The sequence below is a fragment of the Polypterus senegalus genome, chromosome 10, assembly GCF_016835505.1.
Source record: "Polypterus senegalus isolate Bchr_013 chromosome 10, ASM1683550v1, whole genome shotgun sequence".
Lineage (NCBI taxonomy): Eukaryota > Metazoa > Chordata > Cladistia > Polypteriformes > Polypteridae > Polypterus > Polypterus senegalus.
This window is the reverse complement of record NC_053163.1, coordinates 152,577,563-152,692,869: the sequence shown is the minus strand read 5'-3', so window position 1 is coordinate 152,692,869 and position 115,307 is coordinate 152,577,563. Positions and strand designations below refer to the sequence as shown.

Sequence of the window (115,307 nt, the reverse complement as noted above, 5' to 3'; positions counted from 1 at the left end):
ACCAGAGGGCTGTCTGTTCCGTAACATACCATGACATTGCATTTTTAAACCGCTTTACCCACTTTACAGCCTCGAAAGGGCCGGCCTGCCTGGCGAATGCCTCGTGTCCATAGAGAACGAGAGAGCAGTAAACGAATCATCTTACCGCACATGCGCACTACCTCCATCCATCCATCCTCGTTTTGAAAGCACTCGGCGACTGACATTCTCACTCCGCCCTTCAGAAGAAACAGGAGGTCGAGCATGAGTTGCTGCCATGCCGCTGCGGTCTTTTTCATGTGTATCAGCTTGCAGTTGTATGACCAGGTGTCGGGTGAGTTACGCTGGATATTATTTTCGCCGTTCACTTTCTTACCTTTTCTGTCCTGGCGCCACTACTTTTATCTTCCTACTTTGTACAGTCATTCATTCGACAAGGACGCATATGCTTTTTGAGGTCCACGCCTCCCCACAATGGGAGCCGAGGTATGATTGGTCAGTGAATTTTGTCTCTCGATTATAATTGGCCCACATGCCTGTTCGTTAAGATCCGCGCCCCCTTTTTTGGCTTCTGGTTACCAGACACGCGAGGACTCGTCCAAGTTTTTAAAATTCAAAGAATTACCCATGAAAAGCAAGTTGTGGAGCAGTGCTTGTAATATTCATGCTTTGAAAAAGCTTGCCTACAAATGAATTTGTACAAACATTTAATAAGATGTGATACTTTTCTTTCCGTAGTGTGGGCCTGCTGAGCTACACAGCATCCATTCCTAAATGTGGCGCCCTCAACTTGTTCTTCGGATTATTGAGCACCTGCAATTATCAGGCTTGCATACAGGAAGAAAAAGAGTGACGCAATGTATTTGTTTGACTAACCAGTGTGATGTTTGCTGGGTCGGCGCGTGAAATAATGCCCATCTGACAACCCCATGCAGCCCCCATAGGTCTATATGGACGATACACATGTAATACGTATGCTGTACTGGCATCGTGATGTTGCGGTTTATTAGAACCACAAAGAATAAACATTTTTGAAAGTAAACGTGAAACAGCTGAAAAGACGATACTTAAAACTTTTACAAACGATAATCGGCAATTGGTTCAATACAAATCTGTATAAATATGAAACTAAATAAAAAATAGAACTCGGTGCAATGCCACACTGTTTTCTAAATATATAAGCTGCTGCAAATTCTGTAAGTTAAGACGCCAAAAGGTGCGTGGTGTCAAATCTTTTAACAAAAATTGTGTGTGACAATTTAAGCAGATTCCACAAATTGCCACAATTTGTTATACAGTACAATGTGTATGGGCGTGCGACCCATCATACCTATAAGGGGAAGGGGGCCAAGAAAATAATAGGCAACAACATACTGTGGACCAGAGTTCTCAAAACTCCAGTCCTGGAGGGCCGCAGTGGCTGCAGGTTTTCATTTTAACCATCTTCTTAATTAGTGACCAGTTTTTGCAGCTAATTAGCTTGCCTTCGATTTATTTAACTTGACTCGGGCCCCTTTGTTCTTTTTTTCCTTAATTAGCAGCCAAATAATAGTGAGACATAAAATGACTTACCACATGACCAGCTCACCTGTCTGTGCCCATCACAGAATATCTGAAAATAAGAAAAGGTGAAGGTCTCATTAAGGCTGATCTCTCGGGTTACCAAAACATTTTGACGGTGGTGTTAGAAAAAACAGAAAAATCAACAGTTTTGGAAATGTCTGCTGTGGCAGAATGAGAGCAAGAAGAAGCCATTGAATTAAATAACAGGTTTAATTAACAGCAAGAATCAGGTTCTCATTAAGAAAGTGATTGGAGTGAAATTGGTTGGGGTTTGAAGTCTCAATTTAGCTGGTCATCTTTTGGCTTGTTTCATGTCTCATGTCTGTTTAGCTGTCATTTAGTGAAAAAAGAATCAATTCAGAGCACTGAATCCTTAAAAACGGGGCTAGTAAAATGAAGGGGAAAAGAATTTAATTAGCAGTGAAAATTGGTTGCTGATTAGGAAAAGGGTTAGAATGAAAGCCTGCAGCCCTCCTGCATTAATTGTTTCTATTTCTTTAATTAAATTGGCCCTAGTGTGTGCTTGGTGTGTGGGTGTGTTTGTGTGTGTCCTGCGGTGGGTTGGCACCCTGCCCAGGATTGGTTCCTGCCTTGTGCCCTGTGTTGGCTGGGATTGGCTCCAGCAGACCCCCGTGACCCTGTATTCGGATTCAGCAGGTTAGAAGATGGATGGATGGATAGCTGCCAAACAATAGTGAGATACAAAATGAGCCAAAACATGACCAGCAAACTGTGGCCATCATAAGAATATCTGAAAATAAAGAAAGGTGAAGGTCTCAGGAATGCTGATCTGCTCAAGTCCACAAAACATTTTATCGGTTCTCTTAGAAAAGAGAAAATCTACCATTTCAGAAATGTCTGCAATTGTACAGTGAAAGCAGCAGCAAGCAATGGAATTAAAGAACGTGTTTAATTAACAACAAGACTCGGCACCTAATTAGGCAACTGGCTGGAGTGAAGTTGGTTAGAGTTTGAGGCCCTGACTTAGTTGGTCTTCTGTTGGCTCATTCGCTTCACATTTCATTTCTGTTTAAAGAAAGAAATGAAGAAATTCAGGGAAACATCTTAAAAAAGAAGTCAATTAAAATTAATTTAGAAGAAGTTAAAATAGAAATTAAATGTGAAGTGAGTGAGCCAACAGAAGATCAACTAAGTGAGGGCATCAAACTCTTTTTTTTGTTGATTTTCTCTTTCTAAGAGCACCACTAAAATGTTTTGTGGACTTGAGCAAATCAACATTCCCGAGACCTTCATCTTTCTTTATTTTCAGATATTCGATGATGGACACCAGTTGTTTTGGCTCATTTTGTATCTCATTGTTTGGCTGCTAATTGAGGAAAAAGAAACAATTCAGGGATCTGAGTCTTTAAGAACAAGTCAATTAAAATCAGTTCAAACAAACTAAGTTAATTAGGAGTAAAAACGGGTGCCTCATTAAGAAAAGGGTTAGAATGAAAACCTACAGCCACGGTGGTCCTCCAGGACCGGAGTTGGCGACCCCTGTTTTAAACCACACAACCAGTAAAGTGTCATTAAAGGTACCCGTTTTTGTTTGAGTGTATGATGTGAACTGCCGTATTAAAGAGCTATAGTGCAGTTTGCACACGTCCGATTTCAAGCTCAGGCGAAGCAAATCCCGGCAAGCTCCTAAAGGTGCTATTCAAATTACATAAAAATCAATTAACTCATTTAACACATTATTTATTATAAGAGTTAACATAATCCGCGTGATTTTTGTAGGATGCCCGTTCAAGTTTGCTGCCTGCTGTTTTCACCCAGTGCTGAACCAAAGGCTCGTTTCCCTTAACTACATTTCAATAACAACATGTCTGCACACACTTTGAGTTTTCGTGCTGGATTAAACAACTAAATTCGTCTGTAACGCGTTTGAAAAGAAATGTCTGCAATTGTACAATGAAAGCAGCAGCAAGCAATGGAATTAAAGAACGTGTTTAATTAACAACAAGACTCGGCACCTAATGAGGCAACTGGTTGGAGTGAAGTTGGTTAGAGTTTGAGGCCCTGACTTAGTTGGTCTTCTGTTGGCTCATTCGCTTCACATTTCATTTCTGTTTAAAGAAAGAAATGAAGAAATTCAGGGAAACATCTTAAAAAAAGAAGTCAATTAAAATTAATTTAGAAGAAGTTAATTAGCAAAAACAGGTCACTAATTAAGAAAAGGTTTACGATGAAAACTTGCAGCCACTGTGGCCCTCCAGGAAAGGAGTTTGAAATACCCTGCTGTAGACAATAATTCAGCAACTGCAACATTAACAATAATAATCCTCAAATTTGATATAGAATAGGATTCACGTACATATGAAAATTATATTAAATGATCGACATTACTTTAGACTTTGAATGCACCACTAAATTCTGATTTAATTCAAAGTGTCAGAAGGTCTTACGTGAGCTGACATTAAAACGTTCTACAACTCCTCGAATTCCATCCTCCATTGTTCACTATCAGCGACTTGTTAATTATACTCCACACCAGTGTTTCCCAACCTTTTTGTTGTCAAGACCAAATTTTTTTACATGCTGGTATGTTTGCCACCCTCGGTCGGGGGGTTGGGATGACCCCTTCTGTGAATTTAGTGCAGTTGTCTGAGGGGGGACTTGGGGTGAGCTCCCTTTGTGAATCAAGCTCAGTCGTCAAAAGTTAGGGTTGGGGGTCCCACGCAACCACCAGTGCATTTAAATAAATCAAACTCTGTTGTCAGAGCTTTTTCTCCTCTGTGAATCGAGCACGATTGTCAGAGCGGAGACTGAGGAAGATCGGCCACAATCCACCTGCTATGGATTGAATGTGATCATCAGTCCGGTGGATGGGGTCCACCTGCAATGCTGCCACGACCCACAGGTTGGGAAACACTGCTCTACACCTTCGCTTCCGACATAGTTGCTATCTTGCAGTGAAAATTGACGCCTTACATTCATTGGATGGTGATATTACATTATTTGCATAAATAAAGAGACACAGTGAACAACATTTGTTTCTGTAGCACGCTTTCATACAAATGATGGAGCTCAAAGTGCTTTATAGGATGAAGAAAGAAAAAATATAAAAATAAAATTAGGCAATACTGATTAACAAAGAATAAAGTAAGGTACAATGGCCAGGGAGGATGAAAAAAACTAAAGAAAAACTCCAGACGGTTAAAGTAAAAAAATAAAACAATCTGCAAGGGTTCCAAGGCCACGAGACCACCCATCCACCACTAGGCCTTCTACCTAACATCAATGATCTCGATCAGTCCTCGTGGTTTTCAGACTTCACGTGGAAGAATTAGACGATGCTGGTCATGTGGACCTCTGGCCTTCGATCCATCAATGTAGAGGCTTCTTGGTGCTTTGATCGGGTGGTGGGTGGCTCAGTGGTAGCACTGTTGCCTCGCAGTAAGGAGACCACAGTTTAAATCTCGTGTTCTCCCTGTGTCTGTGTGGTTTTCCTCCGGGTGCTTTGGCTTCCACCCACTGTCCAAAGACTTGTGCATTTGGTGTGTGGACATGTGTTTGCTCTGCCATGGACTGGCACCCTGTGCTTACTGGAATAATCCCTCACCCTGCAACCCTGGTCTGTATTAAATGGGGTTAGAAAATGACACTATATTATACTTCTATTTCATGAAATTCTGTGATTATATTATTGCAATTTATTTCGAGGTCATAAATATAATCTATGTTCTAATTTACAGGGCTGCATATTAAAATTATAATGGTGCTGTCACCAACACTGTAAGCTACGTGGCAGGCTGGCGAGTTAAATGAAGAGGTTTTAGGACAATATTTGGTTATGTTGACATTCAAAGGTAATTTATTTTTTTACTCGTGTGACATTAATTCCATCATCTTACACAAATGTGAAGCCCACCAAAACAACCCAATTGCGAAGTGTTTTCTGAATTGCCTCGCCTCAAATTGATATCTTTCCAAAAGTTTTGCAGACGGGATCATTAAATTTGTAGCGCCTTTGAGCACTGGCCATTGCCCTGCACTGGAAAGAATTTGAAGCCAGCAGGTAGCAGGTATTCGTGTTTGTTTGTTAGGTTGCACCTGCAGGGCTCTAGACTAACTTTTTGCAATGGTTGCACTGGTGCGCCTAACTTTTTTTCTTAGGTGCACCAGCACAAAAGTTAGGTGCACCCAAATTTTCAACCGCATCACATTTAACACCACAGTTTTACAAGTTCACTTTATTTATTTGTTTGTTTGTTTTTTTTTAATCACTGTCCATATAGGCAATATTGACTTGTAAATGATTAACTAACAATCTGGTCAATATAAAGTTCTTTATTTGAAGGCAAGCACAATTCTACAAGAAAGGTAACTTACTGAAAAAAAGTGTTGGTGCTTAAAGTGCTTTACTGAGCTGAAATTTAAACTTAAAAAATCTCAAGATAAATTAACTAAAAAGAAAATCTAAATTAAGTGTTTTAAGGGCTTCAAACTGAACATCTCATGGCTCAATGTCTTATGGACTATCCTCCATTGCAGTCACATGCCCTCGGATGGCCAACTCCTGTAGTTTGGCCTTCTTGATCTTTGGCCTTGACTAAACCAGCTGGCCACACTCTCTCTAGCATCAAAATCTTCCAGACTTGGGCATGAGCATGCTCGACCTCAATGTGTCCAATAAGTGTATTCACCGGTCTTCCTCTCCGCAAGATATGACCGTACACAATGACGCATTCCTTTGTGGCGATATCTGTGTCTCCGTCGATCAGGAATGCCATGTACGCACTGTTCGCAATTTGCACAGACGTCTTTTTTTTCAATGTATATGTGATGACTCCTATAAATTGGGCGCACGCGACATCATTGCTGTACGTCGGGTTTACGTTCAAGCCATTTTTCTTCATAAGAATTATTTCGGACTTGAATTTAGTGAAGGGAAGTTCTTCTTTTGCAATATTGTAGGCAATGTTAAACTTAATTATCATCTCGGCCTCGTCTGATAATCTGTTTGCTGCTGCCTGCCGCTGAAAGGGAGCGGGGAGAGGGGACACTTGAGCAGTGCATTTATTGCGGCATGTAATGTGTTTTATAGATGCATTGTGATTTTTCAGCGTTTCAATTCTAAATGTTTTAGAACCAGTCACAAATGCACTACTGCCGGCCATGGTCTTCCCACACTCTTTACAGTAAATACAGTGCATTATATTATCGGCTTTACTGTATCTTAGCCAGGGAAACTGGTCAAGCCACTCTTTTCGAAATGTATACACTTTACCCCTTTTAATTTCAGTGAGCTCGGACTCGATCGTATGTGGCTCATTATCTAATGCCGTTTCCGGACCAGGACTTGCTATAACTTGGGAGGTTGATGGCTCCGTGTCAGAGCATTGGTTATGATTTTCGGACGGATCAGGCCCTAACTTAACATTCTTAATGAAAAAGCTGTCAATCGTTCTTTTCATCTTCTCTCATAATCCGCGGCTACATCCACTGTTTACCTGATGGGCTACTCACCTCTCTCTGTCTGACTGCATCACATGCATTTTCAAACGTACACACACGTACAGGAATATCTGGACCACGGCCAATCAGAGGGGGGTTCCGCCCTTCACTATCTCTGATTGGTTTAGACCACGATATGGGCCTAATGTGTGTCTGTTGTTGAACAACAGGGAGACTTTAAAGGTCACGGAGTTTCGTTTTTTTTCCCCTCGAACGGCTGGTCGCACCGGTGCAACCTTTGATTTTTTTAGTCGCACCATTGAGAAATTAGGTCGTACTCTAGAGCCCTGACCTGTCTTTTTTTTTTTTATTAATTCTGCAGTTTCAGTATAGATCGAATGACTTGAGTATAAAAAAATGAGCCAAAAGTGAAATTGAGAAACATTTCCCTACAGTTTGAATATAGCCTCAGCAGGCTGAAACATCAGGTATGGATATTTCAAGTCATTTTTATTATCATGGCATTGCTCCAGGACTAAAAATGCCCCCCTGTTCCCCCAGTCCCTATCTATAGATGGCACCTGTGGTGATATGTAGAAATCGAGGAATGAACGCCAGTAGCAAGTACTGACATCTGGATGTTTGCTGGGTGGTGAGGCGTTTCAAACTGGGTAATATGAAATTTTAAATTTAAAATATTTCTGAAGATTTTTAAAGGTAGTGTGACACTAGAGCAGGGGTGCCCAATGCATCGATCGCGATCAACTGCTAGATCGCAAAGATAGTGCAGGTAGATTGCGTTGCATTCAAAAAAAATTTTTTTAAAACGTTAGTCTATCATATATCCTCCCTATGCCATTTGCCACTTGATTGACAAACAGGGCGGCCATTCTGAGATCTCTCGTCTTCTCCTCACACACTGGTCATCCCGTACTCACGATCAAACGCGCGAGCTACTGCAAAACTTCGGATGTGATCTAGTTAGCCTTCCAATTTATATCGACTAAAGAAAGGATTTAAAAAAAAAAAAATTGTTTAGGGAGGGTATGGGCTGGAGTTGGAATTGGAAGAGGATTTTTTTTTTCTCAAAATGTCACAATCGAAGTGCGTTTGTCTGACATCCGAAGTTCGATCCTCGATGAGGGGTGCAGTGGAGTGTGTACGCCTGATGAGCCCAACATAGGGCGAAACACGTGTTGCGTACTTTTTGCATTATTTGACAGTTAACGATGTAATATTCCATGACTTGCGTCTCGCAACTGAGAGGGCACCCATGGCACATGTCTGCCGACTTGCAGACCAACCACACGCGTTACCTGGTATGTAACCACCCATACAATCAGATTGTGATTCAGACTTCGAATGATGTATAATTTTTAATGTAGGTAGATCATTTCGACCTGGTCATTTTAAAAGTAGCTCGCAAGCCGAAAAAGTGTGGGCACCCCTACTCTAGAGGCCACTGTGGCTCCTCAAACCCGATAGACAAATGCCCAGGAGACCAGGTAAAAGCACCAAAAGGATCTTTTATTCCTTCTTTTCTAATAGTGGTGCCTTGAAGCACCTCTGCCACCATACAAAGACAATAATAGCAATACAAATAAACACAATACTCTCCTCCCAACAAGCTCTGTCAAACCACTTCCTAACTCTGGCTCGCCTGCTGGGTTCCCATCTGTCTTTGACCCGGAAGTGTCTAATAAAGAACAGTGATTTTCTTCAGCCCGGAAGTACTTTGGGGCTTCCGTCCTCGTGATTATGTCATACTTTCGGGCTATACTGAAAGAATATGTCTCCAGGTCCTTTGCCAGCTCCTCCTTGTGGCACCCATGGCATCCAGCAGGGCTGTGTGTCCAAACTCCTTGTTCCATAGTGCCCTGCGGGAATCCAGGGTACCACTGCACTCCAGGGAAGCTGTCCTCTGTTGTCTTGGGGGAAGCAGTGTCTGCAAGTAGCTGCCTTCCCCCATCCTTCTATTCCTGGGGCGTCCCAGCCGGGTTAAGCTGCCGACCGTCCATCACAGTAGTATATAAATAAAGTACTGGATGTTGCTTGTAATGTTTTAGGTTCACACGCTTCATAATGTAAATGGTTTTTTCCCCCCCAACATGAAAAAGTTCCACCTGAGCTAATTACCTCATTGCCCCACCTCACGCGCCGGCCCTGGGTGTTCATTGTTTGTGTCTGTCTGTACTTAATTGATATATTTTTTATTTTTTGTCATATTGTGATCACCACGTGTGTTTCAGGTAAATTCACCACTACATTTCTGGTATTAAATTCATTGGTATTGTCATGCCTTGCAGTTCAATGATAAGCATTTCTTGCTAGTCTGATTGGAGAAAATGATTGATCAGGGAGTGATGAGGACCTGTCATGGATAATTAGTAATCTTGCATGTGATCTGGAAACATTTCCTTGTGATCAGATTTAAATTTTTTTTTGCATGGTTGGATTGCCGACATTTTATGTGGATATATTGAAACATCTCCTCAGAGAATTGCCCTTAACCTACCCACCTTACTTGTTTGTGCATTGCAGCCAAGGACAGTGACCCCTGCTTGCAATCCCAGTTCATGTGCAGAAGTGGGAATTGCGTTCCAGCAATCTGGCGATGCGATGGGGACGAGGATTGTGACGATGGCAGCGATGAACTGCAGTGCCGTGAGTTTCTTTAGGTTAGGGTTAAGCACACATGGCAGCAGAAGTTTATACACACAGGGTGGAGATACGTGTCTGTATTTATCAAGTGTCTCAGACTAGCAAAACAGCCTAAGCTAGCTCAAAAATCTCAGAATGACATAAATGTGGTCTTACTGTTGGGAATAGAATTAAATGCATTTTATCAGTTTTTCAAATTTAGGAAAATAGTTCTAACTTGACCAGTATTTAGGTGAGCTTGTGAGCTGCCTTAACTTACTAAGAGCTGCTTGAAGATGACATTCTGGCAAAGATCGCACACATATCTTGGGAAAGGCAGAATGTTTTGGAAAACCCTGGACAACGAAAGAGCTCATAATAAAATATCGATTTGACAGTGATGGATTCGTATTCGTAACAAATCTTGTATGTTACATGATCGTTCCTCTCTATGTGGAGAAGCCATGCGCAGTCAAGCGAAATGAAAGTGTTGGTGACGATACGAGTTGTCACAAAAGCAGACCACAGACATCGAAAAGGTTTGGGGCAGCCACCCGTATATTGTGCCTTGGCTGCAAATGGGTTGATTTGGTTTGTGGTTGTGTTCACAGGTCTGAGTCCAAAAGAGAACTGATTATAAAATGAAAAGATGGTGACTTGAAAGCCCGACACAGGAAGTGACGTGTTCTGGACCGAAAGTGATGGCATCTATGGTACCGGAACCAGAAGTGACATCATCTATGCTGCCGTTACCGGAAGTGAGGTCATCGCTGGTGCCCGGACCTAGCGAGATTTCCCGTGGATGGTCTGCAGAAGATTGAGAGAGAGATAGTTAGTGAAGCTCGCCACCCCCAGGTCTGGCGTGGTACTACTATTCTTAAGGCCTTTCAGCTGTCTCCCAATTGCAAGTGGGTGACAGTGTAAAATGTAGCTTTGCAATATAACGATGATTTGGGTATGTCAAAACCTGCCACCAACCATTTCTTGAATTTTGCACCAAATATTGAATGCCCTTACATGCAAATTTATTTGTTTAAGCACGACTCTACATGAGGTGATGCTAAAGCAGGCCGCATTCATGCGATTAGGCAGACACACAAAGATCATTGCTCCAAGTGTGGATGTGTGCACAGAGTTGGTCAAGGATGTAAGTTGTGTTGTACCCTGAAGGTAAGAGAGGCTGGATAGGTGGTTGACAGCAAAAACGTCACACAGGTAGGCTAAGCTCTACATTACACAAAGTCCTAGAACATCCGTATTACATTTTTCAACAACAACAACAACATTTATTTATATAGCACATTTTCATACAAACAGTAGCTCAAAGTGCTTTACATATTAAAGAATAGAAAAATGAAAGACATAATTATAAAAAATAAATCAACATTAACATCGAATAAGAGTAAGGTTCAATGGCCAGGGGGGACAGAAAAAAAAAAAACAAGACAGGGAAGGTTTAAGAAGGCAGGTGGGGATTCCCACGATTCCCAGGATATTGTATAAATAGAGCCTCACAGAAGATATGAGGGGAATCGCAGAGTTAACAGACATGGCAGTCAACTCTGGAAGGCAATCAGAAAAACTAATGGCTAATTTTAGTGTTACTTTACAAGGCATTTCTCGTCCTGAGTTTGAAGGTGACACTTGTGGATCATTTTTTGCTAATCTAGGGGGCTTTGCGTCCTGCTTCCTTCGCTTGCCCACCCCCCGGGGTGTGCTATGTGCCAGCCACTTCACGTCTCTGCCGCTCACGTTGTGAAGAGGGGAGGCTGAACGCACCCCAAGGAGATGCGGTCGATCCTTCAAAACCCCCTCTTAAACGGTGATACAATGGGAAACAAATACAATTTTTTTTTTTTCACCTCCTATTTGCTGGATCAGCTGCTGGCTTGCCGTGCTGCGTGATCTGCATGTTGTGCTGTGCTTCGAACATTTAAAAACCTGTACAGCAGCTGTCCTTTTGTCTCTCTGCCTTGTCTTGCGGGACGTTAAATTGTCTCCAAGAAAATCAAGTCTTGTCTCCTTCCAAGCCTTCCAAGATTTTTATTATTTTTTTTTTTTTTTATATATATAATAGAGAGATGAACATATCCATTATTGGGCTTTACTGTCATTCAGTGTATGTGCCTCAGTTTTCCCATCTTGGTGCTTGTTACAGCATTATTGTTGATGTTGTTACAAAGTGACAAAGTTTATGTGTAGCTTAGCGCAATTTCCGGCCTTGTTATGTTTTCCTTTTTCATCTTCCCTTCTTCCTACTTTAAATATTATTTTTATTATTATCTCTGTGGGAAAGCTGTAGAGCTAATATCAGAAAATCGCAAAACATCTTCATGATTTCCGTGGAATCTAAACAACGCCTTTATGAGTGCCATTTTGTGGCTTGTGATGCCATAAAATTGTGACATCATTCAGTTTCGATTATGAACTCCTACTCCTTGCTGGGACTGGGTGTAGGGAATTTCATAACTACTTACACAATACAATACATAAATACAAAAATACAATTTATTTTTGTATAGCCCAAAATCACACAAGAAGTGCTGCAATGCGCTTTAACAGGTCCTGCCTCTTGACAGTTCCCCAGCCTTGACTCTCTAAGAAGACAAGGAACAACTCCCAAAAAAATCCCTTGTAGGGAAAAAATGGAAGAAGCCTCAGGAAAAGCAGTTCAAGAGAGAGACCCCTTTCCAGGTGGGTTGGGTGTGCAGTGGGTGTCATAAAGAAGGGGGGTCAATACAATGCAATACACAGATCAGAACAAATCCATTCATCCATTATCTGACCCGCTATATCCTAACTACATGGTCATGGGGACAAATCCTCAATATAGTATAAAAGATTAAAAATTTTTCAAGTATGGAGCAGAATTTAACAGTAGATGGTATCACAGGATGGGATTTGGATTTGTTTAGAGTCCTGAAGACCTCCGCCATCAAGCTGCCTCCCCCTATTGGCTATTCCACAGCTGAGTCAGCGCTGGACCAGCCAATCCAATGAAAGGACCCCTCTACCCCATGATTCCTGCGATCCTCCATCAGGGATGAACATCTTCTCATGTCCTACTCAAGACTAAGACAAATTCTTATCCTAGTCAGATTTTTCAGTGCAATTCCTCGGAGTAACTGAGATGCTTGATAAATGCGGACAAAGGTCTCGATGTACTGAAGCCTCTTTACCTTTCATGAATTCCTGCAGGCTTTTTTTATGGTTTCTGTTCTGCCGTTTGTTTCTCATAAAAGAAATTTGACATTGGAGTTAAATGTTGTTGTTTTTTTGTCATTGTCATGTTATTTTGTGTGAATTACTTGTTTGCTGGGGTTTATAATTTTGGCTGACTTGCACTAGGGCCTGGGTGTTCATGTTTTGGATAATTAATTTGCACAACTTTTGGATCCTTGACTTCCTTAGGTTCACTTTACCAAATGCCCTAAGATCCACTCCATATTTAAGATTCGCATGTACCGTGGATTGCTGTACAGAAACGTATTCCCACCACACAAAAAAAAACAAAAGGTTATTGTGTTATTTCACAAGGGTATTCTGTCATTCTGCCATAAATATTGCATTTCTTCTCAAAGACATTGCCTGCTGCGGATGGTATAATTTTCTCTTGTATTATCTCTTATGCCCTATAACTATTTACAAACTGGAGAGTAAAGCAAGAAATAGTGATATATCTATCCAAGACAAATGTATCCTGTCACAGCATTACTTATTTTAAACGTTAACTTAAGCAGTACGATTTTCTAAGATTCCACATGTACTGCAGGTATGGCTTTGTGTGTGCCCTATGATGGACTGGCGTCCCGTCTCAATTTGGTTTCTGATTTTCATCCTGTGCTGATGTAAAAAGGCTCTTCTTACCATAACTACATTTCAACAACAACCCACAAGCACAAATTTCAGAGTTTTGATCAGTCAGTCAGTCATTTTCCAACCCACTATATCCTAACACAGGGTCACGGTGTAATATGGAAAATAGTTGTTTCTTCACGGGTTCCCACCCCTAAAAATTTAAAAAAAATCTAATTTTCATAATTTTGATCAGGTCTTATATTTGTTTTGGGGGAAAGATGCCAAAGTATCATTTTTTTTTGTGTAACATCATCAATGTAAGAATAGTCCACCCACAAAAATGGTTATTGTGTTCAGCATAGTTTTAAAGATTCATGACCTGATAAGTCAAAGAAAATATTTGTTATTAGTAGACACATAATACTGTTTTAAATAACAATAATGTCGAGCTGCTGAGGTCCACAAAACATTTTGGTGATGCGTTAAAAGAAATAAAAAGAAAATCAACGGTGTTGGAAATGACCATTTCTCTGCCTCAGTCAGGTGTTACTTGGCAGTTTGAATTAAATAATGGGTTTAATTAACAACAGGAATCTGCTTCTAAATGAGAAACTGGTAGGAGTTTGAGGCCCCGACTTAACTAGTCGCCTGTTGGCTCGATTTCACATCTCATTTTTGTTTGGGTGCCATTTAAGGAAAAAAAAAGTAGCAATTTAGAGGACTAGTCCTCTAAGAGTCTTAATAAAAACAAGGCAACTAAAATGAAGGGGAAAAAGTTAATTAACAGCAGAGATTGGTCACTGATTAAGAAAACTGCAGGAAGGAAAACCTGCAAGTTACTGCTGCCCTCCAGGAGTGGAGTTGGACACCCTTACACTAGTTAGAGCCATAGCTGCACACTGCCTAGGTGACCCTCCATGGAATGACCAATATGATTAATTGCCTAGCTGTCCATGGGGTACATTGGTCTGCACTAAATGCAATGGCATTCTTTATTGGGGTACATCAAGACAAAGCACCCTGCTATCCAGGCTTGACTTAATTCCTGTGATAAAATACAATAGGGCTCATTGTGACCAACATTCACTATGATTGGCCTAGTGCAGTCTGCATGAGCCCGTCATCCGTCATACTCCAATGTCCATAGATCCTTGAATGGAACATACCATCAAATAAATTTCTAGTGTTGATGCTAAAATTTATTGATGTGCCATGTCATTGGTGAATTGGCTTCATTCTGTGTGCTCCTCCACACAATTTTTTTTAAGGTTTGTGCTGTGAATGTATCTGCTCATATACTGTAACTGTTCAGTTTAATACTAAGGTGTCACCAACTTGTACTCTTTGTGGGACTACACTGGTAATTGCTACTCACCCATGAATCTCTTCTCTGGGCCACTCCAAAACTTGAATTTTGTTTTTCTGAGCCATTCAGTTGTGGTTTGTTTTTTGAGTCCTTTATCTGCTACATGACTCGGCTTCAGTACACGGACAGATGACTAGACATTTCTCCTTAAGAATATTCTGTCAAAGTGTCACTTTCATTTTTATTCAATTATGGCAAGTCTTCTGGGTCCTGAGGCAGCAAAACATCTCCATACCATCACATTACTGCCGCGGTAAAAGAGAACAGACAAAGGACAACGTTAAGGGTTGGGGGACATTACGTAACCTGCCGTTTAATGGCATCTATGCTAATAATTGATAAGAAATGAAAACACAAACCAAAAGTAAATAGTGCTAAAAGTCTTCACAACAAATGGCTTCTGTGGTCAAGTTTGACTCCCACTGGTGCTGGATCAGAATGAATGCCGACATCCAGTTGGGTCCATTCCTTTATTTAATGTTGACTAGAAGACTTGGGACTTTTGGAAAATGCCAGAAGTGAGATCACTCATCTGGAGTGGGATCATCCTCCTCTCTGACGTAGTAGAATGAATAGAGGTTAGTGACCATGACTTGTCTACCTCTGGTACAGAGCCTCCAGCACAATCCCGTAGCCCACATGCTTGACAGGCCATGTTTTATTGCTGTTAACTTTCAGATTTCAGACATCCTGGGCCTGTGTCATCCCAAGAGTTCTACTTTTGACCTACCCATACAGAGAATATTACTCCACATAGCTTGGGGACCATCCACGTGTTTTTTTTTTTTTTTGCAATTGTTAGTGTAGCCCAGATATTACTCTTGCATAGCAGAAGTCTCTACCTTGGTACTCACTGATGAATACTCCTTTCAAGATCCATCCATCCACCCATTTTCCAACCCGTTGAATCTACAAGAGAATTATTTGTTACATGTGTAATTGTACCGGTGCAATGACAGTGAAATGTTACTGTAGAAAATGACTCCATCTCCACATAAACAGGCCAGAAAATGGGCAAATGCATTATAATACATAATCTCTATGTATATAAATAAATGGAATATGTATAAAGAAACTAGTATGACACAATATAACAGACCAGTGTAATATGAGTGCAAGTCAAAAATCCTTTGACTAAATGCAAAAACCTTGAGTATAGTGTTGTTAAATGTAATGGGACAATGCATTGTAAGGTCACAGAATTTGCAGGTTTTTCTTTCTTCTTGTGGATTTATGAACGCAGCTTACCTGAGGCTAGAGAGGCCTTCAGGTCTTTGGCCGTTCTTTTGGAATCCTCTATGACTTCTTGAAAGTGTCATCACTGTGTTCCCTTGAAGTAATTTTGGCAGGCCAGCTTTTCCTGGGAAGATTCCTCACTGTTTCGAATGCTCTCCATTTGGAGATAATAGCTCTCACTGTGGTACGGTGGAGTCCCGGAGCCTTGAAATTCCTTTTTAACCTTTTCCTGCTTGGTAAGTTTCAACAACTCTTTTGCTCGTCTCTTCTGAAATTGTGTTGCTTCAGGCCTAGTGTTTTAGATAGCTGGTGGTGATCACTTCACTGTCATGGTGAGGGTCAGCATATGATGAGGTTTAGACTTGGTTTACACTACAGTGTTTTCATTTAATAATTTTAAACAAAAACGATCTCAGTCCCCACTAGCATTTTCACATCATTTGTGAAAATATCTCCATCCACACTAAAATCACCAAAAACGTATATAGTGTAGTGCCTACAATGAGCCTGCAGACATCTGCAGAAACACGAATAGGAATTGTCTTCCATGAAGGGTTAGTTATGGCTCCATCCACAGGATTTATCGCAAAACTGTAGTGACTGTTAAATTATTTACCTTTACAACATAAAAAATTTGACAAATGAGAGGAGACCATTTAGTTCATCAAGCTCCTTTGTTTGCCTTGTAGCTAATCCCGATACTTCTTAAAGGTTGTCAAGGTTTCTGCTTCAACTCCATGTCTCAGGAGTTTGTTCCAGAGTCCCACAACTCTTTGCATAAAGAAGTGATTTCTGGCTTAAGTCTTAAATGCGCTTTCCCTTAATTTCCCTTGTTGTGTTTGAGTGTGAGATTAACCTTTAAGCTGAGAAAATCGTGTTGGATCTCCTTTATCAATGGCCGTGAGGCTTTTAAAGTCCTTGAGTATCTCCTCACACAGTCTCTCTGTTTATTTATCTGAGTCTGTCAGAGTACGACATGTTCTTAAGTCCTGGGATGCATCTAATTGCTCTTCTCTGCACAGCTTCAGGTGCTACTATGTCTCTTTCTTATAGCATGGTAACCAGAACTGCACACAGTTCTTCATATGTGGTCTCACTTGTGCATTATTTAGTCTTAGCACAATGTCCCTCGATTTATATTCAAATGTGCGTGTATGCAACATTCAGACTGTACAAACTCAATGGATGCGTACAGGTAAGCAACACAACAAGCACCACATATTAACTCCTCTGTGTCCACTATTTTGAAATATAGTTTTCTTCTGTGGAGGGTAGCAAATCAATGAATTAGACAGTGTAATAGACAGGATCTAACCATACAGTATGCACCAACCTCTCTGAGCCCGATTAGAATCTACATTTTTAAAAATCTCTGTTTTTCACCAACCCACGCTGCAGCACTTTTCCAATGTTTTCAGAAATATGCAGCTCTGAAGAGTGGTTTTTAAAAGTCTCAGATTTCAGGGGTTTCAGATGCCAAGATAGTGAAAGGTAGGTGAAAACAGGGACTAATGTCTGTGTTTTTAAACAAAAGTGTGGTAGTGTGGACATAGCCTTAGATTTATCAGGAGTGGCTATGTTTAGTCTGGAGCGTCTGCACTTTTTAATGGAATCTTGGAAAGTGAGAGGATGCCTGAAGAGTGGAGAAGAAGTGTACTGGTGCCGATATTTAAGAATAAGGGTGAGGTATAGGACTGTAGTAACTACAGGGGGGATAAAATTGATGAGCCACAGCATGAAGTTATGAGAAAGAGTAGTGGAAGCTCAGTTAAGAAGGTGAGGCGATGATTAATGAGCAGCAGGATGGTTTCATGCCAAAAAAAGAGCACCACAGATGTGATGTTTGCTCTGAGGGTGATGATGGAGAAGTTTAGGGAAGGCCAGAAAGAGTTGCATTGCGTCTTTCTGGACCTGGAGAAAGCAAATGACAGGGTGCATCGAGAAGTGCTGTGGTATTGTATGAGGAAGTTGGGAGTGGCAGAGAAGTACATAAAAGTGGTACAGGATATGTATGAGGGAAGTGTGACCGTGGTGAGGTCTGTGGTAGGAGTGACGGATGCATTCAAGGTGGAGGTGGTATTACATCAGGGATTGGCTCTGAGCCCTTTCTAACTTGCAGTGGTGAAGGATAGGTTGACTATGATGTTTGCTGATTACATTGTGATATGTAGCGAGAGTAGGGAGCAGGTTGAGGAGACCCTGGAGAGGTGGAGATATGCTCTAGAGAGGAGAGGAATGAAGGTCAGTAGGACTAAGAAGGAATACGTGTGTGAATGAGAGGGAGGTCAGTGGAATGGTGAGGATGAGGGGAGTAGAGTTGGTGAAGGTGGATGAGTTTAAATACTTGGGATCAACAGTACAGAGTAATGGGGATTGTATAAGAGAAGTGAAGAAGAAAGTGCAGGCAGGGTGGCGTGGGTGGAGAAGAGTGTCAGGAGTGATTTGTGACAAACGGGTATCAGCAAGAGTGAAAGGGAAGGTCTACAGGACGGTAATGAGACCAGCTATGTTATTTGGGCTGGAGACGGTGGCACTGACCAGAAAGCAGGAGACAGAGCTGGAGGTGGAAGAGTTAAAGATGCTAATATTTGCACTGGGTGCGACGAGGATGGATGGGATTAAAAATGAGGACATTAGAGGGTCAGCTAAAGTTGGACGGGTGGGAGACAAAGACAGAGAGGTGTGATTGTGTTGGTTTGGACATGAGCAGAGGAGAGATGCCGAGTATAATGAGAGAAGGATGCTATGGATAGAGCTGCCAAGCAAAAGGAGAAGAGGAAGGCCTAAGAGAAGGTTTATGGATGTGGTTAGAGAGGACAGAAACGGGAGCAGCTGAAAGAAGAAGATTTCGTCAGGAGAGGCTAATCTTCAAATATCTTTGATCCGCTATTACAAGAACAGCAGGGGATGGGGGCAATTACCTTTTCATACAGACAGCACAGGTTGTTGGATAACTTTATTACCTAAATATATTAAGCAGCAGATTATTAACTTTTTTATTTGTTTACTCTCATCATCTTTATCTAGTATTATGTTTTTTAAAAGATTGGGAGCCATTTATTATGACAAATATACACAAATAGAGGATATCTGGAAGGGGAAGGTACATTAACACTTTGTACTTTGAATTGTATTTTCATTATTTTTGGTTTTTAAATTCTACTATGCTAAATCTATTCTGTTCCTTTGACAGGTCAGCGGTCATGTAGCAAGATCACAGGCATGGCTTTGTCCCATACAAAGCAAGCTTCACCAATTTCCAGGTCTAAGGTCTTATTTGGCTTCTTTCTAGGCTGGCCAGCATGCAAGCAAGACGAATTCCAGTGCGGCAATGGGCTCTGTGTCTCAGCTGATTTCCGCTGCAATCGCGAGAAGGACTGTGAAGATGGAAGTGACGAGGCTGACTGCTTTTTCTGTGATCTCGGCTTGTTCCCTTGCGAGAATTCTAATTCCTGCATTTCAGTAACCCAGATCTGTGATGGCACAGAGGATTGCTTGAATGGGACAGATGAAATGGGTTGTGACCACCCTTTTGGTGATTGTAAAAATTCAGGTTTCACCTGCAAGAACAATAAGTGCATTCCCCAGGACTGGAGGTGTGACAACTATCCTGACTGTGAAGACGGGTCGGACGAGCATGACTGTGGTAATTCCTGTGTTTCTGATATTTTTATTTTTATTTACTGAGCAATTGCTATTTATCTGCTTCCTGTAATACACCAATGGACACTCAAAATGCAACACTGGGGAAAAACGTGTCATATTGTTCAGAAACTTGAATGGTGGCTAGGTCGTGGTAGTGTATGGAAATGATTACAAGTACAACACGTATGTAAATGATGCTTGCAGGATATGCACCTTGGATATTCCCACAGTGGGGATTAAAGGTGCAAGCAAAGTAATCTTACTGAATTATTGCCAGTACTTTGTGTACTGCCATACATGCCCTGGTAAAAAGGTCAACACACTTCTGTCCAGGTTTAGGATGGGTGTCCACACACACTTGTTACGTGATGTTTGTAGCAGCAGGGCTTTCATGCCTGCCACCCATTGCTTTGGATACCCTTGAGCCTCAACCACAGCTATCTTTGACTGCAAAAGAGCCACCAATACCAGGATTACTGGAATTATGTTGTGCTTTTAGATGAATTCTGGTTCAGTTTACTGCACTGTGATGGATGAAACCTTGACTAGCCTGTGATACTTGACAGAGGTGTTGGAAGACTGAGGCAATACCCAATCTGCAGAGGTTCCCTGGTGCCATATTCTATCTGAATAATGCTTGATTGAGTATGTGTGGCATAAAACCTCCTACTGTTCTTGGGTGACCACGATGTGCCACTTCGTTCCTGGCCTGCACTTTCATTGAGCACATGGTGACACGAAGACCACTAGTGGTTACCACGGACAAACTTTGGACATGTGTAGAAGTTGCATGGCATGTCATTCCTCAAACGGACATTCAGTGTGTCTTCCTGTCCATGTCAGACTGTATAAAAACAATTATTTCATCTGTGGTGGATACACCAAATATGGATTATTGTGCATTCCTCATGCATGACTGAGCTGCACCTCTATCATGTATGCCTTGAATCAGAAGGACTCTTCCATAAAATATCACTTTGATATTTCACATCTTTCTTGGTGTTGCAATTGTAATGGCCAGCAGTGTAAATATATCATTAAGAACTAATGCACAATGACTTTCTGATTGTATCCGAAGGTAAATTCCAGCTTCACAAACTAATCTTCCCTCTTCTTCTTTATGTTTAGATAAGAATGAGTGTTTAGACAACAATGGTGGCTGCTCTCATCTCTGTGTGAACCTGCCCATGGGCTTCATTTGCGACTGTCCTGATGGCATGAACTTGGTTGGAAACACTGACTGTGAGGGTGAGCTAAAGTTGGCCTTGTATATTAATTACCCAAGATGCCTTGATGTTAGCTTTTAAAGACATCTGGTAGGTGATGAGTGGCAATTTTAAATACTTTCATTAAGTTAGTGTTCAAAACTGATTTACCTACCACCTCACTACTCCAGAATCAAATATATCTGTAAACGTTTTTTTCTCATTTACTTTTCACATCACAAAGGCATGTGTAAGTTGAATTTACAGTGGATTCAGAAAGTATTCAGACCTCTACACTTTCTGCACACTTTATGGCAATACAATACAACCTTTTTTTGTATATAGTGGGTATAGAAAAGAATTTCCCCCGCTTTGAAATATTCCCTTTTTTTTTTTTTTTGCTTTACAGCCTTAAATGAAAACACACACAAAAATATATTTCTTCCCAGGTTTACTTGCTCAATGCAGCCTCTAACATCCAAGTGAAAGATATCACAGCTACAGTTCAGAAAAATTATAAAAAATCAAAAACAACCTGTGAAGATTAATAAAGGATCACCCCCCAATGTCATTTTGTTGAACCACCTTTTGGTTTAATGACAGCCTTGAGTCTGTTGGGATACTTCTCTATCTGCTTTGCACATCTAGATATGTGCCCCTATTAAACTGTTCAAGTTCGGTCAAATTGGATGGTGATCGTTGGTGGTCTGCTATCTTCAAATCTTTTCACAGATTTTCAATGACATTCAGGTCTGTGCTCTGACATCCACACCAGGACATTCACTTTTTTTTGCTTCAGACACTGTATGGTCAATTTTGCTGTGTGCTTTGGGTCTTTGTCACGTTGAAAGGTGTACATTCTGCCCATCTTCAACTTTCTGGTAGAGGGTTGCAGGGTTTCCTTAAGAATTTGACAGTATTTTGTGCCATCCATTTTTCCTTTTACCATAACAAGAGCCCCAGGCCCTGCGGCAGAGAAACACCCCCACAACAGGATGCTGCCACCTCCGTGCTTTACTGTAGGTATGGTGTGTTGTGGATGGTGAGCTGCATTGGTGTATCGTTTGGTATTGAGGCCAAATATTTCGATTTTGGTCTCATCTGACCATAAGACCTTTTTCCACTTGGCATCAAAATTTTCAAGGTGCATTCTGGCAAAGCTCAAACGAGCTTTAATGTGGCCTTTTCTTGAGAAGTGGCTTTTTCCTTGCGACCCTCTCAAACAAGCCACAATTGTGGAGCGCTTGTGAAATTGTTGTCGCATGCACACAATGACCACTTTTTGCCATAAAATCCTGTAACTCCTTCGAAGTGGACATTGGCCTCTCGGTAGCCTCTCTTACCAGTTTCCTCCTTGATCTTCCATCCAGTGTGGAGGGACGGCCAGATCCAGGGAGGGTCCTAGTAGTACCAAACACTTGCCACCTCTTTTATGATGGACTTTACTGAGCTCCTTGGGATTGATAAAGCCTTTGAGATGTTTTTGTCTCCATCTCCTGCCTTATGTCTGTCCACAGCTCTATCCCTGAGATCTTTTGAAAATGGCCTGCCTCCCCTAGTCAGCGGTTTGCTGTCAGTTGTACTACCAAGCAAGGGAATGAATGGGCCAGGAACAGCTTCACTAATCACACTCATTACAATTGATCACAGGTGGAAGGAAGCCAGTAACCTCAATCGAAATGGTGGGCAGTGACACCTGATTGAGTTTAGGAGAGGAGTGATCCTTTATTAACCTCACCATTTCTTGTTTATCATTTTTTTAATTCTTCTGAACTGTAGCTGTGATATCTTTCACTTGGATTTTATAGATTGCATTGAGTAAGTAAAGCTGGAAAAAAATATTGGTTTATGTGTTTTCATTTAAGGCTGTAAAGCAAAAAAAATGGGAATATTTCCAGGGTTGTTCCTTTCTATACCCACTGTAGTACTGTGAAGAAATTCTCAAGCGAAATACAATTACAGTTTATAGTAATTACTAAATCCAGAATTAGTACATATAAAAATACAGATTTATTAAAACACAGAAAAGAAAGAAGAAACTGATTAACATAAATGGAAAACAACAAAATCTGTTCATTAATTCATTGTTAAACTATGGCCAGATGACAACAAAGGGTATTTAAATTGTTAGAAATTCAAAGATAAAGTCCGACATACTGAGAGTCCTGGAGACCTCGGCCAGCTAGCTGCCTGCTTCCCAAGTTTGTAGTGCGCCATCCTATCGGATGAGAGAATCTTTCCATCCGATGGTTCCAGTACTCCTTTATCTGAGATGACTTTTCCATATTCAGGAGTGCAGCCTGGCAGTGGTGCCAAATGCCTCATCAAGAAGAGAAACAGAAGAGAGGAGGTTTAGAAATGGTTTAGAAATATTGTATATTACTTAGCAATGATTTTTAAGTATTGTATATTACTTATATTTATGCACAGATAACTAACAAAACACTTTATTATGTTGTTTATTTAATTTTAAATGGATAAAATGTGCCATTTTGCTTTTTCAGTCTATACTTGGTAACCCGTCTTGAAAAATTGTTTTCACATTGTAAATTTATTAAAAATAAAAGTTGAAATCTGTTATCCATAAGAGTATTCAGTACTTTGTAGGAGTCCAATAGGCAGTATCTCCAGCTAGGATTTTCATGGGGTAAGCCTCTGCAAGCTTTGTAAACCTGGATTTGGGCAGTTTATCCCATTCTTCCTGGCAGATCCTCTCAAGCTCTGTTAGATTGGTTAAAAAGCAGCTGGTAGAGAGTTGCAGGTTTTCCTCAAGAATTTGACAGTATTTTGTGCCATCCATTTTTCCTTCTACCATAACAAGAGCCCCGGGCCCTGCGGCAGAGAAACACCCCCACAGCAGGATGCTGCCACCTCCATGCTTTACTGTAGGCATGGTGTGTTGTGGATTTTGAGCTGCATTGGTGTTAGATTGGTTAAAAAGCAGTTGTAAATTGCCATCTTCAGGTCTCTCCAAAGATTTTTCTGTTTGGTTTGAGTCTGGGCTTTGGCTGGGCCACTCAAGGATACCCCGAGACTTCTCCTGAAACCACTCCAGTGTTGTCTTAGCTCTATGCTTCGGTTTGTTGTCATACTGAAAAATGAACTGTTGCCCCAGTCTGAGGTGGCATGCACCATGGAGCAGGTTTTCTTCAAGGACCTCGCTGCAATTGGCTGCATTCATCCTTCCCATATTTCTGACCAATCTCTCTGCCCCTGTACCCCCATAATGTGATGCTGCCACCATGCTTCCTTGTAGAGATGGTATTAGGAAGGTGATGATTACAATTTTTGTCCCATCATACCAGAGAATAATTTCTTCTCATTCTCCCATAGTCGATTAAATTGACATATGCCTTTTACTCAAGAATGGCTTCCTCCTAGCCACTCCACCATAAACGCCTGACTATCGGAGTGCTGCTGAGTTGGTTGTCCTTCTGACAGACTATCCAATCTGAGCGGAAGACATCTGATGCTCGGTTAGAATGGCCAATGGGCTGTTGATCCCTCCCTGACCAAGGCTCTTCTTGCGGGGTTACTCAGTTTGGCTCGATGGCTAACTCTAGAAAAGAGTCCTGTTAGTTTTAGACTTCTTACATTTCACAATTATTGAGACCACTTGTGCTCCTGAGAACATTCAAAGCTTTAGAAATGGTTTTATCCCCTTGACCTAATCTGTGCCTTTAACATAATTTGATCATGGAGGTTTTCAGAGAGTTCCTTGAACATCCTGGCTTTGTGTTTGTCCTACATGAGATATGAATTTTGGGACCTTCTATAAACAGCTACACGTGTCCCTTTTTAAACAAGTTCTGTTCACCTCAGTTTGCCACAGGTGGACTCCAGTCAAGTTCAAGACATATCTCATTGAAAGTTAAAGCAAACTGGATGCACCACAGCAAAGGGTCTCAACACTTGTATAAATAATTTCACTTTTGGATTTATAATAAATATGCAGACCTTTCCGAAAACATGTTTTCACTTTTTCATTATGGTTTATTAAGAGTAGATTGATGGGCAATAATGGCAAATTTATTCATTTTAAAATTAAAACTGCAGGACAGTGAAGTGTGTAGAAAGTGAAGGGGTCTAAAAACTTTTTGAATATACTGTTTATGTGTGTCCTGCGATGAACTTGCATCCTATGCAAGAATGATTGCTATCTTGTGTGTTTTGCAGCCATAATGACACCATAAGGCCCAGAACTGGATTAGCGAGTTATTAAAAGGATGGATAGATTTAATAAACCTCTGATTCGGTTTGTGGTTTCGTCACTGTGCATCTAAAGTCAATCTATCCATTTTAGGTTCTAAGGCCTTTGTTGTTGCATCCAATAATTTTCTTCCCTGCTAATGCAGGTTGGAGTTTGCAGGGGAAAATATCCCTATCCCTGAAACAAAAATTAGAAAAAGACCCGGGTGTATGGTGCTAGTACATCACAGGACATAATCCCGCACACTCCTCCTCATTTGCTCTCCACATAACAGTATTCCTCAACATGCTTGATTCAGTTCAGAGACAGGAGTTGGAGTCAATGGCAGCAAAATGGGCTGCAAGACAAAAGGCAGCGCTGAGTAGGGTGCCAGCCCTTTGTAGGGCCCACTCGTGTACCCACTCAGACTTCCAGTTACATGGGATTGGTTTAGAATTGGTGATTAACCTAACCAACACCTTTTTGGGAATCCGGGACTAAAAGTGGTGTACTGTCATATGTGTTGTCTCTACTGAGTGCATTTACAATGTTTTTTTTCTCTTTTTAAGAAAGTTTGTTTATAACATTTAGATTAATAATGCACAGCATACTAAATTCAATCTTTTTTTGTATTTACAGACATAAATGAATGCCTAAACCCTGACGCTTGCAGCCAGCTTTGTATTAACCTGAATGGCACTTACAAGTGTGAGTGCCACCCAGGATATAAAATGACTGAGGAGACAGGAGACTGTAGAGCTGTCGGTAAGATGACTAAGCCATAGGACTTCTTTGGTGTTTGGTGTGTTGACAAAGATGAAAAAGATCAAATTTAAATTTTGAAAGCTATAACATTTTTCAACTAAAGCATGTTTATGCTGAAATCCACACAGGGCTTGTGCAGAAGCACTAGAATTATTTAAATTTTTCTTGTATTCTTATTAGTTCCCTGTGACAATATCAAAAGCAGTAAACCTTGCTTATGCCGTGTTAATGTTTAGAATTAAGCAACAATGTGGATTACTGGTTTCTGTTTATTTACAAGTTTATTATTGTAGCTTTGATAGGAAAAGCAGTCTCTTTTAGAACATTAGAACACTTTAGATGAGAACAGGCCATTCAGCCCATCAAAGCTTACCAGTCCTCTCCACTTATTTTTTCCAAAAAAACATTAAGTCGAGTTTAGAAAGTCCCTAAAGTCTTGCTGTCTATCATACTATGTGGTCTCTTATTCCAAGTGTCTATCATTCTTTGTGTAAGGAAAAATTTCCTAATGTTTGTGCGAAATGTACCCTTAACAATTTTTCAACTGTGTCCTTCATGAACTCATTTTAAAATAACAGTTTCGATCCACTGGACTATTTCTCTTCATACTTTTAAGCACTTCAATCATGTCTCCTCTTAATCTTCTTTTGCTTAAACTGTAAAGGCTCAGCTCTTTTAATCTTTCCTCATAAATCATCCCCTGTAGCCCTGAAATAAGCCTAGTCGCTCTTCTCTGTAACTTTTCAAATGCTGCTATGTCCTTTTTGTAGCCTGGAGACCAAAAAACTGCACACAGGACTCCAGATCAGGCCTCACCAGTGCATTATAAAGGATGAGCAGAACCTCCTGTGACTTGTACTCCACACATCAAGGCACTATATAACCTGACATTCTGTTAGCATTCTTAATGGCTTCTGAACACTGTCTGGAAGTCGATAGCTTAGAGTCCACTACGACTCCTAAATCCTTCTCCTAAGGTGGACTCTCGATTTTCTGACCGCCCATTGTGTATTCAGACCTAACATTTTTACTTCCTATGTGTAATTCTTTACATTTACTGACATTAAATTTCATCTGCCACAAATTTACCCAAGCCTGTCTGCTATCCAAGTCCTTCTGTAATAATATAACAGATTTTGAAGTATCCACTAAACCACCTGTCTTGGTATCATCTGCAAACTTAACCAGCTTGTTCCTTATATTCCTATCTAAATCATTTATATATAATATATATATATATAAAAAATAGCAGTGGCCCTAGCACTGACCCCTGCCAATTCTGATGAGGTTCCTCACACCATCACCCTCTGCTTCCTGTGTCTGAGCCAATTCTGCACCCATCTAAAAACATCACCCTGAACTCCCACTTCTTTCAGTTTGATGCCCACCTTCTCATGTGGCACCTTAACAAATACTTTCTGAAAGTCAAGATAAATAATATCATCTGCTCCACTTTGATCGTATGCCAGGTGTCAATCTTATCCTTAATATCTTTCTTTTTACGTCAACAAAACCAGGGAGCAAATGATGAACCTAATGAAACAAGGTGCAGACCATTTTTACCTGCATTTAGGGTGAGTCCTATGATGAGGGTCAACAGCTTTAAATTTTAAGTTACTTAATGTAGGCATAACTGTGTCGATTATTGTCAAGACCTCGTACTAATACTGATACTTTCACAGGTGTCATTGGAACGCCCACATATCGCTGTCTTTGCTCAATTAATTCAGTAGGTGTGCAACAGAATCCATCTTTACTGGCAGCATAAAATCCTTGTGTAGCACCTGCTCAGCAGAGTACTGGAATGCACTACACAGAAATGTCTAGTCGGTTAACAAAACTGCTGTAGCACAGAGGAGTTCTGTTCAGGACATGTGAGGGGGATCAGGACACGTGAGGGGGACCCAAAAATTACTGGAGTTGGCCAATAACACAGTAATAGGGTGTAGTTCTTGAATATGCCTCCACATATCACATGACTGCATTCTTGTTAATCAGTCCTTTGAGAGATGCAATGCTGAGATGATCAAATTTGTATGTTTGGCATTTATCCTACAGTCATGCACATGACTTGGGCAATTTATTTTCTCCTCGTTACTATGGTAGATTTTTTAAGAGCAAAATGCTTGTGTCATTTTTTTTTTATTTTGCTAGGCAAACAAGCTATACCAGCTTTTAAAGACGAAACAATGAAAAAAAAAACACAAGTCTTCAAGTGATACATGCATTTTAAAACAGGCAATACGTCAGTTGAAGATTCAGCTCTCCAACAGGATCCTCAACAAGCAATCCTGGGCAATACTCTTCATACTATTGATGAACTAGCAGAAATCACGAGTGTTTCTTCGAGTTCAATTTAGTTAATTCTGACTCAAGATCTTGGCATACACCGAGCCTCTATAAGATTTGTTCCTCGAATCATGCAGCTATGTGTGAGGACTTGAAAGAAAAACAGAGAAATTACCCTGGATTTCTGTCAAAGGTCATTGCTGGTGACAAAACTTGGATCTTCGGAAACAACTCTGAATCAAAGCAACAATTCGGTCAGTAGAAGACACAAACCGAAAAAAGCACATCAGGTCAAATTGAACAAGACAGTGATGATTGACGTTTTTCAGCATTGAAGGACTTGTTCATAAAGGGTTTGTTCCCCATGGACAGAGTGTTTATCAGTGACATTACACTGACCTGCTGACGCATCTACAGAAAAGCATCAGGGTGAAAAACATCCACAAAAGTGGAACACCAAAAACCTTGATTTTGCCCCATGACAATGCACTGCACCTGCACAAAATTCCTTGTCAGTCCAAGAGGTTTTGACCAAAAGCAATGTACCAGTTTCTCTGCTAGATCTGGAAAAAATCTAGAAAAAGATTTGTTACCATGGAAGAAATGCAGAGAAAGAGGCCATAGAGACGGTAACAAAAGATGAGTATAGGGAATGTTTCCAGGAATGGGAGAAGTGCTAATACCAGTGCATTGCATCTCAAGTTGAGTTTTTTTGAAGGTGACTAAAAGGAAATTGGTTTTTAATAATACATTTTTTTTTTTAATGATTTTTGGAATTTTTGGGGTCCCCCTCATATGTCAGATGCTACTTAAGAAGTGAAGGCAGTACAGTCGACCCTTGACATACGACCGGCCTGACATGCGAACAACTTGATTTACGACCAAAATTTTTGTTTTGATTTACGACCAACATCTTGCGTTACAACCCGAATGCAGTCACGTGTATCCGCTTGTGCGATTGTAAACAAACAGCCGAGAGCGTTCGTAAGCGTCAGTCAGAGCCCAGATACATGTGTTTGTGGACGTAATTTTGGTCAGTGCAGTGATTTATCTATATATATAATTCACTAAGACCATGGCAAGCAAGATGCATAATTGCTAAGGAAGGAAGAGAAGGTAACTAAGGTAAAGAAAGCGATTGTTAAGGGATATTAGCTAATGGGCTGGCGCAGCACATGATGATGTCATCAGGCTGAGTCAGCACCGGCTTGCTTTGGAGTGTATTATTACAGCAGTTCACAACACGGCCAGCTTTGAACTGAGTCCTCGACTACTGTCATCATTAACTTGAGAAACAGCAATCAAAATCGAAATGAAGGAGTAAATTGTGCGGAAATATGAGAGTGGCGTTCATGACTGATCTCGCTAATATGTACAGCATGTCGAAATCCACCATCTCGACAATTTTACAAAGAAAAGATTTGCATAAGGAGGCTCCTTCTAAACAATAACCACCTTCCGTTTCATTCTCCTCCTCCTCCTCCTTTCCTGCAGCCCAAAGATGTCAAATTAAATGGTGAGTACAGTATGCAATTGTTGTTTCTGGTAGGCTAGGCACTTTTTTTTTACTTTTTGGTTAGTACATTAGAAAAATTATTGGTGTTTTGGTAAATTATGCGCATTATACAACCCATTTTTATTATGAATGGTTAAGTAAGTGTTGCTGTGGGAGATTCGGAGCGCATTATGGATATTTCCATTATTTCTTATGGGAAAAATAGTCTTGACTTACAACCAACTTGAGTTACAACCAGCCCTCGCAAATGAATTGAGTTCGTAAGTCAAGGGTCCATTGTATTATTAACACGAGAATCCCTGAAGCCAATGAAAAAACTCGTAATCCTGGCCCACCTTAAATCCCTTCGTACCTCTACTATCAGCGTCTTTTGTTTTGTAAATGTGTCGATCAGCACAAGTAGCAAGCAGCCTGCTGTCCTGCTTGATCAGTTTTCTCTCTGAACAGTGGAACATTACTACTACTACTACTACTACTACTACATTTTATCACAATATGTATGCTGCAGGCAAAAGGCAACATAACAGCCACTCATACCTATAACTACATTAAAATTACTTTTCTGATGGTTTCCTCTACTGTACCCTGTGTTTTTATTTATATATATATATATATATATATATATATAGGTCCTGGTTTTTTTTTTTTTCTTGCATGTTTAGGTCTGAGTAATTTCTTATTTGCCATTCAGTTGTCACTAATCTGTAGGAAGAGTAATAATCTTATTGTACTGTGGACAAATTGCAGTAAGCCTGACCTGGAGTATCACAAAATGCTTTACAAGTAAAAGACCCTCCTAGTTCATCTAAAAATGCGCATTTTAAATTTAACTTCCCTAAGATCCTAGGTTATTTATCCACCTAATACTATTTTATTTTGCTTATTTATAACTTATAACCTGAGTATTCTCTCTCAGCAGAGTGTTTTTTCTTATTTTCAAACTTCTTGTGATGCATTTGTGGCATATTCATAGGTCATTGATGCAAAAGAATTTGCTTGATATGTGAACAGCTGTAGAAATATAGTTTTTCTGTATTCTTCTGCAGGAACAAAGGCACTAGTTTTGTTCGGCAGTGGAGAAGGAATTCGTTGGATTGATGTAAATAAACAGGAGTACCGGGAGATACCTGGGATCCCTGGAGTCATTGGTGCAGTGAGTGCTGATATCTCTAACCACATGCTGTATTACAGCATGCCTTCGCAAGAAGTCATCTACCGGTAAGCTGATGAGCAGTAGCACATTTGTTGTGGGAAAGGGGGGTAATTTTAAAAACTTTTATACCAAGCTTCTTTTCTCTTGCAGAACCTCTCTGAATGGGCCATCTCATGCTCCGTTAAGTTTGCTGATTAATGTGGGGCACGTACAAGGGATTGCTGTGGACTGGGTACATGGCCTACTATACTGGACTGATTCCCTCTCTCATTCAGTGAGTGTGGCCTCATTGGATGGAAGCAAACGGAAAGTTTTAATTGAAAATCTTTTGGAACCAGCCGGTGTTGCAGTGCATCCCTATTCTGGGTGAGACTATGCTTTCATTGATTTTTTTTTTAATCATTATTAATGCCGGATAGTAAAACATGTATTTAGAGTGAAAGTGGTTATGTGCAGCACCCATCACTGACGATATGTTCTTTGACTAATGAATACAAGTGTTAGAGAGAATGAGACACTTAGAAATTGAGAATCAAGAGATAACCAGCATCATGTGACCCACTTTGTTGGTGATATGTACTGTAGATAGACATTCTTTTCCTTTCTACCCATAAAGGCTTTTATTCTGGTCAGATGCTGGCACGCCATCGAAGATTGAAAAGGCTGGAATGGATGGCAGCAGTCGTGAGCCTCTTGTGTCAAGTGGAATGCAAAGACCTGTTGGAATTTCACTAGGTAAGCAACTTTTTTATTTATAACTTTAAAATATGCATGTATTCATTTATTGTCTTACCATTTTTGTCCAGTCTTTTTTGTGTTTTTTTTATTTTTTTATTTCTCTTTCTTTCATTATAAATTTTCTCTTCTGAGTGGTATCTACAGTGGGTATAGAAAAGAATCGCCCCTTGAAATATTCCAATTTTTTTTTTTTTTTTTTACTTTACAGCCTTATATGAAAACACAGAAACCAATATTTCTTCCCAGCTTTACTTACACAATGCAACCTCTAACACCCAAGTGAAAGATATCACAGCTACAGTTCAGAAAAATTATAAAAAATCAAAAACAAGACATACTGAGATTAATAAAGGATCACCACCAATGTCATTTTGTTGAACCACCTTTTGGTTTAATGACAGCCTTGAGTCTGTTGGGATACTTCTCTATCAGCTTTGCACATCTAGATTGAGTAACATTTACTCTTCTTTACAGAACTGTTCAAGTTCGGTCAAGTTGGATGGTGAGCGTTGGTGGACTACTCTCTCTTCAAATCTTTCCACAGATTTTCAATTGGATTTAGGTCTAGGCCCTGACTGGGCCAAATGAGGACATTCACGTTTGTCTTCTTCAGCCACTGTGTGGTCAATTTTGCTGTGTGCTTCGGGTCGTTGTCATGTTGAAGGGTGAACATTCTGCCCATCTTTAACTTTCTGGTAGAGGGTAGCAGGTTTTCCTCAAGAATTTGATGACATTTTGCCCCATCCAGTTTTCCTTTTACCCTAACGAGAGCCACAGGCCCAGCAGTAGAGAAACATCCCCACAACAGGATGCTGCCACCTCGATGCTATACTGTAGGTATGGCGTGTTGTGGATGGGGAGCTGCATTGGTGTATCGTTTGGTATTGAGGCCAAATAGTTTGATTTTGGTCTAATCTGACTATAAGACCTATTTCCACTTGGCATCAGAATCAAACGAGCCTTAATGTGGCCTTTCTTGAGAAGTGGCTTTTTTCTTGCGACCCTCCCGAACAAGCCACAATTGTGGAGTGCTTGTGAAATTGTTGTCACCTGCACACAAAGTGTCCATTGGCCTCTTGGTAGCCTCTCTTACCAGTTTCCTCCTCACTCTTCCATCCAGTTTGGAGGGATGGCCAGATCCAGGAAGGGTCCTAGTAGTGCCAGACACTTGCCACTTCTTTATGATGGAACTTTACTGAGCTCCTTGGGATTGATAAAGCCTTTTGAGATTTTTTTGTATCCATCTCCTGCCTTATGTCTGCCCACAACTCTATCCCTGAGATCTTTTGAAAGTGGCTTGCCACCTCTAGTCAGTTGTTTGCTGTCAGTTGCACTACTAAGCAGGGGAATGAATGCTCCAGGAACAGCTTCACTAATCACACTGGTTACAATTGATCACAGGCGGAAGAAAGTCAGCATCCGCAATGGAAATGGTGGGCACTTGCATCTGATTGAGTTTGGGGATAATGGGGTAATCCTTTATTAATCTCAGTGTTTTTTTTTTTTTTTTAATTCTTCTGAACTGTAGCTGTGATGTCTTTCACCTGGATGTCATAGATTACATTGAGTAAGTAAAGCTGGAAAAAATATTGGTTTTGTTTGTTTTCATTTAAGACTGTAAAGCAAAACAAATGGGAATATTTTGAAGGGGGGATTCTTTTTTATACCCACTGTATCCAAGGGATCCAATTCCAAGTGAACCTTCTGTGTTTGGGAAGTGCTGGCACATGGTCTGTTTTAACACGTTATCAGATTACCTATGACATTTACCTAACACAGATGGTGCCAACTAACCTCTTAGGTTCTTTGAGTTTTGGAAGACATGTTAAAACCAGCTATGTAATTGATCTCTCTAACTTCTTACCTGTCTCACTGTGTTTATTGTATCTCACATATTCAACCCTAGGGACCTCTGTCATCAAGCTACTAGCTGGCTGAGACTGCCTTTTACTTTCGCTTTACTTGAATTCACTTTACCACTTTAGGAATTTACAAAGTGATCAATTCAGCACTCGGCAGAGACATCAGGTTTAAGCTTTCATATAAAAAATATATGTATTTGCATAATAGCTTGTAGCAGCAAATTAAGGCAGATACAAAGAATTATAAAACCTGGGTAGGTTCTTGCAGTTTTCATTTACTACCAGATGACAGTTCCTTAGTTACAGATTCTACAGCACAATATATATCCTTTACCGAAAGTGAAAAGAACGAATTTCTTGCTGGAGACGGAGCTTTTTGGAAAGTGTTCAACATCTAAAGCAGATAGCAACCGCCATTTAAATGTGCAAGGTTTCTCTAAAACTAAACTAAAAACTGAGCTGAGATTCTTTTTAGAAGAAAGCTTTGAGCACCTGGTTTTCTTCCGCTATAAGAGCAGGCAGATTCTCAAAGCACTGGAATGTTACTAAGACATTCACACAGTCAAGGTTACTTTCCCATGGAAATTAAAAGTTGTACTAAACAGACTGGCTGTACAAAACATTCTAAGGTCCTTTTTTACCTTTCAGCCTTCCTAGAATACACTTTACTCCTGATTAGTCTAACAACCCTTTCAGACCTTGGCCATTGATCTGAAATCTGTCAATTGAAAAGGTTAAGGTATGTCCCATAGAATGCCATTTCTCCATGTTGGTCACTGGTGGTTGTTGCACGTTGGCCTCAGATTGTCATATTAAATATTGCTATGTTGTATTTTTTTCCCACTAATGTGTGACACATATCTGAACATTTTAGAGAAATTTGAACAGCAAAAACAACAAACGGAGTCCCATCCATCCATTATCCAACCCGCTACTGTATATCCTAACTACAGGGTCACAGGGGTCTGCTGGAGTCATTCCCAGCCAACACAGGGTGCAAGGCAGGGAACAAACTCCAGGCAAGGCGCCAGCCCATCGCAGACAAACGGAGTCCCAACTTTTCTTAAAAGATTTAGACTAATGCAGCTTGAATGTGACCCGTGTTTGAACTCTTTAATAGGAATTGTCTGGAGGTTTACACTATTTCACCTTGCTGTTTATGTGACTCTTTTTCATATCTCTGTTTTGGAAATTAACATGAATTACACTACAGTACTGATGCAGCATGGGAAAAAAAATGAGGTGGCAGACTTCAAAAGAATTCAGGGTGACTGTCACCAGCCAATACTGTCCAAGTGCTACGTGTATTATACATCCAAATTATCCACATTTCACTCCCATCCATCCTGTCTTCTCTCTTGTGTCCATACGTTAGTGCTTTATAGGTAAGGGAGTCAAAATTCACTGAAAATATTAGCTTTGATATCTCGGTTTTCTGTTTCTCTTCCTAACCATCAAGGTCTAACAAATTCACAGCTACCCTTCACTGAAGAAATGCGAAGTAGCCCAGCAGCCAGCATGCTGCTCATATTCATAGGTGTCTAATAGGTTGCATTTGTTTTGTGTTAATTTTGCACATGTGGGGTACATTCAGGATGGATATCTGTTTACAATTATATTGGATTTAAAAGGTTGCAAACTTTAATGTGAACAGTCTTTAATATGAACAACATTTAATATGAATAGTCAAACAATGTAAAACGAAATTGAATTAATTATAAAATCATGCAAGAACCAAGAATCATACGAGGTGTGGCAGAAAAGTAATGAGACTGATTTTTTATTTACCAAAGTTTTTATTTTTTTCAAACATCAATGTTATCCCCTTCAAAGTAGTTCCCTTGGGCAGCTACACACCGATGGAGACATCGTTCCCACTGTTGGTAGCAGTGCTGGAAGTCTTCAACCAGTATGGTCTTCAGCATGCATGTTACACTCTTTTGGATGTTTTCTAAAGTCCCGAAATGACGTCATTTGAGGACATTTTTCAGTTTAGGAAAAAGTCACACGGACTGAGGTCACGTGAATAAGGGGGCTGGGGAACCACAGGAATGTGTTTTTTCGATTGTCCTTCTGCTCAATTGTGAGGTTTTTCGGCACCATTTTGGCACAGACCTTTCGCATGTGCAAATGTGCAGTCAAAATTTGATGAACGGTAAATCTGTTCAAATTTAATTGTTCACTCAACATTCTTAATGTTAAACGACGGTCTGATCTCACAAGAGTGTTCACACGTTTGATGTTTTCATTGGTTTTCGAAGTTGAAGGCCTCCCTGAAAAACTTGAGCTCGGGATAAAGAATGTTCCCCATAGGCCTGTTTTAACTTTTCAAACGTCACACTTGCCGATTCTCCAAGCATAACACAAAATTTAATGGCACAACGTTGCTCCAAATTCCGCTGTTCCATTTTGCGTGACGCACAACCAAAAACACAACTTCGCTAATAGCAGTCACAAAAATCACGTAGTTAACGGAAGGACTTGAAACTCGCACTGAGCTATGGGAGGGTACTGATACACTTGCTCTATCAAGGACAACAGCGCAGCGTTGCCAGAGCGCTTGCAGTGTTGCCAGATCGCTTGCAGTGTTGCCAGTCTCATTACTTTTCTGCCACACCTCGTACACTCACCTAAAGGATTATTAGGAACACCTGTTCAATTTCTCATTAATGCAATTATCTAATCAACCAATCACATGGCAGTTGCTTCAATGCATTTAGGGGTGTGGTCCTGGTCAAGACAATCTCCTGAACTCCAAACTGAATGTCAGAATGGAAAAGAAAGGTGATTTAAGCAATTTGGAGCGTGGCATGGTTGTTGGTGCCAGACGGGCCGGTCTGAGTATTTCACAATCTGCTCAGTTACTGGGATTTTCACGCACAACCATTTCTAGGGTTTACAAAGAATGGTGTGAAAAGGGAAAAACATCCAGTATGCGGCAGTCCTGTGGGCGAAAATGCCTTGTTGATGCTAGAGGTCAGAGGAGAATGGGCCGACTGATTCAAGCTGATAGAAGAGCAACTTTGACTGAAATAACCACTCGTTACAACCGAGGTATGCAGCAAAGCATTTGTGAAGCCACAACACGCACAACCTTGAGACGGATGGGCTACAACAGCAGAAGACCCCACCGGGTGCCACTCATCTCCACTACAAATAGGAAAAAGAGGCTACAATTTGCATGAGCTCACCAAAATTGGACAGTTGAAGACTGGAAAAATGTTGCCTGGTCTGACGAGTCTCGATTTCTGTTGAGACATTCAAATGGTAGAGTCAGAATGTGGCGTAAACAGAATGAGAACATGGATCCATCATGCCTTGTTACCACTGTGCAGGCTGGTGGTGATGGTGTAATGGTGTGGGGGATGTTTTCTTGGCACACTTTAGGCCCCTTAGTGCCAATTGGGCATCGTTTAAATGCCACGGCCTACCTGAGCATTGTTTCTGACCATGTCCATCCCTTCATGACCACCATGAACCCATCCTCTGATGGCTACTTCCAGCAGGATAATGCACCATGTCACAAAGCTCGAATCATTTCAAATTGGTTTCTTGAACATGCCAATGAGTTCACTGTACTAAAATGGCCCCCACAGTCACCAGATCTCAACCCAATAGAGCATCTTTGGGATGTGGTGGAACGGGAGCTTAGTGCCCTGGATGTGCATCCCACAAATCTCCATCAACTGCAAGATGCTATCCTATCAATATGGGCCAACATTTCTAAATAATGCTTTCAGCACCTTGTTGAATCAATGCCACGTAGAATTAAGGCTAATGTATATTCCATGTTGATTAAAGGAAGGCAACATACCTGTCATTTAACCACAGAACTACTGGCTAGGAAGCTGACTCTCTACTGTATTGGCCATTTTAAACAAAAGACAAGAACCCCTGAACACAGCATCAGGCCATAGCACACACCTCCACCTACACCATTACACTTGTTTACACTCAAATGAACGTGTTAAACACATTATATCTGAAATAAAATTAACACTTTTTGTAATGTACCATAATCCAGATTACAATATGTGAATGTCAGGTTGTATAATAGCTCATCTGCACTTCACACTAGTAGTAACACAACTATGCACTGGGCTTTATTTCTACATCAGATAAGTACTTAGTTATGACTGTTGTTTGTGAAATGGCACATCTGAACTTGCTGTATTTTCTTTTTTCATTACAATTTAAATTTATTAGGAGTCGGAGTCGGTACATTTTTGCCGACTCCGACCCTGACTCCAAGTACCCAATATTGTCTCCAACTCTGACTCCTCGACCTCGACACCGACCCTGACTCCACAGCCCTACATATAAGAACCATATTTCTCCATGGTTTCTTTGATGTTATGCAACTTACCCAATAGATTTTTTTAATGTGTATTTCTGCAAAGGATAGAGTTGACTTTAATAATAAGAGTTCACAAAAAAGACTATAAATCCCAAGTAATATATTTGGGAGTTGAATTGTGGTAATAATTATATCAGCCTGGTGACAGTTTAGAAGTTTCAGCTATGAGCTATGTTGGACAGCATGTCAGATTCTTTTGCAGACATTCCTTATGTTTATATATAGTCATGATTTCTTATTTAAATAAAACTAATTGATGACTATGTTGTGTAATCCTCATGTTTTTCTCTGCAGTGTAGAAGCTGAGCATTGAGGGCAGAGTGCAGAACAGCACACTGTAATGCTTGCCAGCCGTGAGAGCCAGCGAGTTTAATGTGGAGAGATTTTTGTAGGAGCCATAGCAATGCCAGACAAGGAATTAATCAAAATATATTTTAATTAATGGCCACGATCCAAAGAGTAATCCAGAACATGCAAGCTAAGTTAAAGGCAAAAGAAATTGTTCACATAAAAAGACTAAATCCAACAGAAATGTGGTTAAAAAGCGTTTAAAAAAGCAATAAAATTCTACACATGGCAATAATAAATAGCCATTGGAATGCTGTGTTAAGCATAATGCTAGAGTAAATCTGATTGCCAATACACCCTTTATTTCCATTGCCCCTCTCATTACGTGACTGCGTCAGGATTAGGGTCATCTAGCTAAACAGCACAAAGCAAATAATTAAACGATTAAAACAATATAGAAACCTAAAGCCCTCTCTAATTAAACTTTCTTGGTCTTACGTCCCACCTATTTTGTATACTGTACTGCTGCCAGTTCTTGACATTGTCTGAGAAATTGGATTTCATGTAGGGCTCAACACTAACTTTTACCAATGCATCAACTTTTTAGTTGCTAAAACTGAAAATGTGGTTGCCATTGTTATAGGACTGCACAATTAATCGTATATTAATCACTAATGCTAATCGTATGAAGTAATGATTACTGTATTCTATTTAATACTCCCAATCTCCCCGAGGATGTCTAAACTGCTCTAAACAGCAAATGAATGTTGTAATCAAGCCTGCTTATTCCTGAACAGGGTTGCGAGGGTTACTGGAGCCTAGGGCACAAGGCAGAAACAAACCCTGGACAGGGCGCCAGTCTATCTCAGGGTGAACACAAAAGACACTCGCATGATAGGGCTAACTGTAGGAGTCTGATCCCAAACACCATTTTCTAAAAAGTTTGAATATATTTTTATGTTTGCAGCAGCTTCCAGAAAAATTGAAAAGTATAATTAATGTGGATGAACCATCTGAACTAGTGTGGTGCTGAGGTATCACCCGTTGCATGGCTGCACTCCTAATCTGGATCCTGAGTTGGTTTGTGGTGTGGTGGGTGCGGCAATGCACTGTATCAGTGCCTGCTCTTCACCACCTCCTCCTCCTCCTCCTCCTAGGTCACCCGACACCACTCTTTTGGTTTCTTACTACATTTGCCAGAAGTCTTTGGGTTCTGTTTGTCAGGTGCATTCTCCTTGCCCTTCATCATCACTGCCCTTTGGTTCAGACTTGGTCTTGTTCTGGGACTTTTTTTGGTGCTTGTACGGTTGTGGCATCAGCTGAATTCTGCTTCTTGACTTTTGGCTTTGCTTCCTGGTCCAGTTCCTTCTCAGATGCTGCTTTTGCTGGGTCTTGAGTCTTCTTTTTTTTTTTTTTTTTGGTGTAACCTTAATGTCCTCCTCAGAGTTCTCAGCCTCATTTTTCCTTTGGTACCACAGATTTCACTTTGGCCTTTTTAGTATTTTCAGACTTCTGCTATTTTCAGATTTGGGTTCTTGGCAGCTGCCTTTTGAGTAGCATTTTCCTTCTTATTTGGGTCAACATTTTCTTTTGATTTGGCCCTACCAAAACAACATGTTTCTTTTCTTTACCAGCAACCTTGAACCTGCCATTGGCACCAGTAGCCATAGAATTTTTAAGTCTGATCAACAGGGGTTTCAGTCTTTCTGACAGCACAGGAGGGCATGTGGCAAGGATGCATCCATTGTGGAGGATGGTCCGGGTCCCTTACCTTGCTGGGAGTCCTTGATTATGGAAGGACCGGGGGGAGAGTACTTCCAGAACAGTTACTCCCCCAAACCGACAGATGGCAGCCCCCTTGGTTTCCAGCAGGGCCACGGGTCATGAGCATAGAAGCTCAACTCTATTGGGGTCCGTGGCCACTTTCAGGAGGCACATGGACATTTGCAGTGCCCTATTTGGCAGCACTTCCGCTACACCTGGAAGTGCTGACAGAAAAAGCTTGTTAGGCACATGGAGACCTTCCGGGTGCCCTATAAAAAGGGGCAAGAGTCGGAAGGAAGAAGACGCAGCTTACCAGTGGGGGAGTGGAGGTGGTAAAACGAGGAAAGAAAAGGAAAGTCAAGAAGAAGAATAAGATGACCTTGTAGTGTTTGGTACTGTATACTAGAACTGTACTGTTATACTGGGAACGGAGTGGAAAGGTTCCCAAGGGGAAGATTAATAAAACGAGTGTTGTGTGATAAGAGCGTGTGTCTCTGCCTGCCTGTGTCAGGTTGGGGCGGCTCTTTGTGCCATTGGTCTTCACACCATGAATAATTGTCACAGAGACCCCTTGTTGTCCAGCTCTTTGGAGTTCTCAACTGCCATGTCAAATGTGGCCGTTACATTGAGGTTTGCTACCGTTCACTGTAGTGGCTGTTTTGGTCGTTGAGGTGTCATCTTCAGAAGCAGGTGCACTCTTCTTGGTGGTCATTTCACAATAAATGTTTGAGGAAGAAAAAACTACAGAATAGCTTTGGTTTTGTATTCCACCTGACACTTTTTAAACATTCAAGTACCAAAATGAAGAGTCTCTTCTGTAATTCAGAAATACTTTCTTTTCAAAAGTATGCTGAGCAAAATGTTAAACCACCTCACGCAAACATTTATACAGGTCATTTAAAATTCAACCACATAGTCCAGTATGAAGAGTGCAAAAAGATAAGTAAGCAGCACCAAAAAATAGAAATGTCAGGTCTGTGACACAAATAACGCAGATTATATTTACACCAGTAACGGCGCACTGCTCGATAATGTGCAGTGAATACACTTGACTTGAGCATTCCTAGTGTTCATCCTCTTTCTCTGTACGTTTAGCATTCGTTTGCTCAAAGGTTGATGCACTTGCTGCTTCCTGAGCAGCTCTTCTTTTCTCCACCCTAAAGGCCCGCTTCTTCTGTTCTTTTCACATTAAAACTGATTAAGTCAGTGTTTGTGTTGGAATAACTTAGTATGATTTCCTAAATTTTTCACTTAAGCTGGCACTTAAGTCTTCAATCTGCCTCAAGAATAATTTATAAAGAGTTAGGGAAAGTGACGGCAAAGGTGGGAGGGAATGAGAACGGCGCCCGTACGCATGTGCCGCCCTGCAGATCGCTGCCGGGAGTTGATTCTACAATAAAACAAAAAGAGGAATAACCTTGGAGGTCAATCATCACCCTGAAAGCGGATAGTAGACGTCACGTAGTACATACTAGGCTGACCTGCCTTTTAAGGCGACCGACTTTTAAGTTGACCACTTCTTAAGGCAATTCGATATGTAGATCAATTTGATATTTTATACAAACTCATTAATTTGGTTATATTGCATTTGAGCGGTATTACTTTAATACTTATAGTTTCTGTTATTTTTGTGAAGAAATGTAAACTTTTTTTCTATATTGAGGTCGCCCTTTTGAACCCCCCTGATATTTACTACGCGGTGAGGCATTTGTACTCCATCAACATTCATTATTTCCAGAGACATAATTTTGTCTATTTTTCCAGCGCATCGCGCACAAAAGCAAGGGAACGATGGGAGCACCAGAACTCTGCTCACATCATGTCGCTTCATACAGCAAGCTGCAAGTAGTAAGTCTGTGATAAGCGGAATACCGCTACGCTTTCCACTCACGGGACGGAAGGACAATCCCGACCGCTTTTATATAGAAAGGAAGAAGATATCGCACAGTCTGGAGTAGAAAAATCATCTTTTACCTGGAAAAACGAAACTACAAATCCCATCTTGCATTGCAAAATGGACGGGGCGTGTGTGAAACTCCGCGCCTGCGTAGCACTCACGGGACGGAAGGACACCCGGCCGCTTTTATATAGAAGGATGTACCAAATTTCAGGTCAATAGTTCAAACGGTTTGTGAGCTACAGGTGATTTAAAATCCTGGACAGACAAACGAACAGCCACGGTAGCATATTATAGAAGAAGACATGTCTGTATACAGCTGGCTATTGAAAGCAAAATCAGATATCAGTAGTCATTGTTTTATTTATTAAAAGACAAGGCTTCAATTAACATTGTGTACAATAATGCTTTTAAGAAATAATTAACACTTAGGTTTAGAGCTCCTGCAGTCCCATCTGGCAATTAATCTTCAAAAGTTACTTTGCCTTTACTTTATTCTAAATGTTAGATAAAAATTAAAGTGGATCTGAACAAGTGGCACTTTATATTACCATGATAGATCTGTGGTTGAGTAGAACTATACAAGCATCCATCTATCCATCCGTATTCCAAACCTGCTTTATCCTGAGTAAGGTCACAGGGAAACTGGAGCTTATTCTAGAAAACATAACACACAAGGCAGAAGCAACCACTGGACAGAGCACCAGTCCATCACAGATTAAACAAAGCCCCACAGACTCGCTCACACACATAGACACACTAGGGCCATTTTAATATCGCCAATCCGCTTAACCTGCACGTCTTTGTAATGTGGGAGGAAATCGGAGCACCTGGTCTCCTTACCGCAAGGCAGCAGTGCTACAACTGAAGCCACCGTGCTGCCCGTGCCTGAAAATAACGGCTCATATTTATGAGGAATATACACTGAAAAACAGATGTTTGCAATTCTCTGCTTTTCGTTACAATACTATCCTCAACAATGGGGACGCCACTGCTCAAGGACCGAGTCTGGTACCAATATGTAATAAATGTGTTTTACTATCTCTAGTAAATACTTCTTGAGTTTACTATATATTTATGTTTTTCCATTTAATGTATTTACAGTACATGTTCAACATGTGAATTTCCCCTTGGGATTAATAAAGTATCTATCTATCTATCTATCTATCTATCTATCTATCTATCTATCTATCTATCTATCTATCTATCTATCTATCTATCTATCTATCATTACTATCAGGCTGTGCTTACATTAACTTTTTACCCTTACATTTCTCTTATTCAAGATTTTATTGTCTGCTTTGATTTTTTGCATGCACATGCAACATTTTGTTTTCTTAATAAAACAGAAACGTCATTTAATGTTTCCTTGTTTAACATTTTCCCATGTTTGAATGATGAGTGTCAGTGATGGCTGGTTTTTCAGAAATATGATTTTATTTTGAAAAAGAAGGAATGCTTGTATTATACTAAAATTTTATTTTTTAAATAATTTATATCCGTAATTTACTGTATTTAAAACAGTAAATTAAATCTGTATATAAAACAAAAAAAAAGTCTGTTTTTCTGGCGTCTGTGACTTTGCCTGGGAGTAATGTTATCCAGCATTCACAATAGGCCATGAAGACTGATGAACAAAGGCAAGTGGTCGGTGTAAGATAATAAATCGTGCGTCGTGTCTAGGCATCGCATCGTGTGGCATCCGCAACAGGGCTGAAAAGTCAGATGAAGAAAGGTAACAACAGACAGCAAGAAAAAGGGATATATGGCATATCCAATGAGCAGAGGTTTGCAAATACACGACGCAATTGAAACATTCGGACGTGATAGGCTTTGCGTTCTAGGAACCAAGTTACCTGAGCTATTCTATAACATTTCAGCAATTATTTACGGCTCTGATGCTGATCTTTCTGATCATAAAAATAGGTCATTACAATAGCAATTGACAAGAACAATTCATAATTTATTTGCAGAATTACAATATTTGACATAATTCTCTAGATATCAAAAATTCATTTGTGGGTTTAACTAGAGTGCCTCTTTCTCTTTCACAATTTGGCTCAAAAACTAATCAGGTCATCGTCCTCTCATAACCGGCTTAAGTTCTGAGCTTGGTATTTTTCCATCCAGCCGATTAAGCTTTAGACCCCACCCCCCAAAAAAAACCACACACAAACAGACAGACACATGCCCATCATCGAGATATTGCTGTTTTATGGTATCAGGGGAACCTGAAATATCAAAAATCAGAGAGAGAAATTTTTGTCGAATCTAAAGCTTTCGCTCCTCCCAAATAGATGGTAGGTTATGGTGGACGAGGGAGCACAGCAAAAATAAATAAACGTTGTTAAACTCGAAATTTGTAATTTTTCAAGCAATCCAGCATTAAAAAATTTCATATAAACAATTTTTAAGTGGTTGCCTACAAAATGGAGGTTCTACTATACTTTGTATAAACAGAAGCAGAGTCCTTCTGCCCAAAGAAATTTCGCTACAGCACTTTGTTTAACAATGGTGCAGCCCTGCAATGTTCATTTGACCTTGACTTCAACTAGACTAACTGCAGAGTATTACACTGTGCACGTTCAGACTACCCATAAGCCATTGCGAACTGTTGCAGTTTCAATATCATTTTAGCACTGCCTTTACTTCTTGATAATTTACCCTTTTGTATAAAAAAAAAATACACCATTCTACAGTAACTAATCACAAGAGGACAAAATACCACCTACAGTATCTTTCTCTAACTTGCTTAACTGCACAAGTAATTGACAAAGTTAGATATTCTTTGATTCATTTCCCTACTTACCCAGTTTAAGGCTACTAGGGGATGGTACCTATCCTTTGACTGCCACGTGCAAGGCCAGAACCAGCTTTGTACAGAGTATCAGTTCATCACGGGGGATACACATGCCCACCCTCAAAATTACCAATTCCTTAATCTAGCATGTTTTGATCGTGACATCCTATTAATGGTTCCTAATAAAAAGTAATCCGTCCTTGTGTTTTCTTACATTTCAACGAGGTAACAAGTTACATCCTGTCTTTGGCTGAGTGGGATCTCGACAAATGCCCACCACAAACATGATTATAGTACACAAACACACAGACACACTGAAAATTAAAAGACACATTAACATTTTTAATCTACAGAGGAAATTGGATCCCACAAAGACCACCCTCAGTCAATGTATTAAGTCTATTCAGATTTAAACTTGGGGCACTGGTACTGTAAGGGAGACATGGTACATGCTGCAGCACCAAGTAATAAGTTAATAAAATAAAAGAGTAACATATTTCTGTTATTTCTTCAAGATCCTGCTCAAAGTTTCCTGTACTGGGTCGACTCTCAACTCCATCATATCTGCCGGGTTGGACTGAATGGGCAGCATCGCCAAACTATTTTACAGTTGGAGGAGTACTTGGGAAATCCATTCGCTGTAGCTGTCTTTGAGGTAAAACAGTTTTCAAAAAGAATAAAAGAGTGTTTAAAGAGCAAAGAAGGCTGACGCAAACTGAAACCGCGTCAGAGAAATAATTTAAGTGAAAAGATAAGCTGCAGTCTATGATTGAGAATAGAATATGATAAAGGATAACATGGCAGAAGATTTAAGGGAATGTGGAGAAGAAAGACTGGATAACAAACTGATTTTTCTGCAGTTCACATTTTTCTATATGAACTTGAAAGAACTAATAATGAGGAAATTTTATAGCTCATCATGGTGAATAGTCCACCCAGTGGACTATGATGTTTGCTGATGACATTGTGATCTGTAGCGATAGTAGGGAGCAGGTTGAGGAGACCCTGGAGAGGTGGAGATATGCTCTAGAGAGGAGAGGAATGAAGGTCAGTAGGACCTCCAAGACAGAATACGTGTGTGTGAATGAGAGGGGAGGTCAGTGGAATGGTGAGGATGCAGAAAGTAGAGTTGGCGAAGGTGGACGAGTTTAAATACTTCAGCAGTACAGAGTAATGGGGATTGTGGAAGAGAGGTGAAGAAGAGAGTGCAGGCAGGGTGGAGTGGGTGGAGAAGAGTGTCAAGAGTGATTTGTGACAGATGAGTATCCGCAAGAGTGAAAGGGAAGGTCTACAAGGATTGTAGTGAGACCAGCTATTTTATATGGGTTGGAAGACAGTGGCACAGGAGACAGAGCTGGAGGTGGCAGAGTTTAAGATGCTAGGATCTACATTGGGTGTGATGAGGGCGGACAGGATTAGAAATGAGGACATTAGAGGGTCAGCTCAAGTTGGACGGTTGGGAGACAAAGTCAGAGAGGCGAGATTGAGTTGGTTTGGACATGTGCAGAGGAGAGATGCTGGATATGTTGGGAGAAGGATGCCAAGGATAGAGCTGCCAGGTAAGAGTAGAAGAAAAAGGACTAAGAGAAGGTTTACGGATATGGTGAGAGAGGACATGCAGGTGATGGGTGTAACAGAACAAGATGACGAGGACAGAAAGATATGGAAGAAGATGATCCGGTGTGGCAACCCCTAACGGGAGCAGCCGAAAGAAGAAGAAAAAGATGGTGAATACCATCTCAAAGTTCTTTACCAGCTCAGGATTCTAGAAATGAGAGATTTCAGTTGTTGATTTATAATAAATTTGCAGACCTTTCTGAAAAGACGCTTTCACTTTCGGTTGAGTGTAAATTGATGGGGAAAAAAATGGCTCATTCATCCATTTAAAACAACAAACGACTCTGAGAACCTTGCATTTTATTTAAAAATCCCTTTCATGTCATGTCATTTTCTGACCTAAGGCAGGGTGGTGGGAATGCTGGAGCTCATCCCAGCTATCATAGGGCACAAGGCAGGAACAAACCTTGGACAGAGTTTGAGTCCATTGCAGGGCATGTGTTTGGACAGTGGGTTGAAACCGGAAAATCCCAGAGTTATCCCACACAGACATGGGGAGAGCATGTAAACTCAATGCAGGGAGGACCCGGGACACAAACCCTGGTCGCCTTGCTACAAAGCACAAGCGCTACCTCAGTGTAATTCCTTTCAGATTTCACATTTTCAATCTAGCTTTCCCTTTTTACTTTAACCTGAAGGAGCTAATGCCCGTGCACAGGAGTTACGGGTACGGCACCTTCAGCAGCAATGTCTGCCCTCCCACCCCAAACCTCCATTCTGTTATGATATGTAAACCACAAGACATCAGGAACATGAGCCTCTTTTCTGTTTGTGAGATCCAGAACACCTGTATTCCTTATTAACTGCTTTTTATGCATTTTTCTTTGTGGTGAGTGTTCATTAATTGTCATCTCTCGCATACACATTAACTGGCTCCTACGACTTGCAAAAAAAAATCAAGCCTGTTTTGTAAATTGTGTAATGTGAAAATTCCTTAAAGTGTAAAACATCTGATGAGAAAGGTTATGAGTTTGATCTAAAGTATAGTGATGTATGAAGAAACTTTAGTAATTTTGAAAGATTCAGGCCAGTGTAGTGCAGTTGTTTGACAATCGTCATGCACCCACATCACATAGATTTGTGCCCTCCATCAACAAAATGAAAGAGGCAGAAATTGGCCCAGTACTTTCATACACACATCCACATTTGCTTCCACTAATTTTTCAGGTAAGGAAGAGAGAAGTTTTGCAATAAAGTTGTTATACTCGGGGGCAGCACAGTGGCATGGTGGATGGCAATGCTGCCATGCAACAAGGAAAAAGAGGTTTGTGCCCTATGTGCTGCCTGTATGGAGTTTGCATGTACTCCGTGTGTCTATATGGGATTCCTCTGAGTGCTACGGGCTTCTACCAGCAGTCCAAAGACATCCAGGTTAGGTTAAATTCCAATGCTAATTTGGCCCTAGTGGTTGGCATAGGTGTGTTTGCCATGCGTTAGACTGGTGCCCTGCCTAGGTGTTGTTCCTGTGTTCTGCTCAATGATTTTGAGATAGGCTTCAGCTATCCCCAGAACCTGTCCTGGATAAGTGGTTTAAGGAAATGAATGCAATGGTTCTTTATTCACTGTTCTTTGCTCCAGAGTGTGGCAAAGTGTTGTTTATTAATTAGCACATTAGGAAATCTAATACTTACTAGCAATATTGGTAACTAGCCATCTGTGTTGCCCACATATCAATATTGTTATTGGTCTAAAAATTTCATATCCATTGGGCAGAACTAAGAATGGACATGAAGCATCTTTTTCTCTATAAAATATTGAGAAGTTGCATTTTACTTAATGAATTTGCACCTTTTTTTACATAATCAATTGATATATATATTTTATGTATTGTGTTTTAATATGATTTGTATTGCAGGGTAGTAGTATATACTGCAATCATTGTTATTTAATTATAAAGCCAGAAATCTAACAAAACTCTGGTTTAACTGATTTAACCTTGTGGATACACTCACATTCTCTTTCAGTAAATTCACAATAATAATAATATTAATATACTGGTTAATGTATTTTGTCAGTGTAACTGTGTGTTAGTGATTGGAAATTCTCTTGAGTCCTGTTTGGCTCTTGTGCCGACATTCCATTACCAGCAATCTTAATTGATACCCAAGTAGACAAATTAAATGGATTTTCCTGTTCTAAACTAGGGGGCTTCGCCCCCTGCTCGCTTTGCTCAACAGCCACTTTGCGTCTCTGCCACTCGCGCATGTGGATTTCACTTTCACCAAACAACAAATCTTTTAATTCTCGTGGATAAGCCTCTTCATTGGGAAGAAACACTACTTTTCCCTGAAGGCAACACGAATTAGATGATCTACAAGTCATCGACTTAAAGTTTGATCTCTTTTCGCTGAGTAATAATTTCCGTTTGTCTTTAGCGCTAGTGTGATCTTTACTATCATTTTTTTGAGACTTTCGAATTTTATTGCTTTCATTATCTCTGACCTGCTCTGCATGTGTATCGCTCCAATGTTTTTGAATTCTTTACGACGTTCTACTTTATCATCTACTCTTTGTCCTTTATTTCTGGACCCGGCGTGGTTAAATCTCTTGGCACAAAGTCTCACCTCGCAGGACATGAAAGTACCTCTCTGAAAAATTCATGTCTCGTCCCAGGCTAAAAAGTCTTGACTGGTCCCAGGATTTTTTTATTATAATAGAGATGTAGCTTTGATAAAATTTGTTTTGCCAAAAAAAGAAAAGCAAGAGGCTTTAAAAAATGTTTGAGTGAGTAATGAAAGATGTGCAATGGCAATTATGTGAATTAAACTTGATAGACAAAGTTAACGGCATATGATTCAATAATCCAGAAGTAGAAAAAAATCAAGTTTGAAGCATTAATGGTGACCCTTGAACGCTGAAAGTTTGTATTACAAGTGGATTCAAAAAGTATTCAGACTCCTTCACTTTATTATGTTGTGGATTTAAATTTAAACAGAAAAATTTGCCTTTATTGCACATCACACTACACTCAGTACCTCATAAACCAAAGTGAAAATGTGTTTTAGAGAGTTTTCAAATTTGTTAAAAATAAAAAATCAATTTTTTTTTTTTAAAAAGACCCTTTGCTATGCCACTCCAAATTATGATCAGTTGCATCTTGCTTACTTTAATTCTTCTTGAAATATTTCTAGAACTTGATTGGAGTCGACCTGTGGCAATCTGAATTGATTAAGCGTTGTTTAGAAAGGCACATGTGTACCTGTGTATATAAAGAGTCATAATTCACAATGCATATCTGGGACAAAAACCAAGCCATGAAATCCAAGGATCTCCCTGTAGATCTCCATGATCAAATTCTGCTGAGGTAGTAGATCGGAACAAGGGGATCAAACCATTTGTAAAGCTTTTAGTGTTCCCAGGCACACAAGTGACCTCAATAATTGTGAAATAGAAGCGGTTTGGTCAGGGAGGTGATTAAGAACACAATGATCACTACAACAGAGCTTCAGAAATCTTATGCTGAGATGGGAGAACCTGTTCAGTGGACGATCATTTGAGCACCACTCCATCAATCAAACATTTATGGTTAAGTGGCTAAAAGAAAAAAAACCCTTGAGTAAAAGGAATATGATGGCCTTTGAGGGACTCTTGAGAGCATAAGGAGGAAAGATTCTCTGGTGTAATGGGTCAAAAATTGAACTCTTCAGGCAGAATTCCAAGCACATTGTCTGGCAAAAATCAGGTACTGCTAATCACCTGCCTAATACTATCACTACAGTGATGCATGGTGGTGACAACATCATGCTATACTGTAATACTTAGCACTAGGGACAGGGAGACAGGTCAGAATTGAGGAAGGATGAATGGAACCAAATACTGAAAGGTCCTTGAAGAAATACCTGCTCCAGGGTGCATGCCACTTCAGACTTGGTCACATTTGGATGTGCCCCATATTTTCATTAATGAGAGAATACTGTAGAATTGGGTTATCTATATTCCTAAACGAAGGTTATATATATGCATGGATGCCAGAGGCCAGAAGCAAGCCGTGCCGAAAGCGTACGCGCATAGCGCCTTAGCGCCCCAGAGTCAAACCCAGTAGCTTCCCAGAGTCAGTAGGTGGCGCCCAAACACAACACAACACACCGAAGGTTGTATATATGCATGGATATCACATTAGGGTAATTCAGCATTAAAAGTAAATTCAATTATGATTCCTAACATGAATTTTTTTATTTCCAGTTTACTTCATTTAAACCTTTGCACTAAAATATTTTTTTTTACTTATGAGTACAGCAACTCAACACATTTTGGACTTAAATGATATAACAATTAAATGTCAATTTTAGTTTTAATAACTTGGTTCATTTTAGTACAAATATATTTATTTAATTAAATGAAAACTTTCCCAGAACACTCCCACCCTCCATGATTTTTCATCCCTCCAAAGATCGGAGGGAGCAGAAAGTGATTGCTATTCTTGGATTTGCGATTCTTCAGAGAATCAGGGGTTTACTGGTAGATTATAGTGTACTATAATTCTGTTAGCAAGGGTTTCATTGTGCAGTTTTGGTTCAAAGGCACTTAAGTTTGCCATTATTGTGGCTCACTTCAGTCATTTTATTCATGAACTTTATTTATTAAATTAATATGACGCATATTTCAAATATAAAAGATTATGATTTATGTCACCTTTAAAAATAGCCAAAACAGAATTTATATTGGAAGATTGGCTTCTTCAAAAATATCTGTGACTACACATGCTGAATTTTGTAATAGATTTTTATACCTTTGTGTGGATGGAAAAATACTGTAATGCGTTTATTGGAAAACCAAAAGCTTTGCCATGTGCCAGTGCTGGAAAGAGCAATGCTGGTGTATCTCAAGTGGGATTAGTGGCATAGTGCTTCAGTGCTAGAGAGCTATTTTAAAGGAAGATGGAGAAAATAATAAAAATAAAGTAGCTGGCTTATATTTGTGTTCAGTGGTGCTTTTCATAAATGAAAAATTTGTAATATTTAATAAAATAAATTCCATAAGTAATGGTTTTTGGGAACATTGTTAAAACTTTAGTTAAAGCTTTTATCGTGACTGATATATTTTATTTCCTTTCCAGTATTTTTATATCCAAGGAGCAGTCAAAATGCCCATCCTTAAAATGATATTAATGTAGCTATGCCCTGTATGAGTTTATTTGTCTTCAATTGTTACAAATATCTGTACATATCCTGCATGTTTTACCTATAATTGGCAATGCTGTCTGTTGTTCGGCATTGAAAAATTTAAATGTTAAAGCTTTAATGTGGATCACATTTGACTTGAAATACAGTATAACTGACTAGTGTGTTTAAAAAGCACAAATATTGAAATGTAAATAATATGTGAATGTTTCATTCATTTTAATACTTCAAATTTCCAGTTAATTTAATTATCAGAAAAAAATGTTTTGCAGAGTATAAAGAGCACACCTTTAACCCAACTGTATGCAAACAACTATCCAAGCACTAGACATTTAAACTAAATAGTTACCGGACAACTTTGTGTGTAAAGCAAAACTGGTGCTCGGCATACTGAAAACTTAATATTCAGACTTCCAAACTATACAGACAGTGTAAAAAGAAAAACTGAAAGGGGGGTTAATGCTTTTTTTGTGTAAAATTCTTACTAGTTTTACCAGTGGAGCAGCTCTGTTTCTACAAAAGGTTGTAGGTCTTTGTCTTTAACTTTATTCAGTATGGTGAGTTTGCGCTTTTCTTTTCACTCAACAAAATGAAAGATAGAGAGTGTATTTTTTGGTTACTAATATTATGCATTTTGTTTTCCTTTCAGAATCGAGTGTTCTGGAGTGATAAAGAAAGTCGCACCATCTACAGTGCCATAAAGCTGAATGGCACTGATGCTAGAAAGTTAATATCTGTTTCAAGCAGCCCAAATGGCCTGGTTCTGCTTCATCCAGTCCTGCAGCCAGAAGGTACTAAATTTTAGCTACCCATGTTGACAAGAAGAGCTACCATTGTGTCTTCAAGTTATAACTCTGTAACCCTCAGAAACCTTTTACCATATGCAATTTTTAAGAATTAAATAAGCTATGACGTTAATGTATAGCATTCATGACTCGGAGAATCCCTTACTCCAGGTCTGCAATAATAACAATCTTAAAGTTGTTAGTTTTTGTCAACATGCCTTACTTGACAATAGTACAATGTGTACAGGGTCTTTTTTTGATGTTGTGTAACAAAGGTGGGACAATAGAAAGAGAGAGCGGAGCTGATGTCACCTGAACATCAGCTTAGCATTGTCTCTCAACCTCTACTTTTTCTTTGCAACATTGCCACTAAACTCCACCCACCCACAGTGCAAATCTCGCCCATGTCAACGAGCGTATTGCTTTGGACTCGCAACACAAAGCATCTCAGTTTGCAGATTTGCACAGTGTTAAGAGGCATTGTCTATGCATCTGACATAAGAAGTTCTCCTATTAGCTCACATTGTAAGGAGACTGATTCTGAGCCAGACAGTGGATTCATGACTGACAAATGGCAGTTCACAGTGCAAATCTGAAAAACTGAGATGCTTTATTGTGTATATCAGCAGCAACACACTAGGCCAGGGGTGGCGAACTCCAGGCCTGGAGTGCCGCAGTGGCTACAGGTTTTCATTCTAACCCATTTCCTAAACGGTGACCCATTTTCACTGCTAATTAACTTTTTGTCCATCACTTTAATAGCCCTGTTAGAAGAGTTCAGGCCTCCTCAATTGATTCCTTTCTTCATTAAATGACAGCCAAGCAGAAATGAGATTTGAAACGCGCTGACAAATGACCAGCTAAACTAGGGCTTCAAACTCCTTCCAATTTCACTCCAATCACTTTCTTAATGAGAAGCCAATTCTTGCTGTTAATTAAACCCGTTATTTAATTCAATGGCTTGTTGCTGCTCTCATTCTGCCATAGCACACATATCGAATACTGTTGTTTTTCTGTTCTTTCTAAGACAGGGGTGGCGAACTCCAGGCCTCGAGTGCTGCAATGGCTGCAGGTTTTCATTCTTGCCACCTTCATAATTAGTGAACAGTTTTTGCTGCTGATTACTACTTTTAATTAACTTGACTCAGGCCCCATAGTTGTTTCTTTTTCTTTAATTAGCAGCCAAACAATAATGAGACACAAAACAAGCCTCCACATGACCAGCTCCCTTGTGCCCATTACACAATATCTGAAATTAAAAATAGGTTATGGTCTTGTTAAGGTTGATCTCTCAGGTCACCAAAACATTTTGACGGTGCTCTTAGAAAGAACAGAAAAACAATAGTTTTCGAAATGTGTGCTGTGGCAGAATGAGAGCAGCAACAAGCCATGGAATTAAATAATGGGTTTAATTAACAGCAAGAATTGGCTTCTCATTTAGAAAGTGATTGGAGTGAAATTGGTTGGAGTTTTGAAGCCCCAGTTTAGCTGGTCATCTGTTAGCTCGTTTCACATCTCATTTCTGCTTGGCTGTCATTTAATGAAGAAAGAAATCAATTCAGAGGGCTGAACTCTTCTAACAGGGCTATTAAAGTTAATTAGCAGTGAAAATTGGTCACTGATAGGGAAAAAGGTTAGAATGAAAACCTGTAGCCGCTGCGGCACTCCAGGGGCCTCATGTATAAACGGTGCGTACGCACAGAAATGTTGCGTAAGAACTTTTCCACGTTCAAATCGTGATGTATAAAACCTACACTTGGCGTAAATCCACGCACTTTTCCACGGTACCTCATACCTTGTCGTACGCAAGTTCTCCGCTCGGTTTTGCAGACTGGCGGCACCCAGCGTCAAAGCAGTGCTACTGTTCCTGTGTGGTTACACCTTATTTTCCTGACGCGGCTTTACAAATACACCGAAACTAACCGGATATTGTTTATTAGTGTAATGCATCTGATTGTAATTAACTTGTAACAATATAATGGTAGAGGGAACAGCCATAGTATTCCAAATACCATAACTGCTTTAGCGTTGTTACTCTCACTTCTTCTTCTTCTTCTTTCAGCTCCTCTTGTTAGGAGTTGCCACAGCGGATCATCTTTTTCAATATTTCTCTCACTGCACCACTCAGAGTATTTATATCACTGTATCTGAGTGGGAATCACAGCAGCAGCTGATCGGAAAGGGAATTATCGGTATACAGCTTCAAGGACACGCTGTCTCAGCCACTGCAAAATGTTTTAAAGCCTTTCCTGTACGGACCTCGCGGTTCAGAAACAGAAACGATATCATTTATAAGGTGAAATTCAGCAAAATATGTTTATTAAATTATACAGATAAAACTTTAACTTCATTTAAATAATCTATATTCTTCACTGGGAGTGTCGTTAAGGATAGAATAATTAAACATGTACTACGAAGACATTTCAATGTTCTTTAAATGTTTTGAAGAATCGGCGCTAAGCTTACAGATGGCTTAACGTCTATTACAGAGCTGATTGTATGGCGATCGGTTACTTGGGGAAAGAAAAGCACTGACTGCAGTGATGGCTACGCCAATATATATTGAATATAAAACAGAAAGAGAAAATAACACAGCTAAAAACACAGCGACAAATTTCGGCAAAAGTTAAATGCTTGTGTCATGAGCACGAGGCGTCTATGCATCCATCCACTGTGCATAAGCTACCTTACTGACGGGCGGGCGAAGGAGCCACCGATTCTTCCTCTGCCCAGTGCCACCACAAGCCTAGAGCCGCCCCTGATTGTACTGCTGCAATAAATTATTTCATCGAAGTGAAACACGTTTAATAACGTGCTTTATCTCCTATCATCATGAAAATGACATCACGTATACATCTCAGTATTTTAGTTATTCAGAGAGCTGTAATATCACAAATGTAATGGATTCTGTGTCCAGTTGGAGGAAGAGAGCCGGTTTAAAAAGCAAGTAGTGATTCACACACATAGAGCACATAGAAGATCAAATACAAAACAAAGCATTTAACGTGCTACTTTAATTACGATGTGATTTGAGAAACTGGTTAATTAAACGATTTTAAGATGAAGTTTATGATGTTCTACTTTAATGACAAAATAAACTACGTGATTAAAGTGGAAATGTCGAGATTGAAGTTGACATTTCGTGCTTTTTCCTCACTGTGGGCCTTTTTTCTCTGTACCCTAATAAGCTTTCATATGACACTCAGACAGTGGGCTTACAACTCGGCTTTTCACGGTGACTTTGATATGTGACTTCTTTTTTATTTCCGGCACTGTGCGATTTTGTGAATGTGAGCTTTCAAGTTTCTCCAACACGCTATGTCACTCGATCAACTTCCTTTTGTTGATTATACCACGGTTTATTTGAACAAATAGTATGTTTTTCCTTTGCCTCCACTTGGTATTCGCTGAAATTCTTATATTTTCCCCGTGCTTTTCCCATTGTCTTTTCACAGAAGGCTGCGCTTAAGGGCGATTTATATTGATTTGCATATTCAAATAGGCGTAATTCTGGGAGGATTTGGGGCGTTACATAATGCGCGTGCACGAGCGTTAGTTTTCACGCTGATCGGGATTTATGTAGCGGAAGAACGTGGAAGTTGGAGTACGCACAGATTCCTGCATCTGGATTTTTCTGTGCGTAAGCACATTTCGGCTTTTGTGCTTACGCCATGTTATAGTGCGAGTTCTACGCACGGCGTTATACATGAGGCCCCAGGCCTGCACTAGGCAATATCTTCCCCTTGCATCTAATAGGCCAATGCAGAGATATTATGGTTCTGAAAATGAAACAGTATGATTGGTTCATTAGTAGTTATTGTATATTTGACGGCCAAAAAAAAAAATAAAGTAAAAAAGCAAAAAGGTTGCAAGGTCTTTTCAGGCGGGAGTCAGATTGTTGACTGAGGAGAAATGGTGGCACTGCCCCTTAGTGCAAGCCAGACCAGAAGAGTTAGGGCCAGAAGATGGCAACCCAGAAGTGTCTTCATGGGGACTGGCGGTTATCCGATCTATTGGAAGGAAAGAAGGAGAAACATTAGGTGACAGTGCCAACCCTCGGCTCAGGGTAGAATTACAACTAGATGAACTTTTAAGTTGTCTCCAAAGCGTATGTGTGTGACAAAATATATATTGTTTTCCTATGGACTGATACCTCGAGAAAATTTGCACAGTGGTACCTGGCAGTGGTCAGCCAAAAACCCGCAACGTGTGGTTTAGAAACGTCTCCTTACAGCATGAGCTAATAGAAATGCACTTATCATAGTCATGGCCAGATTTGCACTGTGAAGGGGTGAAGTGTGCGGTGGTGCTTTGCAGAAGAGATCGCCAGGAAGTGCTCCAATTGCAGTGCTTGGCAGTGGTCCCTGCTCACATGAGCATAGGTGTTCTCCCATTACCTCATTCTGCAAGAAAGTTCTTCTGAACCTGATGATGTGGGTTTATGGATAACCACTGTCAATTACCGTAGTGCATATTTTTGAACTGTGATAGCTTGTGGTTTGAGTTTACAGCAAAAAAAGTATTTATATGCTTAATTGTGTGTGTTGTGTATATAATATAAAAAAATTATAGTATGTATACAAGAGATTCATGAAGTATTAATCCCTTCATATCAAGACAGTTATGACGCATAAAAAATGTGATTTTTTTTGTATGTACGGTTAAACATTTTAATGGGCCAGTATCACTTTTATTATACAGTGGAACCTCGAGATACAAGTTTAATTCGTTCCAGCACTGAGCTCGTATAGCGAATTTCTCATATCTAGAACAAACTTCCCTTTGAAAATAATGGAAATCCAGTTAATCCGTTCCGCACCCCCAAAAATATCAACATAAACATCAATTTTCCTAACAAATAACACAGATTAATAATATATACAAGTGGAACCTCGGTTTGCAAGTAACTTGGTTTACGAGTGTTTTGCAAGACAAGCTAAATTTTTTAATTAATTTTGACTTGACAAAATGAGCGATGTCTTGCAATACAAGTAGTATGGATACACTTTGTCTGCTGAGCGTCATGTGAGCATAACTGAGCTGATGGTTCTTCTCTCTCGTGCGCATCTCTGTCTCTCTCCTTATCTCTCTCGCTCGAGCACGCGTCTCTCTCTTCTCTTGAGGGCAGTCGTCTCCTATTCTCCATCTGCATGTCCATAATATTTTTGGATATGCTTATACAGCGAACTGCTACAGCGAAACAATGAAATCACAAGCGCACAAATGTGTAGATCCTCGCGCTACGGGAGAACAAGGAACACTGAGTGAGCGGACGGGCTGGCAGCGTCAGCTTGGGTGAATCCCCGAGTTGAGGCGGATCGGGAAACGCGTCACGCATATCCACAGCCTGGCTCGTGGCTCGTTATGCGAGCCAATGCTCATATTTAGATCCGAATTTTTCGCTCATACTCTCCTTTTATCTTGAATTTCTCGTATACAGAGGTGATCGTATCTAGAGGTTCCACTGTATAAGAAAAGTACATTTTAAAAGATGGAAAAAAGCTGAGTATAAGGCAGGTCTTTTTATTTTTTTTCCCCCACAAATATCCTTTAATGTTTTACAATAATGTCAGTTTATGGATTCCATCCCTCCAGGTAAACTTTATCTTAAATATCCACTTCAAGGGAGTACCCGGTGTGAAAAGATCAGACTCAACATACCTAGAAAGGATTGGGGCAGCCACCCATATAATTTCCCTGGCGGCAATAGGTTTTGAAGTCAAGACTTGATCTTTGATGGAGTCCAAAACAAGACTGAAGACTGGTGGAAAAACTGGCGGCTTTAAACGGCATAACCGGAAGTGACATAGGGGAACAGGAAGTGATGGGTTTCTGACGTCATATCCAAAAGTGACGTTCTTCTGGGCGCCGGATCTGGAAGTGACGTCTTCAGGGTTGATTCAGACATGTTTTCCCGTTTTTGATCTGCAGAGACAACAGAAGAAGGTTTAGCGCACCTCGCCACCCTCTGGTCTGGTGTGGAATTACCTTCACTTGGTCCATAGAGCGGCCTCCTATTCACACGTGTGTGACACCAGGTATACAGGAGTCCTCAAACTTGCATCCTAAACATTACATCCTAATTACATCCTAAACCTGGGGTAGCTCCTGAAGTCAAAATGGCCAGTTCTTGATTTCATTGTATCCTTTTTGTAAATTACGCTGTTACTCTCTCCGTAGGTCACAACATTTGTAAGGACCATGTAGCCTCACCTGAGCTCCTCTGTGTGCCAGTGCCTACCTCGGACAAAAACCGTCATGGATTTGCATGTCTTGAACCTGGTGAGCTAATTTTAATTTTCTAGTTTTAAAATATTACACTTTTTGGTATTTTAAAATATCTGTGTAGTACCGTATGTTGTACGTATCACAAATTCCACTCGTTTTTTTAGATACTTTTTTGGAACTTTATATTTGATTTAATGTAATAAAGGACCTAACATTTCTAGGGTCCAGATCGCAGATATGCTAGATGTTTGAAGACTGCCTTTCTAACTCGGCACCACCCTAAAATAGTCTGTTATCCATTTCAGTTTTCTCAAATTTTGTTTCACTCAGCCTCAAACTTACAACCATGTTTTTATTTCACAGAAATGTTCTCGCCTTCTGTAATTTGATTTTTTATACATTCTTTTTAATATCACTATACATTTTACCTGTAGTGTAAATTACATAATTGTTTTGCTCGCAATTAGTCACAGGTTGCACAACACAACTGCTAATCAATTGCTGGGATAAGAATTAAAATAAGGATAGCACCACAAAAGCACACAGAATGATAGCAATAGCAACATGAAGTGAAAATATGTTTTAAGAAAAAAAACTGCAGGATTGTTTTATATAATGAAAATATATATATATTTTTTAATAAAACATCAGAAATGAAAATGTGGCATGCAGAATACATGACACAAGGAGGAATGCTATGAACAAATCAGAAATGAATAGGTACCACAAAACCATGATGTGCAGTCTTTACTAACGAACCTAAAAGTGGCTCCTGTCCATATGCTGGTTTTAACTGTTGCATGTGGAAATTTAAAACTGGATCTATCCTGATTTGGATTCAGCAGTGGGCAGCATGGCCAAAAATCCATGTCCGGTTTTAATTAGAAGTTCTGATGGCTTTGGTAGATTCTTGCATAATGTATTTTGTATAAGCTGTTCTGTTGTCCAAACAGGTGCAGCTCTTTCATCTGTCAAAACGCTTTTTAAATGTAAAAAAGTATTTTTTATGTGCTGCTTACCTTTATGTACTTTGTAGTGATAGTCAGGAAAAAAAAATTAAATCCTGTTTTCATGCAGAATGGAGAGAAAAAAGTTTCACATAGAAGTCAATAGGGACTAGTTCTGTAAAACTGCAAACCATGTGAAAAATGTCCATAAAAAAAAGTAAAAAATTTCACTTGTGTCCCATAATCCGCATATCAATTATTCTGTTAAATGCTAAAAAATTGCAAAATGCATGCTGCTTTTAGTTTTTCATTTTTTCAAAAGAAAAAAAGTCAGTCCCATGGGGCTTTAGTTTATCATTTAAGATATGTGCTTGGCATTCCTGAAGTAACTAACTAATCGTGTTTTTGCCAAGAACATGTGACTAGACCCCTGATATGTTATGTGACACAAATAAGGTACGTGTTTTTATTTTTCTTCCTTTTTTTTTTTTTCATGAATGTTTTTCTTACTGTTTGTATCATATTGGTCACCATTGGGTTTTATTATATCATAAACATCCATCCATCTATCCATTGTCCAACCTGCTATATCCTAACTACAGGGTCACGGGGGTCTGCTGGAGCCAATCCCAGCCAACGCATGGCACAAGGCAGGAAACAAACCCCGGGCAGGGCGCCAGCCCACCGCAGGGCACACACAAACTCCAAGCACACACTAGGGACAATTTAGGATCGCCAATGCACCTAACCTTCATGTCTTTGGACTGGGAGAGGAAACCCACTCAGACACGGGGAGAACATGCAAACTCCACGCAGGGAGGACACGGGAAGCAAGCCCAGGTCTCCTTACTGCGAGGCAGCGGTGCTTACCCACTGCGCTACCGTGCCGCCCTATCATAAACAATTTACTCTCCATTCTACATTAAAACATGAAAGTATTTTATTTTTCTTGATCACCACAACAAAGTAGATGGGGTAAGTAACATATATAAAAATATAACGTTTGGGTGGTGTATTTCGTTATCTACTCAAACAGATTTTTTTTTTTTTTTTGGTCTGTCCCTTCCTGCTTCAGATCTCTGGCTTTAAACATACATACAGTACATTGTCAGATACACTTAGTCCAATGCCGAGTAGTGGGATCTGAAGGCAACATCTACTCATCTTACAGTTCTAACCACACAGCTCTCTGGACAATATCCTTAAAGGTACAGACTCACTTATTAGACACCTTTCACATGTGAGTCCTAACATAAAAAACATTACTTTTTAAGACAGTAATATGCTGACTTAAAACATCAGTTCCCCTTTCCTTTTCCATACACATATTTGTATGTTTTTTGGATATATAACATTTTACATTTAAAAGTATTCACAAGTTATTCAAAAGCAGTGAGCATGTCATCACAAGCCACAAAATTTAAAGCTAATAATATTTTAACTTTCAAGGGATTTATTATTTTTGGAAAGATCCGCTAAATTAAATTCCTGCAGTTTTCTATTTAACTTCTGTCAATATGGAAAGGTCAGCCCACCTACTATGTGCTCATTTGTCACATTTGTGCTTTTGTTGGTACACCAAAATGGGTGTGGCTTAAGTTCAAAGATGGAAGGTCAAATACCTTTAAAATCTTACAAAAAGCATCTATAAGTAAGTTCACTTAGATTAGGTAGATTTTATTGTCTCAGAAAGAAATTAATTTTCAGCAGGAAAGTACAAAACACAATTCACTGCTACACATATACAAGAAAATAAGCAAGGACACAATAATTGAAAACTATTGTTATCGTCAGTTTACACACTTATGATTAATACAAAGAAGAATAAATACCTTTAACAGCCCACAAAATAATTTAGAATTTAGAGTTATACTACTGTGTCAAGACTACACCATAGCTATGCCCATGGCATATCCCACCAAAAGCAGTTTATACTGCTGCATCACACAGTCTTTGTAGTGTGCAAGAAAAGCAAATAATGCATTCAAATTCAGGCATTTTTTGCCGTCCATGATCACCGCTCCTTTTACTACACATTTTCTCCCCAGATTTGTCCCTGTCTTTTTTTTTTTTTTTTTTTCCCACTTTTTCATACATTAGCTGCCTTCCAGACTGATGTTAACCAAGATTTGGTACCATGGGTTGGCTGCCATCTGATTGTCTTTGTAGTGTTGTGATGAGGTATCATTTAAATGTGTTGAGGACACCAGCTCCCCTAACACCTGAGCACAACAGGCACCAGTTCAGAACACCAGACCACAGCGCAGTACACCAAGTACATTAATTGCAGCACACAGCTCTTTCTCTCTTCTGTCTCTTGTCTGCCTCCATTCCTCCTCTAGCAAGTTTTGTCCATCTCCCAACTCAAGCTCCTCAAATGGAGTGATGCGGCTCCTTTTATAGGGCCCCCGTAAATGTTCCAGGTGTCCAGTATTCTCCTTCCGGCCTCGCTTCGGGGTGTGAAGGCAGTCCTTCAGAGAAAGGCTTTGCAGTTCTCCAGGCACACCTGGTGGTAAATCACAGGCCCTAACAGGGCTGAGTTTCCATGCTTCACACCCATGCCACTCTTCTAAGCCAGGGAGACTTTCAACTCTGCCGTTCCGGGGGATGTAATGCCCTGTGTAAGCTCTTTCTCCCGATCCTTTATTTAAGCAGGTGTCCCAGCCCGGCTGTCTGTTACAGTGTACATTTTGTAACTTTTTAGACAAGTCTTTACTCAATTGGGTGGCACAGTTGCCTCGCAGTAAAGAGACCTGGGTTCGCTTCCCGGGTCTTCCCTGCGTGGAGTTTGCATGTTCTTCCAGTGTCTGCATAGGTTTCCTCCTGGTGCTCTGGTTTTCTCTGGTTTTTATTTCTGGTGCATTATAAACATATTTTTTTCTTCTATTTCTGGCTCCATTAAATTCTGTTAGACTGTCAAATGTAGGTTTGTAGGCTGCTAATTGTTTTGTAGTTACACTTTTTATAACATAAAAATTGATCAAAGTGCTAATTAGTATTTGCCAAATCCTAAAATGAACTAAAATCACCATTCAGTAGAGCCATATCTATGTGTGGTATTCACTCTAATGATATTTCTGCACTTGCTTGCTTTTCTTGACAGATTCCAGTGTTCCTGACACATGGAGCATTCCGGTTTCAAATTCCACTGTTCCTGGCACACAGGAAATTCCTGTGTCACCTCCGTGTACGGACCCTAAAAGGAGTCTGGGCTTTGTACTGATTCTATCGCTTACTGGTATGTGCTATAGTCAATTGTACAAATAATCGCAGCACGACGAGTATCTAGCTGGAGCTTCTCAGGTTGTCTCTGACTTCTACTTGTGCTTTTAAAGATTTGTTTGCCAAGATTTTTTTTTTTTTTACTTAACATGTATTGCATCTAGATGATGGTTCTTACATAAAATTTCTTCATTGTATTTATGTAATGCTCTGCATAATTACTGGACTCGGACAATCCAGAGTTCAGGCGCTAGAAGAAAATGTGGACAAAGTTAATGCCCTGAACCAATTTTGTAATAGATTTTTCCCTCCTTGCACCACCACCATCTTCCAACAACAACAACAACAACATTTATTTATATAGCACATTTTCATACAAACAGTAGCTCAAAGTGCTTTACATATTAAAGAATAGAAAAATGAAAGACACAATTATAAAACAAAATAAATCAACATTAATTAACATCGAATAAGAGTAAGGTTCAATGGCCAGGGGGGACAGAAAAAACAAAAAAACTCCAGACGGCTGGAGAAAAAATAAAATCTGTAGGGATTCCAGACCATGAGACCGCCCAGTCCCCTCTGGGCTTCTACCTAACATAAATGAAACAGTCCTCTTCCACTGACCATTAAACACACCCACATGATCTCTACTTCATTAACAACTCCTACCTGCTCCATAAGGCTTAGTCCCATTTGGACAAAATTGGCACCACTGTAAGGAGTATGTTTTTTGATTTCTCTAGTGCCGTGCCTTCTACACCATATACTGTAGTAATCCCTGTTAAGGGGTAAACTCCGACATATGCAGGTGGATGAGCCTCTGGTGTCCTGGATGGTGGAGTATCTGAGTACACTGTAGTTAATGAAGCTCAAGGACAGTGTGAGGAACACTGAAGCATCACAAGGAACAATCCTATCTCTTTTTCTCTTCATCCTGTTCGCCTTGGTTTAGAAGTATAAATCCAGGTCATGTCACTTGCAGAAATTCTCTTGATTCTGCATTTATGGGATGTATTGATAAGGGGATGAAATAGAGGAGAGGGGTCAAATGGAGAACTTTATTTCTTGGTGCAAAGAGAATTGTCTGCAACTCAGCGTCAGCAAAACCAAGGGACTGCTTTCTGACTGTCGCCACACCAAAGAGCCTCTGTACCTGGTCACTGTTCAAGGAGCAGATGTAGAGGTGGTGCACTGCTTCAAGAACATGGGGGTCCACAACATTGATAGGCTGAACTGGTCTAACAATACTCAGGAACTATAGAAGAAACGGCGGAGCAAACTCTTTTTTTTTTTCTTAGGCAACTGCATTCCTTTAATGTGGATAGTGACATTTTTCACACCCTCTATAGCTCTGTGAAGTCCAGCACGATTTTCCACACCATGGTGCTCAGGGCCAATAACATCTTTTCAAGAAAGGCCCACCAAATCAACAAACTAATTAATAAGGCAGATTCTTTTATGGGATGCACTGTGGACCTGCTGGAGGTAATAGAGGAGCAGAGAATAAAGACAAAACTGATGGACATTATGAATAAGGTGGTACATCCTCTCTGTAACCCACTGTTATGAAGTACTTTCAGCCAATGATTTATTTATGCCCTGAACCAATTTTTTCCTCCTTGAACCACCACCTTCTTCCATTGACCACTAAACACACACACACACACAATCTCTACTTCATTAACAACTCCTTAATTGCTCCATAAGGCTTATTCCCATTTGGACAAAATTGGCAGCACTGTGAGCAGTATGTTTGTTTTTTGATTCCTCTAGGGCCGTGCATTCTACACCATATAATAATCCCTGTTAAGGGGTAAACTCATAGATATGCAGGTGGATGACCCTATGGTGTCCTGGATAATGGAGTATCTGTTGGGTACACTGTAATTAATGAAGCTCGAGGACAGTGTGAGCAACATTGGAGCACCACAAGGAACAATCCTATCTCTTTTTCTCTTCATCCTGTTCGCCTTGGTTTAGAAGTATAAATCCAGGTCATGTCACTTGCAGAAATTCTCTTGATGATTCTGCATTTATGGGATGTATTGATAAGGGGGATGAAATACAGGAGAGGGGTCAAATGGAGAACTTTGTTTCTTGGTGCAAAGAGAATTGTCTGCAACTCAGCATCAGCAAAACCAAGGAACTGCTTTTTAACTGTCGTCACACCAAAGAGCCTCTGCACCTGGTCACATTTCACGGAGCAGATGTAGAGGTGATGCACTGCTTCAAGAACATGGTGGTCCACAACAGTGATAGGCTGAACTGGTCTAACAATACTCAGGAATTATAGAAGAAAGACCAAAGCAAACTCTTTTTTTTTCTTAGGGAACTGCATTCCTTTAATGTGGGTAGTGAATTTTTGTTACATCTTCTGTAACTCTGTGATGTCCAGTGCGATTTTCTGGGGCCGGTAACATCATCTCAACAAAGGCCCACCAAATCAACAAACTAATTAATAAGGCAGACTCTTTTATGGTATGCACTGTGGACCCACTGGAGGAAGTAGTGGAGCAGAGAATGAAGACAAAACTGATGGCCATTGTGAATAAGGCTGCGCATCCTCTCTGTAACTCACTGTTACGAAGTACTTTCAGCCAATGAATTATTCAGCTAAATAATGTCAAGAATCCATCATACCAAAGGCAATAAGGCTTTAATGGGTTAAGTAAAGTTCTGTCTATTCGTCTACTATTTTCCGGTTTCTTTGTGGTGGCGGCCTGCGCCACCACCACCTACTCAAAGCATCATGATGCACCAACATTGATGGACTGAAAGCCAGAAGTCTACGTGACCATCATCATCAGGTCCTTCCATGAAAACCCTAAATACAAAGAGGACTGTTTGACTAATGTTAGGTAGATTGCCCAGAGGGGACTGGGCGGTCTCTTGGTCTGGAACCCCTACAGATTTTTTTTCTCCAGCCTCTGGAGTTTTTTTTTTTTTGTTTTTTCTGTCCACCCTGGCCATCGGACCTTACTCTTAATCTATGTTAATTAATGTTGACTTATGTTTATTTTTTATTGTGTCTTCTATTTTTCTATTCATTTTGTAAAGCACTTTTGAGCTACATTTTTTTGTATGAATATGTGCTATATAAATAAATGTTGATTGATTGATTGATACTATAGAATGCTATATTGCCAAAAGTATTGGGACACCCCTCCAAATCAATGAATTCAGGTGTTTCAATAACTTCCATCGGCACAGGTGTATAAAATCAAGCACATAGGCATGCAAATTGCTGGTTTCTACAAAAATTTGTGGAAGCATGGGTCGCTCTCAGGAGCTCAGTGAATTCAAACGTGGTACCGTGATAGGATGCCACCTGTGCAATATGTCAATTCATGAAAGTTTCTTGCTACTAAATATTCCACGGTCAATTGTTAGTGGTAGTATAACAAAGTGGAACAAATTGTGGCCGAGTTGCTGTTGTTCCCAAAGTGGTAGGCCACATAAAATCACAGAGCAGGGACAGTGCATGCTGAGGCTTACAGTGTGCAGAAGTCACCAACTTACTGCAGAGTCGGTAGCTACAGACCTCCAAACTTCGTGTGGCCTCCAGATTAGCTCAAGAGCAGTGCATAGAAAGCTTCATGGAATGGGTTTCCATGGCTGAGCAGCTACATCCAAGCCTTACATCACCAAGTGCAATGCAAAGCATCAGATGCAGTGTTGTAAAGCCCACCACCACTGGACTCTAGAGAGTGGAGACATGTCCTCTGGAGTGATGAATCACGCAAACCAATGGACGAGTCCGGGTTTGGCGGTTGCCAGGAGAGCGGGACTTGCTTGACTGCATTGTGCCAAGTGTAAAGTTTGGTGGAGGGAGATTATGGTGTGGGGTTGTTTTTCAGTGGTTGGGCCTTAGTTCCAGTGAAAGGAATTCTTAATGCTTCAGCATACGAAGCCATTTTAGACAATTTCATGCTCCCAACTTTGTGGGAACAGTTTGGGGATGGCCCCTTCCTGTTCCAACATAACTGTGCACCAGTGCACAAAACAAGGTCTATAAAGAAATGGAGGAATGGCTTTGGTGTGGAGGAACTTGTCTGGCCTGCACAGAGAGAGCCCTGATCTCAACCTGATAGAACACCTTTGGGATGAATTTGAGCGGAGACTGCGAGTGAGCCAGGCTTTCCCGTCCAAAAATCAGTACCTGACCTCACAAATGCTCTCCTGGAAGAATGGTCAAAAAGTTCCAAAAACACACTCCATCTCTTCTAGGAAGGCTTTCCACAAGGTGTAGAAGTTGTTAAATTTGCTTTGGGTGAGCCAACTCCATATTAAAGCCTGTGTCTTAAGAATAGGATGTTATTAAAGTTCATATGTGTGTGTAAAGGCAGGCATCCCAATACTTTTGGCAATATCTGTCTATTCATCCATACTGTGGTGGACCTAAATTTTTTTTGATGTGCAAGTAATGGAAACTGAATTTAGTTTCTACGTTTAAAGAAATTATTTTGCTTATGTCATATTTTGTCATTTCATGTAATACTGGTAATCATATAAGGTGACACTTTTGTGTTTCTCTCTCTTGCAGTTTTTCTCTGTTTGGTCTTTGCTAGCTGTTTAGTTTTTTGGTGGAGAAACAGCTTTACTCCCACCCCAGTCATTTCACTCCAAGTAGTAACCAGTCGGAATGAGTCCCAGGAGTTTCTTTATCCTGCCAATCCATCGGAATCACTAGAACAGCAGGTGAGTTTGAAACTGGAACATTCAGTTCCTTCTGACACTAGAAATGTACGTATACTGTATACATAACGTCCTTCAGTATTTTTTTTTTTCCTTTTGGAGTGTTGATGCAGTTTTTTGGCAGCACCATAAAGAAATATTACCACTATGTGAAGCTTTTACTGACCTCCGGTGGATGAAAATGTATGAACAATAGTTAATTTTATTTTAATTTTTTTCAAACTGTAATGTGAAAGTATAATTTTCCAAATAGCTGCAGCTTTCTTCTACTCAACAAAGTGCAAAAATACTTGATTTTAATTCAGGTTTTCAATTTTAAAATGATAATGACAGTGTTCAGTGTAATGTTCAGACAAAAATGACAATGTTGTTAATGACAATTCTTGCATTTCTCTGGTAGCATATCTAAACGGCTCCAAAATTAAATTAGCTGGCAGCAGTATTTCAGGCCAGTGTATTTGTATAGTTGTACTTGAAAGTTTGTGAACCCTTTAGAATTTTCTATATTTCTGCATAAATATGACCTAAAACATCATCAGATTTTCACTCAAGTCCTAAAAGTAGACAAAAAGAAACCATTTAAACAAATGAGACAAAAATATTATACTTGGCCATTTATTTATTAAGGAAAATGATCGAATATTACATATTTTTGAATGGCAAAAGTATGTGAACCTTTGCTTTCAGTATCTGGTGTGACCTCCCTTTGCAGCAATAACTGCAACTAAATGTTTCCGGTAACTTTTGATCATTCCTGCACACCGGCTTGGAGGAATTTTAGCCCATTCCATTTTTGGAGAGCAGTGGCTTTCTCCTTGCAACCCTGCCATGCACACCATTGTTGTTCAGTGGACACATGAACATTAGCCAATGTGAGAGAGGCCTTCAGTTGCTTAGAAGTTCCCCTGGGGTCCTTTGTGACCTCGCTGACTGTCTTGGAGTGATCTTTGTTGGTCGACCACTCCTGGGGAGGGTAACGATGGTCTTGAATTTCCTCCATTTGTATACAATCTATCTGACTGTGGATTGGTGGAGTCCAAACTCTTTAGAGATGGTTTGGTAACCTTTACCAGCCTGATGAGCATCAACAACTCTTTTTGTGAGGTCCTCAGAAATCTCCTTTGTTCATACCGTGATACACTTCCACAAACGTGTTGTGAAGAGCAGACTTTGATAGATCCTGTTCTTTAAATAACACAGGGTGCCCACCCACACCTGATTGTCATCCCATTGATTGAAAACACCGGACTCGAATTTCACTTTCAAACTAACTGATCATCCGTGAGGTTCACATACTTTTGCCACTCACAAATATGTAATATTCGATCATTTTCCTTAATAAATAAATGACCAGGTATAATATTTTTGTCTCATTTGTTTAACTGGTTTCTCTATCTACCTTTATGACTTGAGTGAAAATCTGATGATGTTTTAGGTCCTATTTATACAGAAATATAGAAAATTGTAAAGTGTTCACAAACTTTAAGCACAACTGTAGATACTTACTGTATATACTCATGGATACGTTCTCCTGCAGATAAGTCGGGACTTGATTTTACCATTTAATTTCTGGTATTTTATAATGTCGCTTGTATAAGTCAAATGCGCAAAACTCACGCTATTGGTCCAGGGCATTATGATATGCTGATGCCCACCTGAGAGAGTAACCACAGAGCACACGGCCTTTATTTTCTACGTGGGTGCAGCAATGCGCTGTATCAGCGTGTGCTCCTAACCCCTCTCTCTCATGCCTACATGACCACACAGTAATACCCGAACTATTCCAAAACAACGTTTGCTTTGATTTGTGATTTTTGTATCTTGCACACTCCTTCACCTTTATCGTAAGAGCATCCCTTATCTACAATGGAGCGTTCGATCAGAAGAAAATATGAAGTTGGTTTTAAATGAAACGTCATTGAAGTAGCGAAAGAAATTGGTAACTGCAATGCCGCCACAAAATTCGATGTGTCTGAGAAATTGTTGTGAGATTGTTGGAGGCAAGAAGATGTTAAAAAAAAAAAAAAATGAAGTGTTGCATTTTTGAATGGCCGTACAAGTCGGTGTCTGATTTTATGATTGATTTTTTCGGGTTTCAAGACCCAACTTATACGTGAGTATTTCTGGTAGTCCTGATGTATTGGTATTGCCAGAATGTCAAAAAAGTCTATTCTGCCCAAAATAATTTATACAGTGTAATTTACTGAAGTCCATTGTAAGTTTATCATTGATCACTGCCTCTGCAGACATTTTCATGTTTGTGAATTATGACTTTCAGCACCTTATCATTACAAAATATTACTGGTATGTAAATCAGTTTGTTTTAATTGTTTTAATTTAAATTTTAATTTCATGAGGAAGGAATAAAAAAAATAATTTTACAATGCATCACTGGAAATATATTAGTACTAAGGGGGCAAGCCCCCTGGTGCCTTCGGCACCCAACCCCCAGTTGAGGCCAGAATGTTGTTAAAATCTGTAAATGTACAAAAGAAAAATTATTTTTTATTGAAGTCAAAATCACAAAATTCTAGAAATATGTAAAAGAAAAATGAATTATTATTTAACAGAGTAAAAATCATGAAATGAGAATAAAACATTTACTCTTCTTACCGATTGGAGTATTGCCGTCCACCATGCTCGATGAGTCTTTATAAGAGACTAAATAAACAATCCATTCGACAACTGTCATTCTTATAGATAAAAAAAACTTAAAAAAAAAAAAAAATGCCTGATTTAAATAACAGGAAAAATCACGTGAAAGCTAAAGTGGGTTATCGTAACTTTGGGTTACATTGGGTTATCGTAACTCGACCTTCAGCTAACTAAACCACCTAAATACAAACATTGGTGTTCAGAAGAGAGAATTTTTTTGTAATATTTTTTTCCTGTAAAAGAAAATTGACTCAATCAAAAATAATGTAATTTATGGAATTAAATTATTAAAATAAATTATTGAAATAATAATGATTTATTGAAATTGAAAACCATGACTTTCTTGATATTAAAAACCATGACTTTCTTGATATTTTAGTTTATAATTTAAAAACGGAATAAGAATCTGAAAATCTAACAACATCACATTAAAGTTCGATAAATTCTGAATAGAATGATACCAAACATATACAGGTATGTAGGTTTTAAAATAAGTGTGACATTAAAACTTCATTTGAAATCTTTACACAAAATCATTGCACTTTTAGGTTTAGGATTTTATATATAGAGAGTAGATTATAGGTAACCTATCTGACATAAGCATTACATTCATCAATTCTGTACACCAAATGTAAATCCAATGAGACAAGGTTCATTTTTATACAAAATTTGTATTATAGTGTTTCTTTACTGTCTCTACTATGTATTCATCTTATCTGGACTTTCTTTTTGTGTATGTTTAGCTCACAGCAGAGGCAAAGGTAATTTTGAAAAAGAGACAATTTAAGTTCACAGGGCATTCAAAACATCATAATTTGTTCAGATGTCGGATTATGGAAATCACACCTTTCCCTCTCTTAAGTCTTAAATATTGGGGGCCGTATTTAAGAAGTTCCAATTCAGGTACATAAAAAAAAAATGATGTGGTTTAGAGGAGGCCTGTATAGGATATGCGCACACTTGGAGTTTTAGGTATAAATTGTCTAATGGCACCAGTCAGAAAGTTCTATTTATATGAGGCAAGGCAAAGAAGCCAAGGCACAACTTTTGATGTTGACCGAGGTAACAAGGCTTAAGGAGAAGTACAGGCCTCTAGAGGGTGTTGAATTCTTCAGAAAGTAGCCATTAACATTTGAAATTATTATTAAGATGCCTTGGAAGTGCCAGTTTTACTTGCTCATATGTAATAAACACAAAAGAATGCCATCTTACACTGTATATCACTTTCTGAGCTAGTTTGTCACAAGGAGCCTATTTGTTAGCACTGGGAAAGAAGCCAAAACCAACCAAGTACTTGCCAGTTCACACATGCAAACATAACAATCATATCGGGTCCACTTTAGACTTATCAGTAAACTTAACTTGTATAGTACTGGGACGTTTTTTGCAGAAATTTAGTACAAATACAAGAAAAGCATGTAAGCAACCATGCCCCTTACTATAGCTAGCTGCCTGGCCAAACTAAGCAACTGGAAGAGAAGGGCCATGGTAAGAGAAGGAGGTAAAGAATCTGATAGTCACTCTGGCTGAGCTAAAGAGAACATTGTGTGGAGATGGGAAAAACCTTCAGGAAAAACATCCACCAATCCAACACTTCACTAATCTGGACTTTATGGCAGACTGCCTAGAGGAAAGGGCACCTGAAGGACCCTCAGATTGTGAGAAACAAGATTATCTGGTCTAATGAAACGAAGATTGACCTGTTTGGCCTAAATTCTAGGCATCAAACCAGGGAGAAACCAGGTACCACTCATCCCCTGTGCAATGCCATTTCAATGGCAAACAAAGGATCAGGCAGTGTGGTTGTTTTTCAGTGCCAGGGACTGGGAGGCTAATTAGGGTCGAGATAAAGCTGAAAGGAGCAAAGTACAGAGATATCCTTAATGAAAACCAGCTCCAGACTGTTCTGTACCACAGATTGAACCAAAGGTTCACCTTCCAACAGGACAGTGACACTAAGCACAAAACGAACACTGAGGTTCTGGGCTTTGCAATCAATGAATTGAAAGATTCTGTCATGTTAAATGGCTGAGCACAGATTTCTACTGTAGAATGACCAGCAGGGGTAGGCGGCAAGTTGGTCAGGGTCTCCAGGTCTATTACTGTGTCTGTGACTTTGTCTGTTGCAGTTGTTTGTGGATCTCCAAGAGGTTTATTTTCTTCAGTGATGCTGCTGACTGGGAGTTTTTGCTTTCCTGCCCTCAGTTGTCAACTGGCCATAGTTCAACAGTTAATTAACAGACAGGATTCCATTTATATGAATCGGTTTTAAACTACTTTGTTTTCCTGTCTGTTTAAACAAATCTATTTCTTAATGTGAATGCAATAAAAAGTTAGTAAGCCCACTGGACAAAGAGTTAATGCCCTTGTAAGAGGTGATACATACTTGAGACACCAACAGAGGACACCTGAGTATGAATAGCGTAATACAAATAGCTGTGTTGTATGCTTTGGGGTTCATAGAGTGATGAGGAGTAGTGGTGTGCTCGTATCTATCTGTGAAAAGAGTCGCACGACAGACATGAATGATTGTCAAAATGGGATTCTTGCATTTGGCCATGCCACAGGGCATTGTGTACAGAAAGTTGCCAACTTTCCAATGGGTTTTCCAGCACTGGCATATGTCACAATGAACCACTGATTGTTGCCAGAACTGCAGTCGAAAGGTGGTGTTCACAGATAAGGACCATCATTATATGTCACGCAATCTGACATCAAGTAGTTATCCTAATTTTTATTGATTAGTTGCAAACACTCTGCTTTGGTCAAGTAGTGTTGAAAAAGTGTTGACCTGTTGTGCTTCATCTCGAGAGTGGACACAGAATGGCTACCCCAGCCTTCCAAGAGTCACATGTGTGGAGCAGGAACTATCTGTGATTGGCACCGAGAACATTCGGAAACATTCTCGCAGCTCTACAGGCCACCAAACGACTGATTAAAATCCCGTAGAAAATCTGAGAAACTATCTGGAGCATTGAGTGAAATGCCAGGAGAGCCATCCATCCACCTAAACTGACCGTACTGATTTGATGCTGGAGGAGTGGATTAAAATTAATATCACCAGCCTAAATCCGCAAACTGGTGGCATCCATGCCAGGCAGAATTGCAGCTGATCCTCAATCTCAGTAAGAGTTTGCACTCTATTAGATGAGATTTAGGCAGGAGTAACTCATTTGTTTTCTCCGGTGAGCTTAACTTGTGAAGTCTATTGTTGCATTCACCTGTGAACTTATTACAGCCACGTTCATGGAAAAGCGCAATACAAAAATAAACTAAGCTGAGAAAAAAAAAAGTAAAAGAGTACAGAAGATAGCAGTAGAAAACTAAAGGAAAACAAAATGTTACACTTCCAGACATTGAAATATAAGAAATAAATGCATATCATAAGATGTAGGTAGACATAATAATTGAATGGCACAAGATCTAAAAAATGTTTGAGGATTGTAGGAAGTTTTTTTTTTTGTTTTTTGTTTTTTTTGAATGCGGGAGACTAAAAGAAAAGCAAACCGTGACATTCACACCTCTGTTTCTGTCATTCTAGGTCACTCTGCTTAAAGGCGAAGATGTTGGAGATTGATGCTGGTATTGTTGCTGAGGATTGCCTAAAGGGTTTTTTCCCTGTCTTTTTAATGACAAATTTTAGCACTTACCGAATAATTGATTGTACAACATCTGCATCTCAGAATGGGTGACTCGAGCTGGACTATTGGATCTATTCTGGAGTTAAAAACTTTGTGAAAAAGAAAACGACCAAGTAGAGCCTTTTTGGTTGTGCCTCTGTGTGTGTGTGTGTGTGTCTGTGCTTTTTATTTCATTTTTTTTTTCTTTCAAACTTGTGAAACTTGCTGAATTGTTAAATTCCCCACTGAAGTTAAAAGGTCATGCAAGACCCAGGAGGCTTACCAGTCAAAATGTATGACTTTTGAGTCTGACACCTCATTTACATATTGTTTATATAATAAACAAACATTTTCTAATTTCTAATATTCATAATTAGCATTAAATTATAAGCCTTTCGAAAAGGGGGCATCCTGAAACCCTCTAGTATGAAGCACATGGCTGTCTTTTGTCCACGTGTCTTGTTTCTAGTGGTTCTTAATTTATACCTTAGCTATGCACCCTTTAGAGAAAGACAGAGGCATTATGGGATTCTGTCCTTATTTAATTTTAGGGACAAAATAACCTTCCATTTTTGCTTTGGGGAAATTTATCATCCTAAGAGAAAATCTGCAAAAATTCAAAGCATATTAATGGGATTGAACCCAGTTAGTGATACTTTTACAAATTTGAAACCTCAAAATAATGAATCTGTGTAGTGAAAAATTTGCAAAGAAATGTTCAAAAGTTTTTTGTTTTTTTTTTGTTTTTGTTTGCATCAGCACATCCCCCATTATCTGTTTGTTTGTTGTTTTTTTTTAATTTACAAAAGCAAAATACAGAAAATGCAGTCATGTTTTATGGTTATTTGGAAGCAAATGGTAAAGATAATTCTGGAACATAAAAAATGCATCTTTTATCCCAAATGACATTTAAATGTTCCATTTCCTGTTTTATTGACTGAAAGAAGATTAAGAAGTCTCTTTAATATTTTGAGTCTGTGGAGCTGTGTTTTTTAAAGATGTGCTTAAAAAACAAATGTGCACTTCGGTTTAACTGTCACTAGGTGGCAGTGTGAGTGCTTTTGCAGTTGACAAAGTGACTTGAAGGTTTTTTTTTTTTTTTGCTGCCTGTTTGTGAGCACTTAAGAGACTATTTTTATTTATTTGGTACTTTTGTAACAGTCAGGCTTTAAGCCCCTCAAATCTTGAGATTGTCTTCACTTGCTTGTACTGATTAAGCCGATACTTCATTTGTACTGTAGAAGAATATAAAATCATGAAGTTAAAAATTAATCAGTTTCAAAATAGTTAAGAAGTTTCAGTCCGTTAATATGTGAACACAGAAAGTGTGAGTTGTATAGTAATACACAGAGATGAACATACACATGTGTGTGTTTATATCTTTAAATGTTTTAAAAGAAAAAGGGCTTCAGCATCTTACAATAAATATGTTACTGTTAAATGTTTTGAACGATTCAACAAGAACAAAAGAATTTGTGTCTAACTACAGACCTCAGTCCTGTAAACATGTCTGTTATTTATAATTAATTTATCTGTCTTGTGGATGTAACTGTTCCCTTTGTTACAGCATAAGTGTGTTGGGGTATTGGGTATTTAATTAAAATTTGGAAATATATATGTATTTTTCCATCTCAGGAGGCGTTACATAACATGTGCAAGTGAAATACAAAAGAGTAATTATATTTTAATACCAATTTCAATACTTGAAATAAAATGAAGGTTGAATCAGCTGGATTTCCCTTGTGTTTACTTGACAAGTTTTATTATTTTGTACATTTTCCAGCATCCTATTATTTTTTGAAAATTGTTGTCTGAATGATTGAGGTAAGTGATTTGTTGTATGAGAATAGGCTTTGATTTGTTTCATAAATTTTGAAAAATTCTTACTATTATGTCTCTCTTTTGAAGTTTTGGCAGGTGCTGAGACGGTGCGTGCAGCAGTCAGTCATTCATTTGTGAAAATTCACACAATCCCTGTTTATTGAGGTATGCCCTTTCAAGAAGAATCTTAATGTTTATTTCATATAGTGCCTGTCATAGACTTAACCATCACAAGGCGCTTTTCAAATCAAACAGGTACATATGTAGGTAATGAAATGAAGTATAAGATATTTTAACCCATGATAAAAATGACTTGTTCATAAGTAAATTCCATATCTTCTGCTTTCCACCTCAACCCTTGCATTCCTGGATAAAAAAGATGCTTACAGTCATATGAAAGAGTAAGTACACCACATTGGAAATTGTTAAATTTGAACTGGTAAACAGTAGATCTTCATGCCGACAATGTGTACAGCTACAGGTGACATACGTGAATAAAAAGACAGTGAAAATGTGCCATTGCAGTCATTTATTAAACAAAAATATCAGGAGATGAAATGGTCTGCTGGAAAAAAACGTAAGTCCACCCTTTGCTTCAGAAGCTGGTATTACCCACTGTAGCAAAAATGATTTCTTGTAGGCGTTTAGCATAACTGTACACCACTCAATGAAATGTTGGACCACTCCTCCAATGCAGAATTCCTTGTATGATGTTTGGGTTTTCTTGCATGCACTGTCCTTTTTAAACCCCCCCACAACATTTCAATGAGATTCAAATCGGGGCTTTGAGTAGGCCAGTCCATAATCCTCCATTTCTTCTTTTTGAGCCATTCCATGGTGGATTTGCCAGTGTGTATCATTATCATCTTGAAGGGTCCGGTTCTAGTTCATCTTTCAACTTTTGCACAGTTGGTCTTGCGTTCTTCTCCAGCACACATGGATATGATGCAGAATTCATAGTTGACTCGATGTCTACATGATGACCAGGCGCTGGAGTTGCCCATAACATTTACATCACCATGCCTTTACAGTTGGCATGAGTTTCTTCTCCTGGAATGCTGTCTTTGGTTTGCACCAAACACGTCTACTGTTGCTGTTACCAAACAACTTTATCTTTGAGTCATCTACCCAGAGCACGTTCTGCCTGGTCATTGCCTAGATTTGCAATGGCAAACCGTAGTCTTTGCTCTAATGTTCTTTTTAGACAGCAAAGGGTTTTTGCCTGGCACACCTCACATGCAGGTCAAATATGAGCAATCTCCTTCTGGTTATAGATGAACTTTTTCAAGAGTTACCTGCTGATCCCAGAATGAAATTTTGGGGTTTTGGAGACTTCTTTTAGTATAAAACATTCACCTCTCGGGCTGAATTTGCTCGCCCAGGCAGTTCTAGACAAATTTTTTTATCATTTGAAGTCTTTGCCACTTGCAGATGATTTTCCTCACACAAGAGTGATTGATAATTTGGCAATCTTTTTAAATCCCTTACCAGACTCCTACTCATCCATATCCTCCTTATATTGCACTTTTGATCTTTGTATGATGACACCACACACCTCCGTAAGCAAGGAGAACACTGGAACCTCAATATCTGCAGTTTAAATAAGACAACTGCATACTACCCAATGGAGGTTCTTATCATTGGCACCTAATCTGGAACACTTGATTCTCATTTTATGGATCTGAAATAGTGGTGACTGTATGATCATGACTGTATGTCAAAATGCTGTTTATAGTTCAGAATTTAACACAGTTGTTCCCCAGACGGTGACGATGAAACTGAGTGGGTTAGGGCTGAACACCTCCCTCTGTAATTGATATTTCTTGATAGTGAGGCCCCAGTCCGTCCACAACACTGGAGCACCTCAGGGCAGTGTGCTCAGTGCCCAGCTGTTTATCATATTACTACTGACTACACAGCCACCTACAACTTTATAATTGCATCATCAAGTTCAGTGATGACTTTACTGGAGTTAATGAGCGAAGATGACAGGTCAACGTATAGAGAGGAGGTGAAACAACTGGTCATTTGGTGCAGACACAACAATCTATCCCTTAACATTGTCACAAGACTAAAGAGTAATTGTCAAATTCAAGAAAAAAAAACTCACCCTGACCACATCTTAGTCTACATCAGGGGTGGCGAACTCCAGGCCTCGAGTGCCGCAGTGGCTGCAGATTTTCATTCTTACCATCTTCTTAATTAGTGAGCAGTTTTTGCTGCTGATTACTTCTTTTAATTAACTTGACTTAGGCCCCATAGTTGTTTCTTTTTCTTTAATTAGCAGCCACACAATAATGAGACACAAAACAAGCCACTATATGACCAGCTCCCCTGTGCCCATCACGCAATATCTGAAATTAACACTAGAATTACCAGAGCCTACGAAAAAACTCGTAAATCCGTCCCACCTTAAATCGCTTTTTAAAATCGTTCACAGCTCTCCACCAGCGTCTTCTGTCATCTAAATGTGCTGATAAAACTCAGGCTGCAAGCAGCCGGCTATTCCATCCTCCCACCGACTTAGAACGTGCACAAACTTCTCCCAGCTCATGTCTTGATTGATTTTCTGGGAGTGAAGTGGAGTTTTAGACTGGAAATAATAGATCATTGTTTGGAAAACATGCATTTCATGTCTGTTCCGTTTCTACAGTAATCTGTGTAAACACATTGTTAAAACAGAAACGTTTTTTATATTCTACTAGTAGATGACAAAATGTAGGCATAAACTATATAATGCATGATGCCTGAAGTATCAAACAAGTACTTTCACAAAAGCTACAAATCTAACACAACAATTGTGCTTTTATTCAAAAATATAACTGCAGAAACAAAAAGCCGACTTAACATGCGACATTGACACCCGTTTATTATGACTGCCTCTGTAGCGCAATAGAATCAGCTGCCAACTGGGAATCAAAAGGTCGCCAGTTCGATCCTGCACCACTCCGTTTTGAGAAGTAAACTGCTCTTAGTCTAACTATTTTAGAATAAAAACATACATTTGATTTCAGTCTGTAACAGCCGGTGTAATTTATGATACTTCTAAAGGTTAGCTTTGTTTTCTGTTTGTTTTTTTGTCAGTTTTATTATCTCAGCTGCGTTCACGAGCCTAAACACACCACACCCCCGTATCTTTTCACACAGACGCGCTGTAACAGAGGTAAACTCAGCTCCCTTCTACGTCGGAGCAAGAATGCACATAACATTGCTTGCATACTAAAGTGTCAGCAGGCACTTTTCGTGGCATTACACACATGTTTGAGCATGCCCTCTGCACACTACTTGTGACTTTAGGCTTTAGGAAGTAAGTAAATAAATAAAGGTATATTGTGTCATAAAATAATTTCTTCAAAACGTCAAATGTTATTTGTTTGGCACGGACATACTCAAAAAATACATGTGTAATGCCACAAAAAGTGCCTGCTGACACTTTAGTATGCAAGCAATGTTATGTGCATTTTTGCTCCGATGTAGAAGGGAGCTGAGTTTACCTCTGTTACAGCGTGTCTGTGTGAAAAGATACGGGGGTGTGGTGTGTTTAGGCTCGTGAACGCGGCTGAGATAATTAAACTGACTAAAAAAACAAAGCTAACCTTTAGAAGTACCATAAATTACACCGGCTGTTACAGACTGAAATCAAATGTATGTTTTTATTCTAAAATAGTAAGACTAAGAGCAGGATCGAACTGGCGACCTTTTGATTCCCAGTTGGAAGCTGATTCTATTGCGCTACAGAGGCAGTCATAATAAACGGGTGTCAATGTCGCATGTTAAGGCGGCTTTTTGTTTCTGCAGTTATATTTTTGAATAAAAGCGCAATTGTGTTAGATTTGTATCCTTTGTGAAAGTATTTGTGTGATACTTCAGGCATCATACATTATATAGTTTATGCCTACATTTTGTCATCTACTAGTAGAATATAAAAAACGTTTCTGTTTTAACAATGTGTTTACACAGATTACTGTAGAAACGGAACAGACATGAAATGCATGTGTTCCAAACAACGATCTATTATTTCCAGTCTAAAACTCCACATCACTCCCAGAAAATCAATCAAGACATGAGCTGGGAGAAGTTTGTGCACGTTCTAAGTCGGTGGGAGGATGGAATAGCCGGCTGCTTGCAGCCTGAGTTTTATCAGCACATTTAGATGACAAAAGACGCTGGTGGAGAGCTGTGAACGATTTTAAGAAGCGATTTAAGGTGGGATGGATTTACAAGTTTTTTTTGTAGGCTCTGGTAATTCTAGTGATAAAGAGAGGTGATGGCTTTGGTAAGGTTGATCTCTCAGGTCACCAAAACATTTTGACGGTGCTCTTAGAAAGAACAGAAAAACAACAGTTTTCGAAATGTGTGCTGTGGCAGAATGAGAGCAGCAACAAGCCATTGAGTTAAATAATGGGTTTAATTAACAGCAAGAAATGGCTTCTCATTAAGAAAGTGATTGGAGTGAAATTGGTTGGAGTTTGAAGCCCCAGTTTAGCTGGTCATCTGTTAGCTCGTTTCACATCTCATTTCTGCTTGGCTGTCATTTAATGAAGAAAGGAATCAATTCAGAGGACTGAAATCTTCTAACAGGCCTATTAAAGTGATGGGGAAAAAGTTAATTAGCAGTGAAAACTGGTCACTGATTAGGAAACGGGTTACAATGAAAACCTGTAGCCACTGCGCCACTCCAGGCCTGGAGTTCGCCACCTCTGGTCTACATCAATGGTTGCACTGTGGAGATTGTAAAGAGTGCCATATTCCACATTGTGCACACAACTGAGCTCCTCACATCAACTAAGCATATTACGTACTCACTAAAATGACCAACAGAGGCTACACTTTGTGAGGCAACTGAGGCGAGCAAGCCTTCTGCCTCCCATCCTCACTACGTTTTACAGTTTTGACCAGCTGTATTACAGTCTAGTATGGCAATTGCATCATGTGCAACTGCAGGAGTTTGCAGAGAATGTTATCAAGGTGCCTCTCCCTTCTCTGAAAGACACTTTCTTCAAATGCTGTGTCTGCAATGCTCATTTCTTTCATGAATTCTTCATTCTTTTACCATCTATAAAAAAACACCGCAGCATCAGAGCCAGATCTGACATCTTCTTTTACTCTTGGCTGCTCCCGCTAGGGGTCATCACAGTGGATCATCTTCTTCCATATGTTCCTGTCCTCATCATCTTGCTCTGTCACACTCATCACCGTCTCTCACCAAATCCATAAACCTTCTCTTAGGCCTTCCTCTTTTCCTCTTGCCTGGCAGCTCTATCCTTAGCATCCTTCTCCCAATATAACCAGCATCACTCCTCTGTAAAACCGCATAATAATTTTTCACCCCCAGACTATCAGACGCTTCAACACAATGCATCCCTGCATACTTTTCCACCCTCTCTTAACATCCTAAATGACTGAGTGTCCCACCAGTTGATATTTGTCATATCTATTTTGTCAAAGGTCACTCACAATATCCTTGTGTTGAAGGGTTCTCTGTGTAATTGCGGCAGTTAATTGTACTGGCATACGCTGGTCATGTTAAGTTGTAGTATGTTGCATGGTTTTATATGTCTGTGCATACCGTCTTCACTCTTTCGCACGGTATTTACACTAAGAGCCCTTAGCTGCGTCATTTTGTCTTTCTGAAAACTTGTGTATGGCTGAGATGAAAATAACAGACCGCTGTCTTTACATGAGAAGAGATGAACGGTATAAGATATTAAAGTACAATCAGGTTAATGCAGATGACAATGCGTTTAGATGCACATTAAATATATAACAGAAAAGTGGGGGGGGGGATGCATAATGTAATTGAGAGTCAGGTTACCTCCAGATCCCAAGTCACTGAGACTTGGTAATGTTATTAGAATGGAAAATTAACACCATGCAATAGTAATAACAGAACAAGGTTGAATTCGGGACACCTTGTGGCCAACACTGTATAATTCTGTGAAATAAATGTAAAGACAATCCGTATTATAACGCAAAAGTGAGTCTTCTTTATTAGATAGAATGATTAGGATAGCAGCCTTTACGCATTTTAAGGTGTTCTGGGAGGAAGAGATGGGTCCAGGTGGGCGAACCCCCGAGTGTGACCTCAGATGAAACGGCGCCAGTCATTTTTTCTGCACAGGGGGAAAAAGAGCGATTGTTAGTACACAGTGCCACCTCCTCTGTCAGCGGAGATTTATCTTCACCCAAGCCTTCACACTGTTTCCCATGTGCATGCGTGTGACAACCCATATTGGGTCTAAATGGCCTTCTGTAGCTTCAGTGTTTCTTGTGTCCTTAGATATGGAAACGTCTCCTTGTCCACCCTTTGACTTTATTCACTTAAATGCAAAACATTTGTTGGACTTTGTGGTCTTTTTAATTGGCTTTGGTGTTATCAATACATGGATTACCTGATTAAACATCTTAGGAATTTGCTACAAGAACCAGCAGAACAGAAATATCCAGATAGAATTTGACATTTTAGAAAGTTCATGGGATTTATTCTAAGGTGCATTCTTCTTCAGTTTAAAAGATTTGAACCATAATTAGAACAGTTGTGGCAAAAACAGACATCCATTAAGCCCAACAAAGTTATCAGTACTATACATCACATTTCTCCAAAATAGCACTGACTAGAGTTGTGAAGGTCCCCAAGGTCAGCCTGTCCACCACATTACTTGGTGTAAGGTATTGAATACTGAAATTTGTCCTTAACAAGATGCAATCTCTTTCTCTGTTTTCTTCTTGGAAAATTCTTAATCAAGTAATTTTCAGTTGGGTTCTACCATCATAATTTGAACACCCCAATCATGTCATTTTAAAAAGGTTCAGATACTTCAATTTTTCTTCATATGTCACATCTCCAGGGCAAATTGGTTGATCTTATCTGTACTTTCCGTAGTGCTGTTGTGTCTTTACACGGCACTTCAGATGAAGCCTTACTAGTACATTATATACTGTAACTTAAGTATAACCCCTCTTGGCTTATATGCCACACATCAAGGATGCTCATAGATAGTGTAACCACAAGGTGGCACAACTGAGTCCTACAGCAATGCAACAACAAAATTCCAGATTCAAATAAAAGGTTGTTTGCTTCCAGTACATTTTCTTACATGAGCACCAGCCCCAATACCCGATTACAAGCTCTCTTTACACCTCCTGTTAAGTGTTTCCCACTGCCTCCCGACTCTGACTCAACTAAGTGAGGAGGTGGGTCCTTCTTTAAATTTGACCCGGTAGCTGCTTCTGGAGTCATTCCCAGGTCGGACAAAAACCAGGGCAGTCCTCCCCCAGCAGCACCCATTGGTGGTATCCTAAGACCAAGAAAGAGCTGTGTTTCCAGCTCCCATGCCACCATGCGGGTATCTTAATCGGGTTAAGTCCTAAGGAACACTGCCACCTATTTGTTTTGGGAAATTAAATGCTCCCAGTTTGCCCATTCGCCCATTATGGCCTCCAGGCTGGGCACGACTCTCTTGTTTCTCCTGGCCAGGATGCCTGTCCTTCCTTTATGGCACCTACAATAGACAGACACTATCAGTCCCAAAGGGAATACCAGGATTACAGCAGCAGACAAATAAGGCATAAATATATAAATAACAAGAATATAATGATTTGATGTCGGGTTTTTTTTCTTATTAGGGCTCTATTGTGACGATATGTTTCATTTTTTATGTATACCAATTATCTTAAATCCCATACTTTTAATCACTCTGAGGTCAAGTATTTTAGCACTTCCTCCCCTTTCTTTTTCCATAATCTCCAGCAATTAGATTGAGTGAAAAAACAGAGAGTTACACTTCAAATTAATTACAGTGGGTATAGAAAAGAATTCCCCCTTTGAAATATTCCCATTTTTTTGCTTTACAGCTTTAAATTAAACCAAACAAATCAATATTTTTTCCAGCTTTACTTACTCAGTGCAATCTATAACATCCAAGTGAAAGAAATCACAGCTACAGTTCAGAACAATTTTAAAAAATCAAAAAAAAGACTGGGGGATCATTTATTAATCTCAATGTCATTTTGTTGAGCCACCTTTTGCTTTAATGACAGCCTTGAGTCTGTTGTGATTCTTCTCTATCAGCTTTGCACATCAAGATATTTGCCCCCCACTCTTCTTTACAGAACTGTTAAAGTTCGATCAAATTGGATGGTGAACGTTGGTGGTCTGCTACAGTATCTTCAGATCTTTCCACAGATTTTCAATGGGATTTAGGTCTGGGCTCTGACTGGCCACATGAGGACATTCACTTTTTTCTCCTTCAGCCACTGTGTGGTCAGTTTTGCTGTGTGCTTTGGGTTGTTGTCGTGTTGAAAGGTGAACATGCTGCCCATCTTCAACTTTCTGGCAGAGGGTAGCAGGTTTTCCTCAAGAATTTAATGGTATTTTGCCCCATCCATTTTTCCTTCTACCCTAACGAGAGCAGCAGAGAAACATCCCCACAACCAGGATGCTGCCCCCTCTGTGCTTTACTGTAGGTATGGTGTGTTGTGGATGGTGAGCTGCATTGGTGTACCGTTTGGTATTAAGGCCAAATAGTTTGATTTTGGTCTCATCTGACCAGAAGTCCTTTTTCCGCTTGGCATCAGAATCTTCAAGGTGCATTCTGGCAAAGCTCAAAGAGCCTTAATGTGGCTTTTTCTTGAGACCCTCCCAAACAAGCCTCAATTGTGGAGCGCTTTTCAAATTGTTATCACATGCACACAATGACTAGTCTTTGCCATAAAATCCTGTAACTTCTTCAAAGTGGTGATTGGCCTCTTGGTAGCCTCTCTTACCAGTTTCTTCCTCCTTCCTCTTCCATCCAGTTTGGAGGGTCCTAGGAGTACCATACACTTGCCACTTCTTTATGATGGACTTTACTGAGCTCCTTGGGATTGATAAAGCCTTTGAGATTATATAAAATGTGTCCAAATTATTAAGCATACTAAAGTAAGTGTGAAAAAAGATGCCATTACAGGATCAGTAGCAGTGCATGTTGTGTTCATAGGCGGCTCTCGGCTTATCTTCATTCTAGCTTGGCCTTTGCTACCTCATGGCCCCTGAATGAAGTATGGAAACAGACTGCATGTCTGCCTCAGTATGGCTGCAGAGGTAGACCTCTCCATTATGGAAAAACTGCTAAAGAGAGAAGTGGTTATCTCTTTGTGGCCAGGTGGTGAGAGATCGAGGGAGGTAAAGGTGGGGTGATTGATTTATACCATTCCTATCCAAATCCTGGACCAGTGGGTGCAGGCATCTCTCTTGGTTCATCCAATCCTATTTCAGCCACAGTCCAATTCCAATAACCAATAGAATTAGTCCACCTGTCCCTTCTTGTGCTACTCACCATTGAAAACGCTCACGTACGACCCATTCCCCGCTTGCTTTGTTTAGTCGTAGTCTGTTCCTGCCAGCTGGGAGTTTATGCCCTGCCTGTGGGGCCTAAGTTCTCTAATTAGTGTGTGATATCATCTTTCCTTGCTTTTTGCCTTGTAGTTTGTAGTGTTGTATTGTATTTCTGAGATGGCCATGATAGATTGGTCATCTATTTCTATGAAGAGGAATACTTGTGTTGTGTTCTGTTCTGTTTTGTTGTGTTGTATTTACTCAGTCTTTTTACTCCCACTGCACACCCAACCTACTTGGAATGGGGACTCTCTCTGAATTGCCTTTCCTAAGATTTCTTCCAATTTTCTCCCTACAAGGGTCTCTTTTTTGGGGAGTCAAAGCTGGGAGGCTGTCAGTAACGGCTTGTTAAAGCCCATTGTGGCATTCCTTGTGTGATTTTTTTTTTTTGGGCTATACAAGGAATCGATTGTTGTTTTTATTGTTATATAGATGACCTCGGTGTTGGTACTCCACTCAAGCCTGCTGTTCAGATGCATCCCAATATATTTTAATGTCCTCAGCACCTCCACACCTTCACCATCAATGAGACCTGGGCTTAGCCCTCTTAAAGTCAGTGATTATCTCCTTTGTCTGACTGATGTTGAGCTGCAGGTGGTTCAGTTTGCAACCATCCAGCAAAGCCCTTCACTAGTTCCCTGTATTCATTCTCCTGCCCCCATGCTGATACACCCAACTATGACTGCGGAAAAATCGTCAGAAAATTATCTGCAGATGACCTGATTTAGCATTGCATCGAATATTAGCCTTTTGAAACCACTTCTGTCCACTGTCTGGGTGTGGACAGTCCACTGTGACTCAGAGGTCCTTCTTGTTAAGTGTACCTTAAGGTTTCAAACGTCCCATTATCTGTTCACTTCTGACATTTTAACTTCATATGGTAATACTTCACATTTACTGTCCAAACCTGTATTCTGCCGAGGCTTCTCTGTTCTGCAGTGTCGGCCATTCACTGTTTTGGTCTTAACCTTCAGACTTAACTGGCTTGTTACTTACAATCATGTGATAAAGTAAGTACAGTGGAACCTCGGATTGCGAGTAACTTGGTTTACGAGTGTTTTGCAAGACGAGCTACATTTTTTAATACATTTTGACTTGAAAAACGAGCGATGTCTTGCAATACAAGTAGTATGGATACACTTTGTCTGCCGAGTGTCATGTAATCACAACTGAGCTGATGGTTCTCCTCTCTCTCTCTCTCTCTCGCGCGCGTCTCTCTCTCCTTATCTCTTTCGCCCACGCGCCTCCCTCTCTCTCTCTCTCTCTCTCTCTCTCATCTCTTGAGGGCAATCGTCTCCTGTTCTCCGTCTGAGTCTGTGGTCCTCACTCATATAGTCAACATCTGTATGAGTGTATACTGTTTACTACAGCATTGTGAGTGTGTGTGTGCGCGCGCGCATGTGTGTGCTGTGAAGTGCGAGTCCCCGTCTTGCTCCCCAAAACACGAAGCTGAGTCTCAGTACTTTAACAACATCAGCCGCCTTCAGCTTGAAACAGCAACAGTGCGGTTGTTTATTGTAGCGGGATCTTTATAATGTTCCTTGTATCACCCATCGACGGCAGGCGTTTATAGCATGTCCACGATCTTTTTGGATACGCTTATACGGCGAACTGCTACAGCGCTGGGAGACTGCGATTGCTTTGGGACGTTCTTCCGCGTGTCGTCCCGTTGAGTGGAATCTCACGAGTTTAGAAACTCACTCACACCAGCCATGATTCTTTTCAAAGGTAAAGTGCAGGTTAATTTGTTTTATGTATTTTTATTTTATACTTTGTATTAATCATTTTTATATGAATAGTTTTGGGTTTGTGGAACAAATCATCTGAGTTTTCATTATTTCTTTTGGGGAAATTCACTTTGATATACGAGTGCTTTGGACTGCGAGCACGTTTCCGGAACGAATTATGCTCGCAAACCGAGGTTCCACTGTACACCCCATATTTTTTTCGCCATCACTTTAACATTTGTGGACATTTAAACAATATCTATAGATAAAGGGGATATTAAAGAAAACATAATACCACATTTGCATGTTGTACAGTGATCCCTCGCTATATCGCGCTTCGACTTTTGCGGGTTCACTCCATCGCGGATTTTAAATGTAAGCATATCTAAATATATATCACGGATTTTTCGCTGGTTCGCGGATTTCTGTGGACAATGGGTCTTTTAATTTATGGTACATGTTTCCTCAGTTTGTTTGCCCAGTTGATTTCATACACTTTAGGCGGATGGCTGAGAAGCTACCCAATCACAGCACGTATTACGTATTAAATAAAACTCCTGAATGATATACGATATGCTTCTCACAGGGTGCTTCACACACTTCAAAGCTCTAACAGCCCATATTGATTTTTGATTGTTTGCTTTTCTCTGTCTCTCTCACTCTCTCTGACATTCTGTGCTCCTGACTGATGGGGTGTGAGTTGAGGGGCTGTTTGCACAGAGGCTGTTTGCTTAGAAGATACGGACGCTCCTCTAAAAATATTTTAAGACTACCTTCACATTGATCCATTCATTGCTGCCGCTTTATCGCGGTGCTTGCATACTTAAAAGCCCAACAGCCCTATTGATTTTTGATTGTTTACTTTACTTTCTCTCTGACATTCTCCGCTCCTGACACGCACCTTGAAGAGAAGATATGTTTGCATTCTTTTAATTGTGAGAAAGAGCTGTCATCTCTGTCTTGTCATGGAGCACAGTTTAAACTTTTGACTAAAGGGTGTTATTTCATGTCTAGAGGGCTCTAATAATGTTAAAAAACGTATTTAGAAAGTCGTAAACATGTTTTCAATGCTCTAAATGTGAAAATATTAGATTTATAAATAAAGAATCCTACTTCGTGGAAATTCATTTATCTGTCTGGAGCGGATTAACCGTGATAAACAAGGGTTTACTGTATTACTGTGCGGAGAATATTTATAAACAGTGTGGGAGAGTTTCTAAGAGCTTAAAATATATGAAAATAACCATACAAATATATGGTTTCTACATCACAGATTTTCACCTATCGCGGAGGGTTCTGGAACGCAACCCCCACGATCGAGGAGGGATTACTGTAGTCCATCATATAAATTTAAATAAATATAAATGCAAAATTCTCATGAGAAAAAGCCAGTCTACCCCAGTATTTGTCACTACTTCAGAAACCTCAGATTAACACTCTGTTTACTTCAAATGCATATTCTGAAATTCACATTTGAGTGAATGTAGCTGCCAATTCTTTCAACCACACATCAGTGCCGACCCTTTCGTCGTAACTGAACAACTGAGAGCACACATCGCACCCGCAACAACATAGAGAGGTGGGCAAAAGTAAGTTTACAGTCGTGGTCAAAATTTCAGAGAATGACCCAAGTGTTGGTTTTCACAAGGTTTGCTGCTTCAGTGTTTTTAGATCTTTTTGTCAGATGTTTCTATGGTAGACTGACATATAACTGCAAGCATTTCATAAGTTGCAAAGGCTTTTATTGACAATTACATTAAGTTTATGCAAAGAGTCAATATTTGCAGCGTTGGCCCTTCTTTCTTTTTCAAGACCTCTGCAATTCCCTGGCATGCTGGCAATCAACTTCTGGGCCAAATCCTGACTGACGGCAGCCCATTCTTGCAGAATCAATGCTTGGAGTTTGTCAGAGTTGGTGGGTTTTTGTTTGTCCAACCACCTCTTGAGGACTCGCTCCATCTTATATATCAGAGTGTCTGACACCATATATACCAACTCGTAACCTTAGATCCTCAAATGAGTGTCTGCTTAGAATTCCAAGAGCAAAACTTAAAAGAAGTGGTGAGGCGGGCAGCCATCTGCTGTTATGCACCTAAAATCTGGAATAGCTGACTGATAGAAATTCACCAGGCTGATACAGTGGAGAACTTTAAAAAAAAGTGCTGAATACAAATTACTTTAACATGGCTTTCTGATAATTTCTCCTTCATTTAATCCTGATACTCTGTATATTCATTTCATTATAACTACTATTCATGGTGGCTTTAAAATCCGTACTGACCTCTAATCTCTCTCGTCTGTTTCTTTTCCCGGTTTTCTGTGGTGGCGATGTGCGCCATCACCACCTAATCAAAGCACCGTGATGTCCTACATTGATGGATTAAAAGCCAGAAGTCTACATGACCACCATCAAGTCCCTCCAAGAGAACCCTAAATACAAAGAGGACTGTTTCATTGATGTTAGGTAGAATGCCTAGAGGGGGCTGGGTGGTCTTGTGGCCTCAGAACCCCTGCAGATTTAATTTTTTCTCTCCAGCCCACTGGAGTTTTGTTTTTTTTTTTTTTTGTTTTTTGTTTTGTTCTGTCCTCCCTGGTCATCAGACCTTACTCTTATTCTATGTTAATCACTGTTGTCTTATTCTAATTCTTACTTTGTCTTTTATTTCCCTTTTCTTCATCATGTAAAGCACTTTGAGCTACATTATTTGTATGAAAATGTGCTATAGAAATAAATGTTGTTGTTGTTGGGTAGATTCCTTGCTATGGACCCAACATTTCAATGTTTTGTTCCCCGAGCCACTTCGTTCGCACTTTTGCCTTCTGGCCCGGTGCGCCATCATGCTGGCAAAGGCATTGTTGGTCACCAAACTGTTCTTGGATGGTTGGGAGAAGTTGCTCTCAGAGGAAGGTTTGGTCCTATTCTTTATTCATGGCTCGGGATCAGGGCAACACCAGTGCAGAGCTTGCTCAGGAATAACAGCAGGCAGGTGTGCGGGAGGCAAAGACTTTTAGAGAATGGCCTGGTGGGTGTCAAGAAAGGCAACAAAGAAGCCAAGAAAAACATCTGGGCCAGACTGACATTCTGGCAAAGGAATAGGGATTGGACTGCTGGGGGAAAGTCATTTTCTCTAATGAATCTCCTGGAAAAAAGAAAAGGTGAGCGGTGCTACCATCAGTCTTGTGTCATGCCAACAGTAAAGCATCCTAAGACCACTCATGTCATGCGGGGTTGCTTGTCAGCCACAGCAGTGGGCTCACTCACAATTTTGCCTAAGAACAGGGCCATGAATAAAGAATTGGGACCAAAACATCCTCCAAGAGCAACCTCTCCCAACCATCCAAGAACAGTTTGGTGACCAACAATGAACAATCCAGCATGATGGAGCACCGGGCCATAAGGCAAAAGTGATGATAAAGTGACTCAGGGAACAAAACATCAAAATTTGGGGTCCATGGCCAGGAAACTCCCATTGAGAACATGTGGTCCTGCATCAGTCAGGATTTGGCCCAGAAGTTGATTGCCAGCCTGCCAGGGCAAATTGCAAAGGTCTTGAAAAAGAAAGAAGGGGCAACACTGCCAATATTGACTCTTTGCGTAAACTTAATGTAATTGTCAATCAAAGCCTTTGAAACTTATGAAATGCTTGCAGTTATATGTCAGTCTACCATAGAAACATCTGACAAAAAGATCTAAAAACACTGAAGCAGCAAACTTTGTGAAAACCAATACTTGACCACTGCTGTACAGTTATTTTGTATCAAAAAAGACCTGCAGGTTATCATTATTACAATAACTCTGTTAACTTTGTTAACTCAAAAGAATCTCACAATGTCACAGTTCAATCAGGTCCAATCTCATAAGTGGTTAAATTACTGGCCTTGCGTACTCACAGCCATAAACCTACTTTTGCCCACCCCTGTATTGTTCATTACAACAACAACATTTATTTCTATAGCACATTTTCATACAAACAGTAGCTCAAAGTGCTTTACATAATAAAGAATAGAAAAAAGACACAATAAGAAAACAAAATAAATCAACATTAATTAACATCGAATAAGAGTAAGGTCCAATGGCCAGGGGGGACAGAAAAAACAAAAAAAAAACTCCAGACAACTGGAGAAAAAAAATAAAATCTGCAGGGATTCCAGACCATTAGACCGCCCAGTCCCCTCTGGGCTTTCTACCTAACATAAATGAAACAGTCCTCTTTGGATTTAGGATTCTCACGGAAGGGCTTGATGATGATGATGGTGACGTAGACTTCTGCCTTTTAATCCGTCCATCATTGTTGGAGCATCATGAAGCTTTGAGTAGGTGGAGGTGGCGCAGGCCACCACCACAAAGAAACCGGAAAAAGAAACAGAAAAAGAGAGTAGGGGTCAGTACCGATTTTATGAGTAGTTATTATAAGGAAATTGAACATACAGAGTATCAGGATTAAGTTAAATTACATTAAATTGAAGTTATAGAAAGGCCATGTTAAAGTAATGTGTTTTCAGCAGTGTTTTAAAGTGCTCTTCTGTATCAGCCTGGCGAATTCCTATTGAGTTAAATAAATATAAATGCAAAATTCTCATGAGAAAAAGCCAGTCCACCCCAGTATTTGTCACTACTTCAGAAACCTCAGATTAACACTCTGTTTACTTCAAATGCATATTCTGAAATTCACATTTGAGTGAATGTAGCTGCCAATTCTTTCAACCACACATCAGTGCCGACCCTTTCGTCGTAACTGAACAACTGAGAGCACACATCGCACCCGCAACAACATAGAGGGGTGGGCAAAAGTAAGTTTACAGTCGTGGTCAAAATTTCCGAGAATGACCCAAGTGTTGGTTTTCACAAAGTTTGCTGCTTCAGTGTTTTTAGATCTTTTTGTCAGATGTTTCTATGGTAGACTGACATATAACTGCAAGCATTTCATAAGTTGCAAAGGCTTTTATTGACAATTACATTAAGTTTATGCAAAGAGTCAATATTTGCAGCGTTGGCCCTTCTTTCTTTTTCAAGACCTCTGCAATTCCCTGGCATGCTGGCAATTTCTATTGGCAGGCTATTCCAGATTTTAGGTGCATAACAGCAGAAGGCCGCCCGCCTCACCACTTCTTTTAAGCTTTGTTCTTGGAATTCTAAGGAGACCTTCATTTGAGGATCTGAGGTTACAATTTGGAATATAAGATGTCAGACATTCCGATATATAAGATGGAGCGAGATTATTTAAGGCTTTATAAACCATAAGCAGAATTTTAAGGTCAATCCTGAATGACACAGGTAACCAGTGTTGTGACATCAATACTGGAGAGATGTGCTCAGATTTTCTTTTTCTAGTTGGGATTCTAGCAGCTGCATTCTGCACTCGTTGCAAATGATTTATGTCCTGAGAGGAGTGTGTTACAGTAATCTAGTCGACTGAAAACAAACTAATTTCTCAGCATCTTTCAGTGATATAAGAGGTCTAACTTTACTTATGTTTCTTAAGTGAAAAAATGCTGTCCTAGTGATCTGATTAATATGTGATTTAAAATTCAGATTACAGTCAACGGTTACCCCTAAGCTTTTTACCTCCGTCTTGACTTTTAATCCTAATGTATCCAGTTTATTTCTAATAGCCTCATTGTATCCATTACAGTAATCCCTCGCTATATCGCGCTTCGACTTTCGAGGCTTCACTCTATCGCGGATTTTAAATGTAAGCACATCTAAATATATATCACGGATTTTTGCTGGTTCGCGCTTTCTGGGACAATGGGTCTTTTAATTTAGGTTACATGCTTCCTCAGTTTGATTGCCCAGTTGATTTCATACAAGGGACGCTATTAGCGGATGGCTTAGAAGCTACCCAATCAGAGCATGTATTACTTATTAACTAAAACTCCTCAATGCTAGAAGATATGCTTCCCGCGTGGCGCTTGTTTTGTTTGCTTCTCTCTGTCTCTCTCACTCTCTCTGCCTGACGGAGGGGGTGTGAGCAGAGGGGGCTGTTTACACAGTGGCTGTTTGCCTAGAAGATAGGACGCTCCTCTACAAAATGCCGCTTTATCGCGGTGCTTCTGTATACTTAAAAGTACGTATTGATTTTTTGATTGTTTGCTTTTCTTAGTGAGCGTTCTCTCTGACATTATCTGCTCTTCACGGTGCTCCTTTGAAGATAAGATATGTTTGCATTCTTTTAATTGTGAGAAAGAACTGTCATCTCTGTCTTGTAATGAAGCACAGTTTAAACGTTTGACTAAAGGGTGTTATTTCATGTCTAGAGGGCTCTAATAATGTTAACAGTGTGGGAGAGTTTATAAGGGTTTAAAATATATAAAAATAACCATACAAACATATGGTTTCTACTTCGCAGATTTTCACCTATCGAGGAGGGATTACTGTATTTAGAATGTCGTAAACAGGTTTTCTATGCTCTAACTGCGAAAATATTCGATTTATAAATAAAGAATCCTACTTCGCGGAAATTCATTTATCGCGGCAGAGTCTGGAACGGATTAACCGCGATAAACGAGGGTTGACTGTATTGCTAATCACTAAGATTTCAGTTTTCTCTTTATTTAACTTGAGAAAGTTACTATTCATCCATTCTGAGATACAAGTCAGACATTGTGTTAGTGAATCAAGAGAATCGGGGTCATCAGGTGCTACTAGGTCCACTAGTCCATTCATGTCTTTGAATGGCAGTATATAAACTGAAGTTACAGAAAGGCTTTCCCCTTGCAACAGGTTATGTTACTTTTTAACCCATGCAACATGCTCTGTGTCCTTGTGATACATATTTATATGTTTAATGAGGGTCCTTTTAGGAGACCTTTTCAGATGTAGTCAGTTTATCGTGATTAGAAGTTTGTTGTCTTGTCAAACCAGGTTAAGGAGAGCACCACTGCTCTTTGCAATTCAAAATCACCGCCTCTGCTTTGAGTGACGCCTACATGAGGCATTGGATTGGTTTAGAAATGTGATGCTCAGTGAGTTCTGTAATTGTTCCCACCCACTATTAAGGAAATTTACTTAAGGGATTTCACCAGACGTGTATATATTATACTTTTGGCTCTGCGTGCTTTGCCTCTAGGCAGTGTTGATAGGTTTACAAGTATATATAGGTGTACAGTATATAGTGAAATTCGTACTTGCATGTGCTAATCAAAATGCCCTTCACACACTCTTCATGAATCTCCAATGTTATGATTAGTGAGCATTAACTATCTTACCTCAAAACTTCTGTCTTCCTTACCTAAAGATTCTCAGAACATGTTTGTTGTAACAATGCTGTATATATTTAGGGTCGATAGAATTCATGTGTGTAAATGAGAGGGAGGTCAGTGGAAGGGTGAGGATGCAAGGAGTAGAGTTGGCGAAGGTGGATGAGTTTAAATACGCGGGATCAACAGCAGTAATGGGGAGTGTGGAAGAGAAGTGAAAAAGAGAGTGCGGGCAGGGTGGAATGGGTGGAGAAGAGTGTCCGGAGTAATCTGTGACAGATGGGTATCGGCAAGAGTGTTAGGGAAGGTGTACAGGACGGTAGTGAGACCAGCTATGTTATATAGGCTGGAGATGGTGGCACAGGAGACCGAGCTGGAGGTGGCAGAGTTAAAGATGCTAAGATTTGCATTGGGTGTGACGAGGATGGACAGGATTAGAAATGAGGACGTTAGAGGGTCAGTTCAAGTTGGATGGTTGGGAGACAAAGTCAGAGAGATGACGGGATTGCGTTGGTTTGGACATGTGCAGAGGATAGATGCTGGGTATCTTCGGAGAAGGATGTTAAGGATAGATCTTGCCAGGAAAAAAGAAAAGAGGAAGGCGTAAGAGGAGGTTTATGGATGTGGTGAGAGAGGACATGCAGGTGGTGGGTGTAACAGAACAAGATGCAGAGGACAGAAAGATATGGAAGAAGATGATCCGCTGTGGCAACCTCTAACAGGAGCAGCCAAAAGAAGAAGAAGATTCAGACTTAATAAGGTAATGCACATAGCGGTGGCACACTGAGGGTCAGTTAAGTAAATCCTTTACAATAGGACATGAATGTTTACCTGTTCTGAGTAGCCACCATGACTGCAATAAAATATGGAGTGGTCCTGTGCAGTATGACAATTTAACTGAAGAAATGTTGGGGTGCCAATCGCATCATGTCATTTAACATTGATTGAATAAGCAAAATATGGCACGATTTTTTTTTTAATTTCTGATTTATGGTAGGGGTCCTCCCTAGTGAGAGTGGCCTTTTATTTTCCGAGCCTTCCCACATTTGGCAGATGCTAAACAGTTAAGCCTCTTAAGCAGGTCTTCGGCTTAAAGAACTGCAGGTTGACCAGGTTCATCCGGAGATCAAATCCTTAAATCAAAGTGACAAGAGTCTCCACAGAGTTAGTATTTATATTGCTACTTAAGACTTTAAAAGCCAATGGCAGGATTAGCCTGGCCAAGTGTGGGCGTTGGGGGCGGGGGGGTGATGGCTAAAACAAAAGCAGTTGAAAATATCTTGGAGGGTTCAAAAGGCATTGTGGCTTCGTCTTGAGCAGAGCGAAGCTACAGAGTGGCAGTAGAGACTTCAGTGCTACTAATTATTTGCTTACTTGCAGTCACCCTTAATGACCCAGTGGCACATTAGGACTCACGACCAGGCATCAAACTGAAAGGGAGATCATGAAGGAAATGAAGAAGAGACGCTTCAGTTTATTTCCCAATCTGAAGTTTGGAAATGACTCCAGCTTTTCGCAAAGCATCGAAGAAGATGATAATTCATTTCCCTTTGCCCTTGACAGCTCTGTTAAGCAGTGGAATTCCATGAAGGAGCTAGGGGAGCTTCACAACAATGCAGACAATGATGAAGAACACATTGAAGATTGTGGTGGCCGCGGCCAACGATGGTCCCCGAGAGGAAAGGTCGCAATGCTAAAGCTTAACATTGGTGGCAGGTTGTTTCAGATTGCCACTAAGGTGGCTGCCCGCTACCCTTATACTCGTATTGGAAAGCTGGCACTTTGTCCTGACCCCATAAAGAAGCTTTCGTTGTGTGATGACTATTCCGTTCTCACCAATGAATATTTTTTTGACCGGGATCCCACTCTATTTCACTACATTTTCCACTTCTACCGAAGCGGGATTTTGTGGGTCATGCAAGAGCTGTGCCCGATGAATTTTGAAGAAGAGATCCAATACTGGGGTCTGCGCATGAGGGACATGCATCGCTGCTGCCGGATTCTCTTTGAGGAGAAGCAGGATGAGTTGAAGGACTATCTAAAGATTCAAAGGGAGCTATTGGCTCAAATCGAACCCGAGCACAAGGAAGAGCACTTTGAGGGTATGTTTCTAGGTGAATTACGGAAAAACATCTGGAATTTGATGGAAAACCCTTACTTCTCCATCCAGGCCAAAGTGTTTGCCGTCTTTTCCAGCCTTCTTGTGCTCCTCTCCATTGTGGCTATGACTCTCAACACGGTGGACGACCTACGTTACACGACCTCCAGCGGAAAGACTTACATGGAGCACATAGAAACATTTTGCATCCTGTTCTTTACCACGGAGTACTTCCTGCGTTTGCTTTGTACCTGCAACATTAAGCACTTCTTGCGCAGTGCTCTCAATTTTGTGGACCTGCTGGCCATCATGCCTTACTTTGTCCAGGTCATGTTTGAGTGGTTCGCCAACCACGATGACTCGAGCTATGAAGAAGACTTGCAGGCCATGCGGAGGGTCAGTAAGTTCAGCAAAATTCTGAAGGTGATTCGCCTGATGCGCATCTTCCGTATCCTCAAACTAGCACGCCACTCCACGGGACTGCGAGCGTTTGGCTTCACCATTCGACAGTGTTATCAGCAGGTCTGCTGTCTCTTTTTGTTCATCGGAATGGGAATCTTCACTTTTTCAGCTCTCATGCATTCAGTGGAGCACGATGTCCCAGGTACTCCTTTCAGCAGCATCCCGGATGCCTGGTGGTGGGCAGCGGTGAGTACCTGTGGTGGGGTCTATGATTTTCATTATCAAAGGAGCATAGTATCCTGTGCTAAATGTGATTGTTCACTTGATTGTTGTTTTGTTTGAAATTTTTTAATTTGAGCTACATTATTGTCTAAGGCTTTGGTTTTCATTTAAAGGCCCACAGAGTTTTAAACTTAAAACGATCTCCGCCAACACTAGCGTTTTCACATCGTTTATGATAGTAACTCTGCCCACACTAAAATGACCCAAAATGCACCTGAGGTAGACGTTTGTCTGCACTGGGCATGCGCACATTGGCGGAAATGGGAAAAGGAAATGTTCTCCTTGAAAGGATGGTTACACCGTTGAACATGGGATTCATTACAATTGAGGAGAAACGGGATGAGCTGAAGGACTATCTATATGTTCAAAGGGAGCTATTGGCTCAGATCGAACCCAAGCACAAGGAAGAACGCTTTCAGGGCATGTTTCTAGGTGAATTATGGAAATTCAGCTGGAAACTGGATGGAGAACTCATAGTTTTCCAACCAGGCCAAATTATTTGCAGTCTTTTCCAGGCTTTGCGTCCTCTTCTCTATTGTGGCTATGTGACGGTGTGGGTTTGCTCCATATTACCAGTTGCATCCCGGGAGCCTCTTGATCCCGCTCTGGGTGATAACGTACCCGAGGGATGAGCCAGTGGATGTGGACACTCGCACAAAGCAAGGGGTAGGTGCAAAAAATAGTACTCTTGTTAAAACAATTCAAAATTAAACAGTGCCCCAATAAATAGTGCAGTGGACAATAAAGAATTACTTAAAAATGAATGATGCTGCAGATTAAAAACAGTTCCAATAAATGAATCCATTAAAAACATTGACGTTAAAAGCTACAGACAGTCCACAAAACTTTGAACCCCAAATACTGGCCTTTTAAACCTGGCGCCTTCTTCTCTTTATCCCATTCGGAAGTTGCAGGAGGAGGAGACGCTGACTGACCTTCATATCTTGGCCCTTTATCCCTTCCGCACTTCCATCGGCACGTGCAGGGCAACCTTTTGAGGCACACACACTTCTCCCACTGCTCACACTCGGCTGTTGTGGTAGACACCATCAATTGGGCGGTTCCTACTCCCCGGCAATCGCTTAGTAGGAGTTCTCTTACTTCAGCTTCAGGCTTCAAGTCTCTGGTGTCTTTAGATGGATTGGGAGAGCATGGGGGGTCATGAGGTTGCTGGAAAGGGGTGTGTGGTGCTCCTGATATCTCTGTAAAACGACAGAGTCCTAGTGCTTCCTCTCTTCTTGTATGGTTGTGAGACATCAACGCTATCCAGTGACCTGAGACGAAGACTGGACTCTCATGTGTGTTTCTCTGGAGAATCCTTAGGTACCGCTGGTTTGACTTTGTGTTGCTCATGGGGTCCCGAATGAGGCACATCGCCTGCATTGTGAGGGAGCGTCCGTTACAGCACTACAACCATGTGGCGCGATTACCTGAGGGTGATCCAGCTCACAGGATCCTTATTGCCGAGGACCCGCTAGCTCGACCAGGCCAAGTAAAACCTGGCTCTGGCAGATTGATGGTCATTACCAGATGGTGGGACTTGACCACATGTCTGTCTGGGGGGGGTTGCCAACTAGTATCCCAAGTTGTTTTGTCATGTAGTGGGTGCAGCAACGTGATGTGCCAGTGCATGCTCCCCCACCTGTCTCTGACCTTGGCAATAATTATTATGATGATGATTGTGAGTTACAATTTGTGCTTTGATGAATGGTAGGATGGATCTTTTGACATTTGAATTAGGCTTGGCTCTTCCAGTTCTTCTAAAAAGAAATAAGAAATCTCCAGCATAGGCCTAATACTTAAACTCCATTTGCTTAACTTGCCTCATAGCTCATACCTCTCACCAGCCTAGTTGGTCTCCTCTGGAAATTCTGTACCATTGCTATGTCTTGTTTTGTAATATGGAGACCAAAACTTCAAACGGATGTCCACATGAGGCCTCTCTAGAGTATTGTATCATTTAACCAGAACCTCCTTGACTTGTACCCCACACATAATGGTATACACCTATTTTTTTTTTTAAATATTCCACCAAAACCTTTTTCCAATGACCAGTTAGTCATCCCTACTACATCAATAACTCCTACTACTTCAACTGGAATGGCCAGTGATGTGTCCAGCGCTGATCTTCAGTATGGATTGTCCATAAGTGATGACCTGGTGAGGGGACAACAAAGGAGGCTGCACACAGGAAAAGCCATAGGTCCACATGGATTTGGTCCTCAAGTTCTTTGGGCCTATGCCGACCAACTTTTTGGTGTTCTCTGCCACCTGTTCAGTCTGTCATAAAGCTACAAAAAGTGCTGCTGCACTGGAAAACATCTTACATTGTTCCTGTTCCAAAGAAGAGAGAGGCATTTTCACCTAATGACTAAAGGCCAGTGGCACTTATGTCCACATCATGAAAACCGTTGAGAGGCTGGTCCTGGACTATATTAGTCCTCTTGTGGTAGACCACCTGGACCCACTGCAGTTTGCCTGTTGGACAAAAATTAAAGAGGAGGATGCAATGATCCATCTGATCCACAAAGCGTATTGTCACCTGGATAAAGCTGGCAGCACTGTGAGGATTATGTTTTTTTTTCCCCAGTGCCTTCAATACCGTCTTGCCATCTTTGTTAAGGGGGAGGCCATGGTGCTGGACTAAGATGGACTATCTGTTATGCAGACCACAGTTTGTGAGGCTTTAAAACTGTGTTTCTGATGCAGATATGAGAAACACTGGAACGTCACAAGGAACAGGCCTGTCTACTTTTCTCTTCTCTCTTCACACCTCAGACTAGAAATATAACAGCAGGTCAGGTCACCTACAGAAATTCTTAGCTGATTGTACACTTATGGGGTGATATTGATAAGGGGGATGAGAAGAGGAGTCAGGGGGAGAGCTTTGTTTCTTGGTACTTGGTCACTGGCTTATGTGTGTTGACCTTTTTATTGTCATTTCTGTTATTATTTTATTTAAAACCTAGCTACATTACCTGTCGAAGACAGTAATAGATTACATTTTAAAATATTTCATATTTCATCGGTTGATATCTCTGGCCTTACATGTACCCTCAGTGTTCTTCTTATGCCTTTCCTCGGCATTCTTGTGTGTCTGTCTCACCCTGTGTTTCTTCTCTCAAGCACACTCATCTAACGCCTGCTTCTCAGACTGTCATTTAGAGGTCCCCCGTTCACCTCCTGTCCACTTTTTGACTGTTACCATTGGTAGATGATCCAGCCTCCAGTGTGAAAACATTTGTAATTCTTGCAAAATACTTCCCATGTTTGAAGACGACTCTTAATGTTCTTCCTCAGTGTCCTCATGCGTGTCCACCGTCCTTGCTGAGCGCTTCTTGTCACAGTTGCATTTCACTGAACAACCAAAGGATAAACTGACCAATCAGATTGCAAGGTAGGACACACACACACACACTCTCTTATTAGCATTTTATTAGCTTGATTGATTATTTAGTAATTATACATTGCAATGCTGGAGGATATACTGAAAATTCATCACTATATCATCAATACGAACAACAAGAAGCTTTCACAGAAGTCATTTTGCTCCTGTCAGTGTTTTCAGTACATGCTCTCTCCTACTTTGTGCTTCTCTGAGCTGTCCTGCGCCAGGTTCCAGTGGTAATGTCCATTCCTTTGCTTCCATCACGTCCAAACCTCATTCTTCATTCAAACAAAAACACCATGCTGGGTATGACAAAGCAAGAACGCTAAAGCTGAATCTCAGCCAGGTAGGGATGAGTCAGATACAAACAAAGACAGGGTGGCACTAAAAAAAATAATGGCATGTCAATTATTTGGTCGTATTTCGGCTGCTGAACAAGACTTGTCAAATGTAAACTCGTAAAAACCGGCACTGCGACTAAACATAACACAAGAATCTCAATTCATCGCTTGAAATGCAGCCACGGGCATGAAATATGAAGAATGCATGGCCAAAATAAAGAGCGAAACTAACAAGCTGAAGTCTTTAACACTAATTAATAGTTCATATGCAAAAGATTCATGCAAATGGAATGTCATAAAGAGCACGAGTACAGTTGTGGCCAAATGTTTTGAGAATGACCCACAAAGTTTGCTGCTTCTGTGTTTTTAGATAGATAGATAGATACTTTATTAATCTCAAGGGGAAATTCACATTCTCCAGCAGCAGCATACTGATAAAGAACAATATTAAATTAAAGAGTGATAACAATGCAGGTATAACAGACAGTATTTTGTATAATGTTAACGTTTACCCCACCGGGTGCAATTGAAGAGTCACATAGTGTGGGGTCTCCTCAGTCTGTCAGTGGAGCAGGACGGTGACAGCAGTCTGTCGCTGAAGCTGCTCCTCTGTCTGGAGATGATCCTGTTCAGTGGATTCTCCATGATTGACCGGTGCCTGCTCAGCGCCCATCACTCTGCCACGGATGTCAAACTGTCCAGCTCTGTGTCTACAATAGAGCCTGCCTTCCTCACCAGTTTGTCCAGGCGTGAGGCGTCCCTCTTCTTTATGCTGCCTCCCCAGCACACCACCACGTAGAAGAGGGCGCTCACCACAACCGTCTGATAGAACATCTGCAGCATCTTATTGCAGATGTTGAAGGACGCCAGTCTTCTAAGGAAGTATAGTCGGCTCTGTCCTCTCTTGCACAGAGCATCAGTATTGGCAGTCCAGTCCAATTTGTCATCCTGCTGCACTCCCAGGTATTTATAGGTCTGCACCTTCTGCATACAGTCACCTGTGATGTTCACGGGGTCCATGAGGGGCCTGGTCCTCCTAAAGTCCACCACGAGCTCCTTGTTTTTTCTGGTGTTCAGTTGTAGGTGGTTTGAGTTGCACCATTTAACAAAGTCCTTGATTAGGTTCCTGTACTCCTTCTCCTGCTCACTGCTGATGCAGCCCATGATAGCAGTGTCGTCAGTGAACTTTTGCACGTGGCAGGACTCCGAGTTGTACTGGAAGTCTGATGTATGTTGGCTGAACAGGACCGGAGAAAGTCCAGTCCCCTGCGGTGCTCCTGTGCTGCTGACCACAATGTCAGACCTGCAGTTCCCGAGACGCACATACTGAGGTCTGTCTGTAAGAAAGTCCACGATCCATGCCACCAGGTGTGAATCTACTCTCTGTGTAATCTCTGCCAGCTTGTTCCTAAGGAGCAGAGGTTGGATGGCGTTGAAGGCGCTAGAGAAGTCCAGAAACATAATTCTTAAAGCACCACTGCCTCTGTACAAGTGGGAGAGGGTTCGGTGTAGCATACAGATGATGGCATCCTCCGCTCCCACCTTCTCCTGGTATGAGAACTGCGTGGCGGACCTATGGCCTCAGGTGGTGAAGCAGCAGCCGCTCCATGGTCTTCATCACATGTGACGTCAGAGTGACAGGCTGGAAGTCATTCAGCTCACCAGGACGTGATACCTTTGGGACTGGGGCGATGCAAGATGTTTTCCAAAGCCTCTGAACTTACTCCTGTTCCAGGCTCAGGTTGAAAATGCGCTGTAGAGGACTTCCCAGCCCCAACGCATAGGCCTGCAGCAGTCGTGGCCTTAGATCTTTCGATCTTTTTGTCAGACGTTTCTCTGGTATACTGAAGTAGAATTACAAGCATTTCATAAGTTTCAAAGGCTTTTATTGACAATGACATTACGTTTATTAGCAAAGTTAATTTTTGTTGGACCTTCTTTCTTTTTCAGGACTTTTGCAATTCGCCCTTGCAGGCTGTCTGTCACTCAGCTTCTGGGCCAAATCCTGACTGATGGCAGCCCATTCTTGCAGAACCAATGCTTGGTGTTTGTCAGGATTGGTGGGTTTTTGTTTGTCCACCCACCTCTTGAGGATTGACCAAAATTTCTCATTGGGGAGTTTCCTGGCCATGGACCCCAAATTTCGATTTTTTTTGTTCCCCGTGCCACTTAGTTATCACTTTTTCCTTATGGCCCGGTGCTCCATCAAGCTAGATTGTTCATTGTTGGTCACCAAACTGTTCTTGGGTGGTTGGGAGAAGTTGCTCTCGGAGTATTTTCGGGTCCCATTCTTTATTCTTCTGGGAACCTTTAATGCTGCCAGAATTTTTTGTAGCCTTCCCTACTTGGGCCGTTTCAAGTGCTAGTGAAGATGAGTTTGCTGATAAGAAAAAGCAGAAATTAATGAATGTAAACCCTATCTTTAGAAAGAACCATAAAGACAGGGTAAGAAGCTGGGTCATCCGGGAGAAGCTCAGTGTAGAGCCGCTGCTCCTCCGCATCAAGAGGAGTCTGTTGAGGTGGCTCGGGAATCTGATCAGGATTCCTCCTGGACACCTCCCTGGTGTGGTGTTCTGGGCACATCTAACCGGGAGGAGGCCCGGGGGAAGACGCAGGACATGCTGGAGGGATTATGTCTCTCGGCTGGCCTGGGAACGCTTCAGGATTCCTCCGGAAGGGCTTGAAGAAGTGGCCAGGGAGAGGAAAGTCTGGGCATCTCTGCTCAAGCACTTTGAGCAACTAGCACTTTGAGCTACTGTTTGTATGAAAATGTGCTATATAAATAAATGTTGTTGTTGTTGTTGCTCAAGCTGCTGCCCCCGTGACCTGACCTTGGATAAGCGGAAGAGGATGGATATGTAGAACTTGAAGTGATTTCTCTCAATCTAAATTTGAAATAGTGAACTAATTTGTAATTGAAGTCCTACAGAATGTTTCTCTGTTTTAAGGGTAGGCAACATGTAAGAGAAAGAGTTCCTTAGGTTGGGATGGATTTTACTGTCATGTTCATTGACTGTTAACATATTTACATTAGCTTTGGCCTTAAAAAAAAATTTTTGAGAAAAAAAAATACCCTTTATTGGAAATTTATTTTAGTAAAATGGTGCATCGTTGGATGGTCCAGCCTGGCCACTCCTTACACTCCACCCTTTGCACATTTTCCAACAATGTAAGTAATCAGGAAAATGTTTTCTGTTCTTCTGATCTCTTACCAGGTGAGCATCTCCACTGTGGGCTATGGCGATACAGTTCCCGAATCGGTACTGGGTCGATTTGTCGCTTTTGGATGCATCTCTTTTGGAATCATTCTCAACGGCATGCCAATCTCCATCCTTTTCAATAAGTTTTCAGACTACTATGCCAAGCTGAAGGAACAGGAGGGTGACACTGCTGTGAAGCTTCGTGGCAAGGTGCGTTTAAGGCAAAGAGCTCTGCGCAAACTGTCAGAGTGTTGTACCCCATATGTTACCATCAGCTCTGGACAGATGTCCACCAGGTCCACACAAAGGTTACCCTAAATGTTGGAATAAAGAAGAGGGGGAAATCATAGTAGCCCATAGTAATTATCGCTTTGAAGGATTTGCTATGACATGATTCACTTTGTTGGTGGAAGATGGTCAAAGCTTTCTCGATATTTGAATGTTTACATGATGGAAAAAAAGATGAGGGCTCATTTTGCAAATCCTAGAGCAACATGGTGGCAGAAATGTATTGAATATTCACTGAATTTCATCACTGTGGTCTGTGTATTTAATTAGCTTCTCTTTTGTTCATACTTATTATTATGTTGCATTGCTTGCATTTTTTTTTATGTCTATATCTTATAATGTAAATTATACTGTGCATTCTTGGTTTTTTTTTGCTTTCTCTGAATGGAACGAAGGTCGAATACAGGTTGAATGTTTGGGTGAAACAACCCAGTAATCCCCGTTTATGCAACAAAAAACGCTGTCAACAAATAATGGAGCTTTTCAACTTTGCTGCTCTCTTTCTTTTCATTTGGCTCCAAATGAAAGTGACTCACGTCAGGCGGCTCTTATACTCCCAAATCCAGAAGGGGCGGGGTTTGGGAGGACTGTGGAACGTGGTCCTTCAGAGCTAGGGGTGGAAAGTTTAAGGGTGTTAGCTACAGCGCCACCTCTCTTCCCTCGGTGGTATCGCTTACCTCGTCTGAGCCCTGAAGACGGCCACTTTAAGCACGCGTGTGACATCTATTATGCTTCACTAGTTTATAACAAAAGTACTTCTTGAGTCCTGTCAGGAGAAACGCTGAGGGAAGTCTTAGTTTCCAGAGATTTCTAGCAAAAGAGGTAAAGCTCCTAGTTAGTCACTAATTTGTTTATGGTACATTAAATTAAAGATATAATAAAAAGTTACCAAACCATGTCAATTGAAAATCCAACAACTGGTGAACCCCCAGACAGAGTGGAGGACCAAAACCATGTCACTTGATTGATTTTGAATTTGAAAAACCCTTCACCCTGAACACTTCTACACGTTCTGAAATCATCTGAAGAAATTAACAGCTCGAGCACTGACAGCTTCTCCGCTAATAGGGTGGGGGTCTTGGGGGGGTTTAGAGAGAGAGAGCACTACAAATAGATGAACACACACAGGCTTGGTCCACAATAGAAATAAAATCCTACAGTACTTCTTTATATTCCTTGCTTTGTGCCCCAATAAGTACAAGTTATTGCCAAAATACTAACAACCCAATTGTGCTTCACTCACTCAGAATATGGAACCAATGTAGGAAGCATTTTAAGATAAAGAAGCCTTCATCTGCCGCACCTCTGCAGGAGAACCACCTTTTTCCACCCTCTCAAATGTACGCAGTTTTTAATGTCTGGAAAACATTTGGGATTAAATCACTTAGTGATCTGAACATAGACAACGTCTTCGTGTCGTATAAACAATTGCACTCCAAATTGAATTTTCCAGCTACACGTTTCTTTCACAACCTTCAAATTAGAAACTTTGTTAAACAGAACCTGCCTAATTTTCCTCACCTCACCATTCTGGAAAAAATATCGATCAGTCTTGATGACTCAGACAGCATTTCTGTAATATATAAAACCATTTTACAGTCCCTCACTTTCAAAGATCCAGGAGGACATTGGGAAAAGGATCTCTCACTCAACATCTCGGAAAAGGAGTGGAAGGTAGCAATGCAGAGAATTCACTCGAGCTCCATATGAGCAAAGCATACAATTATTTAACTCAGAATTATAGCACATCTGTCTTGTGTAAAATTGTCAAAATGTAAAATGTTTCCAGTGCAAAATTCAACCTGCAAACGTTGCAATCGAGCTCCAGCCTCACTGGGCCACATGTGCTGGGCCTGCACCACAAGAACTTCATTCTGGACCAAAATTTTTAAATGTCTTTTAGACAGCCTTGGGGTCACAATCCCTCCTAATCCATTAACAGCTGTGTGTGGTGGGCTTCTAGAGGGGCTTAAAGTGGAGAAGGACAAACAAATTGTAATGGCCTTTACTACACTATTGGCACAGAGACTTATCTCGCTGAACTGGAAGAATCCTAGCTCTCCTATTCTAAGTCTGTGGGTAACTGATGTTATATGCTACTTGAAATTGGAAATAATAAAATACTCACTTAGAGGATCTGTGCAAAACTTTTTCAAAGCCTAATCAATAACATTTCAGAATAAGCATTTAAATTGAGGAAGCAGGTTCTCTCCCCCTTTTTACTCCATTTATCTTTATTCATTTATTAATTTATCTATTCATTTATCTTTACTAGCATAAAGTTTTACACTGCTGGCCTAGCTCTCTTTCTCAGGGGTTTGGGTTGATGTGTTTAGAACCTTTTTATTTATTTAATTATTGTAAAAATTGAGTTATGTGTATGGAATGTTATTTGATTTTAATAAAATCAATAAAATTAAAAAAAAAAAAAATAGAAAGGGAGCACATCCTAACTGCTGCAGCTTCTATCAAGTTGGTGATATTCCAGCAGAGTCTGATGCGGATTGCATGTCGAATGATTATTAAATACAAGATGTTATTTTATGTCATGATCAATGTTTATTTCTTTGTTTCTTTGCCATTGTGACTTTGAAGAAATACTGCATATTTATTTCCAGTATACCAGGCCCATTTGTGGACACAGTGAACCAGAAGATATGATGATCGTTTTCTTGGTCCTGGGTAAGAATTACAGTAGTCCTTTTATTCTGTTCATTTAGAAGGCTGTAAATGATTCTTTAATATAAGCTAAGTTAAATAATAGAGTAATTAGTCGCATGTGTGAGTGTCTTTAGCATGGGAAAGGCACTTTTTAAATAAAATATTATAAAATATTAATATTGTTTTTATTATTACCAAAACCAGTGTTGTATAGTAACAAAGTAGAAATACAGTAAATCCTTGCTATCTGTGGAAATGCTTACCCGTTCTAATTAAAGTGTAACCCATTTTGTGACACCCGTGGTCTCACCATGCCTATTCGCGGATGAGGGGCACTATGGGATGAAGCAGGGGCAGACATCGAGGGTTACATTCGTGGCCATGCGCAGTAGAAAAAAAAATCCCAGAGGCCTAGCACATAGCAGAAAAACGGGAGTTTGAGCAAAAACACGTCTAATGCCCTTAGATGTCCAGGGGCTGCACGCGCCCACTACACTGAATGGATCAATGTGTGTCTACCTGGCACCCAGTGTCATGGGAAAGCCTTTGAACCCAATTCATGAACAGGACCAGGACCTGCGATTATTTCCCATGAATGAGGAACTCCCAGTAAGTGCGGGTCATAAGGTCACACTGATTAAGTCTCCGCACTTTATACACTCCACTTATTGCTACTACCGATTTGGATGGTTTAGTGAGGTCCTCAGGCTGGTCCTACTGCAGTCAGTCATGGCTTCTGCTGGAATGCCTAGAAGACAATCAGACTTGACAAGAAAGGAAGTAAAATTCAAAACAGGATTGCCAGCAGAAGGTGGCATGGCTCTACCTAACTTCCAGTTTTATTACTGGGCAGCAAACATACAAGCTATAAAAACCTGGACACAGATAGAAGAACACACACAGGCCTGGTCTGCAATAGAACTAAAATCCTGCAGTACTTCTTTATATTCCCTGCTTTGTGCCCCAATAAATGCAAGTTATTGGCAATATACTGATAACCCAATTGTGCTTCACTCACTCAGAATATGAACCAATGCAGAAAGCATTTTAAGATGGAGAAGCTTTTATCTGTGGCACCTCTGCAAGAGAACCACCTCTTTCAACCCTCACAAACATATACAGTTTTTAATATCTGGAAAAAATTTGGGATTAACTTGCTTAGAGATCTTTATACAGACAACATCATCGCATCCTATGAACAATTACATTCCAAATTTAACATTCCAGCTACACATTTCTTTCACTATCTTCAAATCAGGAACTTTGTTAAACAGAACCTTCCTGATTTTCCTCATCTTGCACCCTCATCCATGCTGGAAAAAATATTGCTCAATTTCATGGACTTAGACACCATCTCTGCACTATATTAAACTATTTTACAGTCCCTCCCTTTCAAAGGTCCAAGAAGACACTGGGAAAAAGATCTCTTAATCAACATCTCAGAAAAGGGGTGGAAAGTAGCAATGCAGAGAATTCACTCGAGCTCCATATGTGCAAATCATACGGTTATTCAACTCAAAATTATATATCGAGCACATCTGTCTCGACTAAAACTCTCCAAAATGTTTCCAGGGTGAGAGCCAACCTGCGAACGTTGCAACCAAGTCCCAGCCTCAACAGGTCACATGTTCTGGGCCTGCACCAAATTAACATTATTCTGGACAAAAATTTTTAATTACCTCTCAGACAGTCTTGGTTCCCAATCCCTCCTAACCCATTAACAGCTGTGTTTGGTGTTCTTCCAGAGGGTCTTAAAGTGGAGAAAGACAAACAAATTGTGATTGCATTCACTACACTTTTGGCACGCAGACTTATTTTGCTAAACTGGAAGAATCCTAACAATCCTCTTTTATAATAATTCATTACATTTATATAGCGCTTTTCTCAGTACTCAAAGTGCTAACTTTTAAGTCAGTGGGTAACTGATGTTTTATACTATCTGACATTGAAAAAAATCAAATACTCAGAGGATCTGTACAGATTTTTTTCAAAACATGGCAGGATCTAATCAGTAATATTTTAGAATAAGCTCTTAAAGCAGCGAGGAAGCAATTATTTCCGCATTTCTTTTTCTTCTCCATTCATCTCTATTGCTTATCAAACTCATCAATTTAGGTATGTTTACAAGCCTTAAGTTTTACCCCGTTGGCCATGCTCCCTCTCTCAGAGGCGGGGGGTCGACCTGTTCTCAATCCTACTTTTTGTAAAAATCGATTGATTGCTATGGAATGATTACAATAAAATTTAATTAAAAAAAAAATTGCCAGCATCTACATATAATGGACCTGTGGAAGGATCTTTACAGAGCCTCAAGGGCTGTGAATGGAGGACTAACGCATCCACCCAACACTGTCTTCCCCCACAGAGCCTCTCCACAAGCTGGCACCCCGTCAGAACCTTACCCCACTTTACTCCATACTATCAATATCCACTCTGTTTTTTAGGAATGTAACTCCTGCTGAAAACAAGAATTGACTGTACTTCATTACTGTATTTAGCCACAAGTTTTAATGATTCCAAAATTCTTTGACCACTGGAATGGTTCTGGACTTAAGCATGACATACAAAGTCTAAACGTCTGCGTTTTAAAAGTTTTAATGACAAGTCAAGTAAAATGACACCTTTTATTGGCTAAAAAGATTACAACATGAAAGCTTTCGGGGCCTGAATTGCCTTGTAAACATGCATATTGTAATCTCTTTAGTTAGCCAATTAAAGGTGTCATTTTACTTGACTTATCACTACATTCATAATTGCTAACACGGTACAACACCCTAGTACTGCAGACATAAAGGTTTTTGTTAAATTCAAATGCTAAAGTGAAGATCATCGGTGGGATGTTTTTGAAAAACAAGTCCAATCCATGGAGGCCTCACCTCACAAATTACAGAACTTAAAGGATCTGCTGCAATTGTCTTGGTCTCAGATACCACAGGAAACCTTCAGAGTTCTAGTGGTGTCCATGCCTTGATGGGTCAGTGCAGTTTTGGAGGCACAAGGGGGACCTGCACAATATTTGGCGGGTGGTTTTAATGTTGTTGTTGTAATCAATAAGCTGGTTAAGTTTGTGGACTACAGTGGAACTTCGGTTCACGAACGTCTCTGAACATGTACAAATCGGGTTACGGCCCAAAAAGTTTGCCAGACTTTTGCATCTGTTCACGACCACACACTCGGTTGACGGACAAGCCAGTTTCCCTTTCCAGTTTGTACACGCCGAAGATTTCCGCACGTGTAGCATTGTCCTCGGTCAGACGTTTGTGCTTTCGCTGTGAACTGTGTGTGCACTATTTCGTTTCCCTTCCGGTTTGTACGTGCTGATGATTTCTGCACGTGTTCAGTCTCTTCCTGTAGTACATTGTTCTCAGTCAGACGTGCATCGCGCAGAGGGACTCTACCTCAAAACTGTAACCTCCTGTCCACTCAGCTTCCTGTTCACTTCCTTCATGCCAGAACTCGACTCCTGCAATGTTACTTTTCTTAGTTGTTTATTAAAAAAAGTATTTACATCGTGCGGTTCGTAAGGGTATAGCGTGAACTCCTGCAATGTTACTTTTCTTAGTTGTTTATTAAAAACAGTATTTACATCGTGTGGCTCCTGCAATGTTACTTTTCTTAGTTGTTTATTAAAAAAAGTGTTTACATCGAGCGGTTCGTAAGGGTATAGCGTGAACTCCTGCAATGTTAGTTTTCTCTGTTGTTCAAGGTTTTCTCAGTGTTATTCAATGTTTTTACATTTAGTTTACTACTACTCTGTGCATTCTATGGTATAATTAACTATTTTTGTGCTTAAAAATCTTTAAAAAATATATATTTACATACAGTTCATACGGTCCGGAACGGATTAATTGTGTTTACATACAATCCTATGGTGGGAAATTACTTTGGGTCACGACCAAATTGGGTTGCGACCAGAGTTTTGGAACGAATTACGGTCGTGACCCGAGGTGCCACTGTAGTTGGAAAAGCAGATAATGTTGAATTGGCTAAATTGTTCCAGATGGACATGGACAGCACACAGGCTTGCATTTAATGTAAGTAATGTAAGGAATTAAGTCGGAAGTACAAATGTTAGATTTGAATACACATTGGAAAGTCTGGAGTTTGAAGGTACTCCTGGGAGTCATAGTGGAGTCACCACTATCTTGACAGTGTTTGGGAGCCATTACGAACAGAAGAACAGAATGTGAGGTTATATAGCGTCCTGATGTGTAGTGTACAAGTCCAAGAGGGTTATAGTTGAGCTTTTATAGCGCAGTGGTGAGGCCTCATCTGGAGTCCTGTGTGTTGTTTTGATTTCTGGCCTACAAAAAGGACATAGAAGTGCTAGCAAAAGTCCAGAGAAGAGCTGATTCAAGGGCTACAGGGAATGAGTTATGAGGAAATTTTTAAAAAAACTGAGCTTTAAGCAAAAGACGATGAAGAGGAGACCTGACTGAGTGTTTGAAGGAAATTAGTGCAGTGGATCAAGAAAATGACTTTAAAATGAGGTCAACAAGAACACAGGGCCACAGTTGGAAACTTGTTAAGAGTAAATATCACACAAAGATCAGGAGATTTTTCTTCACACAGAGAACCACAGACACATGGAATAAGTGACCAAGTAGTGTGGCACACAGTAGGACTTTAGGGACATTCAAAATTAGACTTGATGTTATTGTGGAGGGGTTGTGGACTGGACTAGCAAATTTGGTTGAGCCTGGTCGCTCTTCTCTGGACCTTTTCTAGTGCTGCTATGTCCTTTTTGTTGGCCTGGAGACCATAACTGCACATATTACTCCAGATGAGGCCTCACCAGTGTGTTATAAAGCTCAAGCAGAACCTCCTGTGACTTGTACTCCGCACATCAAGGCGCTATATAACCTGACATTCTGTTAGCCTTCTTTAATGGTTTCTGAACACTGTCTGGCAGTCGATAGATTAGAGTCCACCATGACTCCTAAGTCCTTCTCATAAGGCGTATTTTCAATTTTCAGACCTCCCGTTGTGTATTCAAACCTCACATGTTTACTTTACAATTCCTTACTTTAAGTTTTATTTGCCACAAACCTGCCCAAGCCCATCTGTGTATCTTAGTATCATCTGCAAACTTAACCAGCTTGTTACTTATATTCCTATCCAAATAATTTCTAGATATTAAAAATAGCAGCTGCCCGAGCATTGTCCCCCACTGGACGCCACTCTTAACGTCACCCAATTCTGATGAGGTTCCTCGCACCATCACTCTCTGCTTCCTGTGTCTGAGCCAATTGTTCCCCCATCTACACACCCAACACTCTGAACTGCCACTTCTTTTAGTTTGATGCCCACCCTCTCATCTGGCACCTTATCAAATGCTTTCTGAAAGTCAAGATAAATAATCTCATCTGCTCCACCCTGGTCGTATCCTTTTGTTGCTTCCCCATAAGAATTCCAGCATGTTGGTAAAATACGACCTCCTTCTTCTGAACCCATGCTGACTGTTCATTAAAACTCCTGTCCTTGCCACGTGTTGCTCAATCTTCTCCTTAACAGTTCCTTCCATTACTTTACCTGTATGTTAAGCTTACTGGTCATCTTTTAAAACTGCTGCAATAACCCCAATGCTGCAAACACCTGCTGCCGATCCGACTAATTTCAGTCATTTTCAGTCCTATTTCTGATCTACCCTTCATTTCCAAAATTCTTGAAAAAACAGTGGCTATTCAACTTCATTCTCATTTATCTCAAAATAATCTGTATGTACAGTTCCACTCTGTTTTTTTTTCCCCCTCCATAGTACAGAAACGGCACTTATACAAATTACTAATGACTTCCTTATGGCAGCTGATTCTGGTTTAATTCCTATTCTCATCCTCCTTGATCTGAGTGCAGCCTTTGTCACTATTTGTCACACCACTCTTCTCAGTAGATTATCTTCGATTGCCGTTACCCACACTGCACTAGACTGGTTCAGATCCTACCTCTCAGGCCGCACTCAGTTTGCTCAGCTTAAAACTTTCACATCCCAACCCACCACTGTTACTTCAGGTGGGCTCTGTCCTGGGACCCCTCCTCTTCATTATTTACCTCCTTCCCTCGGTAATATCTTTCATAAATATAACATTAGCTTCCACTGTTACGCTGATGACTCCCAGCTCTACCTCACTAGCAGACCTACTGCTTCCTTTCCAACCTCCTCACTTACTGATTGCATAGCAGAGATCAAATCCTGGTTTTCTTCAAATTTTCTTAAATTAAATAGTGATAAAACTGAGGTTCTCCTCATTAGTACCAAATCAGCATTATCCAAAACTGATCATTTCTCATTTGTTATTGATAATTCCTCTGTCTCCCCTTCCCCACAGGTGTCATCCTTGACAGTACTTTATCTTTTCTGTCCCACATCAATAACATCTCCCGGCCTGTGTAACGTTAATCATATTCGCCCCACACCACTGCTATCCTCGTTCATAGCCTTGTCACTTCTCGTCTGGATTATTGCAATTCCCTTTTCTTTGGTCTTTCTCACAGATCTCTTTATAAGCGAGAATTCTGGTCCAGAATTCAGCTGCCCACATCATCACTAGAACCCCCTCTATTCACCATATCACTCCCGTCCTGCAGCAGCTTCACTGGCTTCCAGTTAAGTTCCTCATTGAATTCAAAATTCTCCTACTAACTTTTAAGGCTCTTGAGGAAGAAATATTTAGAATTAAGGTGCTTCAGTCTTTCCAAATAATAAAGTATGGTGCTGATAGAACTATAAGAAACATGTCACTTATGTATTAATAAATAAGGATGTATTAAGCTGTGTAATCTAATACAGACACTAAGCTGTACGAGTGGATTCCTGTAAGACAAATGTACTAAACTAACGTTTAAGGTAGCTTTTGATATTGTATAACCAATTATGTGTGATGATCATTATGTGCGAAATGTAAGCTATAATAAGATTCTTAAATTGTAACCGCCACATAGCCGTTGAAGTATTGTCACCTTGATGGCGTAGAAGAATAGGGAAGTGAGCATTGTCTAAAAACGCTGAGTTGCATACACCCTAAAACTGTTAGGAAAAACTTGCTGTAGCTGGACTTATGTACGTGCAAGCTAGCAGAAGTGTGTTTCCTAAAACTGTGAAAATGCTGGCAACTCTTTACCTGTAAAAAAAAAAAACAGTGTTTTTCTGCACGTACAAATTCAAGATATGGATAGGGGCTACAGCAATCCATGTAATAACCTCAAGATGAACTGCTATTTTTGGTTTTTTTTTATTCTTTTCAACGAACTTGAGTATAAAAGGAAGTCTCAGCTTCCTACTGGCAGGCTGACATTGTCTGTAAGAACACTGGAAGGTGACAGGGTCTGCAGCAGTCTCCTCTCACCAAGAATAAAGAAATTGATTTTTATTTTATATTGGTGTCCGTTTCCTTGTCGTTCCCGACTTTCAGTGTCCACACTCTCCACAACCTCGCCCCTCTATATTTGTCTGACCTCCTCCATGTTGCTAATCCCTCCCTCATCCTTAGATCCTCATTCACTTGACTGTCCCCTTCACCCGTCTTACCACCATTCAGTTGCTCTGCTCCCCAGCTCTGGAACTCTCTACCATCTGAACTTAGAAATATTGATTCATTCTCACTTTTCAGATCGAAACGTAAAACTCATTTGTTTAAGACTGCTTTTTCTCTTTGATCACAATTACTCTGTCTGATTAAAATTTTTGTATTTTAGCTTTGCTTATAATGTGTGTTTTATCTATTGTTCGGTGTCCTTGAGTGTTTAGAAAGGCGCCTACAAATAAATAAAATGTATTATTATTATATTTACTTGGATCTGTCTAAACACTTTTTTTATATAACAGGAATCATTAATTGCTTTCGGAATTTGCCCAGTGCTCAGCAACTTCCTAAAAATATGCATCAAGTGTTTCTATCTGTACTCGCTAACCTCCTTAAGCACTCGAGGGTAAATATTATCTGGTCCTGGGGCCTCATGTATAAACGGTGCGTACGCACAGAAATGTTGCGTAAGAACTTTTCCACGTTCAAATCGCGATAATAAAACCTACACTTGGCGTAAAGCCACGCACTTTTCCACGGTACCTCATACCTTGTCGTACGCAAGTTCTCAGCTCGGTTTTGCAGACTGGCGGCACCCAGCGTCAAAGCAATGCTGCTGTTCCTGTGTGGTTACTCCTTATTTTCCTGACACGGCTTTATAAATACACTGAAACTAACCGCATATTGTTTATTAGTGTAATGCATCTGATTGTAATTAACTTGTAACAATATAATGGTCCAGGGAACAGCCATAGTATTCCAAATACCATAACTGCTTTAGCGTCGTTACTCTCACTGCACCTTCTTCTTCTTCTTCTTTCAGCTCCTCCCGTTAGGAGTTGCCACAGCGGATCATCTTTTTCCATATTACTCTCACTGCACGACTCGGAGTATTTATATCACTGTATCTGAGTGTGAATCACAGCAGCAGCTGATCGGAAAGAGAATTATCGGTATACAGCTTTAAGGACACGCTGTCTCTGCCACAGCAAAACGTTTCAAAGCCTTTCCTGTACGGACCTCGCGGTTCAGAAACAGTTTAATCCCAAGAACTCTAAACGCACTCAATCACTGCTCCTTGTAGAACTGTTTGGACTTATAAGTACAATCACCTCACTGTAAACTTGCACTACAGTTATAATATCGCACAACCTAAGCCACTTTATAAAGCACATATTTACATATGATGACGATATCATTTTTAAGGTGAAATGCAGCAAAATATGTTTTATTAAATTATACAGATAAAACTTTAACTTCATTTAAATAATCTATATTCTTCACTGGGAGTGTCGTGAAGGATAGAATAATTAAACATGTACTATGAAGATATTTCAATGTTCTTTAAACGTTTTGAAGAATCGGCGCTAAGCTTACAGATGGCTTAACTTCTATTACAGAGCTGATTGTGTGGCGATCGGTTACTTGGGGAAAGAAAAGCAAGGACTGCAGTGACGGCTACGCCAATATACAGTAATCCCTCCTCAATCGCGGGGGTTGCGCTCCAGAACCCCCCGCGATAGGTGAAAATCCACGAAGTAGAAACCATATATTTGTATGGTTATTTTTATATATTTTAAGCCCTTATAAACTCTCCCACCCTGTTAACATTATTAGAGCCCTCTAGACATGAAATAACACCCTTTAGCCAAACGTTAAAA

General features: G+C 40.3%; 2 protein-coding genes across 2 annotated transcripts; both read left to right on the top strand.

The window, feature by feature from the left end:
• The first annotated feature begins 204 nt into the window (after positions 1-204).
• Positions 205-75,071, top strand: LOC120537848 (very low-density lipoprotein receptor-like). Its single transcript, XM_039767086.1, has 14 exons — positions 205-313; positions 9,484-9,606; positions 19,275-19,628; positions 20,756-20,875; positions 25,661-25,786; positions 30,638-30,809; positions 30,895-31,110; positions 31,361-31,479; positions 44,966-45,105; positions 51,837-51,978; positions 58,153-58,254; positions 62,251-62,385; positions 66,916-67,070; positions 73,264-75,071. The coding sequence occupies exons 1-14, from the start codon at positions 244-246 to the stop codon at positions 73,297-73,299; spliced, it is 2,010 nt and encodes a 669-aa protein (XP_039623020.1). The 5' UTR covers positions 205-243; the 3' UTR covers positions 73,300-75,071.
• Positions 75,072-94,910: 19,839 nt separating this feature from the next.
• On the top strand, positions 94,911-105,153 carry si:rp71-39b20.4 (potassium voltage-gated channel subfamily V member 2; the record flags this gene model as incomplete). The annotated part of the gene is made up of 3 exons (XM_039764627.1): positions 94,911-96,212; positions 103,193-103,430; positions 105,134-105,153. Coding segments are annotated over exons 1-3 (1,560 nt in total), but the record flags the coding sequence as incomplete, so codon positions are not given.
• Positions 105,154-115,307: the final 10,154 nt, after the last annotated feature.

Coding starts and splice junctions, on each gene's coding strand:
- LOC120537848 (XM_039767086.1), top strand. CDS start 244: ATGAGTTGCTGCCATGCCGCTGCGGTCTTTTTCATGTGTATCAGCTTG. Junction 30,810..30,894: donor TCGCAAGAAGTCATCTACCG/GTAAGCTGATGA, acceptor TTTCTCTTGCAG/AACCTCTCTGAATGGGCCAT. Junction 51,979..58,152: donor TCCAGTCCTGCAGCCAGAAG/GTACTAAATTTT, acceptor CTCTCTCCGTAG/GTCACAACATTTGTAAGGAC.